Source organism: Seriola aureovittata, chromosome 21 (genome assembly GCF_021018895.1).
Source record: "Seriola aureovittata isolate HTS-2021-v1 ecotype China chromosome 21, ASM2101889v1, whole genome shotgun sequence".
NCBI lineage: Eukaryota > Metazoa > Chordata > Actinopteri > Carangiformes > Carangidae > Seriola > Seriola aureovittata.
The window spans coordinates 19,942,835-20,087,013 of record NC_079384.1 but is presented as its reverse complement, the minus strand read 5'-3'; the positions used below and the strand labels follow the sequence as shown (position 1 = coordinate 20,087,013).

At 40.3% G+C, this 144,179-nt stretch overlaps 6 protein-coding genes across 12 annotated transcripts in view; 4 read left to right on the top strand and 2 right to left on the bottom strand.

Annotated features, from left to right (window-relative positions):
* LOC130161855 (transmembrane protein 100-like) overlaps positions 1 to 5,092 on the top strand; it is a 5,546-nt gene extending 454 nt beyond the window's left edge. Inside the window, exon 2 of the mRNA XM_056365178.1 lies at positions 2,916 to 5,092. Within this exon, the coding sequence (XP_056221153.1) occupies positions 2,959 to 3,432 (474 nt within the window). The 5' untranslated portion in view covers positions 2,916 to 2,958 and the 3' untranslated portion in view covers positions 3,433 to 5,092. The remainder of the gene's footprint in view (positions 1 to 2,915) is intronic.
* Positions 5,093 to 15,358: 10,266 nt separating this feature from the next.
* On the top strand, positions 15,359 to 23,159 carry si:ch73-256g18.2 (small integral membrane protein 36). Its single transcript, XM_056366421.1, has 2 exons — positions 15,359 to 16,201; positions 21,934 to 23,159. Exon 1 carries the CDS (start codon positions 15,704 to 15,706, stop codon positions 16,055 to 16,057), a length of 354 nt encoding a protein of 117 aa, XP_056222396.1. The 5' UTR covers positions 15,359 to 15,703; the 3' UTR covers positions 16,058 to 16,201; positions 21,934 to 23,159.
* Positions 23,160 to 29,834: 6,675 nt separating this feature from the next.
* Positions 29,835 to 45,405, bottom strand: hlfb (HLF transcription factor, PAR bZIP family member b). 2 transcript variants are annotated; one of them, XM_056366070.1, is made up of 4 exons: positions 44,963 to 45,405; positions 41,989 to 42,372; positions 35,960 to 36,174; positions 29,835 to 34,202 (listed from the first exon to the last, which is right to left on the bottom strand). In XM_056366070.1, the coding sequence occupies exons 1-4, from the start codon at positions 45,072 to 45,074 to the stop codon at positions 33,984 to 33,986; spliced, it is 930 nt and encodes a 309-aa protein (XP_056222045.1). In that variant the 5' UTR covers positions 45,075 to 45,405; the 3' UTR covers positions 29,835 to 33,983. The 2 variants fall into 2 exon arrangements, with proteins under 2 accessions (XP_056222045.1, XP_056222046.1); XM_056366071.1 differs by having other exon boundaries at positions 29,835 to 34,199; positions 44,963 to 45,403.
* Positions 45,406 to 64,759: 19,354 nt separating this feature from the next.
* Positions 64,760 to 117,958, bottom strand: stxbp4 (syntaxin binding protein 4). 5 transcript variants are annotated; one of them, XM_056366401.1, is made up of 22 exons: positions 109,607 to 109,918; positions 109,036 to 109,073; positions 101,432 to 101,505; positions 101,137 to 101,232; positions 100,946 to 101,015; positions 99,787 to 99,861; positions 93,840 to 93,925; positions 92,893 to 93,046; positions 91,238 to 91,370; positions 89,694 to 89,800; positions 89,031 to 89,256; positions 88,308 to 88,389; positions 86,363 to 86,442; positions 84,643 to 84,739; positions 83,939 to 84,063; positions 83,089 to 83,178; positions 82,931 to 82,996; positions 72,740 to 72,919; positions 71,188 to 71,304; positions 70,878 to 70,927; positions 67,022 to 67,158; positions 64,760 to 66,845 (listed from the first exon to the last, which is right to left on the bottom strand). In XM_056366401.1, the coding sequence occupies exons 1-22, from the start codon at positions 109,688 to 109,690 to the stop codon at positions 66,832 to 66,834; spliced, it is 2,181 nt and encodes a 726-aa protein (XP_056222376.1). In that variant the 5' UTR covers positions 109,691 to 109,918; the 3' UTR covers positions 64,760 to 66,831. The 5 variants fall into 5 exon arrangements, with proteins under 5 accessions (XP_056222376.1, XP_056222375.1, XP_056222377.1 ...); XM_056366400.1 differs by having other exon boundaries at positions 71,188 to 71,307; positions 109,607 to 109,916; XM_056366402.1 differs by lacking the exons at positions 109,036 to 109,073; positions 109,607 to 109,918 and adding an exon at positions 117,548 to 117,958 and having other exon boundaries at positions 71,188 to 71,307.
* Positions 113,277 to 116,774, top strand: LOC130162631 (hydroxycarboxylic acid receptor 2-like). Its single transcript, XM_056366405.1, has 3 exons — positions 113,277 to 113,393; positions 114,082 to 114,725; positions 115,806 to 116,774. The coding sequence occupies exons 2-3, from the start codon at positions 114,297 to 114,299 to the stop codon at positions 116,487 to 116,489; spliced, it is 1,113 nt and encodes a 370-aa protein (XP_056222380.1). The 5' UTR covers positions 113,277 to 113,393; positions 114,082 to 114,296; the 3' UTR covers positions 116,490 to 116,774.
* A 2,374-nt stretch (positions 117,959 to 120,332) lies between the features above and the next one.
* On the top strand, positions 120,333 to 141,704 carry LOC130162910 (poly [ADP-ribose] polymerase tankyrase-2-like). 2 transcript variants are annotated; one of them, XM_056366780.1, is made up of 30 exons: positions 120,333 to 120,474; positions 121,359 to 121,771; positions 123,180 to 123,295; positions 123,387 to 123,495; positions 123,596 to 123,691; positions 124,226 to 124,262; positions 124,484 to 124,559; positions 125,356 to 125,450; positions 126,041 to 126,107; positions 126,908 to 126,985; positions 127,206 to 127,314; positions 127,476 to 127,597; positions 128,417 to 128,508; positions 128,612 to 128,690; positions 128,774 to 128,945; positions 129,250 to 129,329; positions 129,605 to 129,750; positions 130,928 to 131,093; positions 131,187 to 131,406; positions 131,574 to 131,683; positions 132,006 to 132,194; positions 132,283 to 132,694; positions 132,808 to 132,890; positions 134,502 to 134,622; positions 134,829 to 134,926; positions 135,381 to 135,455; positions 135,908 to 136,013; positions 136,113 to 136,299; positions 136,877 to 137,033; positions 138,686 to 141,704. In XM_056366780.1, exons 2-30 carry the CDS (start codon positions 121,399 to 121,401, stop codon positions 138,746 to 138,748), a joined length of 3,834 nt encoding a protein of 1,277 aa, XP_056222755.1. In that variant the 5' UTR covers positions 120,333 to 120,474; positions 121,359 to 121,398; the 3' UTR covers positions 138,749 to 141,704. The 2 variants fall into 2 exon arrangements, with proteins under 2 accessions (XP_056222755.1, XP_056222754.1); XM_056366779.1 differs by having other exon boundaries at positions 129,247 to 129,329.
* Positions 141,705 to 144,179: the final 2,475 nt, after the last annotated feature.

Below are 144,179 nucleotides of genomic sequence, written 5' to 3'. Positions count from 1 at the left end.
CTGATTATATTATACTTATAATATTGTACTTTTTACTCCAGCACCTTTAGCTGCTACCTGCTCATTTACACTATCTTCTGTTTTTAAAGGCGTGTTTTTGTCATGTGAATTGTATGTATCTTCTATTGTACTTTCTTTGGGAGAAGCCGAAGATGAATTTCCACTAAGGTGGACAATAAAGTCGATCAATGTAACGGCTCTGGTCACTGGTTACTTTGTAGATGAAGGTTTTACTTACAAAATATAAGTTTATCTTCTTGTTCTTTTGGAAATAAACTGTGTATAAAACTGTTCAAATTAGCTCCAACTCAACAACTACAACAGCAAATCAATAGTAATGTTAATGCATATATAATAATAATAATAATCATCATCATCATCATCATATAACGTAATTCACATTATAACCATTTAAAGGGTGTTATTCTGCATTATAATAATACTTTTGTATATATTTATTTTGACCGCAGAACTTTGACCTGTAAACTGAAACTCTGCTGCTGATACTTTTACTATCATTAATCAATAATATATAAATAATCTGAGTTCTTCTTCCACCACTGAATGCGCAGTGGTCGAGGCGACTCAGATGTCCGTCTCCACAACAACCAAAACCTCTATGTAATTTCCTACATTCATACACATTTATATCAATCTAAACGTTACAGGAGGCGACCAGTGATTATCAGTCTTTTCACAATAATGGTCGTGTAACAAATTAAAATATTACAAATAAAACAGTCACGTTTAGTTTCCGTCATCTTTGACTGATATTTGAACTGCAGCTTGTTTTTAGGAGAATATTACAGGAAATAAACAGTAATTATAATTTTAACCTAAAAAACCTAGGGGAGGTTTTTTTTTTTGCTCAGGTATGAACTTCTTACTTAATTGGTTAATTATTTAAGGTGCTCAGTAACTAAACTCCACAGAGATTTAAGGGGAGACATTTTAAAGCTTTTTAACAGACTTTGTTTCTTAATGACCGAGTTTGATATTTGTCAGAACCTAAAACTTTTTGTCACTTAAAAAGTTTTCACACAGAAACAGAGAATATGAGTGTTCACAGGATCATGTGAAAGGTTCAGAAAGAATTTAAAAAACCAAGTGTGTGAATCTGGAAAAATGATTTGACTTAATCTACATAAAATTTGTGCAGACCTACATAAACAATGTTACACAGAAAAACATAGTGTTAACATGTGAGTACAGATGATATTTTGCCTTTACAGCTGAAAACAGGGATGAAATTAATGCTGGTCTTTTTTTTTTACCCATTCACAGTCTTGATTTCCTCACGGCTGATTGACTAAAGGATGAACTGTGTTTTACAGCAGCAGCTTTTAAACTCTTCCTGAACTCTGAATCTTATTGACCTTCATTTGATTTGCTGCACCTTCATTAAAGGTGATATTTTGAAGTCATCTCTCTGCCCTCCTCCCTCACTACCAGACGAGTTAAGGTTGACTCATTTTCACTAACTCAGGAACGAATCACTACATCGATGTTGCATCACCTGGAATGAAGCCACATAAATGATGAAGTGAAGATGGACACAGTAGATTGTGTAAAACTGTGTCTGGACTTTTATTTAGGCCAGGTTTTTTATTTGAGTCTACTTAATGAGACACCACCCTGTTCTCGGATCTGCAGTCATTGGTCTGTCTGTAAATGAAACAATTCCTTCCATCTGTTTCATATCAAAGTTTGATTAACAGCAGCTGAACACAGAGGCATTCCCACGTCCTCTTTTATTTTACATGAATATTCAGAAAAAAAAAATATAAATATTCTTCTCCTATATCGTCTCATAGTCTCCTTAGTTTCTTAAGATACATGATTTAACAAGTTTAGTGAACTATATTCTTCTGTCATAAAATAACAATCATATAGTTTTTTGGCAGATCTGATCATATGATTTGTTTGTTTGTTCAAATGCAAGTATCAGAAAATACAGTAAGGCTGCTCAATTATGGCAAAAATCATAATCAGGATTATTTTGATCAATATTGAGATCACAATTATTTAACATGATTACTCATTGATATATTTAATGCACTTTTAAATGAAACTTTGTTTTGTAAATGTTTTTAACGGTTTTTAATGGTGAACTTTCTTGAACTTTAAATACAACTCACTGGAAAAACAACCTAAAATAATAATTAAAGAAAATAAATAAATAAATGAAATAATTATTAATAGATAATATCTAAATATATACAATTAAATATATAATGAATAAATTGGACCAAAATAAATAAGATCAACTACAACACATCAACCCTGGCAGCAGCTTGTTGATAGTAAAGCTAATATCAAGCACTAAAAAAAACAAAAACATAAAATAAAGAAAACGATTTCAAAACAACAAGCGTTTCATCTATGTCATTTTTTGGGTTATAGATGATATAAGTTTAAGATATCTGAGCGTGGGATGGCAGCTAAACAAGGCGTGGTCTCTCCTGATTATATATAGAAAGTCCCTGAACCAGCAAACTGCTCATGATGACGCACTCCTATGTATGTTGCTAACGTACGCCGAAACGTAACCAGGAAGTGGATGGGGGGGATGGTTTTTGTAGGGGGGATGAAATTTATTGCGAAACAGAATGCGGCACAATAATCATTTTATCTCCATTATCTTGTTTTCATAATCGTATTAGTATTCTAGGAATATATCTATGCAATGTTGACACAATATCCACGTAGAATAGAAGTAGAGTTGGAAATGACGCGGTTCCACTCTTCCTGTGGAACTTAGTAGTAGATATATGTTCTAATTGGGTTAATGTGACAATAAGACCCCTGTTTATGTCCAGAACAGGCCGCTGTAGCTGTGCGTGATGATATTCTGAGCTCTTCATTAAGGTCAGAGAAACAGAAGCCATAACCTCCCTCTCATTGTCTGTTTTCAGCTAGCTGTTCTGTGATTGGCTGACTGCTGACATCAGTATCAACATGGCTCACCTGTTCCTTGCCAGTAAGATCACCATGCCGGACGACCTCCACAGCAAAGGTGGTCCCAGGATCCCCCGGAGTGCCATGAACGTGCCGACGTTGATCTCTGCTGAGAAGCTGAACAGGGACAAGGCCAGCAAGGACCACAGCGTTGTCTTGACAACGCACGTCCCGCACATCAATGAGGTCCAGCTGACCGCGGCCACCGGCGGTGCCGAGATGTCCTGCTACCGCTGCACCGTTCCGTTTGGCGTGGTGGTCCTCATTGCCGGCATTGTGGTCACGGCGGTGGCGTACACCTTCAACTCTCATGGGTCCACCATCTCGGTGCTGGGACTGGTGCTGCTGTCTGCTGGACTGGGACTGCTGAGCTCCAGCGCCGTCTGCTGGAGGTTTCGATTGAGGAAGAAGAAGGACAAACGGAGGGAGAGTCAGACAGCGCTCATGGCCAGTCAGGGATACTGTGTGGCCTGATCCTTGTCCAAAGAAACAGCTGTTAGATCTGTACAGTCAAGATGACGAACTTCAGGAAGACGTGAACCTGAACGCACCAGACTTTCATGAACTGGTCGACTTTGCAAATCCAGTGCCATCAGGTTTACACACTGTAAAGAGATGGACCTTGGACTCCACCTGAGGTGATCTAACTCTCCTTAGCGATGGGAGGCTGTGGTGCTCAGAGTAAAGCATGACTCTCTAGACACATGTCAGCTTGCAGGAGGATCCAGAAAATAACTCCATCACAATGGAAGAGCTGGACGATGGACAACGGCTAAACTTTCTGTTACAAAGCTAAAGTCCTGAGACAATGAGTTTAATAATCAATGAATCGCCAACAACTCTGATAATCGATCAATCGTTTACGTCACTTGCCAAACATTCTCTGGTTTCTGCTTCTTCCTGTTTCTGTTTTGGAGTTTTGGACACAACATTTGAAGAACTCTGGGAACTGACGGTTAGAGTTTTCTACAGACGCCCTCAGGGGTCATATGGTGGAAAAAATATTGCCATGGAAATCGGAGAAATTACTAAACTGAGCATTTGGTTTACGGGATATTTTGAATGAGAATAAAAACTGTGAATTAGAATTCCTTTTAAAAACATATTTTAAATGATTTAATTGTCATAGCAGCTATAAGAACCCACAGACGAATAATCAGTGTCAAAATGAGCCAATCTCATATTCTGTAGATCGATAACAACTGAGTCACTGTTTTAGTCATTGTAAAATACAGTTCAGTTTTAAGAGCTTTAAATGCCAAAAGAATAAATTTAATTAAATTTTAACTAAATCTATGATGCAAGAAATACCTGAACACCTGATGTTTGTGCTATTATGTGCACCACACATTTTAGTTTCCTGTTTTTCTGACATTAATTATCTGTCTGTGCTTTCATTCAGTGGATATGAAAAGCAAACCGCATTAGATTAACTTTATAACACCTCCACTGCTTTTATTCTGAAGGTCAGAGGTCCCTGTCAGAACTGTAAATGCTCAATTTATTCATCTGTTTGCATGGATTTTAATTTTGTTATTCCTGCCATATGACATTTTGGACTAAATTATTAATGAATGAATCAATACCATGCTTTGATATAGGAGATGGTTTCCTGTAGCCCCTCAGAGCTCCCTGATGATGATGTTCAGTATCTGTAACTAAATGCTGCTAATAAGCTATAAAAGACATGTAAAGGTACTTTGTTGCTGACATTTCTCTTCCTGAGATGAAACAATCATCAGGTTGTCTCGTCTCTGATTGTCCCCGTCTGTGACCTCTGTACATTTTACTCTGTGATTCAGCCATATTGAATCTGTGGAGAGGAAATATTGGATTTAAACATTCTGTGACTTATCATCATGAAATTAAATTTGAAGACACGACCTGGAGAATGAATCTGTGAGGTCACAGACAGGAGTATTCTCTGATATGCATGCCACTTTGTATGTTTAAACTAGTGCACTATGATCCAATGTGGTGATAAATAACCAAATGTCATGTATTCCACCATATTAATGAGCTCACATGTAGATGTAAGTGTAATTGTGGAGCTGAGAGTTTCTCTCTGACAGCTCAGTCTTATTTATTCTGTGTCAACAGACATGTAAGTTTTAATAAAGTGAAAATTTCCTGACGTCTTGTTAATTTCCTCACTGAGGATTTTCTCTGTGGAGCAGATTGAGGACAGACTGGAAAGTTGAAGCAGCTCGGCTGTTATATTTAGTTTTGTTTATGTTGCCTAGCATCCCACAGACACACGACCAGATATTATACTGGGGTGGGGAGGGAGGTGGGGGTGGGGTGGAGGGGTGGGCTGTGTGGGAGCAGGCTGGGGTTTGGGGTTGCATCATTTGGAGGAGGAGGTGGTGACGGGTAATGGTTACAACGTGTTGTCACTTTTGCAGTGCTAACTTTATCTCCACCAAAGTGCAGCATCCTGGGAATGTAGGAGGAAGGGGGGGGGGAGTGGGGATGGGGTGGGGATGAGAGACATGAACAGAGAATGGAAAAAGAGGGAGAGCCCTGCGAGGGTGGAAAAAATCATCCTCACAGGAAGTGGAACCAAACTCAATACTGAGACCCTGCACCCCCCTCCCGCACCAGCAGATCATCACCCTCTGATGATTAAATATCAGATCTCTAAAATAATATGCTCCAGCTCTTCTGGTGGGGCTCAACCTTCAGAGGGGCCACTGTGCAGTTTCATTATTCCCCCAGAAACCAACCAGTTGTCAAGAACAGAAATCATTTGGTAACTCATCGATTAGTTGATTCAAAAAGCTTCGGAGTTACCTGCACAGTAAACTCTACATTCTGGAGTTATTAACTGTTGGTCAGACAACAAGAGCAGTTAGAAGATGTAAACCTGGGCCTCACGGAATAATAATGAGGCCTTTTTCTACATTTTTTTTACACTGAATATATATATATATATATATCTATAGATATATCTATAGATATATCTATAGAGATATATCAATATATAGATGTATATATGAAAAGACCAGGGTGACAAGATGGAGGGGCATGTGGTGTACCTCTACAGATAACTGTGTGTAGTCTGTGTTAGTGTTATTTCTAACACTTCATTAACTGTATAATGTGTCATTGAAAAAAAAAGATTTTTGGAAATGCCAGGATGAGTTGTATGCAACATACAAGCAGCAATTTTACTGGTTTACAGCAAGTTGCTTTATTTCTAAAAACAGCAAATATCCATATTTCAGCTGTCATGACACAGTTTTCCTCAGTTGTTAATGGGATACCTGTCTGTGAGACATCTTTAGTGCTGTGTGACACTTTAATCATGGCTCAGATTTGATCATTATGAAACTGGTTAATCGGAGAAGTTGCAGCAACAGCAGGAGAGAAAGTCCTCATACCATAATTAATGAGGTGGTTTGACTACTTTTATGTGAACAGTAAATTTTCCAGTAACCATGAGCACAAAAGTGTAGTTCGTTCATATTTACGAGCATCTTAATTCAACTAGCAAAACCATCCAAACAATGGCAGCTCCTACTTTAACAGACGTCCTGGAGTGGATGTAATGGAGGACTGTCGTCTGTCAACTGTCTGTCCTCTATCATTTATATTCCTTTAGTCCACAGATGAAAAAAAAGTATTTTTTTCATAAAAGTATTCCAAGTCACGAATATCGTCATGTGAAGTCGGTTACAGACTGTCAAGCGACTTTACAATGAGCATTTCTCTTCACATTTTTCCTCATTAATTTCCCTCCTTCTTCTTCCTTCTTCTTCTTCTTCTTAGGTGTTTAATGGCGGATGGCAAACCAGTTTATAGGTATATTACCGCCACCGACTGGACTGGAGTGTGGATCAGGGGATTATGTAGGAAAAAAAAACAATATTCTTTAGGCTAAACCGGTTTCATTTATAAAAATTAATAATGTCACCATTTAGTTGTTTTGCAGAGCTTTTGCCCTTCTTATTGACTGAAAAAGGTGATTTCTCTCAATTTTGTATTCCCTACAATAAAGCAGTACACGTTCAACTGTTTCTGGTTGGTTACAAGGTATGCATTTCCCAGTTGGGTGCTTGCTTATCTTATGTAGTGTATGATTCAGTCCTGTATGACCTATTCTTAGACTTAGACTTCGCAGACAAGTGATGATATTTTTCTTCCCTTCTTCTCCTGCTTGCCACCCTCCCACTACCAACAAGTCTCTATGTATTATGTAAATGTCTTCCAGGTTCACTGTCATTCCAATATTCTTGCCAAACCGATTGTACATATCACCTAAGGAATGTTTCAGCTTCAACTTTATTTAATGGGAATGGAAGATCTTGACAATCATGACGATCTTCTGCCAGCCATATAAAGCGCTGCCATTGGTTACTGCCTCTGTCAATCATTCCAGGTTGAAGACAGGCATTTGCCCTGTCCAATGAGAGTAGGCAAGAGGCGTCTGGCACTTCTGAGCCGATGCTGATTGGCTGTGAGAAGTTGAGAGGCAGCAGGCAGAAATGAGTGAGAAACAAAAGATCAGGTCTGTTTTGAATGATGTAAAAAGCTCCTTTAATGTTTGCACAGAGGCCTGAAATTTCACACAGTTGTTTTTGACAAGTGTAGAATGGATGTGAGGATTTTTATATTTTTTTGCATAAAGTATATCATAGTTATTGCTATCAAATTTGATTTTGTTTTCAGACAAGGACAAAAAAAAAACAACACATTTTTGAGTCATGTATGAACTGATGTAGTTTAGATTGTGTTTTAGTCTCATGCTAAACTAGCACTGTTTTTTCAGAAACCAGAAGATGTTAACTTTCAAATTATTTCTCATACATGCATTTTGGCCCTACAGTTCTTCTGTTGTAAAGACGCCTATTTTGAAGTATTTACCTCTTTGCTGGAGGTAAATGACAGGGAATTGAACCTCTTTCTGAGCTGTGGCCGAATGAATCAACACTGATTCTGTGTTTCTCAGACTGTTGTGTATTGGCTCGGACTCTGTGAGCAGGGTTCAGAGGGGAAATCCCGACCCTCCCTTCCCTTCCTGTAACACAGTGACCGGCTGAGTGACCAGAGGTGTAACACAGTGGCAGTGTCATCCCCCTAAACACACCCCAGACTCTCAGCCGGAAAGGGCCTGGCACGCACAGAGACAGGGAATCGGCACGATTAAAAGGGATCAGCCGGAGAACAGGAAGGAGTTTCTGTTCCTACACACCCTTTACCAAAACTTTGAACTAATTCCCCAGCAGGCGTGTGATTGTTCTGTCATCAGAGGAGCTTCAAGGTCAGGAGAGTTGGCCCGAGGCTGAAGAGAGCTCAGAAACCTGGTTCCACACCTCTGAATCAATGCCCATCTTTGATTCTTTTCTTCAGATAGGTTCAAACAGGTCTGGTGTTGAAGAGACTGGGAGGTTTTCTGACCAACTGGGCCACTTTTTCTTCAACTGGCAGGTTGTTTTTGTTTTCCACCTACAACTGTGGGAGAGATGTGAAGCAAAGATACTGTGTGAGAGAGACAGGTGCATACAAGTATACGCAAAACAACAGTTCTTCGTCTGCAGCAATATGTGTCAAAAATCAAAGTTATGACTCAATCAAATCTGACCATTCACACATGAAACATTTTTAGATTCAGTGTGACTTACACTTCCTGGGGATGCAGTTATATCAGATGTCCACTGCAAACAAGCCTCCATAAATCTCTTTAAAAACCATAGAAAAAGACTCTTTATATCTGCTTATCTTCATTCAGAATCCTCCTGTTCTTAAATTTCCTTCAGTATCACAGTAATCCACCCATAGAGAAATGTAATATATAACTATAAGTGGATATATTATTATCACATATATACATCCTCTGGATATATGAAGATAAGTTAAAAAATATAAAATACCCATAGTAAAATTTGTATATGTGTATATATTAAAAATATCTATGTGATGATTTTTTACATAGAACACATGTTTTCTTGTAAAAAAAATGATGTGTTAACATGTGATAACATTGTATTTTTAATTTATTTATGCAAGTTTATTAAAACAACATACATGCTTAAAATCTATATGTTTATATATGTTTTCTTATTAATTTCTCATTAATGTTAAAAATGTCTAACTTCACATTCTTCTTCAGATTTTTGGACCCGACTGGAAACAATTTCAACATATAGGCACACAGGCTTTGCGACAGATATACTGTATGTAACATATGTCTACAATATAAGCTTCATACATAAATGTATATATTTGTATAGGCTAGATATATATGTCAGTATATGAAATTGTTCCAGTTTCTAACAGGTTTCATACATAAATTTTACATATATGTACATAAAGAATAAAAATGTATATTTCATATATAGAAACTCAGTATGGGCAGTGATAGTTGTCTGCACATGCATGTATGCATACAAACAGGAACAGCTAATGGCAAATTCAGCATAGATCATTTTAGCATTAATTTGTTTCTGCGGTGAAAGAATCAGCTGCTTTAACACTGGAGCTGCTATAATGGTTTCTACTGTAAAGACACAATAGCTGAGCTCATTAGCGATGAAGCCCGGGCAGAGAGTGTGTCACCATGTGCTGAGGTGAGGTTTAACTACCTGTCAGCAGACAAACTGCGGCTGCTGCTGACAGGCCGGTGGCTCAGTAATGAGGCTGCATGTGGACGCTGCTGTCAGTCAGAGCTGCTGGGAGGCAGCGCAGCTCGTTACAGACCCAAAAACCTTCCTGCAGCTAAAACTGGAAACTGATGGAAACCCTGCTGCTCCAGCCGACACAGGAGTCACGTCTCTCTGCTGAGATCATAACTAATGAAATTAAAGCTGCGCGTACAGATGAGACTCACAGTGTTGTCACAAAGGCACCAAGAGGTCATTTAAAACTTTTAGCATCTCGGGCGACACAGCTGTGGTTTTCTGCTGATATTGCTGGTGCCACGATTGGTAACACAAGACCTTGAATGGTCAGTAACAAACGGCTTGGTGTTCAGAGATCAGCACCTGGGTGTGTGTAAATCATGTTTCCTTGTTTATGGTTAAAGGACCAATAGTTTATTTACCCATCCCTCTTCTCCCGCTTCTCTTAGATATTTGACCAAATATGGAGCGTAAGATGGTAATCTTTCAAAGTGCAAACAGGCTGTCATGCACAGAAGTCTGTATTGATGATTCCTCCGTTCTCCTTGATCAAGTATCAATAAACATCCTCAGCATAAGACATCCTGGACTCCTGATCTTTCTTCACTGAAATACATCGACCACCGATGATAAGATTTAAGGGTCACGGGAGGCTGGAGCCAATCCCGGCTGACATTAGGCGAGGGGTGGAGTACACCCTGGCCATACACAGGTGTAACATATAAGGACGGGGCAGACAGTCAAGAAGGGGGGAAACAGGACAAATACAGGAAGTAAAATGACGGAAATACCTGTAGGATCATTGAACAGCGTCAGAACGTGCCGGTATCTGTGTTTTTCTAACATGTTTTTCTCATATATGTAAAGAAAGTTATATAAAGAGTTCTTCTGGGTGTGTGCTGAGATCATGAAAAGCTGCAGCTGTGGAGCTCAGCTGCTCCCTGAAGCTGAGGGCTGGAAATGATTGTGAACTGTGGAGGTTAAATCTTCATATCCTCCTCCTGACTGGAGAGCAATATACACTCTTCCTCTGACATTGACTTAGGAAGAAGTCTGTTTTTTGTTGAGAGATTTTTAGAAATCTATGATATTGTTGTTTATAGATTTTCTTTTCCACTTGGAGTAAATGTGTCTTCATTCAGACAGATGAAATCTTCACCCTGTGAGTCAAAAAAACTTGCTTGCTTAATTATCTTGCAAATAAACAATAAAATCAGTTTAAGATGAGTTTCTGAATCAGGACTGAATCTGAATCTTCCTCCAACCTGTTCTCCTCCAGACCAGAGAAACAGAAAACACACATGGTTGTTCATGTTTTCAACATCTCTCAATGATTCACTGACGTCTAAATTCAACACACCCTGAGAAAGCAGCAGTGATTGTTTCTGGTTAAACAGTAGGAGCGTTCCTAAACGCCTCATGGGTGCAGGATGTGGTCCAGTGTGTTATCCAAGTGGCTCCAGTTGGTCTGTGGTGGGAAAGATCCTGAAGGAGACCAACCAGCAGGGCCAACAATCGCAGAGAGGCCCCTAAAGGCCCCAAACGGCTCCATTAACCAGGGAGAGGCACTTCCTTTCATTTGTCAAAAATCCATTTCTCCCCCCGAAACTCTTTCTCTGCATCTGTTTCTTTCATTTTGTGGCGTGCTGATGGATTTAGAGGTTTATTGAAATAATAGGGTGTGTGATAGCTCCCAGTTCGAGGTGGGTGCTGTGACAGATGGGAGGGGTGCGCTGAGTGGTGCCGCCTCAACGCAGGAAGTTCACATTGTGTTTGAGAAGAATGGCAGCCCCCGTTTTGATTGCCATCGTGGCCCGCTGTTGCTTGTCCAGCCCGTGGCTCCCAGCTGCTCTGAAAAGGTTTGTGATAAGAAGACTGAAGCCTCGATGCACAGAAGTGACTCCACTTCCTTTAAACAACACAATGCGCTCCATCAGGAGTCCAGGACCTGGACCGATGGGTCTGCAGGGTCAGCACGGGGCAGTGGAGATGTGTCCGCCATGACACCTACAGTACGCTCCGGTCTCTCGTCTCCTTTCATCTGCAGGTTTGTATTTGCAGTGAATTGCTTTTAGCTGATGACGTGGTCCTGCAGGACAGACTGTGAGGGATTACTGTACGGGGCCTACTGGGCACAGGCCCAGGGACCTGAGGGGTCAGGGGGCCCCTGGTCCAGAGCCTCTGTTTGTTGGAAAGTCACAGAGCTTTGGTTAAAAATAGAGATGTTCTGATTTTGTGTTTTTTTTTTTTTTTTTGCTCCTTTATCTGATCAGAGTCTTTAAATATTGAGTATCTGCCAAACAAAGACAAACTTTTATATATTTGTGTTCACTGCCTCCTCATCAGTCTGAGTGTGAAGCAGCTGGACTGTGGTGCTGTGGTGGTCTGCTGGAAAACTGAGCTCCGGGGTGAGTTTAAGTATCTTGGAGTCTGTTTCATCAGTGAAGGTGATGTCAGACTTATCCAAGAAAACAACCAGTTCATGACGTGTTGTCTGCAGATGTTTTTACCTGATCCGAATCACCACACTCATTTTTTTTTTAACAATTTGTTTCTTGAATTTTACAAAATACAGAACTATCTACAACGAAAAACACAGGAGTAAAAAATAAAAATAAATAAAATAAAATAAAAATGTCATTAAATTAAATTTAAATTAAAACAATTTGATGGATGTGTAAGAGAATTTTCACAGAAATGGACTGAAACCAGTTTCTGCTGGAAGGAAGAAAGAGAATGTGAAATAGACCCAGAGTCAGTGTCTTGGTTTACAACACAAACACAAACCTACACTCACTCATGTTTTCAAAATGGACTCTTGGATTGAAGAAGAAATGATGTGGTCAGTGTTGAGGTCACTTTGGATGTGAATAGTTTTTTAACTTTGTCCCAATTTAACGTCCATCTGTCGTCTGTTTGTCCTTCATCCACCAGGCGGAAAAAAAAACCCTCTGCAGATGGAGAACAGCAACGAGTGTGAAAGGAATTAGCCTGAATCCTGACAGGACTTTATCCACACACACACACACACACACACACACACACACGAAGTGAACAGGCTGTCCCGTATTTAAATCCCATTTTCTTTCTCTAAGAGATGCAGAGAAGCTGGAACCTGCTTTTATTGCACGTATCATCGACTGCTGCAGTTCACAGGTCTACAAATGCATTTCACCACCATGTCAGCCAGAGAAGGAGACAATACTCTGCTGGTCTGAAACCACCTTTGGACACAGTAAAATCTGCATCCACCCAGTCTGTGATGTTACATGTTTGTTCATAAAAAAAAACACGTTAAATCTTTTCTCCTCTCTGTTCCCAACTTTAATTCTCTGTGATTTTTAGGGTTTAACAGCACAGATGTTTCTTTTCTGGTCACTGTGTCCCTCTGCTCAGTGTGACCACTCACTGATTCTTAAACTTTGTCTCCTCACTCAGAGACCTCAGGCTGATCTTCTACCATTAGCAGGTCATCTCAGCTTGTTTGGGTGTCCTCTCTCTAAAGTCTAATATCCGCTTTGCTATATTTTTCCTGCTCTGTTATTTTTACCCCGCCTTTTTTTCTCCCCCGGCGCTCACCATCTGCTGTCGAGGACAGTAGTTTAGGTGTCCCTGGCTTGAAAGGTATTTCCTGATTCTGTTATTTTACAACATTTTTGCAGAGACTGGATATCCTCTTTTAATTTTTCTGTGTTTTATTTAGACAGGAGAAGGGTTGAGAGGTTTAAAGAGACAGAGCGCTCAGACTGAATCTGAAGCCTTTCTGCAACATGAGATTTCACTGTGAACTTGCTGAACTATTTCTGCTTTTTGCTTGTAATGAAAATAAAAAATCAGATTTCTTTTTGTTTTGAGGCTTTACATGAATCTATGTGGGAACTGTGAGATGCTGAGACACATGAGAAGCCTGGTGAAGTTGCAGCACTGATGCATAATGCAGAACAGATGCAGAGTGAATCTAAACAAGATGAAGCGTTTTCAGTGAAAGCAGAAAAACAGGACTTTGATGTGGAGCCTGGTTCTGCTGAGTCTGTAGTTTATAATGCGGGTGAGCGGGTCACATGACATCATATCTGCAGTATGTCCTGTATACATCCAGCACTGTGGAGCTCAGCGAGAAGCGGCAGGAGCAGAGAGAAGTGCGCCACCTACAGGAACTCAAATAAAAATACAAATAACACTGTCTGTATGATTAATAATGTTACAATGTCATGGTTTCAGTGCAGAGTTATACATTATATGTGTCTAACTGAAAACTTTGTGCAATTCTGAGATATCAACAAAAGTGTTTAGCTGAAAATAATAACTATAGAGTTTAGGATGCTTCAACCAACTATGCAAAAACACATAGAAGATAGAAAATGAGCACAAGCTACAGTAACCAGTGGAGAACAAGGGGAGACGGAGCGGTCCAGCACCAAGAGCCAAAAGACTGAACAATGTATTTACAATACAGCCATTACTAAGTGCAGCATCCTGCCCCCTTTTGGTTGTTGCTGTTGGTTTTAAGTTGCACATATTTTACCTATGTTTTTTACAGAGGAATGGCAGAATATTTTGAGAAAAAGTCATAATTATAAGAATAAAAATAATATAAAAAAGTTGAAATATTGAGAAAAAAAGTCATAATTCAGAGAAAAACGCCAGTACTTAAATTATAACAGGAAAAAAAACTGTGCTTCAATGTGCTTAAACCTAACAACTCAAGGAAGATGAGTAATATGAGAAAGGTAAAAGGGACAAGGCACAAGTTCTGGTAAATGGTGGAGAACAAAGACAGAGGTAAAGAACCAAGAATCAAAAGTAAGAACAATGTATTTTACAATACAAACATTGTCAATTGCATTTCATTTTAGGTTGTACATACAAATATATTTTTACACAATAAAGTCATAATATTTTCAGAAAAAGTCATAATATAAAAAAAATGTAGAACAAATTTACTTGAAAAAGTTTCAAGAATAAAATCATAATGTAAAAAGCCATAATGTTGTCATGACTGAGAAGCCATCAGTAGTTAGAGAGCAAAGTCATTATATTTTGAGAGAATCATAATATATTGAGATAAAATTCCACAAATAAACGGTAATGAAGTTAAATACATAATAGAAAACAACTGTTGTAATATTTCAAGAACAAAGTAAAAATATTAGGTGAATAAAGTTCTAATATTTTCAAAATAAAGTCACCATGAGAGAATGAGGGAGTAGAACACTATTCATCTGAAGGAATGAATTTAGCTATTTGAACAAATTAATAAAGTAGAGAAATTAAATAAGTGGAAAGTGAGAATATGATTCAATAATTTCAATTTTTAAATTTTTTCATTTCAAACATGGTTTATATGTGTTATAATAAATATCATAATTATGATGTTAAAACAGTTGAGACTCCAGAAACTTCAGTTTCAGTCCAAAAAAGCACAGAAGCTGTCATTACCAGAATGTACTAACATGCTAACAGCAATACTCTTGAAACTGCATGTTTGAAGTGGGAGCGCAGCATGTTCTGTGACCTTCTCTGCTTTTAATCTAATTTGATTTCAAATGTAAAAATAATCACTCAGTGACATAATGAAGCAGTTGTTTAATACATATTACATGACTCCCAAAATCCCAGAGCGACGCTCATGGCAGGCTGACAGGTGTGCGTCGAAGCCCGTCCACATTCTCCATTTTGGTGCATATAATTTTGTTGCTACATGTATGTGTAGTTGGCAAAATCAAAATGGAGGCTTAAGTTATTAAAACTGAGCAGCTTTAATCATTGGCTGCTGAAATTCAAGGTTGGAGGAGCAGCGAGGATTAACGTCTGTTAAAGCACAAAGCTTCACATCCACCCCGGCCTGCTGTCACTGCCCCTCTCTCTCTCTCTATCTCTCTCTCTCTTTCTCTCTCTCTCAGCTGATCCTCTCATTTCATCTCTCTGTTGTCGCCCTCCGCCGCCTTTTGCTCTTTCTCTCTCTCCAGCCAGCTGTCCATCCCTCGTCCATCAGCACAGTCTTTTTTGCTGCCTCTGCCTCTTCTCCCAGATCTCTCTCTCTTCCTCACATTTCCTGTCTTTCTCTGCTGATTTTCCCATCATCCCTTTCCTCTGTGCATCAGGGCGAGATATGAAGCGGCACCATGGGTTTCATGGAATTCTACCTGGAGATTGACCCCGTCACCCTGAACCTCATTATCCTGGTCGCCAGCTATGTCATCCTGCTCCTGGTCTTCCTCATCTCCTGCATCCTGTACGACTGCCGGGGCAAAGACCCCACCAAGGAGTATGCGCCTGACAACACGCCGGCGCCGCCCAGCCAGTCGCCCATACGCCTGGTGGTCATGCAGAACTCGCCCACCTCGTCCCGCTATGAGCCCAACAACACGGCGGGCCACGGCGAGCCGCCAACGCCGGACCTGAGCCGGGACAGAGGAGAGAGGGAGCGGGAAAGAGAGAGGGAGAGGGAGAGGGAGAAGAGGAGTACTTTGGTCTGAGGAAGAGGAGGAGGAAGAGGAAGGCTCTGACTGACAACCATGAAGTGCTGCTGTATCACTGTACAGTTTTTTCAGTTCTGGACTGTTATTTTTGATTTTTAACTTCCCTTGACGGCGTTGACGAGCTGCTGAGGTCAGCAGGAGGTAAGAAGCCAGGAGGGTCAACCCCAAATGTTTGGGCGAAGAAGAATTAGATTACCCCTCCCCAACCCTGAACCCCCCAGTACCTAATGTGTACAACACAATTGTGCTTTTATTTTGATAATCAATAATAATGGTACAAACAAAACTGCCCATCATAACTTTCAAAAACACGAAGTACTAATGGACCAAAATCCTCAAAAATAACAAGCTGGAACTGGGAAACATTTGGAATGTTTTCTTGATAAATGACTTAAACGATTAATCAATTATCAACATACAATTGTTGCTGATTATTATTCTGTCTGATTGACCAATCAATTCATCTTTGGAACTGGTTATCACTCTCCTGAGATTTAACCTAAACGATGCCTGTCTGGTGCAATTTTATCACACTGCTGTTGATTGTTCAACAAACTCACACTGTGAATTTTATATATTTGAGTCCAACTAAGACTCCAAAATCCCAAAGATATTAGAGTTTTGTCAATTACAATCATATGCGATAAAATAAAACAAAAAAGTTTTACATTTTTAATTGAGAAATTACTTATAGAAGTTGTTGTCTTTTCATTCTCTGTTAATCAACTAATAAACTAATCGACTAATGCTTTAAAAAGTAAATGAAACTGAAAACACACACTGTGGGGACTCAACATGGCTTTCCACTGCACTGTGGGGACTCCTACACTGTGGGGACCAAGGAGCTGGTTCCCTACAATGTAAACTGTTTATCTTTGGGTCAAGTCTTGATTATGGGGTGAAGGCTGGAGTTCTGTTTAGCTCATAGTTAAGGGGCTAGAGAGGGGAAGTCTCCACAGGGACAGTGAGGGGCTTTTTTGGGTTAAACTGACAAATTTACTTGTCTGAATGTTGTTTTGGTTGCAACAAAAAGTCCCAACACTTGTATTGATCAGTCAGGTTCCAGTGTCTGTGAGGAATTAAAATTTGTTTGAGAGGTTTCAAAACAACAACAAAATCTTTTGTTGTGATGTAAAAAAAACAGATTAACATACGACCCCAAACGATGAGTATTTCTCTAAAACAAAGGACCTCTGTTAAATCACCCTGCATGTGAACATGTCTGTGGATTCAGATATTACTGTTCATTGTGTGTCAAGGGCATCTGTTCATCCTATACACACAGCACATGTACAGAGTGTCGTGCCAGCGCTCTGTATGTTCCCACTGTAATCCATCACGCATTAGCAAATGCATGGAAATCAATTATTACCGATATGGCTCTCAGAATCAAGGCCATTGTCACAGTCTGAACAGCTGATTGGTCCCATTCTATTTCATCAGATTAACTGCAAATCAAAACCTATTTAATTAGTTTCAGGCCTGCAGCTGGTAGCTGATCCTGGTTCTGGACTTTTTGTGTAGGAACTGGTTGCTCTTTTTCTTGGGCAGATTTCTCTCTTTGATTGTTGAACGTTATTCAAAATGTCAGCTACAGAAACCCTTTCTATTTGATTTTAAAGGACTGGCCCTAAAACTGAATGTTTACTGTTGATGTTTTAGATAATTGAAATATCTTGATGTCACATACATGGTATCATACCTGTGACACCTTAGTTGCAGTATTCACATTAAGATTTGATACTTTACTTTGAGAAATATTTATATATACAACATTAGTGCAACTTGTCAATATCAGTTTTTATTGTTTAATAATTTTCTCAATTAATCATAACTGATAGAAAATAGAAAAACAATCTGAGGTACAGTCAAAACCCAAAGATGTACTTTTAGATAAGATAAAATGTTTGAAAAAAAATCTTCATAAATAATTTTGACAATTAATCAACTTAATCAACTCAATCTTTTTTTCTTTCAATTGACTGATTCATTTTACAATTTTTGTTTGTTGTAGCGAAATTGTTGCTAGTCGAATCACTCTTGATGATCAGATTTAACCTAAACAGTGCTTGTTTTATACAGTGATATTGTTGCAATAAAAAGAAGTCTGATAATGCTGTTGATTGTTTCATTAAATAATTCAATTCTGACCCCGAGAAAGAAAGATTTTGATTCATCTCGCAGCCCTGATAATGACCCTGGTGATGTTGCATTGTGCCGGTTTTTAATGTTTTATGAACATATACATTTAAATGCATAAAACTGAAAATGAGCAAATATCTGATCAAAAAATAAGAGCACAAAAATAAGAGTCTTACAATAATCATTTCTAGATTTGGCAAAAAAGACGGTTGATATTTGACAATTTTTCAAAATCCCACTATACTTCTTTTTTCTCCATCTTTTTTTTTTTACATGCAATCTTAAGCTTGTTGTAATACTTGCTTCCTACACTACCTGTGTTGGGGAACTAGTTAACGTTGGGGGATGATGGCTGTGACTAATTAAAGGGCGAATAATAATAATCATAATAAAAAACATAATTTTTATCTATATTTTAATTTTTACATGAAAAAGACATAAAATGAAAATAAAAACATGTTAAAAACATTGTGTAAAATAAAAAAAAATAAAAAAAACACTTGCTGGTTTGGTACATGGCGACCACCCACAGCAATCGCCACAGCCATTCTGAGAGACTGGTCTGTTATTTACAAAATAAAAAAATATATTATGAAGCGATTAAACACACCGATTTAAATCATTGGATTTCTTTGTTGTCAGTTGTTCTGACTTTTACAAACCGCTTCATGTGCTGACACACACTATACACGCAGCTCTGGTTTCCTACATGGAAATGTTCAGGCCACATGTCATGTGTGCTTTGGCTGACTTCAACACAGCTGCTTATGTTCTGTCCATCCTGAGAGGATAATTACTTTCACAGTAGAAACATCATGAATCAAATATGGCTGGAATCTCTCTTGTAAATCATTTTAAACCTCTGTGTAACATTTTGGTAAAGCAGTCGACACGCAGCCCGACATCCACGCCCCGCCCTCTCATCAGATGGTATAGATGTGCTGTCAATCAAACAAGTGACTCAAACTTTCACTCTTACAAATGGGTAGAAATGATAATAATCTCCCTGAGTGGGTCATTTCAGGTCGTGTAACATCACATTTCAGAGGTAATTAGATAGATAGACAGATTCTTTATTGTCATTGCATTAAAATATGCAATGAAATTATGTTTGGCATCATATGTTACTATAAATAAAGACTAAAATATATAATAAATATATAGTATAATAGAATATGCATATGAACATCAACTATATAACTATAACTATAAACTATATAGAAGTGTAGCTGAAAATAAACAACATAGTCATGGAAACAAATGAAGAAAAGTCATTATCCTAGTGATTAAGACTTCCAGAGATGTTGATGATAATTAGCATCTTATTCTTTTTCAAAAAAGTATCTCATGAAATCTTTAGCTTGTATTTGTCAGTGTGATCTGCCAACACTGTTCCCCTGAACAGTCCCCAAAGATCACATGATCAGGGTTGACAAACCAAAGTCCAGCATAAACCAAGGTTTAAGACATGAAATAAATCTGATTGACTTTAACAGCAGATAAATTGCAGGTTAAGAGTAGAAATGTGGTGTTCATGTTAAAACAAAGTAATCTACAAGGAGTGTATGTTTGCATGTGTTGGCCTCTGCAGACAGTTACCAGAAAACCCCTCACTTGCTCTGTTATTTCAAGACAGGTGAATGTGACATTGTCTGTAGAAAAATTTGTGAGTTCATCCAGTAGATGTTAAGATACTTCATACAGCAAGTGCAAACTGACCTGGCCTGACCTTTTGGTGGCGCTAAAGAAAAGTCATTGGCTGTGTCCAAAATCAATCACTACTCCTTTTGTAGTCCATTATATAGTGAGTTTGCCATGTTGTAGTGCTGTCTGAACGTATAGTGAGAATTATTATACCCTATCTAGTGGGCTCATAATATCCCACAATGCATCATGAAAAGTTGTGTGCAACTGATGGTCACTAACCAAGCAATATATACCATCATGCATTGTACTGATGCTGAAAGACAGAAAAACAGTGCAGAGAAAATTACCTGAGTAGTGCCCAAAAGTGTTTTTTCATTTTACTGATGAGCTCACTCTATAGTCCTCTACATAGGACACACAGGATAGTGAGTAGGGAGGAGTGATTTCGGACTCAACCATGTGATTCATCCTCTGTGGACCAGGCAAAATGTGCAAAATTTCATGGCAATCCATCAAAATCTGTCAATATATATCAGTTTGAACTGGCCGACTGATGGAGCGACCTGATCCCTGGAGCTCAGGCTGGTGAAACACTTTGTGAACCACATATATAATAACACATATATAAAACATGCAGAGGGGACAGAGCAGAACACCAGCAGCACCAGACAATCAGTCTGTAGCTCCCCTCCCCCCAAACTCCGGACCCCAAGGTCCAAGACTCTAAGCTCCTCGTCCTGCTGCATGAAGCTCTGAACCAGCCTGTAAATCCCCTGCCTGACCCCACCCCCTCCATCACTGAGATGAAATGAGCTGACAACATAAACCCTCACTGGACAGGAAAATAATGAATGGATGGACGGGTGCATGCTCGTCACTCATCCCTTTGACGTATGCTGGACAGTGGGACTAACCCTTTGATGGCCTCTGATCAAGGGTAAAGGTTTACAGATGTGGCGCGCAGCAGATGTTGGTGTTAACAACAGATTTGGTGGATGGTGTTTGTTTGGAGGGAAAATCCTCCCACAGAGACACCACAGCACAGAGGACACATCATCTATTCATCTCATACAGATATGTTTTCTAATGGGCTAATGATGTCACACTGATATTATATATTATACTCATATTAAAACAAACAGCCATCATACGGTGTCTTCCAGTTATTGGACAAATTAAAATGTTGGCCTGATGATGACGCTAGATTAAAAGTGAGGCTCACCAGGGTTACAGCTCATCCTCAGGGGAACATGAACCACATTTCATCACAATCCATCCAGTAGTTGTTGAGATGTTTCAGTAAGATATTAAGGGCCACACAATCTTATAAATGTGTTATTTGAATAATATAACATATGTGGAGTAAATGTTCTGCAGTGACAAAAACAACCTAACCTTAAGGTTTGGCAGCTTTTCTGGAGCTTTGTACCCCAGAGCGTGATCTTCATCAGGAGCTGGAGTCCTGTTTTCATGGACCTGTAGATCAAATTTATACTTTATAGTCTTCCGATGCACTCTGGCTTAAAATTTGAGTTTCAAAGTTCATCCTTTACCTAATAACAGCAGTTAAAAGAGCTAAATGTAAGTTTCGCTATTGTTACATAGCGCACATTAGCATTAACATCTATTTACTTACCAGTCTAGAGGACACATTGTGAGTTCAGCTTCAAACTTCATTCTTGTTCCAGAGGTGGACAGAAACACTCTTGTTTTACTTCTTTTTCTTCTACTGAAATTAGCATGCTAATCAGCTAGCTCCAGCACAGTCGGACTGTCTCGTCACTTTCCAATACTGAGTCACTTTATCGTCCAGTCTGCCCTGAAGAAATAGCTGCTCAGAGAACGTATTATATTCTGTTGTGTTGTAAATTCAATAATGGCTGAAGCTCTTGGCAAGACATTAACAGCTGCTGATGCTAACATTAGCTATGTAGCAATAGCAAACACCAAAAGACACCAAAAGTTAGTCAATTCTCCCTTGGCCTTTAGCCAAACTTTGCACCAAATGTAATTTCACTCTGTGCTTCTTTAGGAGATTATTTTCAAGCAGTCTTAATCACCATGTTTTTTCCATGTTTTCCCAGGGTGTTGACCACACCTAGTGGAAAGAAAAATCCTAAAAAATCCCCCTTGAATTACCACTACCAGCCTCCATCCACCTGCAGCACGAAGCCTGTCTTCGTGACCACATCCCGCCACAGGATGCCGAAGACTCAGCAATGTCCAACAGGCCGGATTCACGAAGAGACAGTTCTCCTCTAGGACACTGGAGATGCTGGACTTTGACTTTGGTCTCCTGCAGAAACAGCAGAGTTACAGTGAAGGATTTTTACGATCGAAGCTGAGAGATAACTGGGACTGAGGTGGTGACAGGTCCAGTCCCACCACTGTGAATAAACTACACAATGAAGGACGATGTTCCACAGTTAAAAATCACTTTGCAGAAACTGCCTGCAATTAAGAAACATTTGTTTAGGACAAATCCAACATTTAAAAGCAATATTTACATGAGCTGTCACTCTGCTCTTCTTCTGCTCTCAGCCTGTGTTCATTCTTGCTGCATGAGCTGCTGCAGTGACAGGAAATACTGGATTAAAAAGCTAAAAGTGAAGTTGTCAAGTTAAAACTCTGAATAAAGCTGAACAGGTCGTTGGTTTTGCCACAGGAAGCTCAACAGGTAGATGATGTGGCTCATAAACAGACTGTGTTTTAAAATGCTGCAAAACAACTGAAGACCTCCAGTTTGTCACCTGTTCTCAGTCCATATCTGTTCCTCTCAGCAGAAAAAAATCAAATACGTTTTTCATTGTCACTTTCAGCAGCTTATAGTTAGATCCACTTGAGCTTTTCCTGCTGTGTTAAATCACGTATCTGACATTTTTAAATATCTGTCTGATGATCCCTGCTCCTCTGTGGATGTTTGTTCCCTGTTTAAACCATGAAGCTGCTGCTCAATAACAGTCACTGTCGTCATGTGAAAACCCCTTTTCATCCAGTTTATTGCCATTTTCATATGAACATCAGTTTATTTCTTCTCTTTAGGGAGAGAAAAGTGTTTTTACCATATCTGTTCACTCAAAATCTCCAAATCAGCTGATCCAATGTTATTGTTACGTGGATGATAATAAATCCTCAATAAGAGGAGCTTTTAATTTCTGTATGAAGTCATTTAACTTCATGCCAGTGACAGTCTGAGGGAGAGGGGATTTGTAAGGCTGATTAGGACCCCTCAACCCTCAGTGGGGCCCCTGAACAAGATGAAAATATGACCTCCTCCTTTTAGATTCTTCTGCTGTTTTTCCTGTCATGATTTCAGTTATTAAGATGCACGTCCTGACTTTGTCATAGCCTTTCTCAAAGAGTGGTCCACAAGCAGGTACATTTGTTAAAATATCATGTTACAAATGCAGTGTTTCTCACACTGAGTTACCACAAAGCCTGGTAGGTTAGTGTATATGTGTTGTTTTCAATCTTAAATCAATGTAAATTTAACCATTATTATTTTAATTGGTTGTTTTTTACAGTGTTGTTGGATTTCACTGTAACCGACCGTATAGCAACATAGCTTCACCAGTTAAAAGTTAAATTTTTTAACATCAAAAACGATCAGCGTGACATTTGAAAGTTAATGCGGATGAAGCTAACAGTTAGCCTGTCCTGGGATTGTGCTAAATTTCACCAGTTATCAGCCTATTAACAATCAAACACAAATAACAGATAAGATCATGGACCGGAGGGTTAGGTGGTGAAGCTTAAGTTTTATCAGTAATATCATCACTACAACTTGTGGTGCATTTGATGACATCTGGCCAGTGTTTATGTATGACAATTTTGATGCTACATAAATAGCAGTACAAGCATAGGGGTTGTCAATACGCTCACCACAGTAATACTGAAATAGTAGCCCTGTGGGTTTTGGGGATTTTTTGGGGGGTTAGGTATAGTTTTATTTTAACGCTTAAGTCCTTGGGCTGAAAGCATTTGAGAAAAACTGATCTACAGTGTTGTCATCTGGGAGTAAGGCCTGGATTGCCTAACTAAGAAACTGGGAAACTGCTTAAGTACTCCAGGGGCCCCAAAATCCTCAGGTTCACATTGTGTCAGTTGTGGTAGTTTAATCTTAAAAAACACCTTTAATACTTAATTTGAACCTATTTCCAGGTAAGTTTGTGATCATCACGTGATCTGACACCAGATACTGAAACAGGCTAATTCTTCTACTGAATGTTGGATTTGTGTTATGATAAAATGAGGGGGTGTCTCTTAAAGCAACAGTAACCTATCAGGTTTTATGTATTTTTTTTAATGTAAGAGCAATGCTGTTCAGAACTGGCTCATTTCTTTTCTTTGACTGATTCTAAATGTCAAAACTGAAGGTAACTGATGTACATGCACCTGGTGCACATGTTTTTTGGAATGCTGGAGGTTGGATGTTGAATGTTGAATGTTGAATGTTGGGGGTTGGAAGCTGGAGGTGGAAGGTTGGATGTTGGAGGTTGGAGATTGGATGTTGGGGGTTGGAAGTTGGAAGTTGGATGTTGGAGGTTGGAAGCTGGAGGTTGAAGGTTGGATGTTGGAGGTTGGAGATTGGATGTCGGGGGTTGGATGTTGGAGGCTGGATGTTGGAGGTTGGTGGTTGGAGGTTGGATGTTGGAGGTTGTAGGTTGGGGGTTTGGGGGGATTGACTCTTACTTGACTTCAATCTGTTCACTGATGCTTGTGTAAAACTGTTGAGAAAACACTTCAGCAGAGATGTGATGGCAAAAAAGGCAAATGGCAAACTGTCTTAATCTCTCTTCCTTCCTAGAACAACAAAATCCTCCACGACCAAAAAAAGCCTCTCCACCTCCCACGTCAGGCTGTCCCCTCCCCTCATTGGCTCTGGCACCGTGTGACAGATGATCCAGCCCTGAGTCTTTAGAGGACTCGTGCCACAGGGGCCCTCACTGAGACAAATCCCCTTACATAAAAAAAACAGCACTCAGCCAGCTGAGCAACACACCAGTGGCTGCATCCCATCCATAATATGAAGTGCACAGTTATCCACACCCTCCCTCCATATTTCCTATTTGTGGATTATACAGTGACCACCAAGAGTATTAGGCAAATGTATTATGTATTTGTTGTGCTGTTTTTTTGTCTGTTGGGGAGTTACATAAGCCTCAGGTTGTCACCAGGCTGAGATGTGGTTGTGTTCAGGCCTGATGCCGACATGAGGCTCAGAGAGCGGGCTCACCACCACAGCACGCCAACGAACCCGTCCTCCGACCGCTGAACGTCAGGGCGTCCACCACGGTGCTGTGAGGTGCTTTGTAATGGCACCTGAGTCTTCCTTCAACTTACTGTCTTAAGACAATTAAAGAAGTTTAAAATATAAAATACAAAAACACAGTAAGTTTACTGACGGCTCCTGACACCAGTCTGAGTCCTACAAAAGCATGTCTTCTTTTCAGTCACCAAGACCTGAACGTTTTTCTCCACTTTAAACACCACACAAATAAAACTACTGTTGTTCATAAAGTGATAGTGTAAAATATGACCTTATTGTTGTGATGATATACAGTGTATAAGACAAAATCTAATTGCACCTCCACCTGAGTCTAGATGTTTTTATGCTCAGGTATCTCTGGTGCAAAACACATTTAAAATTCTCTTTAAGCTCCATATTTTCCTCTTTGCCAGTGTTTCATTTGAAGTGTTGATCCATAAGAAGATATATTTGTGGTTTTCAGAACCAAAAACCTTCTCAGTGTAGTTTTACATCTCCTCTCTCAGGCTTCTCTTTGGAGCTCTAATAACAACAGGTCGGTGAGCCAATCGGAAGAGAGGAGGTTCTGAGCCTGTCTTCTGATTGGCTGACTGTTTTCTGAGTGATCCAATAAAAATCTTTTTTTTTTCAGGTCAATTTCAGGTAAACACTCAGAAAAATCAAATTCTACCAAGGTTGGATAGTGGGTCTGGGTGGGCAGGGCTTGGTGACTGCTTTGTTGTGACATCACAAAGTTCAAGAATTCCTGACAGCTGGTTTTAAGGCTCAGTTTCTGAATACAGGCTGTGCGCATTTCTCTGTGGACTGAGAGCTTTGAAACTTTCATAGTATTAATGAAGAACCTAGACCTGCTTTACAATCAAACAACACATGGACATCTACCTTTATACTATATGGACCTTTAAATAAAACACTGCCTCACTCATTTCAATGATATAAAATGTGTGTAGATTTGTTGTGGAAAAAAGAGAAGGAAAAGGAAAATGTGAGAGGATGACGGAAAGACACAAAAATACAAATGAAAGACAGTTCCTGTTGAAGTGACTTGTAGCCATTATGGTAAAATAACCATGAACAAACCCTGAGTCTGTTCAGGTTTGACAAAATAATCTTAACTCATATGAACCACTTTCTGGACCCTTCAACCATGATCTTCATCAGAAACTCCTTCCTCTGGCCGAGGTCATCAGATCCAGATGAAGATACCAGATGATTCTGCAGCTTAATTTACATCTGACATTAGTTTTCTGTCACAGAAACTTCATCATTCTCTCACATAAAACTCTCTAATGATATTTACAGAGAATCCTATAAATGTTATGTAGAAAAAAAACCTAATAATCAATTGTAAGTGTGTGTGTAAGTGGATTTTGATTTAAGATTATTTTGTCAAAAATATGAATCTGGATTCAAAGCATCGTCATCAAGGTTCAAATGGCTGCTTCTGACACATGTTGAGGGTGGGAAACAGGACACTGTTGCTCCTGATGCACGGATGTGTGTTGACCGATTAACTGTAGAGATCACATCCACACTAACATCCTGGTCAACTGATATAAGAGTTGAATTAACAGGAAGTGCCCTACATTATAACTTATGTTTCACTAATTATCTTTAAATAAATGTCTAAGTAAAACATATTTCAAACCAAGTCTTTTATTCCTCACAGTGAAAATGAGGCCGCTTTTACTTTTAAACTGTCTCAACACTTTGATTGTTTTTTTTTCTTTAATCTGTCACTGTGTAAAAAGACTAATGTGACCAGAATTTTTATTTATCCTCTGTAAATATATGAATAAAACCTGGAAGCTGAACTCTGGTGTTTATTATTACAATCTGTTAAATCTACTGTTTTTAATGTAATTTGTAAGCCCAAATGAAAAAGCTTATAACAGAAGAACTGTGAGACAAAACTGCATGTATGAGACATAATGTGAAAGGTGGGTCTTCTAGTTTATGAAATTGACAATTGTTTAGCATGAGACTAGAACACAAACTAAACTACATCAGTTCATACATGGCTCAGAAAAGTAATATTTAATAACAATAACTAGAATATACTTCATGCAAGAAGAATGGAAATCACCAGACCCCTTCTACATCTTGTTAAAAACACACGTGTGACGTTTCAACTTTATGGGAGCTATGGATTTTTTTAGTTTGAGCCTCTCCAAATGTGCTTATACTCTTTAATCTGAAACAGTGGAAAACAAACAGAAGCATTCTGAAGCCTAAAAACACATTTTAAAAGACGAAGTAAAGGATTAAAGTCCAAGTAACTGCAAGCTAGCACGGAGCTAGCTACGATGCTTGCTAGAGGTGTGTTTGGTCATAAATAAATATTTTTAAACTTCAGAGTTCAGATTTTAGTTTGTCCTAAAATAAAAAAGTCATATTTAAAAACAGTAACTAGGATATACTTTAACGAAGAACTATGAAAACCACCAGACCCCTTCTACATCATGTTAAAACATGTGTGAAGTTTCAGACCTCAAGGCCTAATATTATGGGGGATATGCACTTTGTAGTTAGTGGTGTCATGGTGTCCTCAAGCCTCTAAAAGGTATCCAAATGTGCTTTTACTCTTTAAACTGAAACACTGGAAAACATACGGAAGCATTTTGATGCCAAAAAAAACCTTTTAATAGAAGAAGTAAAGGATTAAAGTCCAAGTAATTCTGCAAGCTAGCACAGAACTAGCTACAATGCTTACTAGAGGTTTGTTTGGTCGTAAATAAACCGCTTTAAAGTTCAGAGTTCAGGTTTTAATTTGTCCTAAAATAAAAAGTGAAATCTTTCTGATCTAAAGTGAAAAACTGTTTTTCTGCATGAGCTAAAAACCTCTTGGGAGGGAACTCATGCATTATGTTTATGGTCTTTATGGTTTTCCCACCTGCCTCTCAGATTTTGAGCCGGCTCTAAAAACTCTGCTGGGGATTATCAGAACATCCTGATCTACTCCCTGTTAATTTTGAGAAAATGGAGTTACATAATAACAATAACAACTGAGTGGGGTGCTAAGATATGAGACTAACACTGGGATTAAATGAGGACTGTGGACCGTCAGAGGTTTGAAGAGGAACATGATGTTGGATGTTTTATTCATTCACTTCACATCTTCAGACAATGAAAAGAGCGGCTGGAGCATCTGTCTGAACTGAGCAGGATATTTTTAGTCGTACACAATGGGACGGACACACAAAAGCTGATTATCATTTTATTTGTGGAGCATCACGACTGATTGGACCGAGCTGGACTGAGTCTGTCAGTCTGGCTTAGTGGCTTCTGCTCTCAGATGAATTATACATTTAAATAAAGGTTATTTGAATCTACAGCTGTGAAAAAACTGTAGCAGTATGCATTATGTTTCAGGGTCTGAGACCCTACCCTGATAAACAAGCCAATATTTATAATGTTTTTCTGTTTTAGTCAGGGGGCATTGGTACGTCTTTAAGTTTGGGTTTCATTCATTCATTTATTATCAATGTGTGAATCAAGGCCTGGTCATGTTTGAACTGAGCGACCAAATCTCATTCAATTTCTTATTATGAATAGATTTACAAACAGCATCAGTGCAGTGTTTATGATATGGCAGGGGGAGGAATGGGATAAGGACAGAGGCCACATGAAGCTCCAGGAAGACCTCTGGTGGAGAGAGGAGAAAAACATGAACACATCTCCCTGTCTACGCACGAGGAATCCACTGACATGGAAACACAACTTTAGCAAATACAAACTCAATCATGAAAATAACATTTCAGTGTTTTATTTTTATTTCCACAGCAGTGATGGCCTTATCCCTTCCTCTTTTAAACATGTAAATTACTTCACACTGTCATGTCGTCCTGCCCAGTGGCAGGACTTCCATGTTTGGTGTGGAGGTGCTGCCACCCGGTGGTTATCAGGGGACCTACTTTTAGTCAAACCACACTGAACCATCACCCTAGATGATGGAAATCATCACTGACTTAAGGTGTTTTATGTTGTTCAAACAGTTTTTACTTGTGTGATTATGCATTTCCATATTTAGAGATCAAAAAATCTATCCATCTATCTATCTATCTATCTATCTATCTATCTATCTATCTATCTATCTATCTATCTATCTATCTATCTATATTTACCAGTTTTTTATTTACCAGACGTCCATGTGTTGTGTAATTATAGATCAGGTTCTATATTAATACTGTGAAAGTATCAAAGCCTCAGTCCACAGAGAAATGCACACAGCCTGTATTCAGAAACTGAGCCTTAAAACCAGCCGTCAGGACTTCTGGAACCTTATGATGTCACAACCCCCCTCAGCCATACCCAAGCCCCGCCCACCTGGACCCACCATCCAACCTTGCAGGATTTGTTTTTTCTGAGTGTTTACCTGAAATCTGCTGTATTTTTATTGGATCACTCAGAAAACAGTGAGCCAATCAGAAGAGTGGGAGAAGAAGAGCCTCCTCTCTTCTGATTGGCTCACCGACCTGTTGTTTATAGAGCTCCAGAGAGAAGCCTGAGAGAGGAAAAACTACACTGAGATGGTTTTTGGTTCTTTAAACCACAAGTATATCTTCGCATGGATCAACACTTCAAATAAAACACAGAAGAAGAGAAAAAAATGGCGCTTTAAATAAATTAATCTACACATTATTAAATCCTGCAGCATTTTATTTACCTGCCATTTGCTGATTCAGACAAGAAAAACAAAGACAGACCGAGACAAACTGGATTTTAACTTTTATTTATTAGTTATTATTTTGATCATGAGAAACATAATCAAGGACAAACATAGGAAAAATGTATTTGAACAGAGTCAAACGTCACAGAGCTGCAGAGGCTCTGAAGGAGCAGAGAGAACCAAACACCAGGAGAGAATCATACCAAACAGAAAGAAGAAAAATAAGGGCAGGATACATTCGGGCTGAACAGAGCCATGAAACTGTACATACATTAGCATCTACATGGAGGTGAGCAGAGCACCTGAATCAGCTGATGTGGCACCTGCACAGGTGTTCCAGGGGCTCTGAAAATTGGGGGTGGGGGGGTTTGAGGTATTTCAACTACGAAGGGAGGAAAGGATCGGACACAAGACGAACTTCAGAGGATTTTAATGCCCATGCATTGCCCAGACAGGTTGGGCACATGTTGGTAATAATTCTGAATATAATATATATGTTTAATCTACTGTTTATATTAATGTAACCCTTTCCAAAATACACAGGAAATATCTATGTAGGAAAACAGACTGTACAAAAAACAAGAAGAATAGCTCTGTATAAACATTAAAACCTTTAATATATCAATATATCCTTTATATACTGTTTTCTTTTGGTCTGTAGTAAAGAGTACTAAAGTGGTTCCACAGTTTAAGACAACACCACGCACTCAAATATACATTCATGTCTCATTCGGCCACTGGGGGGTGTACTCATTGCTGAGCGACACGACAGAAAGAAAAATAAAAAAAATAAAAATAAAAATAAAGTTCATGCCAAAGCCATAAAGAACAATCTATTGCACTGATTGTTTGGTTTCCATAGAGAATAAAACAAACCGGTGAATATTTCAACTCTCTGTGAATAGCCTGTACCACCATCTGAGCTTATATAAAAACTTTTTTTTTTTTAAAACATTCACAACAAAAAGACGACTAGTTTTTTCTCTCATGTAAAAAGATGTAAAAGGAAAAAACAGTCGACTTCACACAGAGTGGCTTCCATTCATTTGTTAAAAAAAACAAAAAAAAAAACAGATCGAGGTTTTTGGAGAGAAAACAAAACTAAATCAGCTGCGTCTGTATTTCTGTTGATGTAACACTGTTGTAATGCTGCCATGTGGGCGACATGAGGATGTACATGACATAAGCTGCGATGCTGCCCGACACCTGCTCATCACCGTAGAGGTCCCTGCACATCACAGCCGTGCTCCTACATTCATCAGGCCACAAACTAATTAAATAGACTCGATAGTGTGACATGAAGCTGTAATGTGCTGATCAGTTTACTGAGGATTACTTCCTACTTATTTAAAAATGATTCTCCTATGCGTGCAAGATTATTCTCCTGTTATCTTGTTTACGCGAGAAAGTATCTGGAGCACACACGTTATTATCTTGTACTTGTAATTGTGAAGTTTACACAAGTTATTCTCTTGTAAAAACAATTCTGACATTGTCCTGTTTGCACAAATTACTTTCTTGCACTGCAACTTAAGAAGCACGTGCAAGCAGACAAAACACAAATACTCAAAACAAAAAAAAAGTACACGCAGCACAACCGAAGTGTTTCCATGGGACACAAAAAAGTGACGGACCAGGCTCAGGCGCACTTCTTCATTACTTCCAAACCTTTGAAATTACCTTTCTATGTTTTGCATGTGTTTTCTTAAGCTGCAGTGCATTGAGCTCCAAGGCCAGCATACATAACCATGTTTGCATGAAATATTATGCATGCAGAAGGTGTTATCTTGCTCACACAAGATAATAAGAAAGTATCAGCTCATCTAAGTTTTGGGAAATTCAGAATTGAGTCTGAAATGAATCCTGTATTTAATTTGTCTGAAAAGTCAAATTAAATTTGATTTCACCAGCTACAATTCACTGTCATACGGTAAAAGCAGCTGTGTCTTATGAAAAGCAAATCTGTGAAGAAAAATGTAATTTCCAGACATGGCCAGAACTTTAACATGCACGGTGGCCAGATTCAAAGCAGCTCATCTCAAAAGACAAAGAGAGAAACGTCATATAAACGTCATATAAACAGGTGGCTAGAGATGTGGAGGGTGTGCAGAGGATACAGTAAACTAATAGCTCAGTAGATAACTGCATGTTTCAGGTAATTCTTTCAAATGTGGCTACAAGTACTAAACTTGACACAAACCCTCCTCGGGTATTACATTGAGGTAACTGAAGTGATTTAATCATTTGCCTTTGAAATGGGTGTAAGTCAGTTGACAATTGACAGGGTTTGTTTGCTTAAGTGTTAGCTTGCTGGCTAACTAGCATAGTGCAGTAGCGAGCTAGCATATTAAGCTAGGGTTAATGTTACTGCTAAACTACAAATGCTGATTTAAGGCTTGAATAAAACGAGTAGACAGTCGACTCCTGCTGAACTTTTGGTTCATCATACATAGTAAATCGTTTGTGCAGAATTTTTCCCATCATATATTAGAAATTGTACAAATAAAGCTCTTAAGATAAAGAAATTTAAGCTCAACATCATCAGTCACAAACATGGGATTAAATTGCAAAATCATTTAAATCTGTGGGTAAAATACACGTTTCATGTGCCGCAAATGGCGGCCATCTTGGAATATGCTGAAGTGACTAATTGGATTTGTGAAATAAATGGCGCCAAAGGGATAAACATACCAATTGTGTTGCTTGTATTCACATTTGAAAGATCATTAGTTATGTGCTGAACTATAAAGTGTCAATTCACTGTCTGAATCCACCTGAGCTGCAGGTCAGTTTTGGTGTGTGTATGTGTGTGTGTGTGTGTGTGTGTGTGTGTGTGTGTGTGTGTGTGTGTGTGTGTGCAGATTACGAGGCTGCTGAGGGGCCCCCCTTGGCCATCAGTGGGCCCCGAAAATAAAGTGAAAGTATTGGCGCTCTTTGGGTTCCTCTCTTTGTTTAAGTATTTCAAGACACACTCCCTGATGCCGTTTAGGGGATTATAAAAAAATTTTATTTGTCTTTGCTATAAATTTTTCTTGGCATTTTTAGGGTAAAATCAGTGAGTGCATCTTAAAGTTATGATATCATATGTTTCCGTGTATTTGTTTATATTTGCACTCTTCAAATATCCATAAAAATACTGCTGAGGGTCCCAGACAGGCAGAAACCGTCCTGATAGAAAAAATTAAATAAAACAAGGGAACAGATGCTGATTGACCAATAGGAGACGAGCAGGAGTTGGTACACATTCATATACAGAGTCGTCAGGAGCAGAACGAAGGCAGGTATATACATGTGAACAGGCGCATTGTCGAGGCATACCTGCAAGGGGCGGAGTCTCTGAAGGGTAGGCAGAGAGCCAGGCATCATCCATGTAAAGTGCCGTCACTGGGAAAGGACGGTTCAAAAGTCAGACGTCAAGTGGGTTGACAGGTGGCAGTTCAGTCTTGGGGGGGGGGGGGGGGGGGGGGTCCATGAGGAGAGTTCACAGGGCCACAGAGACGTGTGTGTGTGTGTGTGTGTGTGTGTGTGTAGTGAGTCAGAATGATGGGCCTAATATGCAGCAGGCAACTGCTGCCACTCAGGAGCAAATCACCATGTCTTTAAGTGGCTGCTGGGTGACTGTTACCATGGAAACAGATGACAAATGTTTGGAGGGAACTCAGGAATATTATAAAGATGTGAAAGGTTTCTTTGCCAGGGACACACACACACTGCAGTTTATTTTGACTCAGGCTCACACACTCACTAGTAGATTAAATTGCCGCTGAAAATACACAACAAATGCAGTATTTCCTCCTTGTTTGATAAAACGGCAGCGTCTTTTTAAAAAAAAAATTTTTTTTTTAAATGTATTTTTGAGGCATTTTTAAAGATTCACATTCAGTAGGAACCAATGAGCTCAGAGCCACAAACGGAGTTGAGAGACGGACTAACACTGTTGGTTTTAATGTGTTTGATTTGTTGGATTGTTCATTTAAAAATATTGAATTATCTCATTTGTCCACAGTCAAAGTCAGATGATGAAAAGTTGAAATATATTTTGAATGTTTTTTTTTCAACCCTTGACTGTGTTTGTGGAGGAGAGGTGAAAGGTCAGGAGAAGGCAGGGTCATCATTCTGAGAGTGTGTGTGTGTGTACATGTATATATATATATATATATATATAAATATATATATGTTTTTCTGTGTGTGTGCGCTCACAGCGGCCCGTGCTGTGCCTCGTACTTGGCCAGCATGTTCTTTGTGCGTCCGAGCTCTTTCCTCAGGTCGGCCACCTCCTGCCTCAGTGCCGAGTTCTCCTTCTCCAGGAAGCCGGCTCGGATGGCGATCTGGTTCTCTTTGAGCCTCCTCGCGTCCCGGGAACGTTTGGCTGCCAAGTTGTTCTTCCTGCGCCTGGCCCAGTATTTGTCGTCCTGCTCGAAGGACACAAAGGAGAGAGAAACGAGACGTGAAACAAGGGGATTACATTATAAGAAACACAAACCCAGAATCAAATACCAGAGACAGAGACACAATCATCTGAGACCTTTTTGTACTTTTAGCTTCAGTTAATATTCTCCTAAAAGTATCAATCAAAGATAAGGCAGGATTGCATGGAGAACCACAAGTGTCACGGATATAGTAATAAAGCAATTGATTAATTAATAACAAATAATAATAATAATACATTTTATTTATAGGTGCCTTTTAAGGACACCTTACAACACACAGTAAAAGAAAGAAAATAGCAACAGTATAAAAACAAGGCATAAAATACTAAATAAATTAGAATAAATATAATTACATAATAAAAATATATTTACATACAAGTTAATTTATGACTATAAATAATTCAATTACAAAGTAATGCATCATTGGATTTGATTTAATCATCAAATAGTTCAAATTAAAAAAGGGTTTACAATAATAACATAACTCATAATTTAAAAAGACATTAATGAATTCAAATAAAATAAAATAAATTTTAATAATCTATTTGAAAATTTAAAATGATAAATTAAATAATTGTGTTGACAGATTTTAATCAGGCATTTAAAAGGAAATTTCCCATTTACATTATTTCATTAGTTATTAATTAATGAAATGCTTTATTACTATTTTCATGACACTTGTGGTCTTCCACAGATGCGGTTTTTTATAGTTACATTATCAATTATACATTTTAAGTAGATTCATTGCATTAATAAATGCGTCAGTTTACATAGAATTTCATTTTTCCTTTTATTTATTTATTTATTTTTCTAATTTCAGTTTTTTTTTTATGAATATAGTTGAAATAACGAGTGTTTCTGCTTCCTGGTGGCCAAACATCACACCTGTCCAACGTGTCGTGTCCATGTGTGATCAGAGCCTCAGCTGCTTCACAATCAGCTGTCAGCCGTTCATCACTGGAGCGCCGCCACACGCAGATCCACTTTTTATTTCAACAAATTAAAAGCTAAATCCTCTCAGCGGTGCTCCCTCCTTCAGTCCACTATAAGCCTCTTAACCAGGAGGACTTGCCCACCCCACTGGAGCTGGACGTAGCCAATAGGAGAGCAGAGGCTGCTCTCGGACAGATGAACAAAAAGTCAGCGAATCCACCTCTCCACCTCTCCACCTGCTCGTTGTGCTGGTTTAAGCCAAGTCAACTGTAGAGGAGAGATGGTCATATTCAAAACCCAACACCAGAGGAGGAGCTCTGTGCTGTGATAGTGTAATACTGTAATACCGTAGTACTTTATATACTACTGTACTACTGTAGTACAGTCCCCTCCCCTGGCAACCAGTTAGTGAGAAATTTGCTGCTGCTTTAAAACTTTAAACATAAGATAAAATTCCTTCTTCATCTCCTTTTTTTATTTCAAATGTCTAATTTATGGAAATTTGAACATTGAAAACAAACAAATTCTATCTACTGATGTGAAACGAGATACGAGAAAGCTCCACAACAGCTACTAAATGGACTTTGTGGTGAGATTGTTGTCTCATAATCAGATTATTAGTATTACAAATATACAGTATTCCACAGGTTTGACAGTTTTTTTGCTGCAACAGAATTTTTTTCTCCGAGATACATTTTGTATTTTTTAGCAATAAGCCGAAATTTATTGGAAAAATACTGACAGGAAATCGGCCTGTGTTGCATTACAAGCTGATATCAAGCTCTTCGCCAGAACCAGCTCCAAATTACCTTCAGGTCCTCCGGGATGAAGACCTTGCGAGCTTTCTTGATCATCGGCTGCGGTTTCAGCTCCTCAGCCGAGAACTTGCGTTTGCGCGGGTCGAAGATCTCCTGACCTGGGACGCTGGACAGCGCCAGGTCCGCTGGGTCGGGCTCGTACCCGACAGGGACCTGGATGGAGTCTGGGTCGATGGGGCTGGGAGTGTTTCTGGAGTTTGGGAGACCTGGAGGAAAACAGAGACGGTCAGATGGTAAGTCAAGTCAGAAACTTTTATCTTATTTGATCTTGTTTTCTTCTTCCTTCTTTCCTTCCTTCCTTCCTTCCTTCCTTCCTTCCTTGTTATCAAAGACCATTGTAAAGTGTTTTTTTTGTGTTTCTTGTGTTGTTCACTATGATTTTCCTTTGATTCCTAATTAGGGAAGCTTTCAGGCAGCTAAAACATCCCAACTAACTGTATCATTCCCTGTATCATTAGCATAAAAGACTATTATTAAAAATGATATAATCAGGAAGGAACATGCAGTAAATTGTTTTTTAGTAAGTTCGTCACATTATGAAGGAATTTATCTGTATTCATATTTTAAAGATGTGGTACGATAATATTGATCCTTAACCTTCAGATATTGATCAGAGAACAAACTCTGAGGCTGCAGTGTCAAGGTGCGGCCACCAGGTGGTGACAGACCTGAAGCTAAACCAGCTGTGTGTGTGTGTGTGTGTGTGTGTGTGTGTGTGTGTGTGTGTATGATCAGGTTCAAGTGACAAACGGGAACATTTGTACTATTTAACCATAAAGCTGCGACTCTGTTTCCTGAGGATTCAGCTCTGACCTGCTGAAGGACTCGGTGTCTCCTCTCTGCTCTGTGACCAGAGGATCAGAGATGGAAACATGGGAAGACTAATGAAAGCACAGTTTCCTGCTCTTCTTGTGTAAAGCCACTGCATCATTTAAAAAAAAAAAAAAAAAAAAAGGTTCTTGACAAACATCTGGATATTTTACATGCAATTATCAGATGATCTCTAACTTAAAGGTTCATATAGTATAAAGGTAGATGTCCATGCGCTGTTTGATCATAAAGCAGGTCTAGGTATTAATACTGTGAAAGTCAAAGCGCCTTTATTCTGAAACTGAGCCTTAAAACCAGCCGTCAGGACTTCTGGAACCTTGTGATGTCACAACGAAGCAGTCACAGCTCTCAGCCATGCAAATGAAAAGTTCAACATTATGATAAACATGTTTTTTTGTTTTTGTTTGAGCAGGTCCTGCTTGTCCCACAGTGATTTACAGGTGACAGAGGTTTAAAAGGTGATGTCAGTGAACTACACACCAGCTGCTCTGTGAGGCTTCATTATAAAACCAGTGGGTTCCCAATGTGACGGACTTGAACGCAGCACTGGTGTCTGAAACGGAGGAGCAGGTGGGAGCTGAACAGCAGCACACGATGAGCCTCACTGCTTCAAACGTGACATCCTGAGAGACATCCTGACACGTGCGTGTGTGTGTGTGTGTGTATGTGTGTGTGTGTGTGTGTGTGTAACATGAGCACATTTACTCTGTGAGCTGCTTGGTCGTAGTTCCTGATGTTTTCAGACTGTCCTCCTGTAAAAAGGTCGTCTGTGCATCTACAGAAGCCGAGAAAGGCCACACTCGCAAATATTTTTTTGTGACACTACAGTGTATAAGAGTGAAGTTATTGAATATTAAGTAATATATCTGTTTTCAGTATTGTAGATGGTCCCTGAGCACTCAACACACAGCCGACTGCTCATAGAGATTAATTATTTTCCTCCAGCTCATTTTGATGAAAACTAGGTTGTAGCTCGTTGTCTAACTTAAACACAGTAGGAAAGAGGGGTTGTTTCTGTTATTACAACGTTTCAGTTATTGGACCAGGAGTTTGAATCTGTGAACATCTTTCCAACTGTAATTATCCCGTTATCTCCTGATAATATCTCTATCTCTATATATCTCAAGCTTTCTTATCTTGAGATAACAGGATAAAAAAAATATTTGCAAGAGTGGCCTTTCTCAGCTTCTGTGGCGCAGAAGCTTATTATGAGGTAGGTTTTATTGTCAGGTGACCTCCAGCAGCAGGTTGCTTTAATGCAGGGTGTGTATTACTGTGTTTCATGGTGATGTTTTTATCAGATCCTCTTTTTTTCTGCTACGGAAGCCCTGAGAGTCAGGTGAAAGAAATTTGTACATCTCAGAACTTGGACTGTCACAGGAGAGATTTTAGTGAGTAAATGAAATAGGGATCAGCCCAAGATCACACTGCACATCAGGAGCTAAAAGAAAGAAAATAAAAACCTGAGTAAGAAAAAATCCTGATTTAAAAAGTCACTTTAGAGGCTTCAAATCTTCATGTTTCAGCAAAGTATAAACAGCCGTTTTTACAGGTCAGACGTGGCTTTCACTCGGACAGGAAGAGGAAACAGTTCAGGTTCTGCAGACACTCCACCTACAGAGCAGGATGTGGATGTTTGTGCTTTTTTAGTCTCTCTCTCTCCCTCTCTCTCTCTCTCTCTCCTGGTGAACCCTGGGTAACCCTGGTTGTTCCTGCCTCCTTATCTGCTGGGCCGTCACAGGGCCACATGGGAAAACAAATATGGCAGATTATGCCATAGATTACTCAGCTATATTTAGACATGAGAGCCTCTGCTGGGGGCAAATTAACTGAAGGAAATATTTACATTTACAAGTCAGTGGAAAAATGATTTAACTATCTTCACTTTATCATTATTTAGAGTCATAAATGAGTTTATGATCTGACTATAAAACTTTGTAGAGGCGTCACTGATACTTCGGGAGGTGGTGGAGACCAAAACCAGAGCGTAACAGAGAGAACACTGTGGACGTGGACTCATCAGGTGACACACCGCTCTTCATAAGCGTGTTTTCAGGTTGTTCTGCTCCACGTGGACAATAATCAGTTAATTCAGCTTTAAACATCTCATCAGTGTGTGTTTTAGTGTCTTCTGATGGTTCGGGTGCTTTAAAGTCCAGACTGGGATCTGATTCAGTTCTTCATTCAGTGGGTTTCTGCTTTATAAATGAAGAAAGTTAAAGTCTCTTCACAAGTTTCTCAGAGCTCACCTTAAACTCACTCACTCTAACACCTGGATGTACCTGCAGGATTCATGATGTCAGAGCTAGTTTGGAGCCAATCAGGGCCCAGTATGACGAGGAGTAGATGGTAATACAATGTTTTAGTTGGACAATCATGTCTGTCTTTCTGTTTGAAGCAGAGTATTTTTATATGTGTGAAAACATGATCCTCAAGACCTGAACTCTACTCTGAGCCAGGAGGAGTCTCCCAGACTGACTCACACACTGCATGTGCATGCGTGCATGCGTGTGTGTGTGTGTGTGTGTGTGTGTGGATTATTAGTTGATTTGAGTGTAAATACAGATTTGGAAATTTGTGTGTGGATGTGAGGGTTGCCGCCCCCTGACCTACTTCTGCAGGGAACACTATGTTCTTAAAACACTGATCTCATGCAGGGACAGGCGCACACACACAAACACACACACTCACGTACACACACACACACCCCAGTGAGTCGAGTCACATGGCCTACTTCTGCAGAGAACACTATGTTCTTAAAAAACTGATCTCATGCAGGGACAGGCGCGCACACACACACACACACACACACACACACACACACACACACACACACACACACTGGAGTCCAGTCACATGTCTGTACATGCTGTGAGAGGATCACTTGTTTTCTTTTCCTTATAAACATGTGGATCACGGAGTGAGTAAAAGAGTCAAAGCGGGAGCTCTTGCCTACACACACACGCACGCACGCACACACGCACACACACGCACGCACACACACGTGCATGCACGCACACACGCACGCACGCACGCCTGCTGAGGCCAGGACATCTGTCGAGGTGCTGAATCTGACACTTCTCTCAATCGTGGTGTTTGGGGCAGACATGTTTTCCTCACGTTAAGCGAGCATTACTACTCTGAGCCCCCCCCCCCCTGTGAGGTCACATCTGAGCACTTAACCGAGCACACCTGAGCTCATCTCACCTTTGCACTGGTTATTCAGCATTTCACGATGAGGTCAAGGATTTGACCCTTGAACTCTGAGTTAAGCAAGTTAAGAGCATTTTCTCTGTGAGAAAGAACAAACAGAAGCTCTGCAGTGAGGAGGGTGACATCACATCAAGACAATGATGAAGATGTTTAAACTCTAAGGGATCGTAACGACTCACACAGGTAGATTTCCGGAGGTGTTATCTGGCAGGAGGATATTTCAAAAGAATCAGCGGACACGTCCGGCCCGGGGCAGGATGCTAAACATTTATTGATCGGGTCACCTGACAGTCAGGTTCCTATTACAGCCACCAAGTGTGTGATATCTGAGTTTCAGGACGGAAACCGAAACCTATTTCAATACATTACTTTGAGAAATATAAAAGAAGCAAAAGGTGTAAAATGTTAAATAAAAATAAAAGGTTTAAATCAGGAAAAAACTACAAATTTAAGCAGATATTCAACACAAATTTACTTGACAGAGTATTGTATGATTTTTTTTGATTGATTAATGCTGATTATTGATCCCTCACATTGAGGGAAATAAATTGTTCCAACAGATCATGTTAAATTCTGTGTAACTACAGGCAGCAGTAAAAGAGCTAGTCTATAAAATCAAGTCAGACTCAGGGTCTTTTTCGAACGGTGGCTCCAACGGCTAATGCGATTATTTTGGCAGATATTGCGATTTCAGTGTGAACTGTCACTTCTGACTAATTTTTACACACACATGTTCCTTTACGTCTGGAGGCCAGAGCGTCTCCGTAGCACCACGACACTGATGGTGCTAACGATAAACAACAATGTGACACAGTTACCTTGCAGCTTCTGTGATTTGGACTTATTGAGGTTTCGATTATATTTTGATTAACTGAGCAGCTCTAAATGAAATGGTGCATTTTATTGCTCATGAACCAAAAGGAAGTTATGTGTATCTCTCAAATACACGTTCATTCAGGAGCAAACCTTATAAAGAATAAGTAAACATGATTACAGCTTTGACCTCACAATCAATATCAGCTCAGAATTAGTTTTCAACGCACTGAGGTCAGTACCACTTATTTCTTTCTGAAGATTTCTGGCCCAAAGGTTTTTCAAATTTAGTGACAAACCTCTGGAATCCATTTTAAATTGTAGAATATAAACTGCCCCACAGACATTACCTCAGTGGTTCCAATTGTTTCATCTCAAACTCATTAAACAGATTCATCCCGTCAAATCAAAGTGTCGGTCATGTGAGTTACTTCAACCCTCAGCTGAGTGATTTTTCTAAACAAAGACCAAACCCCCCCCAACAGCCTTGAATGCCTCCTGACTGACTGTTTTCTGCTCATCCAGCACTGCTAATCACTCCAGAGGACAAAGGAGCTGAGAGGCTGTCCTCCTACTGCAGCTGCAGCTCTTCACACAGGAGATGAATGGCTCTCATTTTGCTTTCAGCACGAGACGACGATGGGCAGCAAAGAGGAACCTGGAGATTTGGTCGCTTCTTCTTCTGCTGAGTGATAAATGTTCTCATAGAAGAGCATGTGATCGTTTAAAGACCAAACTAACAGGTTTGATAGTTTTATCTCCTACAAATCATGTTAAATATGTATATATATATATATATATATATATATATATATATATATGTATGTCTCCTTTCACTACTGTGAACTATCTAAAAAATAACAATGCTAATTTGAAAACTCAACAAGATTGTCTTAATCATAGCAGAAACCAAACGGCTGGTAACTCTCTTCAGCTGAACAAAAACCTGAGATCATCATTTTTTGCCCCCATGATGAACCAATCAAGTTTTTATAATGTATATAAATTAGTGTAAAACAATAGTTGCCCACAACAAACACAGCAGCATGGTTTACAACAGGGCTACTTGTCCTGTAGGGTATCTGGACCAATCATAGTAAATGTGGTAAAACATTAGAATCCAGTAGAACTGACAGAGCGAGGGTTAGAAATGTTTTGTTTACCTGCTCTTGCCGGGCTGCCGTGCAAGCAGTTTGGGGAGACGACACTCGTGTTTACGGAGGTGGAGGCGTGGTTGCTTAGGTCCATCACTGATGGCGCCGGCGTGGACGGGGCTGGGGGCATGATCGGCGGCTGGCGAGCCGGAACGCGTGGTTGGTGCTGGTCGTGGTGGTGGTGGTGGTGGTGGTGGTGGTGGTGGTGCTGCGAGGGGCTGGAGGGGATGCCGTTCTCAGACAGGAACTCTTCCAGGTCCATGTACTCCAGCTGGAAGGTGTCCCCATCGTAGGGCAAGGTCTTGTCCCAAAGCGTGGGGCCCAGGAAGGCTGACTGGGGGGTGTTGTGCTCCTCCTCCAGGTTCTTCTCCTTCTCCTGCTCCTTGGTGAAAGCTGACAGGAGGACGGAGGGAAGAGCTGAGTCAGTACAAACCCAAAAACACAACTACAACTATTGGGAGAATTTATCAGCGTTATCAATACACAATTAAATGCGCCAATAGGTGGGTGATATGTCCATAGAAGCCCATTAACATTTACTCAATAGGTCTGTCAGGACTCAAGGGTACACAGGCTGTCTTCAATGAGTAAATACAAAAATTGTCACTTGCCAAGAGCTTCAGTCATCATTGCATTAACAAAACAAGAGGTTATAATACGTCCTACGAAGCAGCTACATCTTCAGGGCAGACTGGAGGCTATAGTGACTCGCTATCAGAAAGTGACCAAACAGGCCAGTGTTAGCTGGTTAGCATGCTAACTAGAAGAAAAGAGCTAGAAATAGGAGCAAAACAAGAGTTAACATTGTCATTGCTTTCCACCGTTAGAGACAGCTGTTAATGAAGAAAGGTATAAAGTTTAATGCTGAACTTGCAACATTTCTTCTAGACTGGTAAGTAAACAGCTGTTAATGCTAACGTTAGCTATGTAGCAATAGCAAAATCACATATTGCACCTTTAAAAGGAAACGATGGTCGTCTTCTAAGACAAACAAACAGGAGGCATTATGGGTACAAAGGGGTAGATAGTGGAAACCATTAAAAGAGAAACTCAACATGTAGTTATAAAGGAGTGTTTCCCAATATCCTTTAACTCACAGGATGAAAACTGCTGACCAAGCTAATCTTGATGTTTTTTTACCAGCCTCAGGCTGCGTAGACCAAGTCCTTTCAACATGTCAACAATGTCTCAGACAAACAAGCAAACATGTGACCTCAGCCTCATTAGTACATGTTTAACCTAAAGAAACTGCAATAACAAGATGAACCTTTTTCGTGGTTCCATGAGCAGCGACGAGTGTCCTTGACCAAAACTCTGGACCTCTATCAGCTCCAGCTGACCTCTGACCTTTTCACGGACAGATGGGTCCCTCACAAAGGAATCAATATGGTTCACAACATGTAGTATTATTGATTAGGAGTGTTTTCATGAAACCTGAAAGTCTTTGCAGATAGATTTCTGATTACATGTTGGACACCTCATTACCAATAATCAGGGATTCCTAACTGGATGTTTATATTTTCTTGGATTTCCAAGTTGTGCCGAAATCCTCAGATTTCAGAGGAAAACAAAGAAGAAGTGAGTATGTGATTGACTTCATGAATATTCTTCTTGTTCTGGAGATTATTTGGAAGCTGACATACGGTTTATTTCTTCAACTGAAATCTTGTACCTGTAGGAAAAAAGACTAGTCTGATGAAAGTATCAAATGAAAATTTTACGAGAAAATAATGTTTATTTTATTTCTTTTGGACACTTTCACTCCTTCCTGCGTCAGAAATTCTTAAAAGTTAGACTACAGGAAAGAAAAATCCTCAAGTCAAACTCCTCACAGCTCATTTCCAAAACCTGTAGTCACATTACATTTCATTTTATGGCCTCACAGGCCAGAAAGGCTGAAACCACTGCTCCAGAGGGGCATGTAATCCTCCATCTGATTTCTAAACATGATAACAAGAGGATTTCTTGACTCCTGGACTAAAAAGACTTTCAGGTTATAAATCCTGGCTACAACCCTGATGGATGATGTTCCGCTTGACCAGGTCTGTGGACACCGAGGTCACATCCTCATATTTCTGTCTTCTTTAATGAAGAGAAGAGCAGTTTACACTCATGTTAAAATTCACTGTTAAATGTTGGGTTTTAAAGGCTGATTTAGTTTTAAACTGGTCAAATAATCAATTAGTCAATTAACAGAATGAGATGTGATAACTGATTAATCATTTAAAGCACTTTCAAGCATAAACACACAAAAAAACATTACAAAATGTGAATATCTTTTACTTTTCTTTGTCTTATGTGAGAATATATTTAATATCATTGGATTTTGGACTGTTGGTGGGACAGCACAAATCATCTGAAGACGATGGTGAAGATTATGGAGGTTTTTCACTATTTTATGACATTTTTGAGACATTATAATTCATCGATTTTTCAGATGAATTAATGAGGGAAAGAAGTGTTAGTTGCAGCCAAACAAGAATTTGAGCATAATTAAACAGTTTAATATTATATGACTGATGTTTTCTAAAAAATATTCTGAAAATAATACAGAGTTTGGTTGGTGCTCAGCCCCAGGGTTTTGCTGGGGGGGGTTGCACTTATGACCTGAGGATTAAAATCCTGTCTGCAGCTCTGATGTGTCTGTTTGACAAACACATTCAACTAACTACATCTTCAATGATTATGATTATGATGACTGCTGGAAATAAGCAGGCTGTTCATTTGTCCAACATTCCCGCCGCTCATGTGACATTTAGAGGCAGGAAACTCATATTCCTGGTCTGTGTGAAGTCCATGCTCTGTGTGAGGAGTGCGCCTGAATCTCAGACTCAGTTCACAGATTCACAACCTGAAGCCTGCGGACCTGTTAAAGGTGCATGGAAACACACTAACAGTCTACATCAGGAGCAGCTGCTGCAGCTCTCATTCAGACCCTGAGTAGTAAACACGGACATTGAACTATCACACTGAGACACTTCACCTTCATGATGCAGCGGCAGCTTCATCGGGTTCTCCAGCAGAGACTTGAGCACTCCGTGCGTCGCCGGAGGCAGGAAACTTGGATTTAGCGGGATGGGATGTCGATGGGACATTTTCTCCAAAACGCCTCCTTTTAGGATTTAGGATCCGGAAACAGCGCAAAAACAACAAAATAAAGCACAAATATGTGTGTAAAAAAAAAAAAAAAAAAAAAAGAGAAAAAAGTCTGAATCAGTCCTCAGCTCTGGAGCCTACATGGAAATAAGTGAAATAAAATTAAAAGCCCTCACAGTGAGAAAAACGGGTGTCGGAATAAAAATAGAGGATCGGCTCTGGATGTGCTGCGGCGGCTGACCGGGCTGCAGGAGGCGGACAAACCGATCACCGATCCCATGTGTGAGAACGGAGGACTGCTGACGTCAAACCGCGAGCCAAGCACCCGCCCCTTTCCCCCCCCCCCCCCTCCTTCTCTCTATCAGTGGCCTCTTCCTCCTTTTCTATATGAAACTCTTAATATATGATTTAAATATTATCACTTTTATGAGAGTGTTCTTATTATTAATTGTTATACACTATATCACACTAATTATTATAACACACTCAGGTGTCAGTTTATTAGGAACATGCTGCTGTTGAGCTGTGCTGTATCACACAGAGGTGTTTCTGCGATTTAATCACAGGATTCTCATTATTAACTGCCACATATACAGTGTACACTTTTAACACTTGGTTTATTTGAATGATTTTGCATATTGGACTTTACACGATAATCAGACATTAGTCTGTCCACAAACAAGGCTGATTTAATGAAGTGGATCAGCTTCAGTCAGCAGAGCTGCTAATTATTAGAACACACTCAGGTCTCACTTTATTAGGAACACCATGCTGCTGTTGAGCTGTGCTGTATTACACAGAGGTGTTTCTGTGATTTAATCAAACCTTACTGATGTGAATGTGGTGGACAAAATAATAGAAACACCTGTCAGTGCAACACAACACAACAGAATCAAAGTTTCTGAACATTACAACCTTCATGAAGGAGGTTTTACTGTTGGATCAGCTGGATGTTCCTAATAAACTGAGAATTTAGAAATACTCGGCTCATGAGTTCACGTTCTCCATCAAAAATCAATAAATAAGAATAAAATAAGAATAAAAGGATAATTTTAATATTTTGTTTATCTATTTAAGTGTGTAATAAGATAAGATTTATAAATAAATCTCAACAAATTAAAAGTTTAAATCTTGTTTAAAAGCCTTTCACACCAGAGTTATATATTTTGTTTTGTCCTTAAAAAAATTGGATGTAATATAAATTTGTGTTCTGACTGTATGTGATAACAAACTGAACCTTGTGTATGTCTGTTCTCCACATTCATTTACAGCCATACCTCTCCTTTATAACAACTAGAGATATTTGTCACTGCAGTGTGTGTTTCAAAAGCTTAATTCATTTAAAATTCTACATCATCTATACACGTCAACCGTGGTGTGGTTCATGTTTAGGAAATGAATAGAAATGAATAGAAAGTGAATAAATTAGTTTATGTATGGCCGGGGTTTGGCAACTAAAACTCCTGGTTAAGTTACAGTTAATAAAAAGTTGTGAGAGGACAATTAATCCTGTGTGCATGAAGAGATGGAGAAATTCTTGAGCTGATTTTAAACTGTAAAAGAGGCAACAACAATAATCGTTATAAATTATTTATGATGATTTTCTAACTTTTTAATGTCAGAATATGAGAGTTCGTTGAACTTTAACCTCAGTTTGAAGCATCCATTCATGATTTTATATGTATTTTAACATTTTAACAGCACACACACACACACACACACAGAGGAATGCTGGGTCACATGAGTGGGCTGGCTTGACCTACTTTTGTCCAATGAGAAGCCTCTGCCTCCACCTCTCCTCCCCCTCCTCACCCCTCCTGCAGCATGGTCACATTGAACCTCATGTGCTCCAGACCAAGAGAAAAACAAATCCAGCAAGGGAGGAGAGGAGAGGAGAGGAGGACACAAGAGGAGAAGAGGAGAGGAAGAAATAAGACAGGAGAGGAGGACAAAAGAGGAGACAAGGAAAGGAGAGAAGAGGAGAGGAGGAAACAAGAAAGGAAAGGAAATGAGAAAATAGAGAGGAATGGACATGAAAGGAAACAAGAATGGAGAAAGGGAAATAGGAAAGGAGCGGAAAGGAAGGGAAAGGAAATGAGGAAACAGTAGAGGAATCATACAACATTGTAAAATTCTTTTAATGTGAACACAGGAAGTCAAAGTGGGTCTGTAGGACTCTTTACATGTGACACAGTGACACGTATAAATTCCTCCTAGGAGAAATATTAGAAAGTTATAAAAATATTATAGAGAAATTACATATATATAATCTGCATTTTATTTAAAAACTGTTGAAGATCATAGAAATACAGTATGAAAAAATGCCACAAAGAACAACAGAAACAGATAAAAACACTACAAAAGTCTCAAGATCCTCATTATTAACTGCCACATATACAGTGCACACTAATACACTTGTAACACTTGGTTTATTTTAATGATGCGTACTGGACTTTACACAATAATTAGACATTTGTCCATCCACAAACAAGGCTGATTTGATGAAGTGGATCAGCTTCAGTCAGCAGAGCCACTCAACACGCTGCAGTCTGTGACACTGGGTGGAAGAAAAGGAGTCCTTGGCAGCTTCGACAAATCCCTATCAGCCTCACTCTCATTAAAACTTCCTTAGCAACAGCGGTTACTAAAGCAGAGTGATGTTGTGACGACCTTTGTGTGAGAGAAAAAGTAGGACAGGGCTCAGACACGCCTGCTCCACTGCTTCAGAGCAGGGACCGGGCCAAACACGGCCATGACTCATCCCTTTAACGCCCTCCGTCAACAGCTGAACCACGTTAGCTGAAGAACCGCTAAGTATCCGTGCTAATGATTTCACCTGTATGCAGCTGTATTAAAGCTGTACCTACAGAGAATTATCACGCAGCTCTACAGATGCATTTTAGCTTTTGTTTTTATTTCATTTGACTTTATTTGTTTTATTTCCTTTTTTTTATATTCTATATTTATTTCTTCCTGTCACTGTCATCTGCACCATTTCCTGGTAAAAGCTAAACTAGCTAGCAAAAACAGAGTCAAATATGTTTCTGCCTTCGACAGCTAGCTTAGTTGCTCACTGGAAATGGTGCAGATGATTCTCAGACCAAACCAGAGCTAAAGGGAGAATGAATATTTGACATATAGCATTCATCACGTAATCATATTTCTCTGTTGAAGATGAAAATAAACCATTGTTTGCTAACATGCTCATCAAATCAATTTTATAAGGTGATATGTCAATTTTCTGCTGCCCCCAAATAGATTTTTACATCAAAGTTAGAAACACACATTGCTTAAAACTAACCACACACATTTGTTAGAAATGAGAATTTAAAAACTTACCGCTAGTGAAATAAAAGTTAATGTGAGTTTTGTCGTTTGGGTGGCACCAGAGTAAGATTAAAAAGGATTTTCCTCTGATATCATCTTTGTCTGTGCTATATGTTGTGATAAGCTAAATGCTGAGCCGAAGACACACGATGAGTCATATGACGTGTACAAAGTGCCACCCCTGACACCAAGCAACACGCTGCATCATACCAACAGGACCATGACCACACACAGAGCCACACCTACTACTTAAACTTTTTTTCTAACCTGCAGAGCTATGGCGATACGTCTTCTACCATTGTCCTTGTAATAATGTGATTGTGGGTCATATAGCTCGTTATATTTCTCAACCTCAACATATAGTCTTGCATCAAAGCGACAGAAAACAGTGAGGAGGGGGAAGTCGGGAACCAGGAAGTACAAAACAGCCCAATATTCTGGAAAAAAATTTGTTTTGAATGTGGTGTGAAGTCTCGAACACTTTGCCACCACCAGAGATTTCATAGTCCCCTATTCAATAATTGTTGATATACAGTATATCTGTTTGGATTTAGTCTGGAAGTGTTGATGACATCACTATCCTCAGAACCTAAAAACAGAGTCAACACTAACTGGTTTATTTTATTGTTAGTTGACAAAAATGCTAATTTGTGTTTGTTATGAATGAACGATTGGTTTTCTGGTTGTTGTATCAATCATTTGTTCATCATTTATGACACAAAGAACCTGCTGTGAAACTTCCATGAGCGTATACTGGATTTTGCTCCACTCTAATTCATGCTGAGGAGGTAATTTGGCGAGTCGATACCAAAGGACTACAATTACACAGAAGCCCTTGTTTTGTGGGTCAGTTTTTTCTAGCACAGTGTAAACAGTGACATGTAATCCCGGTGTAAGCATCGTGCCTACAATGGTCTTTTACCATTACACTGTTGAAATTATGATTTACATAACCAAAGCTGGCCAGAATGAGCTCAGTCAGAGCGTTGACCCCCTGGTACCTCTTAAGACCTACCATGGCCGAGCCAAGACTTAAATTCAGTTGTACAAAACAAGGCAATTAATAAGAACTTAAATAAAAGCGATGTAGCTGGAGTCATTTTGGGTTTTTCTGTTAAACTCTCCATCAGTGACGTTGTTAAGCAGGCCAATAACCGACTAAGTGTGATCTGTTTGGGTTGAGCTTTCTAATCCAGTCCTGGCAGAGTCGTTGATGCAGTCTGTGACCTTTGAATTCTCCAGGTTGAATGAAGGAAAAGAGGCTTTGCAGGTTGTGTAACTTCTCTGCTGATTTGGTCGTAAACTGTTCAGACACGAGTGAGAGCAGGGCCGCACGTACATGAACTGATGATCTAATACCTGCAGTGGAGCCTCCAATCATCTATAAATACACTGCCTCTCCACCATCATTTCACAATCAAGACAATGATAATGATCCTTTATCCCAACAATATGAAGGCGATGAGGCATAATGATAATGATGTCAGATCAAACTGCCTGTAACAGCTTATAATTGTCAGTCAATAACGCTTCTCCATTTTTTATCAATGAAGAAATTTCTAAACCTACTCAACCAAGAAAACATGAAGCTCAGATTCTGGGTAGTACTTTGTATAATACTGGGGGGGGGGGGGGGGGTTGGTGAAATACTGTGTATTTATTTTCTGTGCGAGAGCTGATGTAGCTTCCTGCCATCCTGTATTTATATACAACATTAGACCTATGGTCATCTGAACCTCACATTTCATTATTTTCTCTGTGAGAGCTAATGTAGCTCACCTGAACTCCAGCTCGTGATTATTTATTTAGAACTATGGTCATCCAAATATCACATTTATTTATTTCCCATGTGAACGTTGATGTAGCTCACCTGAACTAAGGATAAATTTATTTCCTGTATGACAGATAATGCAGTTCTTCTGAAGTCAGTATTTATGCATGTTGCTTGTTATAGCTTATGCAGGTCCTCAGAAGGTCAATCTAATCCTATTCGCATATGTACACATTATATGTAGCTTGGCAGCATTAAGGCTAAAAACAACTGTCAAAGTAAAAAACTTACCCTTAATTCTGAAACAATATTTGCTGTGAATACATACTGTAGATGTCTCGTCCTTAAACATAACACCATCCCACATTTTTAAATGTGCTTCCAGGGTAAAATATTGTCTTATATTTGAACATATATGCTATTTTAAGGGCAAAAATTATTAGTTTGAGAGAATGACTTGACCTCGCTGGCTCCACGGATTTGTGTTTTATCACTGTATCAGTTGCTTGGCAACAAATGGTCAACAACAGGCCAACATGTTTCTCCATCAGAAATGTCTCTAATGTTTAGAAAATGTAACAAAATCATAACTGTAAATGTGGTCGGAATATGCGGTCCAATGATGCATGTACTCAGGTTTGTGTTTGGGTGTTCATGAGTGTGTATGTGTTTGTGTGTGATTTCATTAGTGTTTCCAAGCACAGCAGATATTTATAGCTGGAGTTGCTTGCGAGAAGGGAAATCAATACTCAGAGCCCCAGGCAGGAGGAATATTGGCCCAGCCCTTCCACCTCCAGCCCTCGCACACACTCTATAAATACCACCATTCACATCACACACTAACACACACATACACATACAAACACATTCACACACTCCGAAAGAACCAAAACGACACGCCGGCACTTAATAAATTATTCCCTCGATGACCTCTTCACCCGAAGCAAACCAGTAAAATAATCTCATTATTACAGACTCTTATTTTGTTACTTTCGAATAGAGGCGTCAGCAATAGAACTAAACACAGAATCCGTTTAAAGTCCCACATGAAATGGAAATACTGCGAGAGAGTTGTTGTCCATATCGATCTACCTCTATGACATAACACATGTTACAGTCCAATAATAACACCAGTGTGTGGTACAGTATGACTTGTGAGGACACGCAAACAGTCAGCAAAACCTTAAAGGGATTTTATTCAGTTTTTCTGTTACATTTTTTGACACTGTACTGATGCTTTCACCCTGAGGTTGTGACCACCTACATCCCAACAATCTCCACGCCAGCAGCCGTTATGGAGGCAGAAGTAGATTGTTGTTCTGAGGAGTTTTGATTGGACAGACGCAGGTACTGACTGACTCAACAGGTCACAGGTTTTAGTGTTGCAAAGCAAAGATCAGTACGTATCTGTGCATCATGTGGCCACCAAAACACACCTTATCTCATAACATCTTAACTGTAGAAGCAAAAGAAGATATTAGTGAGTGGATGTATGAATGTGAAGTAAAGAGACAGCAATGAAGAGAGAGAGGGGAGGAATGAGGACAGCTGATCCTTAATGTAGTCTGGGTAGACTGGAATGATGCACCCAATTACACTAATACAACCTCCGCCTACCAGGACCTGAAGAGAGACACAAACAATAAGCAGCAGTCCAGGGTGAGACACAACCCTACAGGCCACAGCAGAGCTGTTCAGCTCTCCAGCTGTGTTGCCAAATTGTTGTAGGTGTAAGATACTTGACATAATGTGTCATAAACCACTGACATAGAGCAAACACACATCAAATCTGACTGATCCATGAGTCTAAAAGGAGCTACATGTAAGTTTTGCAATAGGTAAACTAGCTGACGTTAGCATTAGCAGCTGTTTCCTTACCAGCCTAGAAGAAACATTGTGAGTTCAGCATCAAACTTCATTCCTTTACTCATTAAGAACTGTCTCCAGAGGTGGAAAGCAACCCTCTTGTTTTGCTTATTTCTTCTGCTGAAGAATACTTAGCATGCTAACCAGCTAGCAGACTTGTATATATATATATATATACATCTTGCAATCACTGCAGCTGTGGTTTAAGGTTGAAACTACTCAGAAGCTGCTCTGTCATCTTTTTCTTATCTTTCCTCACACGGGAAAAATGACATGTTGCTTTTCTCCTGTTTACTCTCAGTCCGTCAAACCCTGAGCTGCTGCAAGGAGGAAAAACACAACTTGTTAGTTTGGACAAGCTTGTGGCAGCAAACTTCAGGTTCCATTGTGGCCCTCAAGAACAATTCAGAGCCAGGAATGCAGACCTTCTCAGAATAGCTTCATCCGCAGAGAAGGCCTTCCTGTCGATGGCAATAAGAACACACAGTGTGTTGTGTGTACCAGCTTGCAAGGTTGTCGACAGCATGAACAGAGGCTGGGAACAGAGGAGAGACAAAGAAAGGAGACAGGGCAGGGCTGCAGCAAAATAAGATGTAATGAAAAAGCGTCCAGATAGACTGAAGTGGTGAAGGACAGCAACGCTCGAGCATCAGCATGACAGACAAAAAGACTTTCTTCCCTCCAGGTTTCTGTTGTATGAAATGTACAGAAATGTTTGGTGTATCCATATGACCCATAACAAAAATAATTAATTCAAGTGTTTTCTGAACTGCCATTCGGGTTTGTCAAGTAAAATTACTGACAACATTCACTATGTATTTCTCAGAGCATCTGTAGAAGGTCATTTCTCCCACACATTTCAAAATCTTATTTTTGTTCTCTGCCTCATTTTATAGATTTTCTTGCTAAAGTCTCTCTGAACAAAGTCCTCTCACTGTCTAGCTCTTTCTGGTGAAGGTTGTTGAAAAGAATACCTGCTCCTACAGTATTTGGAGTTAGATATGAATATCTGTCAAGTTTGTGAAATGGTCACGAATTGTAATCTCTTGGTTTTGTGTACAGATTTTTTTGTGACAGTCAGCACGACTTGCAGTTCATCAATATACAGTATTGCACTTATATAGAGCCTTTCTAATCTTAGCTACCACTCAAAGCCCTTTACAATACTTCCCACATTCACCCATTCACTCACACATTCAATCATTCATACATCGCATCCCTGATGGAACAACAAGCAGGAGCAATTTGGGGGTTTAGTATCTTTGAAACGCTGACAGGAGGAGCCGGGAATTGAACCACCAACCTTCTGATTGGTAGACAATGCACTTGGCCTCCTGAGCCACAACTCATTATGTATTCATCGTTAATGTATTGATTCGTGTCACCTACATGGATGGGACTCTTTTTTTGTGACTTTACAACTTCCACCTGTAGTGACTTCAGCTTTATTAAATAGAATGCAAAGCTTCATTCAAAAACTGTTTTCCAATTGAAGTACATGAGTTTGAAAGTGCTGACTGTCACGAAAAAAAAAGAGAAATTAATTTCCATGAACATGCGATCAGTAGATCACATTTCATGACTATTTCACACACTGCCATGAGAGTGGATAATAATCATAAAAATCACATAATTTCAGGGTTATTAGATTACCAGTATTAATGTTTACACAGCATTTCTTTTTGTTTTTTTAACTATTGTTATTAATTGAGAGCTTAATTCCATTTCACAGACAACACGTTTGTTACATTACAAAACATTATGCTAATAATGTAAATGACCAAATATTGAAGGTGAAGTGAACTTTCCTGTTCACCCTCGACACAGATTTCTACATTAATGCAGATATAAATGAAATAACATCACTCCCACATTTATAGAGGATTGGCAGTTTAAGTTTAATACATCATATATATACATATATATATAAGTTCCTGTCTATGTGGTTGTTTTAGTAAAGTTTTAACTATTTAGCACACTTCTTAGGTTTTACTGGTCACTGTGGACTGGTGGGTTAAACAGGGGTTAAACCAAACTTGTTAATGTGTAAAGTTACTTTGATTGAAGATGTGACAGCCAGAGATAAATACATCATAGTACAGGAGGGAGACTCTGCTGCAAGTCTTCATCGGTCTACATCTCTGTCTCTATAGACGGGCTGGTTCTCCGGTCCGTCGCCTCTCCATCCCGCTCCGCCTCCAGCTCTGAGGTCTCTGGAGGTGAAGAAGGCCCCGTGATGCTGCTGCTGCTTGTCACAGGGAGGCTCCACGATGTTGTCTGGGTCATATGACTGTGACAGACAAGACACTGAGTGTTACTCATCACCAACAGTGACAGCTTCCTGACCCCTCAATGTGTTTCTGTGGTGTTACATCATTGGTGAGAATGAGACCGTGGTGAAATTTCATGAACAGCTCTCTCTAAAGGCAACACGTAACCTTCAATCAACTGACCAACACCAGTTTGGCTACGAGGCTAATAACACCACTTTCCCATTCAATGGGAGTCCATTGAAAGGAAAAGTGGTATTATTAGCCTTGTTAGGTGTTATTAGCCTTCTTAGACACTTTAACTACTTCCTCTACTAGCCATCTCAAGAACTCTTGGCCATTTTGTGGATGAGTTTGGGTAGTACCCCAGGGAAGGGGTACTAGTAGGTTTTGGGTCCAGTGAATAATTTAATACATTAATAGGGGCCCAACAATTAAGTCATTTACAGTTCGGCAGTGAACATATCATTAAAATATCCAATGTTTTTACCTATCAAATAAAAAAGGAGGACAGTCCTGGACAGCTGTAGCCAGGGACAGGCCAGCAAAAACTGGGACTGTCCCCAAAAAATGGGGATGTTTGGCCACCCCTACCCTAAGAGCCTCTGACAGGTTAATCTCTCCACGATCATGTGTGGGTTGGAAAATGTCTGATTCCTCTTACTTGATGTAGTATTTTACTCCATCTGCAGTGTAGGCCTCCTCCCAGCCGTAAGGAAGACCTGCAGGGAGGAGAAGAAAATCATCAAACCATTAATTGGATGGCTCAGTGTGGTGTGGAGCCAGCCTGGATGATGTGTAGCTTAAATTTCCTGATTTGAAACATCCCAACAGAATCAGGCCAAGAGATCCCCCCTCACAAATATCACGTTTCATCCAGCCTCATTTTTCCTGAGAAGCTCTGCTCTTCCACAAACCACCATCATGTCACTCCAACAGTGATTTTACTGTACTTTTCCACGCTCATCTCTCAACTTACTGTACAAGCTGGTCTCTTGACCCTGTTTCAGCGAACAACAGGGGGCCAAGTTTCAAATGCTGCCCCGTGGACAACAACTCGTAAACTGAAACCAAACGTTTCACAAATTCAGAGAAAAGAGGGATTGTGGTGAGTTCTATATCGGTGACTGTGGGCCCCATGATGGGGTTGACATGATGGATGACTCATCACATTTTATGACATGCATGCTGGATCCAAAGACCTCATGAAAACTTGACTGTTTACTGTTTGGTTTAACTCCTTTAAAGAATCCAAGCATCCAACAATGACCTAATAAATGTAACATAAAAATTATGTTAAAGTCTGTGGTTCCAGCTGGAGCTACAGTATGTAATGGGACTATTATGGTGTGTCCATCTGTCCAGTTCTTCTGTGTAGTTTGTTAATCTCGCTGTGATAACAAGACCTCAGAACTGCTTGTCCAATGGTTGGATACCTTTGAGAAACCGCTGTCAACAAGTGTTTCAAATATTGGATTAGAGATGGGTCTGTGTCTGACAATTTCTGTAACTTTCAGAAACCATTAATCCGACATTCACACCAACTTCCACTTCACTGATCAGTTGTGCCAAGGTGAGAGAGGAACCAGGGTTTGACCTTCTCTCTCAGCTTCTACTATTTCTGTCAACTATCTCTTTTTCATTTGAACAGCCAAGTCCAGCAATAAAAATGTCCTCCACTACAGACTGTACGAAGATATGAAAATGGTACCTACATATTTAAATGGCCAGCTTTTCACTCGTGTCTGAATCCAGCTCTTAAGCAAACGGCAACCTTCAATCCTGAAAAATGAAGCATCAACACAGCAGAACAAAAACCTGCATTCCTCTGCTCACCACTAGAGTCCAACAGTGAGTCAGTCCTCAAAGACTCCCATGTTAAAATGTCCAACTTTACGGCACTCCCAAGATGACGATGGTGGAGCTGCTCACTCTGAGCTTCTTCAGAAACCTGTGGGGGACGTCACAGGGGCTATGTCCATCTTTATTTATAGTCTATGCTCTTAACAGTCAGAAAGACTGATATCAGTCTTCTCATATTTCACATAATGAAGAAGAATGAAACACCTGTTGAATTTGTAAATGAGTGTTTAGAATTGTCTGAGTTCCCGGATTTTGTGTGATACATTAGCTGTGTCTCAATTCAGGGAAACAGTGCCTTTGAAAGACGTGGTCTACAAAGGTCATTGCGGACTTTGAAGGCCAAACCAAAATGAGACAGTCTGGTCTACAAAGTATTTCCTATTTGTCCTCGGCCTCTGTTTAATTTGTGGAGTCAGCCATATTCTCTTTGAAAAGTATTTCATATCTGAAGCTGCAAAGGATCCGCCTGTAGGATCCTTTGTTGTTCGGGAAACGAAGGACACATTTCCAGCCTCGTCGTGTGGCTGTGACGGAATTGGTTTTCGAAAGGAGCCTTCAAAGGATGACCCTCTTAACTGAGACACTAATTTTTGATGGTCGTGGATCAAGAATTTATCAGGTTATTATCCAGTGCAAAGAAACCATCAAAAGCAGGAGGAATTTTTAAATGGATGATTGTCTGATTGTGTTATTTCATTAAGGAATGCACTTTCAGCAGGATGCAGTTTACGATAGCTCCAGCTGTAAATGAATCTTTATGGCCGAACTGTTATTAATGTGAATCCTCTGATTCTACATTGACAACCTCCTCCACCATCCATGAACTGGATCCACTCTCCAACAGGAAGCTAAACGCCCCTGTGTTCTCGGCTCATCACGATAATCTTCATGTATGTACATGGAGATGACAATGTGGTTCTCACTGCGGGAACAAAGACATCAGATCCATGGTGGCAAGCTGCTTTGTGTGGCTGTGAATACAAACTGTAAAGCTCTGCGATACATTTCACAGACCAGGTTTCACCCTGTCAGTCTGAGTGTTGACAGAAGGACCAGTGGGGGTGGGGTTGGGGGGGTGTCAGGTGGTGAAAACATGTCTTTCAAACAGGGAGATAACGCTGAACCGTACAGTAATGAGCAGGTAACTCACAGGACTCAAAAGGTTCCTGGAAAACCTAAGAAATCTACGAAATCTTTGCTTCTCAGTCATGGAAAAGACCTGGAAAATAACGTTGTTTATATTTTATATTAATTTTCATGTATTCATGGAATTATTCAGCAAAGGCTCCAAACTGTATATTTCTTATTTAAATTGGATTTTTGAGACAGTTTTGGGCCACAGTCTGAGAGGTATAGCCCTCACATTGTGTCTCTTGTTGTTAAAGGAGCTATATGTAAGTTTTAACTAATGCTACATATCTAATGTTATTGTAAGATACTTGACATAATGTCATAAACCAGTGACATAGAGCAAACATGCATCAAATCTGATCTATGAGTCTTAAAGTAGCTATATGTAAGTTTTGCAATTGGTACATAGGTAACGTTAGCATTAGCAGCTGTTTACTTACCAGTCTAAAAGAAACGTGAGTTCAGCATCAAACTTCATTCCTTTACTTTCTTCTGTTTCCATGGCCCTGTTTGGAACACCCACTTGCTCACTATATAGTGAATCAGCAGATTTGTAGTGCTTTTGAATTTTCAACTGTAAATTTTATCCACTACACAGTGCACCACAAAACTATCACTAGGCATACAAAAATGTAGTCAAGCTAGACCATCATGCATTGCAGCCTGTCTTGCGAAAGTGCAGCAGAAGAAGTCATCTCGCTATCAGGCTAGGTGCTAACAGCAGGCTAGCTAATGTGATTTTATTGCCTGTTGAGTGTCTGGGGAGCATAATAACAGTAATACTGACAAAAACACAGGAAAGATTTCTCTGTAGACAAAAATTAAAACAAACATAATACATGAAAGATAAAAATTGCATGTCTTATAAGATCACATGTATTTTGAGGTTTTTGTCTCATATGTGATGCAGGGTTAGAGTTAGGGTTAGGGTTTTTTATGCGATGGAGATAATAATTATGAATATCTGGTGCATAAATATGTTGCACGTATCGTCTAGTGAGTCTTCTATGTAGCCAATGCTATATAGTGGGTGAATGAGTAAATGAACAAGTGGACAATCCGAACACAGCAATCACTTCTTTTCTTCTACTGAAGTTAGCTTGTTAACCAGCTAGCCTTGCCCATTCACACTGGCTCGCCACTTTCTGACACCGAGTCACTGTAGCGTCCAGTCAGCTGGACGTATTTATAACCCTGTTGTGTTAAAAACACAATGATGGCTGAAGCTATTGTCAAGACTTGTACGTAAATAGCTGTTAATGCTAATGTTAGCTATGTAGCAATAACACAACTTATAAATAGATCCTTTAAATATGTATTCTTGCTTCAACTCTTAGATGGATTGTGATGAACTGTGGTTCAGACGTTCATGTTCCCCTCAGGATGAACTGTAATAACTCTAATGACTTTTCATCAGGTCACATTTCAATTTGTTGGTTTATGGTAAACAGCGTAAAATGATGTCTCAATTGGATGCAAAGCTAATGACATTGATGCTGATGTTAGCATTTAGCTCAGATGTGAAAGGTTCTCATGCTGACGTCTCATATTAGCATCATCAGGATGCCTGTATGATCACACAGCAGCCATTTGAAGGGTAAAATAAATTAAATAAAAATCTGAAACTCTTACATTACAATAACGCAAGTATGACATGAATGCAGCATAAGTACAAACTCACAGTGCTGACAGCTTGGCTATAGAATGACCAGAGAGAAGAAGAAGAAGAGTAGTTTCAGACTGAACAATGCCCAAGCAGCTGTCATTACCAGCAACCATTACGCACATCTTCAGCTATTTATAGCATCTGTATGTACCTGTAAGTCATCAAACCTCAGACAGGTAGTCACTGATTCACTTTGTGGTGTTTCACAATAAAGGTTAACCTGAAATGATCATGAACATGGAAACTCTGTAAAATGATGCTTTTATTGTAAATTATTATACATTTTATATTTCTGAAGTTTTATTGCTTGTATCATTTTTTTTTTAAACTGGTTTTAAGGTAAACTTCTTTTTCGGCTCCAGTCGTCTTCTCTAACCCACCTGGGGGATTGTTTTGATGCTTGGTTACAGAATATGTTGCTTGTTTGTAGAAGGATTTTCTTCTGTGTGGTTGAGAGGTTGATAATTCCAAAGGGTAACGGCAGTCAGTGTGTCCCTGTCTTTAAGAGGCAGTCACACAGAGCTCTTCCTGTTGATTTCGGCGTGGCTGAGGGCTTGTTAGTGATGCGATATGGTGGTTCAGATCACTTCCCAGCGACCACATGACTGATTTAATCTGTTACTGCGGCAACACAAAACCACCTCCGGGGAGAAACACGTTCAAGCCCACAGAGACTTTCCTTATTTAACTGAAGCATCGTTGTTCAACTCTGGTGTGAGTTTAACATGAAAATGGACAAAGTGTCTTAAATGAACAGAGTGTCGACACAAATATAAATCATTTGTTGATTTGTCTCTAGTTTATTTGTCCCTAGAGGGTGCTGGTTGGATCTGAAAGGCCAAAATTACAACAAAGTATTTACTTTATTCTTGAATGTCTTTCATTTATCTGCGTAGTTTCCCTCCGATCTGAGAATTTACATGTTCATGCAGCATCTGATCATTATCAGGGTTTGTGTTCTTGTTTTCAGATCTTAAAGGATTCTCAATGTTTTTTTTAAATCTTTTTAACCTCTGACGACTTTCAGTTAAACTAAGCTCAACAAGTATGTGTCTGTTAATCAGAATAATGGGTTTTAAAACTGATTTAGGTTTAAAGGCAAGTTCTGGTACGACACTGTGAGGCTGTACAGTGTGCTGTGTTCACATCACATGGGAAAGACATATATATACGTGACACACACAAATAACAAAACATTTACTTTGCTCAGTTTGTATTTACTTATAAAACTTGATTAACTTGATGAAAACAGATTTTAATGCCATGTGAATTTTACTCTGCTTCTCTGTCTCTGGTTCTCGTTTAAAAATGACCTGGTTCACTTTCTGGCAGCAGTTTCGACATTTTAACCAGATCTTTTTAAATAAAGTTTAGTTTAGTTTAGTCATTGATGATTCTAAACTGGTTTGGTTCCTTTAAGTTAAAGAATGAGGTCAGTGTTATTCTATATTTTTCTTATTGTCAACAAAACATTCTGACATCTGTTCCTACTGCATATGTAAATCTTTAAAAACATGTCACTAATATATAGTTTCATTTTTAAAAAGTCTCAGTAATCTCGTCACACAGTTGCTAACTGTAGTTTTTATCAAACCAACAGGAGGAAATCTGTCGGGGACTATTTTTGGTCCGTCCATGTTTGGTGCCGTAGTGTTTGGTGATGGAGGAACCCAATGCAACAGATACACACACAGCTGTTGTTAGCAGGCTCAGGTCATTGTTGGTTTATCTCTGAATGTGGGATTTAATGACAAGAGGGAGAATCAGTTTTCCTTTAATCAGGACAATCGTCTCAAACATCAGTAAACCTCCGTCAGCTGCTTGGATCTGGTGTAGGTGTTGGTTCTGATGTAGATCTGCTCTAATGAGCCACTCAGTGCAGCTCCAGGACACGGTCACCAATTTAGTCTGGTGGAGTCGACATGGCAACAGAGACGCAAAGACTGTCAGCTTGCAGTAATGACTGTTGCACAGACGACCCCCAGTGTGTGTGTGTGTGTGTGTGTGTGTGTGTGTGTGTGTGTGTGTGTGTGTGTGTGTGTGTGTGTGTGTGTGTGTGTGGATGCTGCCGGTCGTCAGCTGTTGGTCCTCATCCACACACAGTAAGACAGATGTTTTTAGACTGAGTCACTCACAGACGAGGACGACACACAGAAGATTATTGCTGTTATTTTAATAGTCTGTATTAGTTTGTGACTTCACTTCAACTTTATTATATTTAATTCTAACAAACAAATTCATTTATTCACTTCCTCATCTGTCCTCTCTCTCTCCTCATTTCCTGTCGTCTCTCTAACAAGGAAAACTTTGACTTCTGTTTCCAAAGACTCATAAAACTGTAGAGCTGTCGCTTTAAGATTTTATATTTTAATCAATTTTGACAAAAGACATTTCAAGCTCAGATTTGACACCTCTGAAGTAGGAAGAACCAATTTGGGCTCAATTCTAACCCTAACCCTTAATGCGTATTTAAAAGCATTTAAATACACACTCTGATCTGTTTATATAAACACATATCCACTTGTTTTTGAAAAAATGTTTTTCTGAGGCTCTGCTCAAGAACAGTCCTCCATCATAGCTAATAAAGTTTAAGTTAAATCACATTTTTCTTCTATCTGAGGGACTCTGCTCACAGTTAACGAGCAGATGATAATTACGTTATTACATTATAATATCCAGGTCCCAGAGGCTGATTCCTTCAGTCGGTGCTTCAGTCACCTACAAATCACTCTATGCTCATGTGCAAATGTTCTGCATTATTAATGTTCAGAGTTCAGCATGTTCACAGTCAGAGGTTTTATTATTTAAATACTTATATTATAATATTTTATCCAACAGCTTTCAGACTCGTCATGTTTGCAGTTTTACTTTTAGACTAAGTTTCTATTCTCAAGACAGAGATGTGGCTGTTGTGTGAATTGTGACTTTAAACGAGTAAGAATTAAACAGGGAAATCAGTCCTTTGTCTTTTAGAGTCATAACTGTTTTCAATTAAATGTTGATCCTAAGAGGCAGCTGGTTGCACCTGAGCAATCAGCTGACACACCTGAGCAATCAGCTGACACACCTGAGCAACCAGCTGACACACCTGAGATCAATCAGCTGTTGCAGCCTCTAGTCCTCTACCTGAAGGTTTCAGAGTAACACTTTCCTCACCTGCTGTATGTAATGTTATTTATTAATGCTGAGGCAGATGTTCTAGATTTTTCTTATTGAGAATAAAACAAATATACAATAACACCAGACTCCATTTGATTTTATCTTACTTTAAACATCTTTTATTTTGTTTCTTTACATAATTTAATTTAAACATAATTTTAAACATGTCTTTTTCATCTGTTTCATCTATTTGAAATTCAGTTCATTACATCTTTTTGTATGAACGTGCTCTACAAAGTTTTATTATTATTATTAATTAAGGTTATTGCAGTTTAATTTAAGGGATTTGTAATTTTAAAGTTAGTTTAAGGGACTTTTACCACGTATGATCTGATGATGAAATCACATAGTTATGCTCCAGCTCGAATTATAATTTCATCAGTTTGGTTGAAGCTGTACATGTCACATACACATGCAGACAGAAGCAGCCCTGTTTCTGCTCACTGTAAAAACATTTAAAGGTCACAGTCGACAGGTTTTATCCACTTGTTTCTAAATGTTCTGAGCGATGAGTCATTTTTAATCATTTCAATAAATTCAAATAAGACTTCAGAGGCTGTAACATGAACCGGCCTCAGGTTGAAAACATGTTTTATTGTGGAAAAGAAAAATACAACCCAGACAACCTGAAATGTATTTTGTATAGAGCATAGTAGATTGATGCATATGAATGTAAATCATGGTTGTCATGGTAACAGTGTCCGAGTTTCTCCTTGCAAACGACAAATGACTGAACCGAGTGAGACTGCTCAGTCTGAAGCCCCTGCTGATTGTTTATCATGCAGTCTGTTGGGCACAGTGTGTGCGTGTGTGTGTGTGTGTGTGTGTGTGTGAGTGGGTGATTGTAATTGTATCTCACACACACACACATACACACACACACACACACACACACACACACACTGACCTACTTTCTCTCTGCTGCTGTGATTCGGGTTTTTGTTCGTCTCTCTTCATTATCTCGACCAGGACATTGTGAATGATGGAGCACGTCTCTGCTCTTGAATCATGGCTGTTAATTATGTAACTGCGCCCACGTCCCACCGACGCATTGATGGAGGGAAATTAGGCGTCTGTGTCAAAACCCACATCCTGCCTCCTGAAAACAAACCAGATCTGGATACTAGTATAAATCAGACTCAACATGCAGCACAACATGAGAGCGTCAGTCTGTCCCCTAAGAGCAACACACATCTGTGTATATGCTCCGAACTTCCATGGCCCTGGGAACATCTGGATCTGAGTATTGATATTGCACCTCTAACACTCTGAACGATCTACTAGAGCCTCAGAATTATATCCCGGCTCTGTGTTTTTGCTGGGGAATCCTTATAGTCCCAGACCCCCTGGATTAACAACTGACACAGTGTATTTTCTGGAGCTGCTCCAAATTCCTAGGACCTTCACTGTGTATCTGTTGGAGACACAATATTCTCCTTGATTGTCAAGCTCACTTAACTCATAACACAATGTCACTGAATTACATCCTGGCTCTGTGTATTTGCTGGGTTTGAACACTCTCAGCTATTGAACTCTCATGTATTTTCTGGAATTGCTGTTTCACACTTTAGGTCCCTGAACTACCCATCACCTCGGTGTATTTCCTGAAAACACTCCATCCTCCAGGTCAGAAACTACAACCTAAAACTCTGTATAATCACTGGACATTCTTCAAATTACCAGGCCACCCTGGTCTACCTCCCGGCTCTGTGTATTTTCTGGAAAAGTTCCAGAACTAGAACTTCCAGTTCCACTAAACTACCAGTGGGCTCTGTATATTTTCTAAAAAAATTCCACTCTACCAGGCCTCAATAACTACCTGTGACTCTGTGTATTTGTAAGCGACATCATCCCTGTTGGCCAATAGAGTTAGTTCACAATAGTTCACAAAGGTCTTTAAGGACAAATCAGGTGATGTAGCATTTAGCTAATTAGCTATAAACCATGTAGACCTTACATCACCTCTGATCATTTTTTATAAATGTGCTGAAAGTTTTTGACCTGGGTTTTGGTTTCAGTTGGAGACTGCCCTCCCGTAAAAAAACGAGCCCACAGTTCATCTGTGCAGCAGGTTATTATCACCCATAGTTGTTTTGTTGCTAGGCAACATCTAATGGTCATAGTAATTATGACAGGAGCAAAGGGCAAAGTGGGGTGACGTAGTATAAAGAGAGACAAAGTCCATGTCAGGAGGAGGTTGTGGTGGATGGATGAATATGATACAGGAGAGCGCTGTTCGATTCCCATGTTGTTTCTACTATCCGTGTCCATTCATTGTTATTATTGTAACCATGACAACAAAGATCATCTAATGTTAAGTACTTATTTTAACACAAATCACTATCTTTTCCTAAACCTAACAAAGTCATCACTGTTATTATGGTAACCATGGCTATGAAGGTAGGTACACCCTTGACGGAACAGTCCCTGTTTTTTTTACTGTAACCATGACAACAAAGGTCCACTCCTATGGGTCGTATCAGAGGGTTGAAGAAAACGACCTGTGTGGTTGTTCAGGTTGATTTTTGGTACACTACGAAAACTACAGACTTCCTTACACACATATGTTAACAGGCTACTCACAAAAAATTCTTGGTGGTGCGTTCAAGGACACAAGCTCCGAGAGTCAGCTGAGCAGGAGGGTTTTTTTAATACAACAAAAAAATAAGTTTCACAGTAAACTTCCTGTTTGGTTTTCTGACATAAGGTTAGTGCTTTTAGTCTTTGCATTTCAAACAAGCCCCATCTGGTAAGGAACAACAGCTTCTTAACCTTTTTTCATTTCATTATATCAGTTACAAGTTTGTTCATCAGACTAAACAAATTGAGACTTTTCCTGCAGCTACAGTCAAAATAATCCAGACACTAAAACTGAATTTGACCCAGTTTGAGCTTGAAGTGGCTGTTCCTCTTCACAAAGAAGAACTCAGGATATGTGGACAGTTTGTTTCCGAATATTTACTCCAAAAAAAGACAAAGGATTTACAGCAAATATCTCCAAACATGACAAAAGCGTCTAAAGAGTCCAATCAGGCCAGAGCTGCCCTTACATCGTTGCTGGTATCAGAACTCTGCTGGCTGTACTTCCTGTTTGAAACGTCAAAGCTCCTTCGTCCTTCCTGACCTTGTGTTTGTAGGTGAGTGAGGTTTTCAGGATTTCTCCTCCTCTACTGTTTGATGATATTTCCAGGATTTGCTTCGCTGGCTAATCTACTGCACGAACACAAGCGTTCAGCCACTCAAACATAAAGCTATACATTGATCAGATAACTGACAGAGCTACAGTGAGGTGTTTTCTAAATGGAGTAAGTCGCTCCGGAAGAGAGCACCTGCTACGGTAAATGGCAATCCTATGATATCGTAACATTGATGTGTTATAGTGTTATTGCTTCTTAAATGAAGGTATTTATTGATGCTACAGAGACCATTTAAAGGAAGGTAAACTAAGTCATATTCAAAGGACTACACCAAAGTTTTGACAGTTCTGACCATGCCTCACATTACTATGTGACGAGTGTTTTGATACCAATTTTATTGGCAATTTTAAAGGAGCTATTTGTAAGTTGTTGCTATTGCTACATAGCTCATGTTAGCAATAACAACCGTTTACTTACTAGACTTGACAAAAGCTTTGGCCATCGTTGCGTTTGCTAGCCAAGAGGTTATAATACATGCCACCTCTTCAGGGCTGGGCGCTACAGTGATTTGGTATTGGAAAGTGATGATACAGGCCAACCCAGGCTGGGGCTTGCAGGTTAGCATGCTAACTCCAATAGAAGAAAATAAGTATTGGCAATAGAAGCAAAACAAGAGGGTTCATTTCCACTGCTCGAGACCGCTTGCAACGTTTCTTCTTGACTGGTAAGTAAACACCTGTTAATGCTAATGTTATCTATGTAGCAATAGCAAAACTTACATATAGGTCCTTTAATCTTTAATTCATTAGGGAGACCTCTTCAATGGACTGTTTGGCCAACTGGACCAAACTCCATCTTGAAACCACTTATTAACATTTATAAGTGCTAATGTCCACTGATAAGGGGAAATAATTGGACATTTTCAGAATAAAATTTAAATATTTTAAGAAAAAAATGTATTATTCTCAGAGAAAAGTTGTATTTTGAGATATAATTCATAATATTTCAAGAATAAAAGTTAAAGAAAATTTAAGAGAGACCTCCCTGAAACTCAGTCGTAAAATTAATAATAAACTGATCATTGAGTCCTGGACGATCAATTCTTGCTGTAATTTCTTTGAAGGTTCAGCAGGTGGACCTGATGATGTTACTCTGTTTTTCTCATCACATGATTACAAGGCTGAATGGACCAAACTGTTAAACGTTCAGGAAGTCCTAACCCAACATTACAGCGGTCTCCTTCCAGTGTATCAACCTGCATAAACGTTTCTCATGAGACAAAACTGACAAAGTGACAAACAGCTTCCATGTTTGAACTTGTACATTGATGTACGCAGGTGAAAACACCGGAACAAAGCCACAGTTCAGTGACTATTCAGCAGATGTGCAGTGATAAATGCTTCACAGAAACAAAACAGTGTTTCATGCAGAGATAAGACATGAGTCCGTTGCTAGCAGGTACTGAGGAGATGAGGAGTTGTCAGGGAAGAGAATTCATGGTTGGCTGTTGAGCTCCTGCTGACGTCTCAGAGCCTCGCCGACTTTGTTCTCCAACAGTCGGGTCCTCTAGAAGGTCAGCACTGAAACGGGGAGGACAGTCACTCACAACGGCAGGTTGGCAGGAGCAGTTTGGTTTTTAGCTTCATCCGGTGGGAGTCGCATGCAGGGCAGCACAGAGACAGAGAGGAGGAGGAGGAGGAGGAGGAGGAAGAGGTGGAGGACATGCGGACCTGCATGCGTGGAGGCGATCACTTACAGTCCACCTCCAGAATGGCTCTGACAGTCCGTGTGAGGTCCTTCGCCTCCTGGGCCAGCGTGGCCGCCGTCCACGGACTCTTCTTGTAGCGAGAGGGGAGGCCTTGAGACGATGCCCCGACTTTAACATCTCCAGAGCTGCGAGAAGAGAGAAGGATGAGTCAGCAGAGACAGAGTAGAACTACATGATTACCACGCCCTCATGGGTGTGGCCTGCTCATTTTTATTCCTCTGTGCCGGCAGCAGTCAGAGCCGGACGCCATATTATTTTCAGGTTGTCTATCTGTCTCTTCTCGTGGACAGGAAATCTCAGTAACACCTTGAAAGAACTTCTTCAAATCTTCGCACAAACATTCACTTAGACTCAAGAACAAACTGATTAGATTTTGGTCTGTGTGACCTCACAGAACACTTTTTAGCCATTACTCAAGACTTCAAACAACAGATATGACAAAATTTCACACAAATGATTAATATATTATATGACTCTGGATAAACAGCGCTGCAACCTGAAACTAGTCTGAGTGGAGGAGGCAGGAGGAGGTGATTCTAGTTTTTTTATTGTTCCCATGATGACAAAGGTCGTGCTGATTTTAACCCAAACCACGACCTTTCCTTGAACTGAATCAAGCAGTTTTTGTATCTAACCCATTGGACCACTGCTTTTCTCAGTTTAAGACAGAATTAAAGTCGCACACCGTTTCCTGTTGAGGTATATTGTTGGATTGTCTGCATAAAAACGTGTGACTCATTTAAAACAAGATCTGATGATGCCTGATGAAGATCTCTGTTAAATTAACTTTTCTAGGAGCTTTCAGTAGAGTGTGGATCTTTTGTCTGACTTTTACCTTCACTTTGTTCCCTGAAGTATGTGTGTGCCCCAAACTCTGTCTAACTTCCATGTTTTAAACTTTTTCCATTTGAATAACTTGTTATGCCTTTTGCCTTTTCAAACCAATTTTGCTGCGGAAATAAATTCATCATTTTAATTACAGTCACCAGGAGAGCCTCTCCTGACAGTTTAGTGGTTTGGAGGACCCAACACTCTCTGCAGCGAGAGCTTTAAATAACACTCATCGGTTTGCCACAGCCTGATGAATAAACTATCAAGTGAGTTAAAAACACTTTGTTAAGCTGCTGAAACGACCATGTCACCGGAGGAAACACAGTCGTTTCTAAACACACAGGATGAACAAAGCTTATTACTGCCACAATGAAATTTCCTGCCCATCCTTACCTAAGGGAAACTTTCTTTCCTCTTAACCTCTTCTTTTATTGGGTTTAATGAGAGTAATATTAAGAGTCATGAAAGACGTCATCTCCTGGGAGTGAATTGGCAGCAAAGAGCCATTTATTTCTGACAAAGAGGAAAAATACCTCCTGCCTGCGACCCCCAGTGAACCCCCCCCCCCCCCGGCCCACATTTCAGCTTACGAGTGGCCTAGATGCACATGGACAGGTGAAGAAAAACACACAACATGACCAGGGGTCCCACCGTTATGAAACACGAGTGGAGGTGTCCCACTGACCTGGACTGGAATAAAAGGAGGCCTGGCAGGAGGTGTCATCGCTGGGTGACTTAATAACATGACCGATTGACCTGATTTACAGAATCAGACTTACACAACTGGCCTGAAGGTGCTGATAACGCCACGTTACCGACCACAAGGATCAGAACAAAACCGAGATGAGGAGACAACACAGGCTCCGATCCACATGAGACATTCATTACAAAGTCCTGATTTATTAGTTATTAATAAAGGTTCATTTAACAACTTTCAAATATCCAGATGAGTGAAGATCTCATTTCCAGATCAAGAAAGAAAAACTAAGGACAAAGAAAGGAAGGAGGAAAGGTAGGAAAGAAGACAAGACAAGAGGGAAAGAAGGACGGAAGGAGGCATAGAAAGAAAGACAGAATATGTAGTAAGGGAATAACTTAAGGAGAGAAGAAAAAAGGAACCATACAAGGAATGAAGGAAACATAGGAGGAAAGAGAAAAGGAAAGAAAGGAGAAAAGAAAAAAAAAAAACTGAGGGAAGGAGGAAAAAGAAGGAAAAATATATGGAAGGCAAGAAGGAAGCAATAAAGAAAAAAGAAGGCACTAAGCAAAGAAAATGGAAAAAAAGGGAAAAACTTAGGAAAGATAAGTTTAGATGGAGGAGAGAGGGAAGAAATGTAAATAAAGAAGAGGAAGAGGAGAGGCTCACTGACGACTGATTGTTCAAGAAACTGAAGTTCAGAACACATACTCTCTTTTTCTTCTTCAGTGGTGTCATTGTTGATCACGTAATTTGATGATGATGTCGCCATCTCTGTGAGCACACACGCCGACCTCGCACTCTCTCTGCAAGTTGAGACGTTTCATAACGCTGCTGCGCGCTGCAGGCAGGCATTAACAGGAGCTAACTGCTGTCCCACCTGGGTTGAAGTGGGCTAAGCTGGACCACCGAGTGTGTGTGTGTGTGTGTGTGTGTGTGTGTCTGTCAAGCAGGGCTAATGGGCTCTACTCTCTGCAGGATCCCTCATTATGTGACTCTGACTAAGGTGTCGGGTCTCAGAGCTTCAGACTCTTTGGGTTCGGTCCAAATGAGAAGCTGAGACCACCTTCGGTCATGTGGGCGAAGGATCAGCACCAGGGGAACAGGACCTGTCAGACGTGTTTAGGGTGTTAATCCTCAGGAGGACCTGCACCCGGAGGAAAGACTAAGAGGCTACAAGGAAGAGAGTGAGATGGCTCAGGGAGTTAAAGGACAGTTTTGTGAGTCTGGATTTGATCCAGGACCCAAAGTAAACATCCAAAGGTTCAAGGAAATGAGGGTCACATATCCAAATAGCTCATGGTGTTAGAGACCGGAAGGTCTGACCCCTAGGAGGCTCAGTGAAGAGCTCAGAGAGAAACTCCCAGTCTGGACCATGGTCTGGAATGGTTTGTCCACAACCGTCAGGTGCCAGAGGTGCAGAAATCCTGCTGCAGAGGGTCAGGGTGGGGGGTGGGGGCTCTTTGACCCCCTCCTCACTTCCACAGAGATAGAAACAGGGTTACGGGTGGAAAACCACGAGTCGCTAAAATGTTCCTATACGCAAATGTAATATATGAAGTTACATATATGAATATATATATATATATATATATATATATATATATATATATATATATATACACATATATATATATATACATATAGAATATAAATATAAATTTAAAAAAATAAATTTGGAACCTATTAGAAAGCAAGAATTATTCTTAAAATTAATTATTTAATTAATAACTTTAAGTTAGATATGTTAAACATATATAAACATATAGATTTCTTAACATGTATGTTGTTTTAATAAACTTGCATAAATAAATAAAATATATATTGTTAACATATGTTAACACAATTATTTTAATCATATTCATATTTTTTATATATGTACATTTACAAAATGTACCATGGGCATTTCATATATGTTATAAATTTATATCTTCATATATCCAGAGAATGTATATATGTGATAATAATATATCACCTTATAGGTGAAATCTATATCACTCTTCATAAAGGGACACATACAGTAAGTCATATATTACATTTCTGTATGGGTTGTGTTTGTATAAATGTACAGTATAATTTACATTCAGGTAAAGACACATAAATGATCACACACACACACACACACACACACACACACACACACAGATGTAAATGCACATACAGTAATAAAACACATGACATAAAGAGCTGGTTGTTGCCAACAGCAACCAGTTTAGCAGCTTGCATTAACCAATTCTACTCATTAGCATAGCCACCGTGTCGCTAATGAACAGCAGGTTGTCAATTAATCACACACACACACACACACACACACACCTGTAACTCTTGGTTGGTCCGTGACTTTCGAGCAGAAACTCTTGAACGTTCTGCAGAAACAGAGAAAAGAAACGAAAAGAATAAAATGTGACTAAAGGTTTTCTACATCTGTTGAGGAACATTTTCAGCGGCTTATTAATTGCTGCTATAGTGAGTATTTGCGGCAGCAGGATGAAACACTGATTGAAACAGTGGAGCTCTGCGTCTCAGAGGAGTCACATCTGTCACAGCTGTTGTTAGCAGGAGACCTTCAGTGTTCGGTTTGTTGACAGGTTACAGAATAAAAGTTCCTCTGCTTTTGTCAGTTTACCTCGACAAAACTCAGCAGTTTTCCTGTTGACATCTCAAAGCCCTTTTTGGCAGCTTCGCTCTTCCGTAGCTGACACTCCAGGACAGCCACCCTCTTCTTCAGCTCCTCCATCTCCTCCTGCTATGATCAAAAAGAACAAGGAACAACCTTCTTCAACAGTGTGCAAACAATGACTGTGTCTCTGTGGGTCAAATTATACTAGATACATGACTGCAATAAGAAGACCCTTATAGTTGTAACAGTTTTCATAGATTGATGCAGGCTCACTATTTGGCATTATTACTACTCATTAATCTTAATAATGAGTTACTACCTTTATAACCGGTAAAAGGAGCCTTGTAGTAACTCATTAATAAATAATGATGTGTTTTAAACTTTACAATAAGGCTCCATTCGTGGCTGCTGACAGAATGTTAAGGTAAACAACACTGCCAAGGCCTTAGAATATGAATCTGGTCATTTGATGTGATCACGTGATCTGCCATAATTTGATCTGCCGATTGAAACATTTTGACCATTAACATGCTGACGGTGGTTAATTGCTTGTAACTGATGGAAAAAACAAATAAAGCTCAGTAACTAATGAGACATGAGGCTTAACAGTGCAGATACATGTGGGCTCACTATGGGCTCATTTATAAAATCTCCGCCTTTCAGTGTGGACTCAAACTCAGCTCGCCGCTCGCCATCACTTCACTGTCGCCTCGAGCCTGTCGCAGCTGACCTGCGGGTTGCTAGCCAGATTACTATAAAAATAACCTGTTGGAGAATGGCAGCGTAAGAGAGGGAGGCGGCACTGACCCAGATTCACTGCTGCTGCTGATGGAGGAGAGGAGGAGGAGGGGCCAGGGCGGGGAGTTGGAGTCGGAGAGGGTTGTTGGGAAATCATCAGGAAGATAACACGGAAGGTCACTGCAAATATATTAATCTAGCTTCTTGTGACTTTTCCATATCTCACAAGGTAAAACATGCAGAGAGAAATATTCAATTTACTTAACGTTTTATCTGTATCATTATCTTATTCACCTTTTTACACCTGGTGTTAAGATGCGATGTCAGTCCATATAATAAATGATGCGATCTTGCCTTTGTGTTTACACCTGGTGTTGTCGCAGACCATCATTACCGTTATGATAATCCACTTTGAGATGTTTTGTCTTTGTGTCTTCGTAACGTTTTCACTTCACTAACGAAGACGTTTCCATCCATTCGTTTAAAATGACACAAATGTAGAAGAAGAAATTCCATGATGTATCAGAGTTAAGACGTCAGAGTTTAATTATATATACACAAACCTGCAGTGATTAACATTGTATTTTCACAAAACTTTATACATTTGCTTGAAACCTGCTGACTCCTTTTTGTCTGACCACCAGAGGGGGCATGTCCATAAAATGTAGACATGGATCATCTGGAGCTTGTCTGAACCAACACTTGGTTGTTTGTCTCATGAACTGAATCGAACCGAAGACAAAGACTGAACACAGTCGACTTGGACTTTGGTTCTGACCAATCAGTGTATCTGACTCCACCCGCCAGTCATATCAGTCACCTTATTGATCTGCGCTGGTTGCTCCACCCTCTGAGTCTTCAACTCAGCGATCTCGGCCTCCAGCAGGTGAATCACCTCCTCGTAGTCCATCTCCATCCCCCTGGCCTGCTTCTGGGCCGCCTCGGCCAGCTGGATCCGAGTCCTCAGGGCCCGACTCTCCTCTGCTCCCAGTTTTACTTCCTGTCGAGAGGAATGGGGGAAAGAGGAAGGACAGAGGAGGAGAAGAAGAAGACAGATTTACCGTCAGAGCTCAACAAATGAACAGCAGGGCCTCGGCGATGCATTCAGTGCCTTCTCAGACCCTCTTAACTTTCATAACTCTTTCCAGGTGCTGGAGTCCTGATGCTGAATTCTTGGTGTCAGGGTGATTTAGTGTGATGCTCTTTGCTTTTAGCCTCATGGACGTTTGACTGAATCAGCAGGACTCACCTGGACCTGTCACCTCTCAGAATATTTCTACCTTTGATAAGGTTACCAACATCCAGAGAGTAGCATCTACCTGGAGACCAAGAAAGGAAGGACCGATGTGTTTATTGTGTTGATCCTGCAGAGTGAGGAACTTAAGAAACAACGTGAACCTGTTTTTTCATTCATTCCTGAACAAAACAAGAGAATATGACTAAAAACTTACTCCTAAAATTACTAATTTGTGCAATAAATGTTATTTTTATCACCAATTCTTCATTTTCTCAAAATCTAATGACTGAATACGTCCATACAAGAAAATCCCTCCGCAATCACAAACCTGAAATCAGTCTCATCCAGAAATAAACCAGACTAAGAGTCTGTACTTATGTATAATGTTTACCATGTCCATGTTAGCATCAAACACAAAATACATCTGAGGCTGATTGGAATGTCAATAGTTCTGCAGGTATTTAGTCATGAACCAAAGTCCTGATGATGATGATGTCCTGACCTGAAGATGGAACCAGAGGGAAACTCCACCAGAGTTATTACAGTTCATCCTCAGTGGACCAAGAATCTCTGAACCACATTTCACCATAATCCATTCAACAGTTGTTCAGATGTTTCACTCAAAACCACAGATATCATCCTCAGAGGATCACTAACGTCTGTAGCGTTCATCCTCTGGGGATCATGAACAAATCTTAATGACGATTAAGACCCGGATCAACAGATTGACAAAGTCATCCATAAAACGAACACTCAGATATCTTGGGAAACATTTAATCTACTGTTAAACTGTCACAGCGCAATATGAGTAATGTTCCTGCAAAACATTAAACAATCGCTGCTTGCTGGCAGGTCGTCGCTTTTCTCTTGGAATTTGCTTCCATTGTTTGTTTTCACCTCTACAGGCCACAGTCCGTCAGAGTGATGATAAACATACTAACTAGACACTACAGGATGGGTAGCGTCTTTGTTTCCTGTCACATCTACTGTATCTTTGTACTTTATATCTCCTATCAGGACTCTAACTTACATTTATTTCATTATCATTATCTTCTAATTGCAAAAATGGTGGAAAAACTTCATCATTAGTGAAGCTACAAACAGAGAATATTTGACATTTCTGTTTTATAAATGACTCATTATAAACTCATTATTATCAAAATTGTTGTAAATGAATTTTCTGTTGATATTTAGTCAATTATTGAACAGGAACAACAAGCAGTGGACAGCGTGGGGTGTGGGTGGAGTAACATCTGCTCAAATTCCCACTCCACCATGACAAGCTGTATTTTGCTTATGTTACAACAGCAGTGCATGAAAAACAAGACAAAAAAGACTAAAAAAATATTTTTATCATGTTCGTGCCTCTGTTATTTTACCTCGGCTTCATTTAGACTATTCTGTATGTCAAGTCATGCATAAAATAGGAAGCCTTATAACGGGTTAAATATAACATCAGCGTTGTAAAGAACTAATAATTCATTTTAATTTGCGTTAACATTAATCTTTTCTTTAGTCTTTAATCATATTGTGGTCATTTAATTTCTTCTTTTTAAACATGATAAAGGTATTTTCAATTTCAATTTCAATATATTTCAATTTTTTTTTATTGTAGCACAACATGAAAGCAAATTCCTTCCTCCTTGAAACCTGTTTCTGACTCTGGTAACATAACTTAAAATAATATGGCGTTTTTTCACATACATGTAATGTTTAATTTCCTATTCTTTGCGGATTGTAATCCTTTTTAATCACATTTAAGGAAGTGTTGGGTCTTTGGTCAACCCTGACTCCATCAAAGCTCCAGCTTATCTTCAGTGAGCGTGTGAGGCCTGGAGGGAAAACCAGCTTCAGTGTGGAAGTTGCATAACTCTCAGGGCGGTGAAACAGACACCCGCAACAATTAGATACCGTAACCCCTCTTGACAAGGAAGCAACCACTCCTAGCCCCCCCCCAGCACTGAAATAAACACTGGAGCTCCTGCAGCGCTGACAGTAAAATGATCCTCAGAGGCAGGAAAAGATAATGAGGCTTTACAACCACAAAGAGTCGGGAGTTTTGTTACGCTGCCTCGTACAACCGTACACTGAAGAAGAATAACTCAGCATTATTACCAGTGAAGACACAGAGGCTGACACAACATTTACAGTATTAGTGCTGTTACTTAACAGTTTACAGGGTCACTACGACTCCTCAAAGCCAGTCCACATACTTTACTCTTCCTGGTTCAGGCCCCTTATTTCCAATGAAGACAAATCTGAATGCTGCAGAATAAAACAATGTCTTAGGTCTGGTCTGCACAGAGCCCTGACCTCAACCCCATTAAATGTACTGGACCTGATCCGACCTCATTACCAACATCTGTGTCGGACCTCACTGATGCTGTAAAGGCAGCAGGTTCAACATCTGGAGGAAGACTGAAACCAGGAGACTGGTTAGCAGGATAATGACCATGGTGTCACAATCTCAGACTGTGTGGAGGGAGTGTCAGGGCGTGTGCATACTTTTGGCCATGTATTGTTTCTCCGGGAGAAATCAAATAAGTTTGAATACCTTTTAGCACTTAATCAACTCATTTATTTTTCCCTGAATTCAGTCATTTCTGACTTAAAATGACTAATTTCAAACCAATATTTTATTGTGTGCAACTGCAACATATGCACAAGTTTAGTTTGAGGTTCAAATCTCAGTTTTTGGAGATAACAATCTGACCATAAGGTCCATTCAGTAGCGAGTTTTCAATCATGTCGAATGATCTTCTTTAGCAGATGGAGTCAAGCAGATGTTAAATTTTCAGCATTGCTGCAATAACAGAAATGATTTACAAAATCCAAATCTATTCTAATGTTTTTCATCTAATTATGACATATTTTCTTATCATTATTACATGACAAATGATTTAACTACTACAAGAAATGTTTGTTGCAATATACAGGATCATTTTATCACATTATTTCACAATGTATCTCATTAAAACACTTTTTTTTGTTACAACATGATAAGCTGATATGTTGCTTTAAACAATAAACTTCCATATAAGTCAATACACTGCCGTAAATTATGTTAAAGGCTTCTCATTCAGTCTGGAATAAATAGAACAGAAATACATACATAATTACAGGTTTATGTTATGGTAACCAGTTTGGTTTGGTCTGGTGAACAGCTCTAAATGACACCTACTGATACCCATGATCCTCTGCTCCGTCAGTTTGTGACACATGTTCTCCTAAAATTAACAATGACTGTCTGTTACTATGAGAACTAAAAAATGTCCATTTCTCTAAAATAGCAAATTTAGAGGACTGTGCAGCTCTGGTGGAAACACACACACACACACACACACGCGCACACACACACACACACATAGCCGAAAGGGAAACGGACAGGAGTGACTTTGGCAGCCTCGGCTCTCCTCCTGTGGTGCTGTCATATGTAGTGAGAATTAACACACAAACACACACACACACACACACACACACACATACATACATACATACACTTGGAGTGGGAGCAGTCCATCTGTCACCTTCACTACGTGCAATTCTAAAATTGTGTGTGTGTGTGTGTGTGTGTGTGCGCGTGTGTGTGTGTGTGTGTGTTTATCTAAGGAAGCCCAGAGTGTCAATAACTAACTGAATGAGCTTCACCTTTAAGAACTTTAAGTAAATGTAATTATATATTGAGAACACATTTACCAAAGATAAATTTTGAATCCAGGATTAATTAATGGTTCTACCAATGACTAATGGTTTTAATGAACTATAAGATCTGAGTTCTTCGATTACCAATAATACCTGGATTCTCAATAAGGCCGCATCAGTTTGCCTGACGCTCCCAAACCATGAAATCCATCCCGAATTTATAAAATATAAAACTGTAGCAGCTCGCATTTTACTGACACAACCCAAAGTGTCTCTGTTTGACCTGCTAGTTTAGCTTAGCTTAGCTTAGCAAGGTTTCAGCAGAATCTATCTATCTATCTATCTATCTATCTATCTATCTATCTATCTATCTATCTATCTATCTATCTATCTATCTATCTATCTGTTAAAGGGACTATTTGTAAGTTTTCTCTGCTGCTGAACATGGTTTCTTGTCGGAAGCAGGTGGGTGTGATGGTCTGCTGACGACAGCTTCAGCCATCATTGTCTTTATAGTACAAGAGTTTTTAATACGTCCTCTGAGCAGCGATACGTCTTTAGGGCAGACTGGGGGCTGTAGGGAGTAGCTATCAGAAAGTGACCAGACAGGTCGGGGCTAACTGGTTAGCGTGCTAACTTCAGTAGAAGAAAAGATGTGATAGACACAAGAGTTAACATTGGTGTTTGTTTTCAGCTGTTGGTGAGTAAAGGAATGAAGTTTGATGCTGAACTCACGTTTCTTCTAGACTGGTAAGCTGCTAATGCTAATGTTAGCTATGTAGCAATAACAGAAACCTACAGATCGCTGCTTTAAAAAGACTTGATCTAAAGCCAGAATTATTGGCTCTTTAATTCACTTTCTACTAGTGGAAACTGTCAGTAGATGATGACACTGTTCACTTAAAACTGCCGGAGCTCTGACACTGGTGTTAGATCACCACAGGAAACAGGAGAGTACATTAATGTCTAAGCACAGACATTAATAGTACATGGTGTATGTGTGTGTGTGTGTGTGTGTGTGTGTGTGTGTGTGTGTGTGGAACTAGGACACAGTCAGTGTTAAAATGAGGTTTCATGGATGATTTAATCTCAGTTTGAAACCACACAGATGTGACAGACAGACCTTCAGAGGACAGAGGGTCAAGACCTGGTTTTAGGTTTCAGGTTAGAATCAGGTTCAAGTTAGAATCAGGTTTAAGTTAGGGTTGGGGTTAGAGAGTGTGTTGTGTCAAAGAGCGTCCTTATAGCTGTAGTGAGACATCTGTGTGTGTGTGTGGTGTGTGTGTGTGTGTGTGTGTGTGTGTGTGTGTGGCCAGGCTCATGTGGTTGGGTAACTAATGGATCCCAGCATGAGCCGTCCTACGTCCAGCTGTGGCCTTGGGGGGGTCTGAGGGAGCCTGAGAGCCCCCCCCCCCCCGCCACCTCTTGAAGCCTGACCTCCAGCTCTAATGAGGCTGCATGTCACCCCCCCCCCTCCAGAGAAAGAAACATAATGGAAGAAAACTGCCTGGCTGTGCAGGAGCTGTACAGACTAACAGAAGAAAAGAGCAGCGTCTGGTCCTGTTCCTGAACATCATGCTCTCTTTCTCCTCCTGATCTCTCTCATTTTCATCTGTGGCAGCTGTTATGTAATAAAAACCCAACGTCTCCATCTCTAAGCTACTGATTTCACTGAAAGCCGTGACGGCACTGGTAAAATGCCACCTGCAGAGGAGAGAATATTAAATGCACTTCAGGTTATTCAGGGGCACGAATCGGACCTCAGCTGAATCCGACTAAAAGCATCAAAGTGTTTCTGAAGACAGTCGTAGTCTGGTTTTACAAAGAGGTGAGCCGGATCAGGAACTCAGACTGCAACGCATCCCAAACACTGATGAGATGATGTTGACCAAGACTCCATTTACGCCTGGTGTTAAAATGCGTCTCATATCCAGATATGGTTTTAACCTGATCACATTTACACCTGGTATTAATATGTCTCCAGTTTCCACATTCACAGCTCACGTCTCATCCTCCTCTTGTTCGTGCAGGTCCAAAAAAACCAACAAACTACAGCAAAGAAGACAGAAGACGAAGATCTGAAGGTGAAGCTTTTCATTGCAGAAGAAGAAGCCATCTATGATGACTAGGACAGAAAAGACGAATGCTGACTTATGCAGCTACTTTTTTTTAAGCTGTGGTCAGTAGTACTTCTGTCCAGAACAGGATCTGGACACAGGACTAGTGGAGGAGGACATTGCTTTGTGCTTTTGCTAGCTAATGGCTGCTAGCTGCTACTTTGCTGGTTTGGAACAGTGATGCGTCATTACATATTTCTGCCCACATAGTTGTCATAAGTTGGAGACTGTAAATAAAGATGGAAATAGCCTCTGTGACGTCACCCACAGGTTTCTGAAGAAGCTAAGAATGACCTGTTCCACCGTCGCCATCTTGGCAGTGTCCGACTCCGCCCCTGACTCCCAGCTAATCCAAATATGATCAAAGAGAAGGGATGTGTGTGGAGCTGAGACTTCAGTTCATACACTCACCCACCTGTCACTCAAAGAGGCCACGCCCTCAATTCTCCATAACTTTAAGCCTTAATAAAATGTAAACAGGTGAGTTATATAAACAGTTGTCATGAAGGGGGAAATTAGCTCTAGAGACCAAAACTGTTTTTGTACCAGGCTGTAAACATGTTTATTTGTGCTGTAAAGTTGGACATTTTAACATGGGAGTTAAACAGCTTCATGTTGACATGAACCTGCTCGTCTCTGTTCTGTCTGGTCGTGGTCGACTTTGTCGTGAGTCCAAACAGACACAGTCATTTAACAGCAGGTTTGATTTTACCACAGACAGAAATAAGAAGAAGCTGTTGTAGCTGAAGATGAGTCAGAGACGAGCAGTAGGCAGCACACACGCACACACACACACACACACACACACACACACACACACACACACACACACACACACACTGACTCCTTGGATGTTTTCAGTGAATGATGTTCAATGTTCACTTCTCTCTCTCTTTTCCTCTCTCTTAATCTTGCTCTTTCTCTCTTCTGCTGCCTCTCTCTTTATCTCGCTCTCTCTCTGTCTGTCTCTCTCTCTCTCTCTCTCTCTCTCTCATCACAGATTTGAGGTTCATCCTCTGAATCATTAGCCATCATGAGAATCTACCTGGAGCAGGTATTAGGGAGCTACTGCAGCTTGGAGAAATCCCTCTCAGCAGATTAAAGGTTGTCAGATTAACTCGTCTGCACAGACTCATTTAATATGCAGCGGCTGAAGAACTGACTCAACTGACTCGACGCCAGAGAAAGCATTGAACCTGACAGGCAGAAAGCTGTAATCTCTCTGCTCAGTGGTTACAAGTCACTGATTCCAACTAACTTTTGTTAGTCGTGACGCTGGTCTGTCTCAGAGCTGAGAGACAAGAGACAAAGACAGAACCATGTTTCTTATCCTCTTTAACTGGACGTCTTTGCCTTGTTGCAGAAACTAGACAAAGATTTCAGTCAGAAAACCGTCTGATTTTGAGCTAAAAGGGAAACACGTCTGCATGTTTTTAACTGTTTATTGTCTAAACTTCACTTAAAGCTTCAAGACCCTTCTTCACTGCTGTTCATTTGATTTAATTTTAGTCAAACTTTGATTTGATTTTTGCTAGTTTTAGTCAATAAGAAATGAATGTAAAACTCTTCTTATTAACAGCAGAGCAACAGGTCACACCTATTATTGGCTGCTGGAAGAAACTGTTTCACCAAGCATCAACCTCCGAGGCTGAAACATGAAACATACAGTAAGTACTATAAAATGCAGTTCCTCTAATGACCACTAGAGTCTGGCTCCAACAGTGAGTCAGTCCCCATAGACTCCCATGTTAAAATGTCCAACTTTACAGCAGAAATAAACATGTTTACAGCCTGGTACAAAAACAGTTTTGGTCTCTAGAACTGTTTATATAACTCATCTGTTTACATTTTATTAAGGCTTAATGTTATGGAGAATTGAGGGTGTGGCCTCTTTGAGTGACAGGTGGGTGAGCGCATGCGCGCCACTATAAGTCTCAGCTCCACACCTGTCCTCATTTTTTGGATTAGCTGGGAGTTAGGGGCGGAGTCAGACACTGCAAAGATGGCAACGGTGGAACCGCTCACTCTGAACTTCTTCAGAAACCTGTGGGTGACGTCACAGAGGCTACATCCATTTTCATCTATAGTCTATGCCAGATTCAGGCAGGCTGATGAACTAAAACATAAATTACTTCATTTGTAAATTTTTTCACTTTATGTTTCAGTTTTTATTCATGGATGAAAAACATCAAACTTTTCGTCATAGTTTTCATTAACAAAATTAACACTGGTTGTGAGTTTCCTTCTTTGATCTTGTACCTGAAGATTCAGTTTAGAGATCCAGGTTTTAGAGAACCTGATCCTGACCCAGTGGGGGGTCTGTACTTGGCGACACTAGAACCAAACTAAATTAGGTAAAGTTCAACAGTTTGAACAAGTACTAAGGAGGATAGGTGTATTACAGGCTTTGACTCTCGCTTCAGGAAATGATAATAAGAGCAGGAAGTACATGAAAGCAAAATAAGACTGACTCCACAGTGAACAGCTTTGCACCAAATCCTCAGATTCAAGCCACAGAATGGAAACGTCCCGGGCCGAGCCTTTGTTATTGCCGTTCCTCTGTGAGCTGCGTCTGGAGGTCGATATCGATTGGTTTACGCAACAGAGTAAAATTAGAGAGTCAGGAGAGTGGGAGCTGGAGAGGCTGAGACCCTTCAGCTGTGATTCACAACAAACAAACTCCACTACCTAAAAAAAGATTCAATAGTGGCCTCACACTCCTCCCACACACACACACACCGACACACACACAGAGCTCGACCTGCTGATCTATTTTAAAAGAAGCACCCCTTCAGAAGCCCACTCTCACACACACACACACAAACACACACACACACTCTCCCACCAGATGAAACCAACTATAGAAATACAACAGAACAGCCACAGACTCACTGTCCTGACAACATGAATTACACTTGATGGATGTTGTTGTTGTTAAACTTCACATTTTTCTTCAGCAGCAGATTTTACTGAAGAGTTGATGCTCTGATAGAAAACCTTTGTGTTATGTTCATTTTCTCTTCTTATCTCTATTTGTTAGTTTTAACAAAACTTAATCTAGTGAATTAACTGCAGTTTAAGTAAGCAATGTCACACGAGATGTGACGTACTGAATATCAGCACGGCTGTGATTGGGTCAAAGGTACGAGGCCTGGAGTGAGATAGTGTGATATTGCTTTTATACAACAGTTCTACAAGCCCCACATTAGTTAAATACAACAACAGATTATGATTTATTTGTTTATTTTATCATGTATTTGGCTACACCAACACAAATAGTTCCGCAACTGGACTGGTACTAGACTGTTGCTAAGCAACACATAAACATTTTCCTGACCTGCACAGTGCACACTAGCTTGCTACTTTTCTACTTGTTACCTCAGGTGTGCGCTGAAGTATCCTCCTCTGACGACCACACATCATTAAATTCAAATGTTATTTCTGGAAATATTTTCATCTTTGCAAAGTTTGTTACAATCTAAGAGAGATAACGTTGATGTAACGCTGATTAATGGTTAATAGAACTCCTGAGAAGCGGAGTGATACATGTAGTTACAAGTCCCAATGCTGTTGTTTATCAGCACTCATGCAATGACTCTCGTCCAATCAAATAACTTGGCAGGAACTTTTGTATAATGTCACATATTTTACCAGATACTCATAAAGGCACATTGTCATTACAATCTGTTTTTTTCGCAGTAATATAAAGAAAAGTTCATATGTTTAGTTTTAGTCAGAGTCAGTGATGGCTGAGCCTCTGAGGCTGTGTTACTACGACGACCAGCAGCTGTGAGCTGTCATGAGCTGCTGAGTTTTGAATACAGAAATACCGATTTTAAATTACTAATGATAAAGTGCAGATTATGTAAATGTGACCAGTTATTATATGTGGTAAAATGTCATTACAAACACAAGGAACCGCTGGTTCATGTGTTATTATACTAAAATAGACTGATACCAGACAGGTGAGAGGAACTGGTACTGGTACCGTGTACCTGTAGCAGGTGTGACTCACCTGTTTGACTTTACTGAGCTCCTCCTCCATCTGATGGTGAACCCGCTGAGACTCAACCAGCTGCTCCTGAAGACCAGAGGAAATCAACAGGAAACAGGTGACCATCAAACCACAGCTGTGTGTGTGTGTGTGTGTGTGTGTGTGTGTGTGTGTATTACCTGCAGCCTCTTGATCTCCCTCAGAGCCTCGATGTGCTCTTTCCTCAGCCTCTCCATCTCCTCTAGGTCCTCAGAGTCTGACAGTGACGGCTGCACACATTTAAAAAAAATAAAATAAATTAAAGTCGTTATCTATTTTATTCCCTGTTGTGTGTTGTTTCAGATTTTGGAGCTTCTCTCTTCAAACACATGATGTGACACTGTGATCAGCTGCTCTCATTGATCTCTGCTCTGACACTGTGTGACTCCAGCTCTACAGAAAATCTTTACACCCCGCTGAAAGGATAGATCTGACCTCAACAGATAAAAATCCATGTCGATTCCACTCTGAGCTCAGTGGTCAGGACCAGGACCAGGACCAGACCAGGACCAGGACCAACACAACACACCAGCTAATTGACCAAACGTGACAACGAAAGGGATCTGATGAGACTCATGGTGTTTTAACTCCACGTGTTGAATTTGGTCCTGCCTGTCTCTTGAATCAGATTTTTTCTTTGTGTCTTTCTTGAGAAATAAAAACATAAATACAAAAAAGCCAAAACCTGACTTAGTTTTCAGCAGAGCTACAGTAAAAGTAAAAGTATGAATATTAGGAGCAGTATGAAAACTAATGTGAACATCAGAAATACTGGATTCTTACACCTGCTGAAGGAATCACTAAGTCACTTTCCTCCCTGCAGAAAATCATATAAACTATATATACATAATTATATATATGTATGTATAAATGAAAGAATCTTCCTCTTTGCTGGACACCATCCTCCCTGCTCCACTGTCTTTGCCTGGTACCTCCCCCTCAACCTTACCCCCACCCCACCAGGAGCTACACTCTAAACTAGGCTCCTACCAGTGGGTTGGTGGGCGACTCCAACAAACTGGACAGGTCATCAGATGTGAACCTTGACCCCGGCTGGCTGACGGCCAACTCCTCCAGCTGAGGCTTGAACAGCTCCCTGATCAGGCTCTCAAAGTCTGTGAACACACACATGCACAGCTGGATACAGAACTTCATTTTATGGATAATTACGCTAAAAGAACAGTTCATGTAAATTCTACATGACAATTACAAATCTATTACTATGAGAAATCAGTTTAAGCTACAGTTAATATGAGCTCTATGAAAGTTAAAAAACACATAATTTAAGGTTTGAAAGACAAAGTTAAGTTAAGTTAATGTTTTTAATTTCTTAAAAAATACACACAAATTCAATGAGCTCCACAACTGAACAACATATTGAACACGTGGCTCCACGGATGAAGGACTCTGCTCCAGAGTGAATAACAATGAGTCAGTCGAAACTGATGTTATTGAACTTGCTGAACTACATCAAATCTGAGGCAACAGAACAGTGTTACATCTATTTCAGCCTTTTATAGAGACAAATGTGCCACGCACTGCGGCCTTCTCAAAACCTGAGGACTGCTGGGACAGGAAGGTTAAACAGAGGAAGAGGCTGATTTAAAACTGCATTAATGATGAAGATGATGCCTAGTTTAACCTGAGCAGGTGTAGAACAGGTGAGTGTGAGGGTGAAGGTTTTGTTCTCTTACCTGTGAAGGCCACCGTCCCCGCTGGATCAGCTCGTAGTCTGGACCTAAGCGCCTGCCGCTGAGTTTCTGTGGGCTTCAGACCAACCAGATCCAGAGCCTGCACACACACACACACACACACACACACACACACACACACACACACACACACACACACACACACACACACACACACACACACACACACACACACACACACACGCACAGATCAATACACACATAGCTGTCAGTGAAACAAACATTGACAAACAACCACACACGTCCCTGTCAAATGAAAACCCTGTGTCTCCAGATTTTCAGGATCTGCTTTGTAAAAGAGGTGAAGAAATGTTTCATCCTCACTTCAAAAAGCAGAACTGAAAACATAAGAAATACCTGACATGGAGATACATGGTTTTAAACTGACAAAAAAGCCACTGAAGCCTGTCTGTGGCTTGAAGTTGAATCTGATTTACAAGGTTTTTATAGATACATGATGACATCATTTTTGTTTTATCTGTTTGAGGATCAGATATTTATGACTTAATTGAGAAAAAAAAGTACATTTTTTATAAAAGAAAAAAATGTCATTATGTGACTGTGTGAACATTAATGGCCAAAAAAGTTAATTCAATAATTTTTTAATCTATAAACACAAAAAATGCATGAAAACAGTGAAAGAGTCAAAATATTTTTCAAAACTAGAAAATGAACTGATTGATTTTCCATTAATTTGTTAAACAATTAATCAGTATAAAAAAAATGCACATTACAAGTTACCAGAAATGAAATGTTTTCTTTTGTTTGACCAACTATTTAAAAGCTTACAAAAAATTCAAATTAATTAAGAATGTAAAACAGAAAAAAAGCAGAAAATCCAGAACAAGGTTGGATTGTTTGTCATTAAAGCTCGATATTTTCCTCTTCTTCTGTGTTTTATTTGAAGTGTTGATCCATAAGAAGATATATTTGTGGCCATTTCAATGTAGTTTTACATTTCCTTTCTCAGGCTTCTCTTTGGAGCTCTAGTAACAACATGTTAGCGAGCCAATCAGAAGAGAGGAGGCTCTGATCATCTCTTCTGATTGGCTCGCTTTTTCTGAGTGATCTGATAAAAAACGTAACAGATTTCAGGTAAACACTGAGAGAAACCAAATCCTGCAAGGTTGGATCATGGGTCCAGGTGGGCAGAGCTTTGTGTCTGCTTTGTTTTGACATCACAAAGTTACAGAGGTCCGGCTGGTTTTAAAGCTCAGTGTCTGAATACAAGCTGTGCACATTTCTCTGTGGACTGAGCCCTTTGACACTTTCACAGTATTAATATAGAACATAAACCTGCTTTATAATCAACCAACACATGGACATCTACCTTTATACTATATGGACCTTTAATTAATGACCTAAACTACTTCATCATATTTTGTGAACCCATCAATCACTTAAATTTAACACTTATATGGACAGAAAACTCCAGGAGGATGTTTCTGTTTGTCAGAAAGAAAGAAGCCATTTAATGGTGAATTTTAGAGTTTCTATAAATAAACACAAAGTCAATGGAGAGACATGAATTTGTCCAGGATCCAAAGACACGTCTTGGTGATTATAAACTGCAGAAACAGCAGAACAAACAGGTGGTATGAAGCTGTAGTGTGACAGAAGTTCACCTGGTTGTGGGTCAGGACTTTGGCTCTTTATTTAAATGACAAACAAATCTGAAAATATCACAACAACAAACACAAACCTGCTCCAACCTCTCCAGTTTCAGGCGACAGCTAGCACTGAGGGAGCACTTCCTCTGAGGAGGCTGACTGCTGCCAGGCTCTGGACACACACACACACACACACACACACACACACACACACACACACACACACACACACACACACACACACACACACACACACACACACACACACGGAGATGTGCATCTTTTAAACTCAGCTCAGTTAACAGTGTTTCACTGTAAAACGTCACATCAACACAATCATAAATATAGTTTTATACTTGGTGCAGTTATGAGTGAAAATGCAGACTGAGCTGCTGATGTTCAGGTTGTTGGTCACCATGACCTTGACCTTTGACCTTTGACCACCAAAACCCAATCAGTTTATCCTAGAGAACTAGTGTATGTTTGTGCCAAATTTAAAAAGCTCCTTTAAGACTGAGATATCGTGTCCACGAGAATGGGACAGACGGACAGAAAACCCGTCTCATAACATAACAACCTTAGTCTGACCCTTTCAGCCAAAATCAGCCTAGTTTGAACCCACATGTCTACATTTTTTCATCCGTAAATAATTCTCTCTCTCAAAAAAAACAAATATTCCACTCAGATTCTAAACTGAGGCTGACTTGTGCGGTGCAGGAATCAGTGTAAATGCTTTGTCAAATGTCACCATCGTTTCCAGCCTCGCTGCAGAAAACAGACTCTGTATCCAGAGCGGGAAAAGCCTCAACATCCTCCATCTGTTATGGAAACACATCTCAGTCTGACGACAAACACAACAACACACACACATATGGAGAGAGACCTCAGGATCCCTCACGCACACAGAGACAGCATTGATGCTTCACCTCTTCAGCCAATCCCGGGCCAGACCTCCCACCTGTCTCACTTCCCCCTGCGATAGGCAGCCAACCACACACCATCTGTCTCCCTCGCCTGTCTCCATCACTTTCATTTACACCTCACAGTTTACAGCAGTGTGTGCAGGCATGTGTGTCCCAAACCCCATTCTCCTTGTATAGACCATATTCACATTCTCATTTTCCTCTGACATCACACTGATGGGAAGCGTTGAACACTTTAATGTCTCTGAATAAATCCTGCGAGAGAACAGTGAGATGGTTGAAAAGCTTGACTTGTTTACTTCATGTTCCTTTGACTACACTGATAAACGGGCAGATGAATTTGCCAGATGTTGAAGGTAAAGAGGAGCCCACACTGGAAACACTGTAAGCTATTGCTAGGCTAGCAAACGTGAAGTTTGTAATGAACGTAAATGTCAATGTTAGAACACAGCAGTACAACACTTCCCACCCTGAGCATGACGTAAGGGGAAAATGGCCGCCGTGTGAATATGGTCTTGTTACACTGTGATATCCTGACATAGAAAAGCATGGAAGCAAATATAAATACTGTAGATAGGGGTATACTTCCTTATCCATTCCCTCCCTCGGTGTCCAAATGGGCTTTGATTGGTCAGTACTGAAGCTGTGAGTGTTGGGGTCTATTACTGCTAGTACTTTATGTTATCATTGGCTAATAGAGAACAAAAATTGAGTTTCAAATAAAACCCAGTGGTGATTTTTGAAGATGCTTGCTTGCATGTGTTTCCATCCACGTGTGTATTTTAAATTTGTGCTAAAAAACGTGACTGGAAACACCAGAAATTAAAAAAAAAAAACTAAAGGTGAAATATAAAAAAAGGTCAGAAAATATTACACGTGTGTGGAGTGATGAGGAGGAGGCTGTAACCTTCCTCACATTAACACATGACACAAACAGAAATGTCAGATTTTTCAGAATGTATTCCTTTTTCGTTTTCCATCATTTGAGCTGTTTTAATGACCTCATCTCGTTGGACATATATAGAGACATACATATAGATACATACACACTGTAGATGTACATATAATTAGTATTCTGATTTTTATTAGTATTAGTATTAACATAGTTACATACCAGGGTTGGCATCAGGGACACTGTCACTCTCTGGCGGGGAGGAGACATGTGTCTGCTCTGTTCTGGCTGGAGACACTCGCACCTGCAAATATTAACAGACACACATTAACACAACATATTAATAAGGTTTGATCAGAGTATGTTCATGTGTCCTTTAGTGTTTTAAACAGAAGCGAATGAGAGGTGACGTTTGCTCAGCCCCTATGGTAGATACGTGTGTGTGTAAAAGTTAATGTTACAGTGTTTTGTGTTTTATATTGCGTATATTTTGTCATTTAAATCCAAATTGTTTTGTTAATTTGTTATTTTCTAACTTGATTAACAGCACAGCACAGTTTACCATTGCTAGGCAACCACAGATTTAATTTTGTGATTTAATATATAAAGGGGAATAAGGTAATTGTTTATATAGGGAAAGTTTATTGTTGCAAATAGTAAAATGATATAGAATTAACATTGTAAATATCTGGCGAATAGTTTTATTGTATTTTCGAAAATAGCATAATTTTGTCAGTTTTATATTGTGATTAATGTGATTATTGTGATGGTTTTATTGATTTAGTTGGCAGCTAAGGTTTTTTAAGTAAATCAACTGAAGAGCAGCTCACCCACGGTGCCTTTGTTGTTTATCCTCACAGACACTCAGTATGTCACCCCTTGAGTACTGAACTTTATGGGCGTAACACTAGCATTGTCATCGTTACCATCTAGCTCAAAGCAAACCTGGCTGACGTTGACTGCTGGCAGGGTTTCACTGGCGGGGTGTGGGCTGGAGGTGATCTTGGTGACCACGGCTGGCTGTGAAGGTGCGGTGCCCAGTCCAGGGGGCCTCGTCTGGGGTCCGCCTCCAACTCCAGACCCCTGGAGGGAGATAGGGCTGTGAGGCCCGCTGCTGGAGCTGGAGGATGACCTCCGCCTGATGAAGGCAATTTCCACCGTAGGGTCTGGTCTAAAACAAACGAACAAACAAAGAAGTACTTTTTATAAAGTGATAAATGTAGAATTATTAAACATAATTTATTTTTACATTAACCGTTACATATTTTTAGCTTTTGTTTATTATTTTGTTAAATAAAAAACGTACTTCCTGTTAATCCTTTCTGTCATACATATACAACACAGAAGACAATGAAAAAAAGAAAACTTTACAACTTTACAACTTTACATTTCTATTATTATTTACTTGTATTTACTTCAAATCTATGGATTCTTGGGTTAGGGTTACAATGACATTGCATTTTTACAATCATCTCTAATCATGTTTATTCTAGTGGCATCTTATTCTGGAGCTAAACTCTTCTGTTCTTGTTTCCTTGTTGTGCTATATGTTGTCTGTTGAATAATTTATGTCCTTGAAAAAGTATCCAGGTGCCAGGTGTGCTGGACCTGAGTTTAGTGCGTGTCAGGATGCTCCTGGCCTCCTCATACGTCACTCCGATAAGGGACTCTTTGTTAATGGACACCAGCTGGTCTCCGACCTGCAGCCTGCCATCCTGCCAACACAAATACACAGAAACATTTACATCCTGGTCTTCAAATGAGCCAAATGAGCCACTTGGAAAGCAGGAAAAAAAGCACATTTGGGTACAACACCTTCAGTTTTAACATTTTTCTGTACATCCTGTTATGTTATAAAGGTTGAGTTAAGATTTAGCTTCAACCCAAAGCATATGAAATTACAGCAATGTAATAAAAGCAGGTAGAGATAGGAGAGACCAGAGTTTTGATGTGTTTTGCTTGATGCTGGACAATAAAAAGCTGAAATTGTTCTGTTGAGTAAATAAAAATGTTGGATTTGGGAAGACTTTCAATACATCTTATTTGACAGATTAAATATTAAACAATGCAACTTATTTTTAGGTTTTAACATAAATCAGGGTGTCATCTGTATAGCGGCAGTAGCGAATTTAGTGTTTGCAGAAGGTATACTGTTGTGGAAGCAGGTAAACAGAAACTAAAGCAGACGGAGGGTGGAGCCCTGGGGAACACCACAGGTTGGATTTAGCTGTGAAACAAGCACACCAACTACAACACAGGAAATTCTACATTTTTCAAGAAAAGCCAAAACAAAAATTTACATAATCAACTAGTATAGTGTTTCCTAGCTGTGGGTCCCCTCTGGGTGGATTCTGGGCAAATGGGTCAACTTCACAAAAAAACATTTATTTTGAAGTATAGCAAATTTCGCACAATGCCTTAATTTTGAAGTATTTTCTCCTTTTCCAGATTAGGGGTACAGCGACAAACTGCTTTAAAATATTGATGGCCAGGGATTTACCAAGCTAGGATTTGTCGGTCATGTGGTCTTCACTTTGCACATTGTAGCGGTTCAGCAGCTTGTAGCATAGAGCTAGCTCGCTCCACTTCAGGGACAAAACAATCTCACCACATTTTGATTACACATCGTATTCTGAGCACTTCTTCTGAACTTCTTGTCAGTGTTGACTTAAAAGAAAGACTGGAAGCAGAACTCCATTAAGAGTTTTTAAGGTACACTCACATGGAAGCACTTAGAAATATGGAAGTTTGAATCTATAATTCCACAATAACTGGGAAAATTCTGCAGAAGAAGATCCAGAGCAGCTACTAAATGGACTAAAGTATGGATTTTACTGTTTCCAGCAAAGCAGCTGTTTATTATGAGGTATGATAATAACATTTACATGTTAAGCTGCAAAAACAGTTTCATAATCCTGAATTAGCCTGAATTAAGTCTAACTATTGTCATAATGCTTTTAATATTGTTCATGAATGACATTTTGCTCTAACAGTGTTTTTTTCTTTGAATGGTTTTAAGACCACTTTCACTTTGTTAAATTGTGTTTTCATTGAATAAAATGGAACAATGGAAAGTAAAGTGGCTCTAACTTTGTCAGACGGACACAGTGCACTGGTCACGAAAACCAAACGACCACAGTGAGGACCCTGACCTTCTGGCAGTCTCCTCCAGGCACTATTTCCTGAATGAACACCATTGGTCCTTCGGCACGGTTGGCTCCCCCCTTGATGACGAGCCCCAGGCCTGTTCCCTTGGCAACACATATCAACTGAATGACACTGTCACTGAGAGGAGAGAGTGAGAGAGAGTTAGGATGACACTAAGCATGATTAAAAACCAGAGAGCCACGCTGCCGCTCACAGTCAATCCCAGCACCACATAATCTCCACCCCCTCCTCCTCCTCTACCTCATCCTCCTCTTCTTCCTCTCTCTCTGGTCTTCCTACACTCTGTGAAAATGCTGAAGATGCTTTCCACTATTTTTAGTCATCGCTGGTGTTCCCATCCTACTAAATCAGACAGTTTATGTAACCACCTTCCCTTCAAACAGTTTCATCTGTTCCCTGTTTTTAATTTAATGTAATTTTTTGTGTTTGTGCAACAGTATGGAAGCATCCAGGAATGTTGTATACTCATGTTTTATGCAGGATAAAAGTTAGATTTAATTTTTTCACTCTAACATTCAGCTTTATAATAGAGTGTCACAAATTAAAACAGTAGTTCAATCAGTGCTTTTAATATATACTTATTTAAACAGATTTAGGATCTTTCCCTATTACAAATGTTTAAAATGTTTCATTATAATAAATTAATACTTTTATTTCAAAAAGCTTATATGAATTTGCATTCGAATTATGCATTAGAGACCTCATAGTAAGAAATAAATAAAAAATAATTAGATTTCCTAATTAATAATTCTATTTTACACCCCAGCACTGTTTATATAAACATGTCTACTTGTTCTATGAATATATATCTGAATGTATATTTAAATCACTGAAAATTTGTATTTCTGTTACATATATTTCTGCCCATAAAGTTGGAATAATTTTGACACAATCCTCTGTTTATTCCTATTTAAATGCATCAGTAATCACTTTTTACCAGGTGCCATGATTACATTATGTGTCCCAATTACCCAGGTGAAATGAAATAAATCACATTGTCACAATCATTTCATGGAAAGAGGTAAAAAATATTTTATTCCAACTTTATGAGCAACATTATATATATATATATATATATATATATATATATATATATATATATATAATATATATATATATATAATATATATATATAATATATATATATATATATATATATATATATATATATAATATATATATATATAATATATATATATATATATATATATATATATATATATATATATATAGTTGTTTTTAAATTTTTTAATTTCCACAGGCTGCACACTGTTACCTTTGTACACACCTTGAAATAAAACAGCTGTCCGTAAATTGAAGGGATCAGGGAATATGAAAGAAAGTTCAATTAAATTGTGATTAATTATAAAAGTTAATTTTAAACTTCAGTTAATTCATCATTTAAAGACGGCAGGAAGCTGAATTATTAACTGGTACATTTCATGAAATTTAATATTCTTTGTCCTATTGTTAGCTTACTTTGAGTTTAATTTAATTTAAAAACAGTTTCAACTAATTGATTGATTAATTATTTATTGACAACACTACAAAACACTAATTATTGTAGTGAGACACTCATGGCGTGCTCCTGAATCCAAAATGACCAAGAGGAAATCTGCTGCCGCTGTTTGATGCTCACCTGAAGGCGTGCATGGGCGCGTGCACGGCGTAGGGGGGGTTGGCAGTGTAAGGAGGGGCGTGGGTGTATGCGGTGACCCCCTCTTTAGGACTGAGGAGCTGGGGGCTTTCCGATCTGGAGGAGGAGGAGGAGGAGGCGGTGTCTGTCAGCTTCCCTAAACAGACACAAGGGAAGAAGAAGAGGAAGAAGGAGAAGAAGAAAAAGAAGAAGAAGAAGAGAGGTGGATGAGAGAGAAGAAAGAGGGAGAGAGCAATAGAGTGGGAGGGAGGAGGAGAGTGGGGGGAGGATAGGACAAAGATAGTGATGGAGTTACACAGGTCCAATCAGATCAGTTTGGTTCATTAGTAATCATCAATCAGTAATAATCGAGGATTTATTACTGAGGCACAGACAGAGAGAATAAAATGATGTTGGAAGGTCAGACATTTTTTTCCAAGTTGAAAGCATGTTGGGAGAGAGAGGACATTTTTTCAAGGTGAGGACATCTTTGGAAAATTAGGCCATTGCTGGAAAATGATGACATGTTTGGAAAAGTCAGGGATTTTTTTCAAGGTGAGGACAATTTTTGAATGAAAGAACATTTGAGGGAAGTAAACAATTTTTGTAGAAGTCTGGAATTTTTTTGAAAACAGAGACATTTTCAGAAGGTGAGGACATTTTTGCAAAGTGTGGCCATCTTTGGAAAATTAGGATATTGTCGGACAGTGATGACGTGTTTCGGAAGATTATGAACTTTTTTGGAAAGCCTGGAAATCTTTTTGGAAACAAAGACATCGTTAGAAAGTGAGGACATCTCTTCTAGTCCTGTCCTCTTTAAAGGTCTGTTTGGGAGCTTAGACTGGGTGTTAGCGTTAAGGTCAGAATCTGGGTCAGGTCAGGAGACAGCTCAGGTGAACGTCCTCACAGGTGAGGCTCAGTTAATGTCTGAGTGTGACTGAAGGTTTTACCTGTGGAGAGCTGAGTGGGAGAGATTCGTCCTGAAGCTGTGAAATTATTGGAACCATACTTCTCCATCAACTCAGCAAACTCCCTCCTGAAGGACACAAAAAAAAAGTTAAAATACCAATAACAAATTTCCATTACTCCAAGACTCCAAGTCAAATTATCTGATGGTTGGAGACACATGAAATCTTGTGTTTTTTTGCATCTCTCTGTGTTTCCTTGTTTCCTCTCTTTTATTCTTAAACTAATCTGAAAACATGAAAATCCACAAAACTGGATATACAAGAAATCTTCATTGTAAGTTCTTGTATTTTGGATGACGAGTACATTTCACCGATGTTTCCTCTGAGTGCAGGACTCGGCCTGGTGTGTTGCCTCTGCTTGTGGTCTGAGGAGAGCAGGCAGATCTGTGAGGGTTTGTCTCCCTCACATGGACACAGAGGAAACCTGAGGTCACTCGTACCATCACTGTCTGATCTGGATTTGATCGGATTGGCTGTTAATGCCTTTTAAACTGGATCAGCTCTGGGGTAAAGACAACACATCCAGCGATCAGAGGTTCCACACACTGATCACCTGTCTGACCTTTGTCATCACAGCAGAGTCTCGTTTAAAACCTCAATTAAAGAGTCAAAACACTATTTTATATCATGCCTCTGAAAACACAGTTCATCTCATTAAACCACAGTCAACCACAACCATCCATGAAGTTCATAAACAGACATCACCCGACCCTCAACCACCCCCCTCCTAATCTCTAGGAGGAAAAGGTAGATGTTTTAACTTATTATCTACTAACAAAGTGTTCTGTTCTGTTTTTATTCACTTATTGTCTCTTTGCTCTTGGTGTTATCTTTATTTATTTTTATGAGTGCCCATTGTATAATATATCTCACTGCTGCATACCCAACTGCCCCACTGAGGACACATGAAGTGATTGATGACTGACAGACCTGCAGACTGCTGCAGTGCTGAGCTCTGCCTCACCGACACATGAAGAAGTAATGTTGTTTTTTATGCGTCAGTTGTGTTTTCGGCGTGTTTCAGTTGAGTGTGTTTTACATAACACATAATTATGTTATTTCATTTAATGTTTCAAGTGTAAGTGATGCTGCCACTAAAACAGCATTTCATAGTTTTATTTGTCACATGCACATACAGTGCAATGCAATGCAGTGAAATGAGGGTTGGACTTGGTACAACTGAAGAAAAACCCAAACTTCTCTGCAATTTCTTCTTCCGATATTACGGAAAAATGGCGCATATGGAAGGAAATATTTTACTATTCAATATTACTGAATAATGGCCCTAGACTAATATTTACTCTCAGACTGTCCTGTGGTTGGTTTGCTTTGCTTTCAGACCACAGAAGTCCACTTGGAGACAGATCCAGATCCTCCTTTTCAGGTGGTTTGGGTCCAGATTCCCCACCAGCCAACACAGACAAAAACTAAGGCAGCAAACACACCAGAGTACAGCCAGACAGAAGCAAACAGGTCTGGTGTGACAGCACCAACAGTCTACAGTCACTGGAGCATCTGATGAGTTTCTAATACCAGGGGCCGGTTTCACAAAGACAGACTCTGACTGCGGCTTGGATCTAATAAACAGTCAGACTTCAGATAGACTGAGTCTGAATTCATCTCTTGCACAAAGCAGTTAGTTCTCTTCTTAAGCCGGGCTGCAGTACAATGAACTCTGGGTAAATTAAGACTTAAGAGCTCTGTTTACCTCTGCAGAAAATGTTTGTCTGGAAGAATTCAACAGTGACAAGGACGTTTTACTTTGGAAATTCAGCGAAGGAACAATAAAAAGAAAAATCTGATTTGGTCCCTAAAAAGTCTTTCCCTTCTCTTTGTTCTCTCCATAACAATGTTAGTAAAAAAACGAATTATGAGCCATGTTTTTCAGTTTTTTGTTGTTGGGTGCTACTGGCCAGCAAATTGTTACCATGGTAACATTGGTCTCAGTCCTGAGTGAGTCTGGGGAAAGGTGTCTAATGTGTTTGCCTTATAACGAGTCAGTGACTAACATTAGACTGATCTATGGAGCGACACTACGGAGCAGACTGAGGTATCTCTGTGAAACTGAACCAGGAAACCAAAGTGTTGGTTGAACAAAATATTAAAAAGCAGCTTTGCTTTAATTAGATGTTTACCACTAGTTGGGTCATAAAGGTCATGGTGTTACTTATTATTTTGTTTCGCCAATGAATATTATTAGTAATTACTTTGTTGATGAAATCAATAACAAGCTGCTGATCAGTGATCTGATCTGTCCTGACTGTCCCTGAACTACCCCTGAGAATTCACCAAACTCGACTTTTCACGTCTGGACAGCAGCTTAAAAACCACATAATCTTCCAGCCTCGATCCAATTCAGCCTCCTGGACTCACCGAAACTCCATCAATAAGCTTAAGAGTCCACGTTTGTTTTTTTCTGTTTTTATCCATTGAACCTGTGAGGACAGCAGAACGAAATCCCCCCCCCCCCCCGCTGTGTGATTGCATCATGGCGTCCTCACTGTGACCCGCTGTACCGCTCGGGGGCCAGCTGCAGATAATAATCATAATTTGTTTTAAGTGTGAAACAAAACAAATCACTGCAACAATCGAGGTCGAGCTCCGAGACGAGATATATCTGACGTGTCGCTGCAAAGCTGCTTTCACGCACACACATACATACATACATACACACACACATACACACACACACACACAAACACACACACACACACACGCACACACACTCTCTCTCCCTGCTGATTTGGTTTCGTAATAATAAAAATGAAATGACTTCTCTCTCTGCCAGAGGTGGGACGACCTTTCCTCTGCAGTCACAACAACACGGTCCTTTCCCATCAGCCCCTGTAATCTGAGGCTGCACCTCAAATCACCTTCTGTCCCTCACTTAATCACTTTCCCTCCAAACACCACCTCTAACCTCGGGGACAAACTCAATATCATCTCTCTTTCTTGTTCTCTTTCTTCTCATCAAGACGTGCCTCCACCCTGAGCACCACACTCTGGGTTCCCTCTGCTCACCCCTTCATCCCCGCCAGCAGTTAAAGGTCCGGTAGCTGTGTCTTCAGTTATTTTTCTGGGCAACGTGGCCCTGTGTATCCCAAGATTCATTGCACGCCAGTACTGACAGCAAACAACACAGACAGAGAGCCTGAGGATAACACTGTTACATGTAAGTATTGAGTTTCAGCTCAATTTAACAGCTAACAGTACAACTGTTAAAACCAAGGGTCTTAAAACCTAAAATTTTAGTGAAAAAAAGTTACGTATTGTCAAGGTTGCTAGGTGACAGAAGTCGCACAAGTTCAGGAACAGCTGGTGACACACAGCGAAAAACCTCGGTGGACCAGACCATCTTATTTTGGTTTGGCCTTTGCGGTCTACGAAGGGCCACATCTTCATAGACCATATCCTTCGAAGGAGACGGCCCCAGAAGTGGGACACATCTAGTGTTAGCGGTGGTGCTAATGCTAACTCTCTCGCTCTGTACCGACAAGGTTTCAGGTTTATTTAGCCCCGCCCTCCGTTCCTACAAGTTGACAGGATTGGTTCCTTAAGTTTGTGACGTATGACGTTAAAGTTGTAAAAAAGCTGAAAAAACTGGTGAAAAAAAACAAATTTTGGTAAAATGGTGACGGGTTTATCATCTTAAATACGAGCAGTGTTATCAAACACGCTTTATAGCAAAGAATAGAAAGGAAACAAAGTAATTAGCTCTCAGTTTTCTAATTTTGACCTGTTCAGGAGATACTAGATGTTAATGAAGCGTGTCAAACACTGATTGGAGGCAGGATACGAGGTCAGAATATGAGGACCTGACAGGAACAGGTCTATGTGATGGTCGAGACACAGACTTCATGTTGGTAAAACCAGAACCAGGACTTTAAACCAGAGGAACCGACCGCAGTCTGTGCAGCCGCCTGCCTCCTGCCGCTGTTTCTGCTGAGCCCCGTGCTGCTCTGCGTCTCGGCTCAGCTGGAGCTCTGTCCTCCTGAGCCGAGACCCCCTGGACAGACAGCAGAATGTCCCTATTGTGTCAAGCTGCGTTTGTCTCAACACGGCAGGCTGACGTGGAAAAGCACAGGAGACAGCAGAGTGCCAGGTCGGTTTACCTCCTGCTGGGGAATCTCGGGACGCTGCCTGTCGGGTTTACACCAAGGACAGATCAAACTACTGACATGCTTCACTTCTGTGGGCGGTCAAAGCTTCAGATCATAAGACACGTCAGCAGGTGGTAACAAAAGGAGATTCCATCGTCATTATTCCTTTTAATTATTCTCAAATGATTCATGTCAATTTCTATCGAGATAAAATGATTATTGTGCCACATTCTGTTTCACAACAAATTTCATCCCCGCTACCAAAACCATCACCCCATCCATTTCCTGGTTACGTTTCAGCGTACGTTAACATATGTAGGGGTGTGTCATCATGAGTAGGGCCTTTAATTTCCTTGGAGTTACTGAGCGGAAAATGTTGAATATAGTTCAGTAAAATGTTGAATATATGTTTTAGTATTTCTCAGTATGTCGGTGCATCGCTACGGAAGAGGATCAGGGCTACATGTGACAAATTCACAAATTTATTTTGGTCCAATTTATTTTTATTATTTTTACATGCTGAATATATTTTTCTTAGTTTTCAGTAGGACACTAATGTTACAACATAGTTGATATTATTTGTTTTGATTTAATTCACCTTAATTCATTTTTATATTGTATATTTAATTGCACATAATTATATATTATATATTATTTATTATTTTTATTTATTTATCTTTATTTATTTAATACATTTTTTTATGCTGAATTGTATCTAAAGTTCAAGAAAGTCCCCTGTTAAAAACAGTTTCTTATTTAAAGTTCAATAAATGTGTGGTGTTTCCAAAGGGAATGAGTAATCATGTTGTTAAATAATCTTGATCTCAACATTGATCAAAAATAATCCTGATTATGATTTTCGCCATAATTGAGCAGCCCTGGTCAGAAGTTAGTATTTCTTGTAAAGACGAGCAGCTGTGGTGGATTATCTTTTATAGCAGAAATCACAAAGTCTGCCTTTTGAAGAGAAACTGCAGATTAAACTCCAGCTGCACAAGATTGTTATTAACCAAACCTCTGGTAAAAAATAATCAGATTTAACGTGGAGTTCTCCAGGAAAAAAAAAAAAAAAAAAAATGGCTGACTGCTTGTGAAAGAAGGAGCTTTGTTGCTTTGCTGTGTGTTACTGGGGAGGGGATGGTACCTGGCCAGGAACAGGCTTTCAGGATCTCAGGCATCTTTCAGAGAGGATTACCCAACATGAAAGCAGCAGGAGCCTCGAGATGAGGCGGCGAAATTGGGCAGAGCGAACACAAGCCACCACACTGAAGCAAGGACAGGTACGAGCTCAGGCAGATTATCACCTGGATTAAACTGTGTGGAAAATGTGAAGCAGCACATGATGTCAAACTGAAAAAATTGTGTCACTTTCAGGTCTTACACCTTGAGTTATTGCTGTTTCTTTTTTTTTTTTTCACCTCAAAACTCCTCTGGAAATGACTGTCTCACTGGTCTCCATGGAAACCAAAAGTCCATGATGTTTTTGTGATGAAGAGCAGAACCACGGAGTGTGTCTGCAGCTCCGTGTCCTGACTGTGTTCACACTAATTTTAGATGAGTCAGAACAAAATGACATCAGTGGCTCTGCAGGACACAGATCACGATCACCTGACGACAAGGTGCGTCCTCGCTCGACCTCATTACATGACGGGGACACCGACAGAGACGCATGTCAGCACAAAGACCACGACACAACACAAGGACGTTACAGTTCAGCTGAACCCAGAGAAGTGTTTTATAGACCGTGCAAGAAAATAATAGACTTTGAACGTCCTGAGTTAAAGGAAGTAGGTGATTATTTTCACAATAAAGGCAGTGCATTTCTTTACCTGGATTCATCGTCTCTGGCGATGAGCAGGGACATGTGATTAGAGAGTGAGGCTGTCCTCAAGATCTCCACCGCCCTATCAGGAAAGAGGACCATTAGCATCTGTGACGTGTACGGAAGTCGAAGAAGGCCGTACTCGCAAATATTTTTTTTATCCCGTCATCTCAAGATAACAAAGCTCGTTAGTTTGAAGTGGGGTAAGTTTGAAGGGCCCTGAAGTTTGGGAAAACCTCGCCAGTAGAGCAGCACATTTGTGTCCCGTGTGCTCCCCGACTAACAACAATAACTACTAGGGATGGGCACTTTCCTTGATCGATCATTGGGAAAATGAACAATTAATTATCATTATAAATTTTTTATATTAAAAATGTCTATGGCAGAAAATACTGAAGAAAGCGTCTTTTTCCTCAATTAAATCTTTATTCCAAGAAGAGATTATAGTCCAACAACAATCCTCCTCAAACAGAACAAAAAAGAAAAAAAACAGCTGAGTATATTCATTTTTCTCTGTTGTAAATTTAAATTGTGACCCGGCTGGTTGCTGCCACGCAGTGAAATTCATTGCATTGCTTCAAGACAAACTACACAACACAACATCGTTGATACACACGTTAGATCGATCGGTTTCCGCGTGATCCACAAAATCCTTAAGGATCAATTATTGATCATCGATTAATCATGCCCACCCCTAACAACTGCATGAATGCTATTCTTGCCATCATCGTCAAAGCCTGGCAAGTGTGTCTTTTCATACAAGATCATTTTCAGATCAGTCCTCGTCAGCTAACGAGTTACTAAGGATTCTTATTAAGGAGGAGTATAACTGCGACTGAGCGTATGAGGTTCAGTCAAAATTGTTCCCGATAATATCTCGTTATCTCGGGATAATGAGCTTTGTTATCTTGACATAACGGGATAAAAAATATTTGTAATGTTTTCTCGGCTTCCATATAAATATATATATAGATATATATATATATCTATATATATATATATATATGTATATATACATGGAGGACTGGGTAAGTTAACTGATGGACGAGTCCAACATGTTTCTTCTGAAAACATGAGGAAACTACATTCCTAGCTGCATCAAATGTGAAAATAATAATAACAACAACAACAACAGTCATAAACACAGCACACACAGTCAAACTCACCTGTCATTGGTCACTCCTATAAGACTGATGTTATTGACATCCAAAATCAGGTCACCTGACTTAAGCCGACCTGGAACAGAGAGTGACAATCAGACAGACAGACAATCAGAGGATAATAACAATAACACTAATAACAACAACTGTCAGAGTATTTCTCCCAGTATAGGACAAAATATAAAAACACTACCTACCGTCCATGGCTGCCAAACCACCGGCTATCACGCGCTTGATGTAGATACCAAACTCCTCTCCCGTCAGCTCTCGGTAACCTCCGATTATTTTCACACCTGTGGACACACACTCAGGTTAGTCAGGAAAACGTTGATGCTTTTGACACTGCTGACAGAAAGATCCTGCATTTGCACAGGCTGAGCTGCAGTTCAGAGACGAGTCAGATGACACCGAGAATGATGATGATGATGATGATGATGATGATGATGATGATGATGACTCAGGGGTCAGAGAGGTCAGGAGGAAGATGCTTACCGAGTCCTTTCTTGCAGTCGCAGAACTCCAGCCTCTGTACGGCTCGGTTGATGCCGTGCGGGCCCATGATCGTCCTGGCAACAAGCAAAAACACAACAGGTTCAAAAACAGATCAACATCCTTCCTCATACAAAGCCTCCCTCCCTCTCTCCCTCTCTCTCCTCGGTGCTCTGCTGCACAAAATAATCAAATCATCACAGGATTTTGTCATTGTCTCCCCCTCCCTCCCTCCCTCCCTCCCTCCCTCCCTCCTCCACCCAGTCACACGCAAACCAATAAAATCTGTTGCGTCTTAAATGGTTGAACCATACTGTGACCTGGATGTTGTGAAGCTCCAACAGACACAAACAACGATTAAAAACTGTCAAAGGAACATTACAGAGCAATTATGACGTCCTCGACAGTCTGTGTGTGTGTGTGTGTGTGTGTGTGTGTGTGTGTGTGTGTGTGTGTGTGTGTGTGTGTGTGTGTGTGCGCACGCGTGTGTGCAGAGAGATTTTTGGTTGAGAAGGTTCAGATTAAGGATGAAGAGAGTCCTCAGACGGGGTGAACATGATCCTGCTGTCTGCTGGTTCTGGTTCTGTTCCAAGGCTCAGCTCAACATCGCAACAGAGTCGGAGTGAGCAGAGGTTGTTTTAGATGCTTACGTGTGTGTGTGTGTGTGTGTGTGTGTGTGTGTGTGTGTGTGTGTGTGTGTGTGTGTGTGTGTGTGTGTGTGTGTGTGTATGTCAAAGATTGTGCAGAGACAGCAGCTATTGTCATGCACAGACTGCCTTCACAGGGCTGCCCCTAATCTCTTGTATAAATGATGAATAAAAAATAAAGCCAGAGGCAGGAATGGGCGCTAACAGCTAACTAGCTTACAGAAATCTTGACAACAACTACAACAAATATGTGCAGAAGTTTAGAAGAACTTTCCCTTAGAAAGTTTATGAGCACGCCTCGCCCCTCCAACCAATCAGTGGAGGCCAAAGTCAGGGGTGGGAGCTCACAGCTATCAATCAGAATGAGAATATGCGTCTGGTCCACTATTCCTCTAACACTGAGACTACAGGCTAGCATTAGCTGCTGGAAGACGTGTATGGCTAACGCACAGGCTGGTGAACAAGACGAGGAGCTCATGGAGGATGGAGGAGAGCCTAACGGAGCAGGGAGAGGGAGGGGTTGGAGGAGGGGAGTGGTTTGCTTTCCAGTCTTATGCTCTAGGCTAATTTGATTTGCAGAACGTGATCATTATAGATTTAAGACATCAGAACGTGTATCTCTCTGAGTCATAACTCAAATCTGAAGACACAGGTGTGATAAACATATTGGTTGTGGTTTAACATGCAGACGCTTTATGATCTTCACTGTGGAGACTTCTGCTACAACACAGAGCAACAGAGAAAGGGACATTTGCAAAACTTAGCAGAACTGGAGATTTGAGATTTGAAACGTGACTGAAGTTTGAACTGATTCACAAAAGAAATGATGGTATTGTCCAAACACTGACTTCATTTGAGACTTAAAAGTAAAACCAAGTTTCCACCTGGTAAAACCACTGTATAACTTCACATACCTCCATCAAGACGAAAAATGCTCGCAATGTTTAGGAAAGTGATAAAAAAATTGCTAGATCCACATCTTTAACTGGATCATTCTTCCCTGGTTCATCCCCCATCCCTCCACCAAGTTTGGAGCAAATCGGTTCAGTTGTTTTTGTGTAATCCTGCTCGATTAGTGCAACTTTAATTACTTGGTCTGTGAATTGAAAGAACCTGGTCTCAGGTAAACTCAGGCTTCCCTTCAGAAACAGCTCAGCTCAGCAGAAATGTGATTTTCCAAAGGCAAAAAAAAGTTTACTGCTTCTAGATTCATGCTCCTTGACTGAGCTGACATTTCAGAGATAGAGTATTTTTACCTGACAACGTTTATTTCATGCTGAATTCATAATCTGAATGCACACAGTCTCCAGACAGAGAGCAGAAGCTCTAAAGGTGTTACAGTGAGGCAGGTTGCATACACTGCGTGTTATGTAAGGGATAATGTACAGTGAAGTGGAGGAACAGAGATTCCAAGGTGAAGTGGAGGTCCCTCTGATCCCCCTGGAGAGGCTTATCATGACAGACAAACTCCATCCATTATCCTTTTGAGGGTCACAGGGGGGCTGGAGCCAATCCCAGCTGACACTGGGAGAGAGGCAGGGTACATCCTGGACCGGTCACCAGTCAATCACAGGTGACAAGTTTAAGCCAAGACATCCAGTCAGCTGAGGCTGCAGCCGACAGGATGAAATCAACAGCATGATTTTCTCATCATTGTCTTTGACCTTTATTTTAGTGCAAGAACCAGGGACCAGAATCAAGAACCGGTTCCAGTTGAGAACTGGTTCCATATCGTCTGAACCATTTGAATCGTATACCTCCAAGCTTATCAATTCTTTTTATTTCTGGAAACTTGCAACAAGAGAGAACATGGCGCCTTCATTTCAAATAGAACTGAAGACCTAATTTCACTCTTTTCAAACTAACTCAACTATTTTGAGCGACTGTACCAGAAAATATATATTCCAAACAGGGACACAAATTTTATAGTTTCAAATAAAACATTTCCTTCTTCTGCATTTCTTCCTGGTTATGTCCAATCCTGTGTTCGTAAACGTATGAAAATGGGTACAACAGTGACAAATGGCCAACGGCCACGCCTGTACTTTGGTTTGATCGGTAGCAGAATTACGAAAGTTTACCTTATGACTTAGCATCCGCCACACGCATCCACATCCACATCCACATCCACATCCACATCCACGACCTCATTGTGAATTCAGGCAGAGAGGATTGAGGCGGGTGCCAATACCAGAGTATAAAAAAACAACTTTGGGCCACCTAGCTAATGCTACCGATAGCTTACGCTTGCATGCGTGGTGGGACGTCTGTAAATTGTAGCTACAGAGACTCTATCTCTCTGAAATGCGTGAACCTTTCCATGCACATCGGTCTCACCCTGCACCACCCACCACCACAGGTAAATTCTCAACCGGTGGGAATAACATTAGAGTCACACAGGCGGGCTCTGCAGATTTTTCTTTGACTAAGAAAACCTCAGTGAAAATATTCTGTCATTTCAGTGATGACAAAATGACAGTGTTATTACAGATAGCTTTAAGGTTATGGCCTTTGTTCAGACTCAGAGATAATTAATCTGTTACACTGACTCTGAAAACACACAGACACGAACTGATCAGGAATTGTTCATAGAATCAGACTGATAAGCAAATCGGTTGATCTTATAAATCTTTCCCCTTGATTATGTCAGATACATGCTGACGCTATGCAATGTTAAGCTATCTCACTCTGTACCCAAGCGCCATCACTACCGTAGCGTCACAGCTAAAAATCTATGAATGAACTGATTATGAGAGAAGACAAGTCTCTGGAGAACTCACTGGGACTCACTCAGATCTATAGTAACATAACTTGACCCTACCTGACCTGATTCGCCAGAGTATGGCTTAGAACCAGTTCAACTCAGGGCCCAGGACCCATGAAGTCTGATTTCAGGTCACTGTTGTCCTCTGTGGGTTTTTGTTGTTGTACCACTGGCACATTAATAACCTGACAGCAGCAGCGGCTCTCTGAGCCCGACAAACAGATGACAACAGTGCACAGCAAACGGAGCTGCTGGGTCACGAGGGAGCAATTAAACTGATCACTTAATACCTGATAATCTGCATTACCTGCCGCAAGTGATTACCATCACACGCAGGCTGGCTGCCAGTTGGAACACACTGTAATTCTACAGCAGAGCCACCAGGACACAACGAACCAGCACTGAGCAGAGTCACTTTGTTTGGTTTTGTCTTAAAATATTAAATATTTATCATTCGGAGCATTTTATTTTATTTTACTGAATGGATCTGAAGGCGCAAAAATCACAGCGTTGAAATCAAATAAATGTCACCGTAGAGATGTGTCAAATTAAAACTGATTATTTTACATGACTGACAGTTTCATATTAGAGATGGAAGACAGTTAATGTACTCAACAGATCAATATTAAAGTCATCCATTTGCACATTAGAATTTGCCTTTTGAGGGGATGTATTATCACCTATGAATATACATATACACACACACGCACACACACATACATCTTGTCAAAACTTTAGTAGTCAATCTCTTCCAAACATATCACAATGAAAATGAAACCACAATTAAACCACAATTAAACTGAAAAAAAAATTATTCCAACTCTATGGGAAACAGTGTATGTGTATCACACAAGAGTCATTCCATGAGTGCTGATATAGAGTATAATGGCACTGGGACTTGTAACTACATGTATCACTCTGCTTCTCAGGTGTTCTATTAACCATTAATCAGCGTTACATCAACGTTATCTCTCTTAGATTGTAACAAACTTTGCAAAGATGAAAATATTTCCAGAAATAACATTTGAATTTAATGACGTGTGGTCGTCAGAAGAGGATGAAGGGAGAAGCCTGGATACTTCAGCACACACCTGAGGTAACGAGTAGACAAAGTAGCAAGCTAGTGTGCACTGTGCAGGTCAGGAAAATGTTTATGTGTTGCTTAGCAACAGTCTAGTACCAGTCCAGTTGCGGAACTATTTGTTTTGGCGTAGCCAAATACATGATAAAATAAACAAACAAATCATAATCTGTTTAATGTATTAGTTAAATAACGTATTTAACTTTTTATATTCATATTAGTTAAATAATGTATTAGCTAAATAATGTATTTAACTAATATGGCGCTCGTAGAACTGTTGTATAAAAGCAATATCACACTAATACTTGTACCTATGACTGAATCACAGCTGTGCTGATAGTCAGTGCAACATCTCTCCTTCTTGTGTGATATTGCTCAAATATACACACACACATATATATGGATATATAAAATATAAGTTTAGAGCATACATGAAATACCCATAGTAAAATTTTTATATGTACATATATTGATACATTTTTATGTGGTATAACATGTTGCAACCATATTTGTTAACATTATATATTTCATTTATATATGCAAGTTTTGCATGTTTTTCTTATTCATTTCTTATTAATTTTAACATGTCTACAATATAAGACACATACATATTTGCAAGGGCTAGACATAAATGTCAATATATAAGTTTCATACATAACATCTAAACATTTAACACTTATGCATGGGTTGAATTAATAATATTATTTCACCTGAGGACGGCCTTAGTTTTTTTTTTTTCCTGCATTATTTAATATCTAACAAAACTTCTGGGATCTTGTTTTGTTTCCATATTCTGCTGCTGAACTTGACTCTTATCTTTTTCGGGGTTTAACACAATAAAATATTCCTTAAGTAAAACTCCTCATTTTAAATTATTCTATGCTGTAATCAAATATGTGATTAAAATTTTTACTGCAGGAACAACGCTGTCTTTTAGAAATTAAGTTTGTATACTATTATTGCAACAGCAAAGTAGCAGCAAATAATCCAAGCAGAAAACACATGAGGGATGTAAACGTAACTTTAGACATGGTTGGAGGAGATGTGTTAAGAAGTGTTATTAAATGCTGGATTAAGAAATTCAAGATTTTACCCGAGAACAGTAGTTTGACAAAATAATCATAACTAAAACTCAATTTATCATCTTTTCTGGAGCATTTAACTACATCTCACTGTCTTCATCACAGAATTGAGTCAGTTCAGTAACTTCTATTTGTATCTGGTTTTACAGGTTTCATCACCTACATGTTATAATTCTATATACAAACACAGACAGGTTTGTGCATTTGTTAGGAAACAGTGACGAGGTGCAGCCTCTGAAGATTTACTGTTTGGTGTTTACATATTTAATCACCTCCTGCCTGTTTGCTCCTGTATGTTCAAGTGTCAGAGAAAGACGAGGAGAATCAGATGAGGAGAGGAGCGGCAGATGTTTTCACAGAGATGACTGATGCAGATGAATCCGTATGCTGACAGATTATTACCGGTCACAGGAGGATGTTGTGAGGTACACAGAAGCTGCTGCAGCTTCGGGTTAAACAGGATCGCTCAATGATCAGATCAGAAAAGATCAGTCGTCAGTGAGCTGATTGAGGTGTCACTCACGTAAGAGCCAGTTAACATTGAGTTTACATTTTGCATTACAGATCATATAAATGCACCTGTGCTAACGAATACTTTGTTATATTTTAAGATTAAGATTGATTGATTGCCATAGTATAGTATCATAATAAGACATTCCTGTAATTATTAGGCAAACCATGTAGTCAGGGCTGTTACCTCAAAATTATATTTAAGTACAGTACTAGTAAATGTATACTAACAGTTAATAACTATTTCTTTAATTGGTGTATTATTTGGTTATTTTCACAAATGATCTATTGATCATTTATTCTGAAAAACGCCCAAAACATTATGAAGAATTCTTGTCGCAATTTCCCACAGTCCAGTCTTAGTTAAGTCATTGTAAATTAAAGAACAGTTATTTTCACCATTGATTAGTCTGCTGATTCTTGATAAATAGATAAATTGTTTCCTCTAAATGTCCATCATAGTTTCGGAGAGTCCAAGAAGACGTCTTCGAAATGTCTTGTTTTGTCCAACCGACAGCCCAAAACCCCAAAATATCAAATTTACACAAATTTAATGGAACCATGCAAATAATCAAAATGGGAAACCAGGGAATTTCATAATTTCTTCTTTTAAAAAAATGACTAAACGATTAATAAATTATAAAATAGTTGCTTATTTGTTTGTGTTGATTGAGGTTTTGTTGAGATAGGATGTCATTGACAGGAGACCCAATGAAACAGAGCGTTACATTGATTAAAATTACAGGTTTGAAATAAAATTGTTGAAAACATTTTGGAAAATGTAAAAACACAATTCAACAAAATATATAACATAGGTCAAATTGTTTTAAGACATGTTAATGCAGAAAAGTTACAAATGCTACATCTTTAGATTTTAGACTGTTAATTGAATAAAGAAGAACCGTGGACCGGAAATTACAACCAGAATATTTCAGATTTGCGGAATAAATGATCAATTGATAACTCCATGTGTAAAATTAACTGTTTGAAATTTCTGAAAACTTAAAATTTTGATGACACAAGATTTTTACATGACAACAGCCACATTGATCTAATTTTGAATGTAAAACATAAACTTGTCAAAAAAAAATGTAGATATATGTACCAGTAAAAAAAAAAATGCAGTAACTCCAGTTTTCAAATGAGTAAAACAGAAATCTGGTGGAGGAAAAGCAGCACAGCATTCCTGTGCTGAATTTTCTTCTTCTTGTTTTTTAAAATGTTGGTATTGTCCTTTACAAACACACACATGACCCAGAACTGCAGACAAGCATGTGGACTTAACTCCGAGGCATCTGCCGGTAAACAGGCTGTAAACCCACGTTAGTCTGTGACCCACATGAATTACTGCAGTCAACGAAGACCGGGGACGACACAGGACAACAGAAGCCGTAAACAATGTCAAGGAGCGAAGTTTCCCGCTTTTAGAGGAGGAGAGACGGAAGGAAGGGAATGAGGAAGGGAATGAGGAAGGAAGGAAGGAAGGAAGGTAGGGGGGAGGAGTGAAGGAAGAATCATCTTACCAGTAGAGTAGAGACAGCCCATCGAATCTCTCAGCCTCCTGAGGGAGTAATGGCATCGCACGACGGTCCGACACCGAAAAAAAAAAAAACACCCAACCAATCAGTCACACACACACACACACACACACACTCACACACACACTCTCACACACAAACAGGAGCCGCCATGAGACAGCAGCGGGTGTTTCGGCGGAGAAGACGGGATGAGATGAGACGGCAGCGGTGGTTCAAACCAGGTCGGTGTGTGTGACCGGAGAGAGAGGAGGAGAGGGATGGAAATCCGCCGAGACAGGGAGAGACACACGCTTACCTTTACTCACTAATCCATGCTGATACCCGTCCGTCCGTCTCTCTCTCTCTCTCTCTCTCTCTCTCTTTCTCTCACACACACACGCACACACACGTACAACATAAGCATATGCACACACACGTTGGAGAGGAAGCATGCTGTAGAAAAGGCTGCATTTACTGAAGGCTCCATTCTTCAGCTAAAAGATTAAAGTGTTACAGTTAAAAACAGCGGAAGCAGCTTAAAGCGTTGCCTCTCTGCATTTTCAGACAGATAAATCACCTGTGAACAGCAACACTGTGGAGTCTGCAGCGATGCTTTTAAGAGTATGAAGCAGCCAGACGGTTCAATCCAGTGCACATCCATTGAAATTCAAATTTTATTTGTCTGAGTACACAACAGGGGGTGACTCATCACCGAAAAACGCTGGGATTAAAAAGACAGATGGAAAGAAAGGAAGGGAAAGAGGAGGAGAAAAGAGAGAGAGGTGCTTCAGCTTTAGTAGACAAAGTTAGAAAAGTCCTGACCCAACCATAAGGATCAGTATCAGGTCCAAATCAGGACCCCCTTCAATGAGAATCATGTTTTTAACCTTGCTAACATGTCCACATGGAGTCAACACCATAGCTGAATATACAGCAGTGAACCAATGACAGATTCATACAGCCAGGATTTCATACATCACAAACCGAAGGAACCAATCCTGTCAACTTGGGGGGGGGGGGGGGGGGGGGGGTAACCTTGTCAGTACAGAGAGCTAGAGATTGCATTAGCACAACCACTAATGCAACCACCCAGAAGGTGCTAGTAATTAACCCATAAAAGCAACATCCAATGGAAAGCTCTTACTGAAAACAGCAGGTTGGATTAACCTCAGAGGACCCCGCTGAGGAAGAGCTACCAAACAGCGTCACGCTAAATACTAATCATGTTCACTGTAATATAATCCTCACAAATGCCTGTCCTTTGGATTTAAAAAATAGATGTAGAAAATTTTGCAATAAAAATTCAAAATTCAAAATTCAACACAACTGAAATTGAAATTTCAAATGAAAAACAGTGCCTATAAAGTAATCAAAATATGAAGGATTAATGAGAAACCAGCACAGGAATCAAACTCAAGTGCAACTCAAGTCCTGATTTTCAGGACTTTGACTCAATTTGGGCTTCATCACTGATGACTCAGACATTGACTTGAACCCGAGCATTGACTGCATTCGGACTTTTAAGTTGGAGAAGTTGGCTTCAGTGTCACACACAGTAATTAAACTCCCTTTAACACGCTGACAGCTGTGGCTTCTGTGTTGAACATTGACCTTTTCTAATTGTGTGTCAGCTCTTTGTGCCAGAGTGTAGCACTAAAGGCCATATTGAAACTTGACTCAGACTCAACATTGACGACTCAGACTCAGGGATCTTGAAACTCGACTCAGACTCGAGTTTTCGTGACTCAGCTACAATATTGTTAGAAACACTCAAATTCAAATTCCTCCACTCAAGGTTTTGTTCATTTGAATTAGATTTGATTAGATTAGATTGATTAGATTTTAACTGTGTCTGCACTATAAAGCTAAATATTTGTGAGTCAGAGAAATTCAGAAAAGTGGCAGAAAATGATGAATGATAAGGAATTATACTATTGTGGCATACAAAGACTTCTAAAAAAAAAAAAATTCTAAAATCAGCTCTGGAAAACGACGATATGCTGATACGTCACACACAACCACAATAACGTTAATTCTGTGGTTTCACAACTTCCCCAATCATTTGCAAATTTGTCCCTAAAAAGGAAACCCATTTCAAAATCCTGTACCTCAGTGATAGCAAGTAACAGGAAATGTGACCTTTGACCCACAAACACACAACTTAAACACACGGTGATTTTATTAGGTTTACTTGATGGATGTGTAACGCCTTCAGGGTCAATCAACAGTAATAATAAGACACTAACATCTATCTAGGTCCGATGAGCAGTTGTCTTGAATAATTCAGGGAGTGAATTATTCTATAGTTCAACAGCGACAATTTATTGCCTCAAACTGTACACACAGTGATACACACACTGTAATTCTTTTGAAAAGAATGGAAAATAACAAATAAAATAAATAATCAAAAAAAAGGAAATCAACAGAAATAGTCCATTATGGAAGTGGAAACCTCCAATGAAATGTCCTTCAGTCTATTTGTTGTTCGTTTAATCCACAGGTACTCCTTGTGATTAAAGAGCTCAAGAGTTCAGTTCAAAGTTGTTTGTGTAATATCTGTTCCAAATGTTCACTACTATTACTACTACTACCCGGGTAGGATAAATAGTGTTTGTGTATCTTATCTGTAACCCAAGGACTGGGTATAACTTTAAATCCGATGTCCTCTGTGGGCAGTTCCTACGGTTGGCCAACACCGTTTCTCCAACCGTCCACAGGGTCACAGGCTGGGCTCGCCATCTTTAACTCTGTCTGGTCACAAAAAAACCAACCTACACAGATAGTGCAGGATAATAAGTTATTCGGTTCTCTTTATGTATCTTAGATGAGATCTCCTTAAATTCTTTTCTCTCACAGAATACCATACACCATATAACCAACAATTAAGGGTATACTTTTACTACAATAACCTTATTTTAACAACTAGTAATTTTAACATGAAGCATTTACCATGAATTGTCTTTTTAACTTAATGATAAATTATTTACAATGAATTTCCTTCTGCCACATCAACATTGATATTCTTACTGTAACATATTACTTATTATACATTTCTTGCGGTGAAACAATTACTATTTTAACATTCGACTAAATTATCTCCTGTACTCTTACATTTTTATGCACCATTTTAATGTACTTTTAACTCAATCAAGAATATTAACTAAATTATACCTTATGATTTTCTTAGCATGTACTTTTCACAACCAAAATCAGTTAAATTACCATTAAATGGCATTACAAAGCATTAAAGTAAACAATTCAATTCAACCATAGCCGAATGATAGTATTGTAAGAAAACAACGTAATTGTCCTTTAAAGTTTAGACACAGTGTTAGTCACTCCGTTAACAAGAGCTAGCAATTAGCTTATCAATTAGCAATTAGCTTATCCATTAGCAATTAGCGTATCCATTAGCAATTAGCGGTTATCGTTTAGCCGCTAACGATCTTTTCAGATAATAAATATAATGATACAGTTGCACCGAAGCATTTAATAAACATTTAATCACATGTCACAATCACCGGTTGGTTTTTATGAGAGATATCGTGACTCATCTGCAATTTTAATGCAACTTCTTATACCATGCTAACAACAAAATGCTAGTATACACTGTGGCAACTCACCGGAGTTTCATAATAATATTAACGGGACAGAAGCTGTTTCCCTCTCGTTCACAGTTGGACTTCTATTGAAAGAGCATCTTATTAGCGTTGCTACAAGGACATTAATTTGACTTTGATGACTATTTCGCGGTGTTTCATACCAGGAATTGCTTATTTATTATCCGCCTGCTCGCACGTCTGCGGTGTCGAGAGAGCTGCTGCGGTGAAAAGAGAGAGGTCACGTGGCCCCTTCAAAATAACAGGTGTATCAATGTATAAGCGCCCCCTTGTGGGAACAACATGTCATTACACCTCTAAACCACATATATGGGTTTTTTAGCCCTAAAATCCATGTGGGTTACAGATGTGTCCAGCACCAAACCATCTGAATATACTCACAGATTGTGTCAAGTTGGACATGTTACATGGGGTATCTTCACCCAACATCAACAAAACATATTTTCTGACTTAGCACTAGTGCTGAAAATGAGGATACTGTTGGTCCCATTCTTCTAAAAATAGCATCACACCACTGTGAAATGTCTTGAGAAACTAGCTTTACGCAGCACTTACACGTCACTTTTTTTTTGTTTTGTTTTTTTTGTTTTTTGTGTACCAGTAGTTATGTGGTAACTTTTTGACTGACATACATGATGGCAACAACACAGTGACACCCTCCTGCAAGAGACATAAATACAGGAACAAGGTCATACATCCTGCTATTCCTTCCTCCTGAACTTAATCCATTCATACATCTGACTGGTGAGTACTGAATATGATTATGATTTACTGTATTTTAAACTATAATATTATAATTAAGTTTGGAAAGTTACTCCTAAATTAGTCTTATTTAATCTTTGTTTATTTTAATATATATTTATTAGATCAGAAAGGGATTAAATTGATTTTTCTTTCAGTAAATACAACATATTAAAGAACATGAAAGTTTCATTTTAAAACATTTATTTCCATAGCATTATTTTGGTTTGTGTAGTAAAATAGTATTTTGTTGCATAGTTTTTTAATTTAAAATATGAATATCTTTTTTCTTTGATTGGTTGGGGGTTGCTGTATGGCATTTTTGTTAATTTATTTGTGATGGCATATTAACAGGTATTCAGTCAGTACTCTTTTAATTTTGGAAATTGAATGTTATTAACTCGAAATTTCTTACAGAACAATTGTCCAGATGCAATTGTAAAGTGCACTTTATTTAGTGCAAATTATTGTAATGGGGTACTTTAATTTAATTTTCCCATTTTATTGTTTAATTTTTTTGTTGTTGTTTTGATTTTATTTTTAAAGTATTATAGATATATTAGATATTACTGTGTTAATTTTGTTAGTCATACCGCTGATGCATGCTTCTTATGAAATACCTTATGATCTGACCTCTGAAAAGAGGAACTGGCTGATGTCCAACAAAGTGCTCTCTGTATTTTACACTCAGATTTCATGCTACAGAAAAAAGGAGGAAGGTGAAAAGAGGAAGCAGCTGATTTCCTGAATCTTGAAACTTTCCTTGCTGTGGTCATTCAGTTTTTTTCTTCTCATTCTTAACCAACACCAAACCCACAACTGTTTTTAATAGCGCATAAAAAGAACCTTTTTTTCATACTACAAAAAAAATCCACCAAACTGATTCATCATTTTGTTAAGACGGACATGAATTACACTAAAATGGTATCAGAGCAAAAGGAAAACTTCACCACCACAGTTTTAAACTTCACAACCCCAGTCCCTGGTGGTGGTAGAGGCGGTGGCTGCCCACCAGTCGGTATTCAACTGGAGGGTGTGATCCTGCCACCAGTCCTCACCATTGATGTCATACTGGGGCTGCTGGGAAACATCGTCGCCCTGTGGATCTTCTGCTTTAAACTGAAAGCCTGGAACCCCAACAACCTGTTCCTCTTCAACCTGGTCATCGCCGACTTCCTCTCTCTCGTGAGTCTGCCACTGAGGATTGATTCCTTGCTCAGGGGCCACTGGGTGTTTGGAGATGGCCTGTGCCGTCTCAACCTCTTCCTGATGTTTTCCAACCGCTCGGCCAGCATTGCGCTGATGACCGTGGTGGCAATTTACCGCTACTTTAAGGTGAGGAACTAGTTAACGTTTGCTCTCAATGGCCACACTGAGGCTGATGAAGCTGAAAAAGCTTGTGCAACATTTTGTTACACTTCAGTAGACAATCCATAATGCAATACTAGAATACCAGTATAATACTAAAACCATAATCAGTGTTTACTGGTTGGTTTCCCACTAAGGTTTCGGGCAGTGATTGCCAACCATGTGTACTCCAGGGGGTACTTGAATACCTGAACTGATTAAAAATTGATGTGATGCTGATCTTTACTAAATGTATTGATATAGTAACAGGTAAGCTTCCACCTACAAAAAGCTGACTGTACTTAGTTTGCTAAAAGCTATGAATAAACGCTTGAAATAGTGAACTATAAGTAATTTATAAACAGTCAGTTAAAAGTATTAGATAAACTAGCGTAGGACGACTGCAAAACCCGATCAATCATATTAAAGCAATATTGCTAAACTTTTACATAAGTATAGTGTTAAACATTAAAATGCACTCAACTGATCATTGTTTCTAAGGTCAATAATGAAATTTGCTTGCTGAGATAGGTCTCAGTGGGAGGAGTCAACCATCCACTGAGAATCCAGGACTCAAAGAACCACTTTAGGAACTCGCAAACTTTTCATGTCTTTTTACTCGAGGAACCAGGGTCGACATTTCAAATTTTGTTTTGATTCACTAATCCACTAAAGTAATAAAATTCCTGAATTTCTTTCTACCCAGTTTACTAGGCATGTGTCTAGTGTGAAGGCTTCCATATGAAACAATGGCTAGTTTAGAGGTTAAAGTGCTGACCATGAACTGCAACATTCCTTGCTCAAGTCTGGATGGAGCTTTGTCGCATGTCATCCCCCATCTTCCCTCATTTACTGTCAACTTTCTAATAAAGAGATGAATTACCCCCAAAATAATTAATAATAAAGCAAAAAAAAAAAAATGTAACCACTTCAGACACTGCCAGTGTGTGTTGCCATAAATTTGCTTAAAATGACCAACTATTGGTCCACATTGAATAACTACAGCTCCATGGAGACCCTATTTTGAGTATAAAATCAAAATGATGCATCACTGTCTTCTCCTTCCAGGTGGTCCACCCTCACCACAGGTTCAACTGTATGACCAAGCGACAGGCTGCATACGTGTCGGTGTTCGTCTGGCTGCTGGTGATCAGTCCCCGGGTTCCCATGCTGGCCTACAGCCACATCAAGGGCAGCGGCAATGGCACCCAGTGCTTCTTCTTCACTTCTTACAAAGAGGCGTCCCGCGGCATCATCGTCCTGGTGGGCATGCACCGGATCCTGACGGTGCTGGAGTTCGTCATCCCACTGGCCATGCTGCTGTTCTGTTCCATCCGGATCTCCAGCTTTCTGAAGGAGCGGCAGATGGGCAAACCAGACAAGGTGCGCAAGGCGATGCGAGTGTGCGCCGCCATCGTCGCCGTGTTCATGGTGTGCTTCCTGCCCACAACGGTGACGACCATTGGGGTGTGGGTGATCCGCTCATACCGCCCATGGGATTGCACGGCCTTCTACACCTTCACCCAGCTCACCATCGTGTCTTTTGGGCTGAACTTCCTGAATTCGGCTTTGGACCCCATTGTCTACATCTTCTCCAGCTCCATGTTCAAGAAGGCCCTTTTCAGCTCGCTGCCCCGTGCCCTTTGCTGTGGTCAGGGCGGCGATGACACCGAGTACTCGTCAGGAACTCAGTCAACCTCCCAACAGGAACTAAAATCCATGAGGGCCAGCAGAGGGAGTGAAGCCATGTGATAAGCTCTTCCTAGTACTTTCCTGGTTTCATCTGCTTTTGTATTTATTTATTATTTGATACTGTTGAAGCCATGATTACATCATACATTTTCAATTATGATCATATGTTGCATTTGCATGTAAATATACTTAAACAACAGATACAAATGTGGGTTTTAATTATATGTATTCATTGATTCTCTTCAATTCTGGACTAAAATGTTCCTTCATGTTGAGGAACTGAAAGTATCACATACATATTCATGCTTTTTATTTAAGCCTCATGATGATTTTAGACACATGTACACAGGATTCATCCCAATGTATTTGGTATCTTTTGAAAAATATAATCTTTTTTGTGGTGATGAGTCATGAGTTCAGCCAAGTGTCAGAGGTTAAACGAGGCTGAGAAAATGGCTGAGAAAGCAGTGAATCAAAGAAAAGAAAACCAAACCAATAACGAGCAGCATTTTAAGACTCAGTTATCATAAAAAAGTCTGACTCCTTACTCATAAATGTTCCTCTGCTCAGTAGATGTCGATGGACAATGTGCACCATCTAGTGGACAAATCATGAACTACATCAGCTGATCTGTGATGTCTTTCGCTGGTGTCTTTCATGATCTTGTAACCTCAGATCACATGGACACAGACAGGACGGAAAGACCTGGACCGGTGAACAGACTTTAATGTCTCATCTGACACACTCAGTCTCCTTCACACCATCCAGACCAAATTCTCTGAGCCTGTTTACGTAGCGTTCTTTATCTGGCAACCATGTGTTCCTGTCTCTATAAATTGGGTGCCACACATGTAAGGATTACTGAATGTTCCCCTTGAGGCCTCGGGTCCCTTTGAAGCGACTGTGACTCAATAAAAACACAAAGAGACACATAACAACCATAAAGAGGAACAAAATGACCACAAAGAATCCGAAAATAACAACTTCAAGGAGAAGCAAAACACCTGCAGGCCACACAGTGTGGATCTGGGTGTCTTGCCTCTTTCTAGATGGGGTGGGGGCCACAGACATGTAAGAGAACCCCAACCCCATAAAGTATGGACCCGACTGAAACTTACCTTTCCATGACAGTAGCAACAGCTGGTGTCTCATAAACCCAGGGCCTGTTCTCTCTCATGATTTCATGCAGTCTGTCTCTCCTGTGCTAAAAGTCTCTCTCCTCCATCTTGCTGCTCTGCCTGAACATCTTCATCCTTCTCCTTCCAGTCTGAAGTTGTTTTAGGTTTATTGTTCTGAACTGACAGTTAACATATCAAATGTGGTGTATAAAAAATTCACTTCTATCAAAAATATTTACCATTAACTGACAGTCACAATGTAGAATCTATTTACCTGCCTTGGTGTTGTTAATCTTTCCTGGCTCAACGTCTGGACTGTAGTTGAAGCACAGGGGAGAGACGAAAACCTTGGCTCTAACTAGCTAACTCTCTGCTCCGTTTTCCAGCCTCACCGCTCTCTCTCTCTCTCTCTCTCTCTCTCTCTCTCTCTCTCTCCAAACAGGGGACTCACAAGCATGTCAGTCTGCACTGTCATCACTGTCATGTTACCGCGACCTGATCACATAAGTAAGAAGCAGCATAGCAAAGATATAAAAGCTTAAACGTTTGTCAATATTGACACACTGTACCTCGTTAGGTAGGATAAATTATCCACAATTTAACTGATTTACCGGCATCTTTGCAGACTGTCCAGCGTCATGATTCACAGCACTCTCCATATTTCTGCCTCTTCCCTCCTTCTGGCTGCCTGACAGTGGGTATGATTTCCTCACTAAAAGTTGTTGCAGGCAACATGATTTTCAGCTATACAGTAAGTTTATCACAAATATTTTCCATCATAGCTATAGATAGCAATAGATGGAGCAACACAGTGTACTGATTCCGATACAGTGGTACGCTTGTTTTCCTGCTGTAGCCCTGTTTGTGAAGGTGGATCGGGTCTGTCATCTTCTGGTTCAGGATCGGAATCTTGTGCAAACCTGTAAGGCAGAACCAAAGCTGCAACAGCTGTTTGTTTACACAAGACATGCAGAGTCGTTGCCATGGTAGTTGCCGGTAAACTGACCAATCAGAGCACACTGGGCTCTGGGAGTATATACACATATACATATATATATGTCTATGGGCAAGACTGCCCTGTAAACAAATACAATTTTTAAAATTTTTTTGTAATTAAATGTTCTCTTTCATTTGACTAACGCTCCTAACCCCCAAAACACACAATCCTAATGACAAAGAAAAACATTAACTCCTCTCATTTGAGATTTGATTTTTCCTTAATAAATTACTTACACAATTAATCAATAATCGAACTTTTCTGTTGATTGATTAAGGATTAAGGATGAATTACAATTTAACGCCTCAGATTTTGGGAGAATATCATATCCATCAATGCAGTTTTCACAATTTATTGAATAAAACCATTACTAGGAAACAGGAAATAAAATATTTTTCACTAACAGCAGGTGTCAGGTAAAGGTAGTGTAAAAAGTTATAAGGTGAAATCCTCTGCAAGGTGGTGAAGGAAACTACAAACTCTGTAAAAGTAGAAAAACTCAGGTAAATTGCACACACACACACACCCACAAACACACACACACACACACACACACACACACACACACACACACACACACACACACACACACACACACACATACACACACACATAACCCTGCGCAGGCTCAGCACAGCGCTCCCTGTACAGAGTGCAGAGGCTGGAGAGCGCTAAATTTATGTCCCTACAGTGCACAGTTGAGAGGAGCTTCAACACCAGCACAATGGATTTTACTTAAGGGACTTTTACAGTTAAAATCAGCCAGAAGACATGACTTCAATTAAAGTTTGATGATGATAATGATGATCATCTAATGCTGTATAAGCCTGTAGCTGTTACCTGTTGTACTGTAAAGCAGTGCATGTGTGTGTGCGTGCGTGCATGCGTGTGTGTGTGCGTGTGTTAGCCAATCACAGCAGTATCTGGATATCTGCTGAATAATAAACACAGGATTCATTGATGATGTGTGTTGTGTTCATTGTGTTTCTCTTTGTAACGGCCTCAACCATGGATGGGTACAGACCCTGGGGCCCCGAGAAATCAGGGGACAATCACTTCTGTATGAAGTGATTGTTTATGTTTCTTGTCTGAAAGTCACAGAGTTCAGTTAAACACAGAGACACTAAACCACCATACTGTTAAAGGAGGACGAGGGATTCTGGTTGAGTGGAATGAAACTTTTAAGCATAAAAACCACTTAGCCTATAGAAATAGAGTCGGTGGATCAAGATACTACAACAGCAAAGATTAATCCATTTACAATAAGTTGATTAAAGATATAAATATGTAGAAATCAATTCATTTTAAGTAGCAGTTCATATGTTATATTCCTGAGCTGACAGGAAATGGGAAGCCCAATATAACAGAGAGAAGAAAACAAAAAACAAAATAATTTCCATTTTATCTGCCCAGTAAAGATGTCATCATTTATCATACATACATACATATATATTTTCCCCATAAAACATCACAGGCCTGTTTGTTTCTATGAGACCATAATAATAATTTTACATCCTGTGTTTTGTAAGAAGGAAGAGGAACAGTAGCTCCACCCGCTCGGGCTGAGCCAGGTCGACAAATGAAGCCATCCGCAGTGCTTGTTTTCGGAGGGGCGGGTGGTGGCTGTTTCGGACGTCGTCCCTCCTCCCTCAGTCCGCAGGTTTCTCTCATCTCTGTCTGTCAGATCCGCGTTTTTACGTCCGTTTTATTACATCTCTCTCTCTCTCTCTCTCTCTCTCTCTCTCGCCGTCTGCGTCTGTGCGTCCCCCCCCCCCCCCCCCTGAAAACCGGCTGCTGGAGGAGGATGATGGAGGACCGGAGTCTGTCTGCCTGCCAGCCGGGGATGATTTATTTCATCGACGGCCAATAAACAGCCGTAATATTCCTGTAATATCCCTGCAGGGAACCACAGGGTCCGTGCTGCTCCACAGTGAGTTTCCCAGGCTTTTTGTTGTTATTAGGCCCAATTCTCTTATTTAATGCTGAATGATAATATTTATTGTAATGTCTCATAATGCTAAAGGCATTTTATTGTATTTGTCCTCTTTGTATGATTTCTGGTGTGCAGTAATATTAATAGGACTAATGCTGCATTCGATTTAAACCTTATACAGATTCATGTTCTACTTATAACATCTGATCTCAATCCTGTCATACTCCTGTAATATTTCTATAGTGACCTATAGCGTGTTATTACAAAAACCTCGGTTCTATAGCCTATATCTTTTCAATATGTATTGATTTTATTGTGTCTTATGTTGTTTTTCATCGTTGTAATGTCTATAGGATCAGTGGTGGAGAGTGAGGACATTTAATCAAGTCGTGTAGTTAAATACAGTCTGGATGTCCTTCAGTTTCATTTTTTTGCTACTTTACAGCTCCTCCACTACACCTCAGAGGGAAATATAGGACTTATTGTGACACTACATTTAATTGAAAACAATTTTCATATTAAACAAATAATTTCCTTCTTATTGTGTCATTTTAGTTTGTAACTGAGTCCATAAAGACTTTTATTATTTGAAGAAAAGGAAGTAAAATAAAAAATGAGACAGTTCTGTAAAATCAGCCTGTTTAAGGTTTTCTCTATAGCTTCTCTAAACTCCTCCCACTGGGTTGAAGTTGGTGGGGCTCAGCTAGAAGAAGTTTATTTCACAATGTGATCCAACCTCACCCACACAGTCCAGATGATGAAGATTAGATTCATAAAAATAGAAAGTTAATAATAGAAATAAATAAAGATGTAAAGTGTTTCTTCTTTATTTTAGAAAGCGCCATAATCCTTCTCTTCTTTTGTCTTCTGGTTCGTTACAGGTTCCTGTGTCTCTTCTGAGACCGGGTCTAGTTGTCCTGCATGGCCTCAGTGGCTGCAGGGTTCTGGGGTTCAGCCACCTGCTGCTCTCACTCCAAACTCTCCAGAACCAGCAGCCTGAAACTGGGCCGAGGCCGTTCGCCGTCGTCCATGTTGTCCGGCCGGAGGTGTTCAGGAGTGTCCGGTCTCGGGGGTGGAGCCGTGTCCCTGGGGCCCGTAGTGGCAGAGGTGGCGGTGGAGACGGGTAGTGGTGGCGGCGGCGGCGGCAGGTCAGGGGCCGGAGAGGCCAGCAGGGAGCTGTTTGAGGCCTGTCGCAGCGGGGACCTGGAGAGAGTTCGTAAAATGGTGATGGCCGAGAACGTGAACAGTCGGGACACGGCGGGGAGGAAGTCCACGCCACTGCACTTCGCTGCAGGTGAGACACACTCAGGCTGATGTCTAATAAATCTTTAACTTCTCTTCTGTCTCACTGTCTCTTGTTTAGACATTTGACAAATTCCAGATTAAAAGCCTCTGATCTCTGACTCTACTGGAATCAGCAGAGCTGGAGGTTAAACTCTCTTTACATGCTGACGACTTCCTCCTCTTTGTGTCACACTCTCACTGCACTGACAATTATTTAGCATTTTGGAAAGATATCAGAGCATCAAATAAATTCATCCAAGTCTTGTTGAAGCACAACGAATATCACTTGAATCTTTCCATTCTGATATGTTTATGTGTCTGTTAACAGGAGCTATAAGGATTTGTTTCACAATTGTTTTAAGATAAAGACGAGACATGGAGCGATGTTCAGCTCTTTCTTTGTTGCTGGCCTCCAGAATTCAGATTTCCAGCAAGGAAATCAGATTTTAGTCTCAGCCTCCCCAGTAATCTAATGAAGACATATTCCACAGCTTTATAGGAGTCGAGTGTTGAGCGTGAAACATCCTGTAGTGCTGTTGATTAGCTGTAGTATGATGGAAGATATGCACAAGGCCAGACAGCTCCCGTTTCATGCACGTGCAGTTCAACTCTTTGAGTGATTATTCAGAAAGTTTGACGTTAAACTTTTGTTGTATTCCTGTTTTGGGTTGTTGAAAATTTCAAGCATGAATAACATCCACCTTCGTGCAGTCCTCCTCTACCTCGGTCTTGAGGGATCATCACCTAATCAGGTCCATAAGGACATGGAGCCAACACCAGGGGAGGGTGGGCCTTCTTAGAGCCTGATGAAGACGAGCGCTGCTGAGAGAGAGCCTGGGAGACAACCCTTGTACTGGATGACATTAAATTACCTGAAACAGAAACACCACAAAAGCTATTAACATCAAACCATCTGCATGTGCACATGAAACAAAGAGTTTTTAACTCCTTACCCCTTTTTTTATTCCTGTTTGGGATTTAACTTTTCTTCTTCTCTCTCATTGCCCCGGCACAAACGAGAGAAAACACTTAACACTCTCCTGGATTCACTCCCTGTTGAGGCTCAGTCAGTAGAAGTGTTTCTGGTCTGGAGACAAACTGAATCTGCCACAGCAAATCCACCTAGACCAGCTTCCAGCTTAGGATGCCTCTGAGTTAAATAAACATACATGACAGTCCTGAAGGTTGCTGTCGGTGCTTCTCCACCTCGATGATAGTGGTTTTATAGTTGAAACGGCTTCGTCCTTGTGAAGCCACGTCAGCGTCTGCAGCGTCTGCTTTACTGTAAATTTACTGAATAATTTATTGCGATGGAACAAAAGGAAACACAAAGACATCTGAGGGATCAGACAGTACATGAATAATAAACCCCAGAGCTCACTAATGTTTTCTGACACTCCGTCTTTCTGGCTCCTCAGGTTTTGGTCGTAAAGACGTGGTGGACTTCCTCCTCCAGAACGGAGCCAATGTCCACGCCAGGGACGACGGAGGGCTGATTTCCCTCCACAACGCCTGCTCCTTCGGCCACGCTGAGGTACAGCTCGCCACCCCGACCCTCTGACCAGCTGTTAACCCTGTAAATGTTAAAGAACCGTATAGAACTGTGTCGTGTCGTTTCTGTGCAGGTGGTGAGTTTGTTGCTTCATCACGGCGCGGACGCAAACGCCAGAGACAACTGGAACTACACTCCGCTTCATGAGGCAGCCATCAAGGGCAAGATCGACGTGTGTATAGGTACCAAAACACACCTACAGATGCTAATAGTGGAGGAAGTGTATGTACCTCCATATGTAGATGTGATGGTGTGTGTGTGTGTGTATGTGTGTGTGTGTAGTGTTGCTGCAGCACGGAGCCGAGCCGACCATCAGGAACACAGACGGTCGAACTGCTCTGGATCTGGCAGAACTCTCCACCAAAGCAGTGCTGACAGGTGAGGAGCATCCGTGGTGACGTTACATCTTAAAGGTCCATAAAGTATAAAGGTAGATGTCCATGTGTTGTTTGATTATAAAGCAGGTCTAGGTTCTATATTAATACTGTGAAAGTATCAAAGCCTCAGTCCACAGAGAAATGCACACAGCCTGTATTCAGACACTGAGCCTTAAAACCAGCCGTCAGGACTTCCTGTAACTTTGTGATGTCACAACAAAGCAGTCACCGCGCTCAGCCATGCCCCAAACTCTGCCCACAGGGACCCATCATCCACCCTTTTTTTTGTCCTTTTAACTTCACTGACAGCACAACAACAACAACAACAAGTTTCCATTTTGTGTTTCGTCGTTTCATCTGTTTTTAAAAAAAAAAAAAAAACTGTTTATCTCCGTGTGTGACTTTGAGATCAACAGGGTTCAGTTTCAAAAAGTGTCAATTATACAAATGCGTTCAAACTTGAAGAAAGAGTCATTTCACCAATGTGCACACTGACAGTAAAGACATGTTGTGTCTGTTTTTCTTTGTTTTTCAGGTGAATACAGAAAAGATGAGCTTCTGGAGAGCGCCAGGTACAGTCGTTTACTCTCCATAACTGTTTGTAATCAAATCCACAGAATCAAACTGTCGCTCGGCAGACACACCACGACAGCCTCGCTCTCCTTTTTCTTTGCTCTCTGAGTAGAGGTCAGACGTTGACAGTGAACTGAGTGAACCTTTGTTGGTCTGATGAAACAAACAGTTAGAGTGTGAGAGACTGTGTTGGTCCGACATGTTGCTGATGTCCCTGCAGGAGCGGGAACGAGGAGAAGCTGATGGCTCTGCTGACGCCGCTCAATGTCAACTGTCACGCCAGTGATGGACGAAAGGTGAGCGGCAGGTTTTACAGTATGTTTTTCCCCCTTCTACCTTTAGCACTGACCTCTGACCTTTAAACTAAGCACAAAGGAAACTCACTTACATCTGGCTCAAGACTTTTCTAAAATGCCTGTCTCTGTTCGTTTGCATGTACTTGCTGAATAGAGGCACAATCTGAGCTTAATGATGCAGCTTTTAAACCGTCTGTAGGAAGGTCTTGTTAACAGTCAGAGAAATGATTTACCTGAGTTTCGTTCTGTTTCTGTGTCCGATGGATTCAGACCAGCTCAGGTCTGTAGCTCCAGAGGACTAAACGTGATCTGGCTCTGGCCTGTTCAGGTCCTGCAGTTACTGTCACAGCTGCTAATAGCTGCCATACTGGTGTGCAAAAAACACATGTCTTCTCAGTCCTGCTGTCATGTACAGTAAATACATTAACATTACCTTTTTAGGCATGCAGCTACTTTAATTTCAGAAATGTGCAGATGTCAGAAAACAAAAGCTGCATGATGGAGCAGAAAACTCAAACATTGTTTGACTTTGTTAGCATTAGCTGCTAATGAAAGTCACCTTCCTCAGGTACGTTCAGGCAGTAATGGTGACAAAACTCTGTCAGATCTGTGTTTGGAATCTGGGCCTTTTTGTTTTGAGGATGCAGCTCCAGTCTGCAGGTCTCAGGCCAGATTTGAGCCGGTGTTAGCATCTGGTTTGATCCCCAGCCCCTCTACATGCAGAAGTGAACACCAAGTCTTTTTTTGTGTCCTGTGTCTCTGACTTGACTCTGATCATCAGTGGGTTGTTTTTCAGTCGACGCCCTTGCACCTGGCGGCCGGATACAACCGGGTCAAGACCGTCCAGCTGTTACTGCAGCACGGCGCTGACGTGCACGCCAAGGACAAGGGGTGAGGCGCTGAGAGTGTGTGTTTTTTCAGTTGCTGAGTGATTGAGCTTCCATTTCACTTCTCACAATTATATATTATATATTATATATCATATTTGTCCCATCATTTTTTTTTCACTTTTTACACTTTGAGTTTGATGAACACTCTGACCAGTCGTCGTCTTCTCCTCGTCCAGCTGCCAAAATGTAAATGAGAGAAGAGAGCAGCTGATGAATATGTTGATGTGCTCATCTGACTCACTTTCAATTATCACCACATCCTCACAGCACTAAGCTTTAAGAGCAGCAGCATTGTGGAATTTTTTCCCCTGGGTGTCACCTCTCAGGCTACATCCGGTACACTGTGCTGCGTTCTGATTGGTGGAGGTTTCTACCTGCAAACTCCCCACAATGTTTTCTGGGCTTAAAAAAAATGAATGTGTTATTTGCCACATGAAGTGTCGACGTCATGTGCCTGTAGGAAGTGTTTAGATTTATAGATTTACCCAGTCATAAACACTAGGAGCAGCAGTAGTAGTGCTACTAACTACTAACAGTAGTGTGTGTGTATGTGTGTGTGTGTGTGTGTGTGTGTGTGTGTGTGTGTTTCAGGGACCTGGTTCCTCTTCATAACGCCTGTTCATACGGTCACTATGAGGTCACTGAGCTGCTGGTGAAGGTTTGTGTCTCTTCATATTCTTCATATATGTTTGCACTTTATTTAGTGTCATTTTACTCTTGTTATTCCTGTTGCTCCTCCATTTATAAACTCTGCATGTCCAGGACAGGGATCCCTCCTCTCTGCCCTTCCTGAGTTTTCTCCCTTTTTATTGATTTTCTTCCTGCTAAAGGGACGTTTCCCTTTTCGCTATAAAAACAGGTGATGTTGTTTCTTGTAAAGACTTTAAACCCCTCTGAGATAAATGGTTTTTAGACATTATTTCCTGATAAATTAATGTAAATGCTGAAAAATGCCATGTCTCACAATGTTAAGCAAAGTGATAAAAAAGTTCAGATGCACAATTTTGTGCTTTTCCCTGGTCCTGGTCCTGGCCCTGGCCCTGGCCCTGGTCCTGGTCCTGGTCCTGGTCCTGGTCCTGGTCCTGGTCCTGGTCCTGGTCCTGGTCCTGGTTCAGTACTTTTTGTGTAATCCTGCAGACAAACAAACAAACAAACAGTGAAAACACAAGGTGAGAACACTGTAGGCCGTGTTTCACGAAAGCGATTAACATTGTTTACTTGTGTATTAGAAGCCGCAGCAGCGTCACGTTTCATGTTGAAATGTGTGGCTCGTAAATGTCAGACACATGTCTGAGTCCTACATGTTTGTTTAGATCAGTGAACATATGTTAACATGAAAAGGAGAGGGACTTCCTCAAATCATATCACAGTAGCTCAGAGTGGCCACTAGAGGGAGCTACACTCACATGTTCTCCTGACTGCGACCTAATGATGCGTCTCCTCTGTCTGACTGTTCAGCACGGAGCCTGTGTTAACGCCATGGACCTGTGGCAGTTCACTCCTCTACATGAAGCCGCTTCCAAGAACCGAGTGGAGGTAAAGTCCAACCCCCTTCACCGTAGGTGTCCTCACAGCAGGGGGTGTCAGCTGCTCTCAGTCTCATCTAAAATCAGCAGCAGTCTGACCTCTGATCAGTTTCATTCCATTCAAGCTCAGTCAATCACAGCACAGTTTATATCACGAACCCATGACCTGTGTGTCAGAGTGTGACGCTGGACTCTGTTGTTGTTGACTGTACCTGTGTGTCTGTGCTCAGGTGTGTTCTCTCCTGCTGAGCTACGGAGCTGACCCCACCTTCCTGAACTGTCACAATAAAAGCTCCATTGACCTCGCCCCGACCTCTCAGCTGAAAGAGCGGCTCGCCTGTACGTCCTGTTTCCTGTTTTATTCACATCAGCTCCAAGTTTATAAAACAGACTGATCCTGGCTCAGTTTGTAAAGCTGCTCTAAGATGGAGCTTTGCGCAATAAATCCTAACCTATCATGTCTGTGCCTGACCCCGGTCTCTGACTTTGATGATTGACAGATGAGTTCAGAGGTCACAGCCTGCTGGCGGCGGCCCGGGAGGCCGACGTGGTTCGAGTCAAGAAGCATCTGAGCCTGGAGACCATCAACTTCAAACACCCGCTCACTCAGGAGACGGCCCTGGTGAGACACAGCTTAATAATTATATTATCTTCAGAAAAACCCTTGTTTATAAAGGGTTTTGAGTATCAGGCAGGTTTGTTTTGTTTTAGTTTTTTGGATTGGTTTGGTTTCTGTGTTTGATATTTTATGTATTAGGTATCTACTTTTTTTTTTTGTAATTTATTTAATTTTCTTTTTTTTCTCCTTGGATGCCTACAATTTAATTTACTTTACTGTTCCTAAATTGTTATTATCCATATTGACTCATCAGACTCATTATTTTTGTTCGTAACTGAGTCTCATAGAAGGCTTTCAATGGATCATGAAGTAATACAGTAAAAAAGAACATAAAGTAATAATGATAATTATCTAAAAGAAAAAACTCATGTTCTCTAGTAAAGGTCAGTTCTTCAAGTCGTTCAAAGAGATTTAAAGGAGCTATTTGTAAGTTTTTACTATTGCTACACAGCTAACGTTAGCATTAGCAGCTGTTTGATGCATCAGCATCAAACTTCATTCCTTTACTCACCAACAGTTGAAACAAACACCAATGTTATCTCTTGTTGTTATTCACTTTCACTGAAGATAGCATGCTAACCAGTTAGCCCCGGCCTGTCTCGTCACTTTCTGATAGCTACTTCCTGTATCCTCCGGTCTGTCCTGAAGACGTAGCTGCTCAGAGGACGTATTATAAACTCTGCTCTTGTAAATGCAATGATAGCTGCAGAGAAAACTTACAAATAGCCTCTTTTACTATTTTATTAAAAGCACTGGTGTTTGTGTGTGTGTGTGTGTGTGTGTGTGTGTGTGTGTGTGTGTGTGTGTGTGTCCACACCTCAGCATTGTGTGTCTGCCTCTCCGTACACGAAGAGGAAACAAGTGTGTGAACTTCTGCTGAGGAAAGGAGCCAACGTCAACGAGAAAACGAAGGAGTGAGTATGGAGGAGTGTGATGGTTCAGCTCTGTTCAAGGATGAAGAAGAAACAGAAACCAAAGAGTAAAAATATCTAAAACCACGTGTGTGTGTCTCCTCAGCCTGCTGACTCCTCTCCACCTGGCGTCAGAGAAAGGCCACAACGACGTCATCGAGGTGTTGGTCAAACACGAAGCCAAGGTCAGAAACCTGAGCTGAACGACTGTATGAACGTCGGGTAGCGCTGCAGCATTATGACCAAGTGTGATGTCACCTCCTTCCAGGTGAACGCGGTGGATCACCTGGGTCAGACGGCGCTGCACCGGGCCGCTCACTGCGGACACCTGCAGACCTGCAGGCTGCTGCTGAACGCCGGCGGTGACCCGCTGCTCACGTCGCTGCAGGGCCTCTCTCCCTCACAGCTGGGCAACAAGAGCGTGCAGGAGATACTGCAAGGTGCTGTTGGATTTACCCCATCATGCAACATGACGATGACCTCATGCACCAAACCAGCTCCATGGAGAAAGGTTTCCCAGTTTGCTGTGGGTGAATTTGACTGGTCGGCTCTGTGCAGACTAGTCAAGTTCGGACACGGTGAACTGGGAAAATGCTCCTTATGGCGCCACATTGAACGTTTTATTGCTTAAAAAAAAAACTATGCTTTTTAGCTTTTCTAATGAAAAAGAAATCAGAGATGAATTCTCCAAGTTTTCTAATGTGCTGTTTTTTTCTCTTTCTGCTTCTTTGTTCCTCTCAGCAGAGGGAGTTCTCATCGGGAACTCGGAGGTCGACCGTCAGCTGCTGGAAGCCTCCAAAACTGGAGACCTGGAAGCTGTCAAGGTTGTTTACACTCTGAGAAAAAAAGAGACACTTTAAGATTATTTAAGATTAAATAATATGTTTAAGATGTTCTCCATGAAATTTTAAAGAGTCCAGCTGGAGGATTTTTCTCTGGCTCCCGTGTGATAAAAGCAGAATTACTTTAGATCTTGAGACTGTCAAAGTAGAAATGTCTAAAACACAACCTCCATAGTTACATCTGCATCTTAGCCTCACCCTCTCTCTCTCTCTCTCTCTGTCCACACCTGTCCGTCTGTGTCTCTCGTCCGCTGCAGAAGCTCTGTACGGTGCAGAATGTGAACTGCAGGGACGTGGAGGGTCGACAGTCGACGCCGCTGCATTTCGCCGCCGGCTACAACCGTCTGGCTGTTGTCCAGTTCCTGCTGCAGCACGGAGCCGACGTGCACGCCAAGGATAAAGGGTGAGGAAGAGGGGGGAGGGAGACAAGGAAGGGGGGGGGTTCATCTCTCTAAATACGGTGTAGTGAGGTCACAGCTCTGTTGTTATGGAGACTTTCTCACTGTGATCTGAGCTGGATATCAAATCAAATCAATATTTCCTTGGTATCGACCAAAATTAATCAAAAACAGCCAAAATCCAAGAATAGATCAAAAATACAATAATGGCGTTATGTTCAAAGACATTCTGTGAAATCTGGAAGTAGATTTTCATCCTTGAACATGTTGAACATGATGATCAACTTCAGTTTCAGTACAATGAAGTGTTTTATAACCATGTTATAGATTGTTTCCTTTTCTTTTTTAAATGAACTTTTCTTTGTTTTCTTTGTTTTTATTTTGTGGATGAAGGCTGCTTCACAGATGAAGTTTATAAGTGAATTAGTGTGATTATAATAACAGAAATGACATGTAAATCTAATATTAGATTAAAAGTGCAAACAAAATCAATAGATTTAAAGCATTTGTATCTAAACGAATATTAAAATGATAATAATTAAAATGGAGTCAAAGAAAATAGAATCAAAGATAAAGTGACAGTAGCAACAGGCGATGATAAACATGAAATTAGGGATGAAAAAAAGATATTTTATTTATATAATTACCTTCAGAACAGGAAGTGTGAAGTTCGATTCACTCGAACTGTACTGAAAAAAAAATGTGACAAATAAGGATCAATTAGAATAAAAAACATTAATATTAAATACGACTTGAATGTGATCATTTACAGATAAACAGAAAAAACCACCTTAAACTCATTCACTCAGTCACTCAGTCACTCAGTCACTCAGTCATTGTTCCCCATGTAACAGACACAGTAGTGAGAGGCTCCTTGTTTTGTTTGATTATCAGCAGAAAGTTTTTCTTTTCTGTTGCATTGTGGGAATTCTGAGGCTTTTTATGGAGCATAAATTTACACATTTAGAGTTTAGACACAAACAAAACAGCATGAACAGAATTTCTACACTACAAATTTCTTATTTATGGATCTTTAATATTTTTGTTTAATTATTGATGTCACTCTGCAGATTCTTCCTGAAAATGACGGCTAAAGATAATTACTGTGTTCTTGCCATCATATGAACGTGTGTGTATGTGTGTGTGTGTGTGTGTGTGTGTGTGTGTGTGTGTGTGTGTCAGAGGTCTGGTCCCGCTCCATAACGCCTGCTCGTACGGTCACTATGAGGTGGCGGAGCTGCTGGTTCTTCACGGAGCCGTGGTCAACGTGGCCGACCTCTGGAAGTTCACTCCGCTGCACGAAGCCGCCGCCAAGGGCAAATACGACATCTGTAAACTCCTGCTGCAGGTACACACACACATACACACACACACACACACACACACATACACACGCTCACATCAGCTGAGCGCTGTCAGTAATGTCACTTCCTGTCTCCAGCATGGCGCCAACCCGACCCGAAAGAACCGGGACGGTAACACCCCCCTGGACCTGGTGAAGGACGCCGACACGGACATCCAGGATCTGCTGCGGGGCGACGCCGCCCTGCTGGACGCCGCCAAGAAGGGCTGCCTGGCTCGAGTGAAGAAACTCTGCACACACGACAACGTGAACTGTAGAGACACACAGGGGAGACACTCCACACCGCTGCACCTGGCTGGTACCAGAACACACACACCTGCACAGCCACACCTACTGTACCTGCACCTTCATACTAAACACACACCTGACCTCCACCCTCCAGACACACAGAGAATAATCTGATCTACTGTGTGTGTGTGTGTGTGTGTGTGTGTGTGTGTGTGTGTGTGTGTGTGTGTGTTACAGCGGGCTACAATAACCTGGAGGTGGCTGAGTACCTGCTGCAGCACGGAGCTGAGGTCAACTCTCAGGACAAAGGAGGACTGATTCCTCTGCACAACGCTGCCTCCTACGGGGTGAGGAGGGAGTGCGCACACACACACACGCACACACACACACACACACACGCTCACATACACACACACACACTCTTTCACAGTGTCCTCTGATTGATGAGCTGCTGATTGAAGAGACAGAAAGTGGACACACACAAGAGTGAAATGATGTGTGTGTATTTGTGTGTGTGTGTGTGTGTGTGTGTGTGTGTGTGTGTGTGTGTGTGTGTGTGTGTGTCCAGTCAGATCAGTTGATTAAAAACAGCGACTGAAGAGATCCAACCATCATTATCTGTTCATCCCTCGCTCTCTCTCTCTCCCCCATCTTGTCTCTGTCCTCCAGCACGTGGACGTGGCGGCTCTCCTCATCAAGTATGACGCCTGCGTCAACGCCACCGACAAGTGGGCGTTCACGCCGCTGCACGAGGCCTCTCAGAAGGGCCGGACGCAGCTGTGTGCGCTCCTACTGGCTCACGGTGCTGACCCCACCCTCCGGAACCAGGAGGGCCAGTCTCCTCTGGACCTGGTCACGGTCCGTCTGATGTACAGTCATGAATTGATAATACACGCTGGTCTGTTTTTCACTTTCATCATCTTTGTCCCCCCCCCCCCCCCCGCAGGCTGATGATGTCAGGGCCTTGCTGACAGCGGCGATGCCTCCCTCTGCTCTCCCTGGTTGTTATAAACCTCAGGTCATCAGCGTGGCGGCTGCAGCGTCAGCCTCTGGTTCTCCACCCATTGCTGTCGTCCCGCCACTTCTCTCCTCTTCCTCCCCCTCCACCTCTTCCTCATCCTCTTGCCCTGCCCCTCCTGTCCTCCTCCTCCCCTCTTCCTCTTCCTCCTCTTCCTCTTCTGGTCTGGACGCCACCACATCAGCTAAGACAGGCGGCAGCAGCACCACCACCGATGCTCCTGCTGCTTCAAAGTCCTCATCTTCGCCGCCGCCAGCGTCTTCATCATCCTCAGTGTCTCCTGAGTTTTCACTGCTGTCAGCCGGCGAGGGATCAGTGAGCGCTGAGAACAAAGAGCAAGGTGAGTGATGATGACGAGGATGGAGAGTTAAAAAAAAACAGTTCAACAGTTCCTTCAAGAGCCATGAGACTGTGTGCGTGTGTGTGTGTGTGTGTGTGTGTGTGTGTGTGTAGTTCCAGGGGTTGAGCTCAGTATCCGTCAGTTCCTGAAGAACCTGGGTCTGGAGCATCTTCTGGAGATCTTTGACAGAGAGCAGGTGAGATCATCGACACACACAGTGTTTGTCTGTGCAGGTGAACTTCCTGTGAATGGATGAAACACATGTACAGTTTTATAATGCAAGTAGAACTGAGCCTCATCCTGTAAGTGAAATACAAACTTTAACTGAAATTTTTTTTTAAAACATGTTTATTATTTTTCTGTCTGGTGAGAATGCAAACCTACAAAAAAGAGAGTAAGACCAAATAAAAGCACAGCATACATGGCAACAGTTGCCTCAGTCACAGATAAATACAGTGCAATGTAGTGTTTCTTTAAAACGAACCAAATTATATTTACATATTACAGAACCTTTTGAGAGAAAATAAAGGGAGACTAAATACACAGCATGGTGCTTTAGACTGCAGACTACTTCGAACTCAACACATTCATTCTTAGCCTGAAAGAATTTCAGTAAAATGCTTTTCCAATCGGTGATAAGTTTCCCAGCTCAGATTTACGTCCTGGTTCAGATTTGGTTGTATTTCCTGCCGCAGGACGACACTGACCTCTGACCTCTGACCTATGCAGTTCACTGTGACAGAGTCGTCTCCTGAGCATCAGGTGTCGGACAGTGAAGAGACAAAAGAAAAGTTTATTAAAACGACAATAAAGCAGAACGTGTTGGAGCTATAGTGGTTTTTTATTATTTCAAATATGAATAAATATTGAGCACTAAGGATTACACACGTGTCACCTTTGAAACAGATACTGTAAAGGTGCTTTTATCATCAAATAAATGAGATGAAATGATTTCATGTCGGTGCAACAGGCCACCGGTTCACTGATGTTAGAGCAGCCAGTGAGTGAGTGGACACTGTTATAGGTGGCAGTGAAATATGTAGAGGTTCCTAACGTGTGGGCTGGGGCCCACTAGCGGGCCGTGAAGGTACTGCAAGTGGGCGGCTAAATAATTTGCCAAACAATGATAGGATCACATCCAAATGGATAGCTGGTTAGCAACAGGAAGAATTAAAAGGAAGGAGTCAAGAGCCAAATGGTGAATCAACAAGCGATCTCTATCCATCGAACAAGAAAGAAAAGTGTTCCATCGTTATCATTTAAATAAAAAGTGTTGTGCATATTATTTGGCCTCTGTATCGTTACGGGGTCGGATGTGGGCCACTGACATTTTTAAAAAATGTCCAGGTGGGTCAGGTGTTGGAAAAGGTTGGGAACTGCTGATGTAGAGAAATGCTGACTTTATATAGCGAACGCATCATTCAGCTTCCTGCTGCTGGAAACTCTGAGACTGAACCAAAACTAGGAGCCACAAGAGGCTGAAACACTGCAGAGATGGAGATAAATCTCTGCAGATTCTAAGAGAGATTCTAACAGCAACAGCTTCACACAAACTGTGATCTGATGCTTTGTGAATATGAGAATATTGAGTCGAGCATCTTTAAAATTAGAGCAACTTGAACATCTTGGTGGGAGGAACAGACGTCTGTGAGACTTTAAATTAAAGAGCATCTGAGATTGATATGAAACCGACTTATTATTCAGATACCGTGCGTGTGTGTGTGTGTGCGTGTGTGTGTGTGTGTGTGTGTGTGTGTGTGTGTGTGTGTGTGTGTGTGTGTGTGTGTGTGTGTGCTTGTGTGTGCAGATCACTCTGGATGTGCTGGTGGAGATGGGTCACCGCGAGCTGAAGGAGATCGGCATCAACGCCTACGGACACAGACACAAGATCATCAAAGGAGTGGAGAGACTCATCAGCGGGCCGCAGAGTGAGGACACACACACACACACACACACACACACACACACACACACACTTAAACACACTAGTCTACATATTAATCATATCTTCTTGTAGCTATGACTTTTTTTGTGAAGTGATATGTTGCATAATGATGGTGTGTGTGTGTGTGCGTGTGTGTGTGTGTGTGTGTGTGTGTGTGTGTGTGTATGTGTGTGTGTGTGTGTGTGTCAGGTCTGAACCCTTATCTCACGTTGAACACAGCCAACAGTGGAACCATCCTGATCGACCTCGCAGTCGACGACAAGGAGTTTCAGTCTGTAGAGGAAGAGGTACAACAGCTGACACCTCTACTAATAATAATATTGATGATGATGATGATGATGATGATGATGGTGGTGATCACAGTGTGACAGTATTGTCTGAAAACTAGAATCACATCCTCCTGGTTGTTTCCTCCACCAACCAGCCAAGTGTCCGGAAATATGTTCACAATGTCAGTGTTACAGTGTTGAATAAGGTCAAAGTTGACCTTTGACCTTTTGGATATAAAATTTCATCACTTCACTTTATCCTTATTGACATTTGAGTTCAATTGTGTCATAATTAGTGAATGAATTTGTGAATTATGGCCAAAGTGACAAAGTGAGTTATGGTCACACTGACCTTTGACCTTTAGCCACCAAAATCTAATCAGGTCATCCTCGAGGAAGAAGTTCTGTCAGGGCGTTACTGTTTCCCAGTTTTAATCCAGCTTGTTCTTGTTGATTCTTGTCTGTTGCTCAGATGCAGAGTACGATCAGAGAGCACAGAGACGGCGGCCATGCTGGAGGAGTGTTCAACAGATACAACCTGGTCAAGGTAACACAGTGTGTTGTTGTGTCAGACTTAATTAAGATACTGGTGAACACATACACCTGCAAGCGTGCAGCTGTTTATAAGAACAAAACATTCATGTAAGAGAGTACGGTGTCCAGGAGGGGACAAAGAGGGTCGTCAGGAGAATGTTTTACTCTGGCTTTTAATTGAATTTTATTCATTTTTATTTATTTATCTTTCTATTTATTTACATATTTTAAGCTGTTTTACTGGTTTGTCCTTTTATTCTATGATTACTTTCTGGATTGTTTTCCTTTTAATACCCTACTTTTATTTCTGATCATTTGTTTTATTTCTACTTTTATTTCTGGTTTTATTCTCTTCCAAACATCTCCTCTCTTTTAACCTTTTACTGTTTGATCTTTACTATTTTATGTTCATTTTTAATATCTGATCGATTGAGCTGATCTGTGTTCTGTTCTCTGGTGATCCAGATCCAGAAGGTCTGCAACAAGAAGCTGTGGGAGCGGTACACCCACCGCAGGAAGGAGGTGTCCGAGGAGAACCACAACCACTCCAACGAGCGCATGCTGTTCCACGGTCAGACCATCGCCATGACAAACTCCTGTGCCACTGGTGACCGTTGTAATGTTAGTGTCATCAGTGTTTGTATTGATAGTGCTGACTCCTCCCCCACAGGCTCCCCGTTCGTCAACGCCATCATCCACAAAGGGTTTGACGAGCGCCACGCCTACATCGGCGGGATGTTCGGTGCCGGTATTTACTTTGCCGAGAACTCGTCGAAGAGTAACCAGTACGTACACGGGATTGGAGGGGGGACGGGCTGCCCGCTGCACAAGGACCGCTCCTGCTACGTCTGCCACAGGTGAACCGCCAGGACTCCGCCCCTTCACTCAGCCACACTCCTTATTCTTTCAGTTCAGTGGTTTCAAATTAATGGTTTCAATTAATAATTCAAATATTTTTATAGATTTAACGTCTTTCCAAATCAGCGTCACCAATATAATCATATGAAAGGAAAAATAAAATGGTCAAAAGTAATAAATAAAAATAGAAATACAAAAAAAAAATGTTTTTAATTCTAAGCAGCCAGATAATCTAAAAAAACAGGATTTCTTTCCATTAAAATCATCACATTTACAATATAATAAAAGTTTTGGGTCTTAAGATTCAAAATATTTTATGACATCTTTAACAGGAATTTTAAAATGATGCTGAAAATTATTGGTGGTAAACTTTAGACTTTTAGAAACATTAGTAGGATCTATTTTATGTTGGATTTTTAAATACATGTGAAAAATGTCTCATATGAGCTAAACTCTTGTTTTTTACCTTCTATCTTTCTTTAGTCTTTTATTTTGAAGTCTGCTGTGGAGAGATTACATCCTGTTTTCTCTGGGGATCACAGTCTTTGTGCCTTTTGCTCTTCTTGTCCCTCCCAGACACCTGTTGTTCTGCAGGGTGACTCTTGGTAAATCCTTTCTGCAGTTCAGCGCCATGAAGATGGCTCACTCGCCGCCAGGTCACCACTCGGTGACCGGCAGGCCGAGCGTCAACGGCCTCGCCCTCGCCGAGTACGTCATCTACAGAGGAGAGCAGGTCAGAAAGATTCAAAATCATTTAAATGTCTCCTGTCATACAAATACGGTTCATTAGATGTCTGACGTTTTGGCTAAAGACATGATGAAGCTACATTTAATTCTGGTGACTGTAAATACAACATGTGAAAACATATATAATATAATCACCTTTGTCTTACCTGGTGGGCTTTTAATGTGAAACATCTGCAGGAAGTGTTGAGTTTAACTGACAGAAGCTTAACTGTGATGGAAAACAGGATCTCCTCCTTGTGGGTGTATCCCTCCGCTACTCAAACTAGTTACATTACATCCCTGTTTATCCACAGTCATAGAAAATATGAACCATTTGTGCGAAATTTTGTCATAATTGCCCCTCGAGGAGTTCTCAAAATGTTGCGTTCACAAGGCTGAAATCATGTTTTATGATGTCACCGTGGCCTTGACCTTTGACCTTTGACCACCAAAATCTAATCAGTTCAACTTTGAGTCATAGTTTGTGTTTGTGCTAAATTTCTATCAAGGCGTTACTAAGATATTGTGTCCAGGAGAATGAGACGGACGGACAACCTGAAAACAAAATGGCCTCCAGCTCCGCCTCTCGCCAGCGCAGAGGAATAAAAATGTTAATGTAGAAGCAGCTGAAATCAGTTAATGAGTGAAAACAGTATTTCTGTTATAAGAGCAACTTTTGATTTTTGAAAGCAAATATATCTAAATATTGAAAACAACTCTTTAATTCTATCTCAAACATTTGGAAACACTGGCATAATTTATGTTGATGGGCAGCCAGCGGGTTCAGTTTTGCTGTGAAGGGCAGAGAGTGGTCGTTGAAGTGGAGGGAGCTTACGATTAGACATGTAATGTCTCCTGCTGTTCAGAAGAGGCTCTTCACCGTCCAGCATGAAAAGACATCCACTCAGGCAATCAGCGCTGCTATTAGTGTGTGAAATGATGTGCAGCTGATGGCTGGAGAGCAGCAGGACTGATGAAGATGAAGAGCGGCTGCTGTCATATTATCACATCCTTCATGTTTCCCTCCCGCTGCAGTGATGGTTCGTGTGCAGCTCTGACTGCTCGCTCTCAGCCTCCACGATTAGTTCTGCCACAAAACCATAACGACACAACTGGACACGAGTCTCAGCGACGAGCGGCTGACTCTCACGTCAAACTGTTTCACCCTTAAAGAAGCAGCTGTGCATTCTGGGAAAATACGCTTATTCACTGTTGTGCTGAGAGCTCGATATTCAGAGTGACGCCACAAGCAGCTGCAAGTTAGCTGACATTTATATATATATATATATATATATATATTTCATAAATATCTCATTTGTTGCCTGGCAACCAGCAGAGGATTCAGGAAGTTACTGCTCCCTTTTTTCCCTTTATTTAAATTGGAAAATTTACAAACAATCAGACATAGGCCTATCAGTTCTTAAATAAAATTCACCATAAAGACAAAAAATACATAAATTTAAATTAGAAACTAGTTTCAGTTTTTTTTGTTTGTTTGTCTTTCATCCTTTATTCTGGCCTAGGATATTAAAAGTTTTTGTTTTTATTCAATGATTAATTTAAATAATCTTTATTTCAATCTTTAAGTTCTAACGTCACAGTTTCACCACGTTCTTTATTGTTACGGAGTGTCAGTGAACGCCTCTCTGCTGCCCACAGGCCTATCCAGAATACCTGATCACCTACGAGATCATGAGGCCGGACTCTCCTGCAGACGGATGAAGGAGGAAAACATGGAGCTCATCTCATCCCCTCTGCTGAGCCTCTGCTTCATTAACTGCATGCACGAAGAAAAAAAACTTTATTTATACAATGTATAAAACATGTAGGTTTTTATCAGATGCCTGTTTTTTTTTCTATTGTTTGTTTTATGCACTTTATTAACTATGAGTTGTCTCATGATGTGACGTGATGTGACTGTTGATTTTTGTCCTTTTCTCACTCAAAATGTTTCGTCCAGTGATTTCAGGGTCCAGCTCGTTTAGAAAGGACGAGTCAGTTTCATCACATCAGTCGCACAAGGGTCGCCACCAAAAACAAAAACAAAAACAAATGTAAGCCCCCAGAGGCCACAGACCTCCAAGGGCCCCAAACGCCCCACAGCAGTATAATGTCAACGACAACCGGTCCATCTCATCGTCCTCTATAGTCTGTTATTCAGTGAATTAAATGCGTCATTATTCCCTAAAGTTAACATATTCTTATTGTTATTTTTATCTGACCATCAGTCAAAACCCAGAAACTGTTGAGTTTATTATCACAGGTGCCAGTTAATTTTCAGTCAAATAATCAGCCAACCATCTCAGCTGCAGATCACTGCTTGGTTTCTATGTGTCTGGGGTAAATAATGAGACAGTGGGGTTAAATAGGGGTCCAACAACAAATTGTTTCCCTGGGGCCCCTCAGTCCAACCACATTCTCAATCCGTACAACAGCACGTAACGTTTAAACTGATGATGTTTTTTAAGCCTCTTTGAAATATAGCGCAGACGCCCTGATGTTTTGAACTTGACTCATCGTCCTCTCTCAAGGGCCAGCGCTTGCTCAGTCTCTCCTGACAAACATTTCTGAAAACAAGTCTTATGTGTTGCCTGGCAACGTCCTAACGAGGTGAAGTATTGGTTTTATTCTATGAAGATGTTTGTGTATAATTATTTTTTTGTACGAGCATGTAAGTTTATTAATATTTATAATGTGAAGAAAAAATGTCTCTTTGTTGGTTTTTGAGGCGTCTGAAGAACTGATTTTCTCTGACCAGTTCACTTCCTGTTTCCTGTATCAGCCTTAATGAAAATCAGTCTCTGATTGGCTAGCATTGTGATGATGATCAGTCCATGCTGCACCCAGACCGTGTCCACATCACAGTCAATATCAATCAGTAATCAATGTTTCATATCAGGTTGTTGACATTAAAGGAGCTAAATGTGAGTTTTGCTGTTGCTACATGGTAAACGTTAGTATTAACAGCTGTTTATTTACCAGTCTAGTTCATCAACAAACTTCATTTCTTTACTCACCAACAACTGTCTCCAGAGGTGGAAAGCATCCCTCTTGTTTTGTTAGCATGCTAACCAGCTAGCCCCACTTTCTGATACCGAGTCACTGTAGCATCCAGTCTGCCCTGAACAAGTAGCTGCTCAGAAGATGTATTATAACTTCTTGTCTTGTAAACACAACAATGGCTAAAGCGCTCAGCAAAACTGGGAGGTTAACAGCTGTCAATGCTAACATTAGCTATGTAGCTATCGCAAAACTCTTAATTAGGCTACCTTCATCAATGCTAATGTGAAGTCATTTCATAGCCGCTACTAAGAACTGCTCCAACAACAGCTGATCCCGGATTTGACCTCAACCTTTATATATAACTTTAGTTACTGACAAACGATGAAAGATAAACTTAATGAAAAGGAATCAGGTTTAGTAAAATACTAACGAACACCAACCCTGCTGATGTATGCAGCAATGCTGATTTTTAATTATTGTAACTGTCAATCTTGTCCACATTTTCAGCCATTTTTGTGATAAATCTTTACTTCTGCTTTCTGGTCCTGAGACGTGACAGTGACTCAGAGGTCTGGAACCAGGCTAACTCAAACCTGGGTAAATCTAGGATAAAATGCGACATTAAGTAGCATCAGTTTTTCAAAATAATGCATCTGCATATCAAGTATATCACCTATGAAGTCAGGTTTTGGTGTTATTATCAGTTCCTGTCCTTCAATACAATCATATAGTGATAAAGCTCATACAGTTGAATGATAAGTTAAATATCTGTCTGAGTCTGGGATCTTAAAAATAATATTCAACCATTACATCAATCACACATTTAGAAGTTAATTTGTCCATAACGCTACAGAGAAGTCCAGTATGGGTGCAGCTTGGTGTCTGAGACAAACCGGATTTAATCACCTGCCTTTAGTTTTCTTCAGTGGGACTGTTAAACCTACAGAGGAGGAAAAACAAAACCTGAATGTCGTGTGTGTAAATTTACTCTGACTGTTATGCTGTTGTGAGTTCTCCTGTCGTCTGTGATGTGACGTTAATGGGCCCTAATGCATGGTACTGTGGTGCTGTCTGACTGTGTGGCTCGCAGCAAACTGCTGGCTCCTCGTTTTCGCCTGTTTTAGAGCAGAACCAGCAGCTGAATGTGGAGAGTTTCATTCCAAAATGGGACCATGAATTAAAAAAAAAAAAAAAAGGTGCTATAAGGTCTGAACTGTTCATATTTACAACCTTGAGCCTCTATGAGATAAATGAAAAATAAACTTCGCATCAGGATTTGTGGCGTTTTGCAAACAAATTCGACGTTTCACATGCGGAAAAGAGGAAAACATCCAACACATCCAGCATTAGATGTTAGTGAACAGGGTGTGTGGAGGGAATGCAGCTTCTTCTTTCTAAATGTACCCTGTGTTAAATATATACACAAAGCTATTGGTGGCTTCTAATGTTCAAGATGCAGCAGCGCGCTAACAGCTAGCTACCAGTGACACGCACAGTAATAAATCATGGTTAAAAAGCTGTGGTGTGATATTCGATTCAGGTGTGTGAAACAGTCACTCTCCTCCCCCTCCCTCTGGTTTTCCTCAGTGTCTCAGCATCAGGATGTCGGTGGAGGTTGGACTCTTCTTCCTGCACAGTGATAGACACACAAAGAAATAAATGACTTCTTAATGACTCTGTCTGTGGGTTTCTATTTATTTGTTTGACTGTAAATTCTATATCATTTCCTGTTTTATTTTAAAAGCATTTTCCTCAGGTGTCTGTGGTTGATTTTACTTCCTGTCCCAGTGTTTTTTCCCAGCTTTTATGCTCACCAGGATTCCTGTCCTGTCAGCCATCTTGTCACCATATCAGCCTGTAACCCTGTTTTCTTCATTGAAATATCTTCACTGCAACAACCTGAACAAAGGTAGGCTCCTTTGTGTGTCTGCATTTGGGTCTAGAAACCTTCAAGCCAAAAACTGCACTTCCTCTAATGACCACTAGAGTCCTGTTCATCAGATACGAAAACACTCTAAACGCTAAAAAAATATTACACAACTGAAAATAAATAATAAAATTTAAAAAAAACATAATATATCTTTGTTCAGTATCGGTGAAAGAAGTCTTCTGGATGATTTGACAGCAGCTGTGACACAAAGTGTCTCACACGTCATGTGTGAGTGGAGACACTGAGACACTTTGTGTCACAGCTCAACAACATCATACACTCACTGCCTGTGTGCGGTTTCTGACAGTCTCCTGATGTCTTGATGGCTGCAGCGGACCTGTCAGTCAGAGTGACAGCGGTACAGATACAGACGTCAACATCAGTCAGTCCACACTGTCTGTGCTCAGCTCTACCAGCTCTGCTCTTGGAAACGGGAATTCTGGGAAACTCAATTTTTTATCCCTCAGCACCTGCAACAGTCAGAGCCGGTGCAGTACTGTTTTTCAGGTTGTCCGTATATTCTTGTGGACATGATATCTCAGCAAACATTCACCTGGACTCAAGAATGAACTGATTAGATTTTTTGGTGGTCAAAGGTCAAAGGTCAGGGTGCCATCAGAAAACACTTTTTAGCTATTACTCAAGACTTCACAGCAATTATGAGAAAATTTCACACAAATGGAGGCGATTCTCGTTTCAGAAGGCACTGATATATCCAACTTAGCTACTAGTAGGGAAGGGCCTTAAAAACCAAACAAATATGGCCACCATGACACATCCTAGAGCTTAGAGATGCAGACTTGAGACTGAAAGGTCACCAGCTCAAATCCCTGTGGGTCATGGGTCAGGGGGAGTGACTGAACAGCACTTTGCTCCTCAACATCCACCCCTGAAGTGCCCCTGAAGCAGACACCCAACCCCATCATTTATAGGACACAGGGCTGGCTGTATTTGCTGTTTCATGATATTAGATGAAAAGTTAAAGTATGTTTCACTTACAAACCACAAATGTGAACCTGCTGGTGAAGCTGAAAAATCAGCAGGCTTGCACTATATTTCAACCATAAGGATTCATTTATGACGGCTGTTAAAAGTCAAAAGCAGCTGCTCATTCATGAATTTTGGGTCAGAGGCCGTCCACCAGGTTTCAGGTCAGAAAATCAGGTTTTTAAACAACTCTTCCTGTTTGCTGGAGAACTTTGTGTTTGAAGTCTTCATTTATCACAAAGATACATGAATGAATAAGGACACTCTTTGTTTCATCGCAGGATTTTTCAATCAGAAAACCAATTACACTCCTGTCTGATCTCCATGTTGATGAGCAGCCGAACGCCGGCCATCCTCCGGGACGTCTGGGACTTTCATCCACAGACACAGAGCGTCAGCAAAAAAATCTGCTCAGGATTTCTGTTAGAATACGAGAATTAATTATTCACACTGCAAAAAATTAAAAATAAAACATAAGTGAGACATGAGCAAAGAGCAGAAAGCTGCAGTGTAAGTCAGACGATGCAGTAAGATACATTTTTTCATTAGCTCTACTTTTTGTCTTAACACCTGAACCCTCCTGAAATCTGATGTTGAACTTGACCTCTGACCTAGTACAAATCCCTTTGGTTCACTCCTTTCCTCCAGTTGTGTTTCTGACTGAGCAACATGTTTTAACACATTAAATCTAATTTTACGCTCTGATTAAGACCAGAGGGCGGCGAACTGGATGGAGCTACTGCCTCAGTCTTTAAACTTTGACATTTCTTTGCAGGTTAATCTTTCTAATGAAAAAAAATTAAAAAAAAAAAATTCAAATGGATGCAGCAGAACCAGCACTTTATTCCACACTAACACATTGTGCCTATATTTCCAACAATGCAATTTGACCGAGGAATCCAAACTTGTCAAGGTGGGAGGTGGAAACTGACCATCCCTTTCAGTGATATTGCAGTTTAAATTTGTGTCCACACTCCAGCCAACGTGGCAGTAATACACCTTGATACTGGAGGTAAGCTTCCTTAAAAGTTCAGGTGTCTTATATGCTGGTGTCCCTCTTCCACCGAACAGGTCAACATGTGCTACAGTGTGCCAGAAAAGACATCTAGTAAAAAATGGATATGATGGAATAAAAAGTACAATATTTTAAACTAATCTACTATTTAAACTGTTCTTTTAAAACTAAAGAAGGCTTTCTGACTCTCTCCTGTTGCTTATCTATTTTATTTATAT

Bases quoted from the DNA above. Each gene is read 5' to 3' on its own strand.
- LOC130162910 (XM_056366779.1), top strand. From the start codon at position 121,399: ATGGCCTCAGTGGCTGCAGGGTTCTGGGGTTCAGCCACCTGCTGCTCT. The intron at 136,014-136,112 runs GTCAGACCATCG...CCTCCCCCACAG, and splicing joins CGAGCGCATGCTGTTCCACG to GCTCCCCGTTCGTCAACGCC. The intron at 137,034-138,685 runs GTCAGAAAGATT...TGCTGCCCACAG, and splicing joins TCATCTACAGAGGAGAGCAG to GCCTATCCAGAATACCTGAT.
- LOC130162631 (XM_056366405.1), top strand. From the start codon at position 114,297: ATGAATTACACTAAAATGGTATCAGAGCAAAAGGAAAACTTCACCACC. The intron at 114,726-115,805 runs GTGAGGAACTAG...TTCTCCTTCCAG, and splicing joins CAATTTACCGCTACTTTAAG to GTGGTCCACCCTCACCACAG.
- stxbp4 (XM_056366400.1), bottom strand. From the start codon at position 109,690: ATGGATGTGCACTGGATTGAACCGTCTGGCTGCTTCATACTCTTAAAA. The intron at 93,047-93,839 runs GTAAAACCTTCA...GTGTCTGTTTAG, and splicing joins TCCCACTCAGCTCTCCACAG to GGAAGCTGACAGACACCGCC. The intron at 82,997-83,088 runs GTAATACACACA...TCTGGTCTTCAG, and splicing joins GGGAGATCAAGAGGCTGCAG to GAGCAGCTGGTTGAGTCTCA.
- hlfb (XM_056366070.1), bottom strand. From the start codon at position 45,074: ATGTCCCATCGACATCCCATCCCGCTAAATCCAAGTTTCCTGCCTCCG. The intron at 42,373-44,962 runs GTGAAGTGTCTC...TCCTCCTGTCAG, and splicing joins GCTGCCGCTGCATCATGAAG to CTTTCACCAAGGAGCAGGAG. The intron at 36,175-41,988 runs GTAAACAAAACA...GTTTTCCTCCAG, and splicing joins CGGCAGCCCGGCAAGAGCAG to GTCTCCCAAACTCCAGAAAC.
- si:ch73-256g18.2 (XM_056366421.1), top strand. From the start codon at position 15,704: ATGGGTTTCATGGAATTCTACCTGGAGATTGACCCCGTCACCCTGAAC.